General features: G+C 34.7%; 8 protein-coding genes and 1 pseudogene across 13 annotated transcripts in view; 1 reads left to right on the top strand and 8 right to left on the bottom strand.

The window, feature by feature from the left end:
- LOC122303443 overlaps positions 1 to 3,235 on the bottom strand; it is a 4,084-nt gene extending 849 nt beyond the window's left edge. Inside the window, exons 1-4 of the mRNA XM_043115224.1 lie at positions 1,889 to 3,235; positions 1,281 to 1,673; positions 1,150 to 1,197; positions 1 to 963 (exon numbers count right to left, since the gene is read on the bottom strand). The exon at positions 1 to 963 is cut by the window's left edge and continues 849 nt beyond it. Of these exons, the coding sequence (XP_042971158.1) occupies positions 1 to 963; positions 1,150 to 1,197; positions 1,281 to 1,673; positions 1,889 to 2,951 (2,467 nt within the window). The 5' untranslated portion in view covers positions 2,952 to 3,235. The remainder of the gene's footprint in view (positions 964 to 1,149; positions 1,198 to 1,280; positions 1,674 to 1,888) is intronic.
- A 52,097-nt stretch (positions 3,236 to 55,332) lies between these two features.
- Positions 55,333 to 59,608, bottom strand: LOC122304455 (annotated as a pseudogene).
- A 13,765-nt stretch (positions 59,609 to 73,373) lies between these two features.
- On the bottom strand, positions 73,374 to 74,793 carry LOC122305605 (transcription factor bHLH36-like). The gene is made up of 3 exons (XM_043118194.1): positions 74,438 to 74,793; positions 73,907 to 74,251; positions 73,374 to 73,793 (listed from the first exon to the last, which is right to left on the bottom strand). Exons 1-3 carry the CDS (start codon positions 74,606 to 74,608, stop codon positions 73,713 to 73,715), a joined length of 597 nt encoding a protein of 198 aa, XP_042974128.1. The 5' UTR covers positions 74,609 to 74,793; the 3' UTR covers positions 73,374 to 73,712.
- Positions 74,794 to 78,161: 3,368 nt separating this feature from the next.
- Positions 78,162 to 82,423, bottom strand: LOC122303536. 5 transcript variants are annotated; one of them, XR_006240753.1, is made up of 8 exons: positions 81,985 to 82,412; positions 81,061 to 81,327; positions 80,673 to 80,908; positions 80,357 to 80,566; positions 80,117 to 80,209; positions 79,894 to 79,989; positions 78,994 to 79,702; positions 78,162 to 78,546 (listed from the first exon to the last, which is right to left on the bottom strand). XR_006240753.1 is itself a non-coding variant. In XM_043115360.1 (7 exons), the coding sequence occupies exons 2-7, from the start codon at positions 81,275 to 81,277 to the stop codon at positions 78,508 to 78,510; spliced, it is 891 nt and encodes a 296-aa protein (XP_042971294.1). In that variant the 5' UTR covers positions 81,278 to 81,327; positions 81,985 to 82,406; the 3' UTR covers positions 78,162 to 78,507. The 5 variants fall into 5 exon arrangements, 3 of the variants coding, with proteins under 3 accessions (XP_042971294.1, XP_042971293.1, XP_042971295.1); XR_006240754.1 differs by lacking the exon at positions 79,894 to 79,989 and having other exon boundaries at positions 81,985 to 82,423; XM_043115360.1 differs by lacking the exon at positions 78,994 to 79,702 and having other exon boundaries at positions 81,985 to 82,406.
- Positions 82,424 to 82,849: 426 nt separating this feature from the next.
- LOC122303535 lies at positions 82,850 to 89,520 on the bottom strand. Of its 2 annotated transcripts, none has more exons than XM_043115357.1 (6): positions 89,198 to 89,520; positions 88,995 to 89,089; positions 84,861 to 87,418; positions 84,662 to 84,749; positions 83,714 to 84,554; positions 82,850 to 83,330 (listed from the first exon to the last, which is right to left on the bottom strand). In XM_043115357.1, exons 3-5 carry the CDS (start codon positions 87,416 to 87,418, stop codon positions 83,715 to 83,717), a joined length of 3,486 nt encoding a protein of 1,161 aa, XP_042971291.1. In that variant the 5' UTR covers positions 88,995 to 89,089; positions 89,198 to 89,520; the 3' UTR covers positions 82,850 to 83,330; position 83,714. The 2 variants fall into 2 exon arrangements, with proteins under 2 accessions (XP_042971291.1, XP_042971292.1); XM_043115358.1 differs by having other exon boundaries at positions 88,995 to 89,084.
- Positions 89,521 to 93,971: 4,451 nt separating this feature from the next.
- Positions 93,972 to 95,492, bottom strand: LOC122305726 (transcription factor bHLH118-like). The gene is made up of 3 exons (XM_043118291.1): positions 95,035 to 95,492; positions 94,513 to 94,857; positions 93,972 to 94,384 (listed from the first exon to the last, which is right to left on the bottom strand). Exons 1-3 carry the CDS (start codon positions 95,335 to 95,337, stop codon positions 94,319 to 94,321), a joined length of 714 nt encoding a protein of 237 aa, XP_042974225.1. The 5' UTR covers positions 95,338 to 95,492; the 3' UTR covers positions 93,972 to 94,318.
- A 20,476-nt stretch (positions 95,493 to 115,968) lies between these two features.
- On the top strand, positions 115,969 to 117,450 carry LOC122305655 (transcription factor bHLH120-like). Its single transcript, XM_043118231.1, has 3 exons — positions 115,969 to 116,420; positions 116,737 to 117,075; positions 117,196 to 117,450. Exons 1-3 carry the CDS (start codon positions 116,115 to 116,117, stop codon positions 117,280 to 117,282), a joined length of 732 nt encoding a protein of 243 aa, XP_042974165.1. The 5' UTR covers positions 115,969 to 116,114; the 3' UTR covers positions 117,283 to 117,450.
- A 3,942-nt stretch (positions 117,451 to 121,392) lies between these two features.
- LOC122303176 (receptor-like serine/threonine-protein kinase At4g25390) lies at positions 121,393 to 124,989 on the bottom strand. The gene has a single exon (XM_043114809.1). It carries the CDS (start codon positions 124,816 to 124,818, stop codon positions 122,812 to 122,814), a length of 2,007 nt encoding a protein of 668 aa, XP_042970743.1. The 5' UTR covers positions 124,819 to 124,989; the 3' UTR covers positions 121,393 to 122,811.
- Positions 124,990 to 131,543: 6,554 nt separating this feature from the next.
- On the bottom strand, positions 131,544 to 134,319 carry LOC122303174 (subtilisin-like protease SBT1.3). The gene has a single exon (XM_043114808.1). It carries the CDS (start codon positions 134,008 to 134,010, stop codon positions 131,683 to 131,685), a length of 2,328 nt encoding a protein of 775 aa, XP_042970742.1. The 5' UTR covers positions 134,011 to 134,319; the 3' UTR covers positions 131,544 to 131,682.
- Positions 134,320 to 144,179: the final 9,860 nt, after the last annotated feature.

Genomic DNA, 144,179 nt, shown 5'->3' with positions numbered 1-144,179 from the left:
ACGCCAGCGCCATATCCCTTTCCGATGATCGGAAGATGAATTCCGCATGCGGGATTCGGTGATCGAGAAAATCATAGATTTCTTTCACTGCAGCCCATTTTCTTTTGCTTGAGAAAAATCTAGTTACAGTGTTTGGTGTCATTTCGAGGATAATTCCGTTACCCATATCAACCCTCTCAAAATCACTGTAAGCAAATAGCTTGTAGTTGCCTCCATTCTTCATGTTGTTGAAGCACCTGTCAGCCAGCAATGGCAATAACCCAGCAACTCTGTAACATGGGACTAGGGCTTTGAGTCTCTCAACCGGCGAAGATAGGTCTAATGAGAACAAATCTGTTCGGATGATCCGGTCCTGTCCGCGGCTCAATGCGCAAAAAGTTACCAAATAGCCAACAGCGTAGTAGCCCAATATGTAAGGAAGATCCATATACGTCCACAGAAGCTTTTCCACGACTGAAGATGAGGGGTCTAAAGCTCCATCCCTTAATTGATCAGCCTCCTCTCCTCTCCATAAGCAGAAGTTCCTCACGAAACCAGTCACATTTGGCCATTGATCCTGCAACATCTCCTCCGATGCTGAAGAGGGTTTTCTTATGACAACCATTTCAACCGAACAGAATTTGGACACAATCCTGTTAATGCAATCATCCCAGAGGCCAATAAAAGTGTCTCTAGATGTAACATTGGCAACACTGATAGTAGGGTTTGTTCGCATTATTGGGCTTAGAATATCGTATGTGATGGCTCTACAGTCCAACAATTCGGGAGAGGTTGTAAAGAAAAGCTCTTTCTCTTGAGGTAAGTCCCGGTAAACATCTCTTCGCAGTGGAAAACGCAGTTCTTCAGGTGGTGGCTCTTGTAAGTGCCATGACAGCTCAAACAAGTTTGGTAATGTCGATGGTGGAACTCGAAGGCATCCTACGTAGTAGTCAGATGGATCTTGAAATTCCCATGGTGGAATAGCTGCACCCAGACAGATCATAGCACATGCATACTGTATCGTAAATTGAACCTACCCGGGAATGAATGTAGATTTACTAAAAGACAGCCCCAGAAATATTTGAACAGAGATATTAAAACATGTTATCACTACAAGATTTGGAAGTTGACGACTTTATAATTGTTAGCAAATAATTAAATTCTGCTTACATCTTATAGAGGGCTCGGTGAAGGGAAGCGGTAGTCTCTCGGTCAGGCCTGGCATGAGTTGGAGACTAGTTAGACGGTTTCCTAGATTGTTTAGAAGAGCAAAAATATGGACCAACAGATTTTAGTTGTACCAGAAGAAGCTGTGGAAGGCGAAGATTTTCTTCTGCCGAAGACTTTGATTTGTTGTCCAGAAACGAATCTGTCCACAGAAAAGCCTTTGAGAGGGCCATCTTCAAAGGCTTCCATGGTGCTGGGCACCATGACATCGTCAAAGAAACTGAGCTCATCTGCCTTCAAAAAACTGGAGCCTTGTACCCTCACTCTCCCCCTGAGGTGCTCACCTTCTTCAGCCCATAGGCTCACTGATTCTTCCCACGTCATTCGTATCTTTCCAATTCGACGAAGCTCTTTCGAAGACGAAGCGCTTACAATTTCTAGAGAAGGCTCAAACCCTAGCATGGTACCCCTGGTACTATGGAATAAAGGTTCGCTTCCACCGCTCATAACCAATTGTTTTGCCCGGGCTGCACAAGACAACAAATCAGTTTTGTTCCGTAACTGATAAGAAGAGAAGAGGATAGAATAAGATTTTGTTGCTTAAGTTTTCGCTGCTAAATGCTTACTCTAGAAAAGAGAAGGAATAAAACTTCGAACTTTCAATGATAAACGTATACCCAAGATTAAAGCGAAAGCTAGAAAATGGAAAATTATTCTTGATCTTTCTATCTAAAAAGGAAACCTGAGGAAGGAAGCTCGTCTTCTTTGAACGGAGGTGGTGGAGGCAGAGGTCTTGCCCCGGAGAGAGCTGACCGACCATCATCCATGCCGACAATTCCGGAACTTCCTCTACTACCTTGAGAAGTTCTCATTCTAGACCCCATGAACTGCGAAAGCTCTTCAAAAACTTCTTCATCAAATGAAGCCGGCAATCTATGGAGCTTCCTCTCATAAGGAGAAAGCCTAAAGTAACTCTTTCCAACTTGCTCTCTCTCACCCCCTCTCTCCCATTCATAAACCTTCCGGAATTCCCCCAACATATTATCCCACTTCGTTCCAGCTGTTTTGGCGTCCCTATTGATCCCATGTCTTTGAAGAAAATCAGCAACTTCTCTATCCTTATCGGCTCTAGTTTTACCTCTAGTCTGACCACTCTCTAATTGCTCCGGTCTTGACGATGACCCAGACACGTCAGACCCACCTTGGTACTGAATCCTCCAACCTCTAGCTAACCAAAGCATCTCGTTTGGTTTCCAGACGGGGCTTACGTATTTCCCCTTTCTGATTTGATGGTGAACTTGCTCTCCCTCTGACAGCTTGTTTGTGTCCTGGCCAGAGGCAGCCGACAAAGAAGGCAAAGGAGAGTGCGGTGGAGACGAAGCAGTATCTGAGGAGGAAGCGGCCGTGGTGTGGGGTTGTTGGGTTTGTGGGTTGGTTGTGTGACACGTTGGTGATGGGCTCGATTCGGTGCCTGGTATAGCCAACTGCGTCTGTTTTGGCTGTGAAGTTGGGGACGGTAGAAGCTTCCATTGGCCTGTGTATCTCGGTCTCTTTGGATTCACAACCTCAAATTGTTGCTCAAACGGGGAAGAAGTTGCGCCGCTCGGAGGATAAAGAGGGGCAGAGATAAACGGAGAAGCTCCGGCGGCGACAACCGGAGGAGACTGTTGGTGATGGTGCGGTCTTGTTTCTGTCGATTCCTCAAGTGGGTCTTTCGGAGAAGACGAAATTTGCTGCTGTTTTTGTTGCGGTGGCGGTGGTTGTTGTTGCGGCTGCTTCTTGCTAGTGTCTCCCTTGTCACCCATATTTCAAATATGGGCCCAGCAGGAAAGACTTGGGTAGATTGAAAGGAACCTTAGACAAGAACCAGACGGAATTTAGTTTCGTTGTTGGTTTGGTTTATGGTGCATCTTTCATTGTTTCTTTGCTAAAACTCACAAGGGTTTTGTTTGTTTTGAATTCGTTTGTGGTACTTCGATTGCTGCCCCCCGTCTCTCATCTTAAAGGGAAAGTCACCAATGAAAGTATAGGGGATCGTAGCCAAGTTAAAGCTAACAGCAAAACAAAGAAAAGAAGTAGCTGGAAAAGTCGTGTTTGTGGAACTGCCTCGAATAGGACCCTTCAGTTTATTAACCAGTTAATTAATTGAATCACACGGAAATGTTGACGTGTAATTTTGACAAGAGCGAGAGATAGTGTGAGAGAGAGAGAGAGAGGGAGGGAGTAAGGCATGGCATGATTAGGGAGAGGGTCATGATTGTACTTGGACTGAGAAACGCGGCTCTGGGAATTAACATTGTTTTCGTTCGAGATTATTTAATGTTAGGTGTATTTATGTTGTTTGGACGGAGGGAAAAAAAAATTGTGAAGCGAGTGAGGATTCCACGACTTCCGCGCACGGCAAGGTAAGGAGTGAGTGGGAACTGAGAGTGAGGAGGATGGTATTTTGGTTTCAGAGGCTGATAGGGACCGCTCGAATCGATGGCTCTGCTCCAAATACTAGCTCATGAGTCATCACTCTTCACCCGGATCATATCTATTTGTTGAAAAAATATAGTTATAACTATAATGATGTATTAATTTATATATAATATAATATAATTAGTTAAAAAATAGATTTTATTAAAAATAATATTAATTTAAATTTTAAGTATAAATAAATTAGTATTAATATATAGATTAATACACTACTGTACTTATATGTAACAAAATTTCTATTTATTTACTGCTTGGATTCCAGGAGATTGGCAATGCTATAATCATTCCAAATTTAAAACTCGGTCAAAAGTTAAAATTTTAGTTAAATTAAAAATTATTCAAAATATTAATTTATATTAGATTGTTCATCTTAAAATTAAAATAATAATATAATATTATATATTTTAATAATAATTTTTTAATATTTTATAATTATTTTAGAGTTAATGTAGTTCAAATTCTAAGCTAAAAATTTTTAGCGAGTCCAATACTAATTATTTATACAAAATTTAGTTATATTTAGATTTATTTGGCATTTGGCCGATCTATTGTCGGTGCTCTAACATCACACATTTTTATTAAGGTATAATTTAGACAATGAGTTAAAGTGAGTTAAAAGTTAAATAAAATATTTTAAAATATTATTTTTTAATATTATTATTATTTTAAATTTTGAAAAATTTTAATTCTTTATCATATTTTATATATAAATTTAAAAAAATTGTAATCATGAGATAAAACACTTTTTGTATTCAAACGGAACCTAAATTAATTTTTTATTTTTTTCTTTTTTCTTTTAACCTGAATTTAAAATATGTGTGGTTAAATAAAATAACAAAAAATGAATATCACATATTAATTAAGTAGAATTATATGGTGTAAGCCTTTTTTATAATGTTTATTAAAAAATAATACTATTTAAATATTTTTACACAACACACCATACATATTACATAATTTATTTTATCAGAAAATATACATAACAGCCTTACACTTTTTTACACTAATGAAAAATATGATTTTACTATTTTACTCTATTTTATTTTATATTTTAAAAATAATAATATGTTAAGTGTGAGGCTACTGTGTTAGGTTATCTTTTATTTTATAAATTTTAAAATTTAAAATTTATTTTTCAACTTAAAGTACGACACGTCCATAGAATGTGGTACAGAGGCTTTTCACTAGAATTATTCATTTATTATCTCTCCTCATTTATTTTTTCTTTTTAAATCATTTTGTTATATTTTAAACTGATTATTCGTGTACATCCCTCGGAAAAACAATACCGTGTTACCGAGGACTCAAATTGCTCTTCTGATCAAGTTCTCGTAATTTATATGATAAATAATATTAATATATAATACTAACATAAAATGTAACTCGATAAAAAAAATATTTAAAAAAGAAACAGCTCAACCTATCAAATACAAAAAATTCAAAATTACTACAATTTAAATAGGAAATGTCTCACTTTTTAAAATATTTCATCTCATCATTATAATTTTTATAAATTTTATATAAAATATAATAAATAATTTAATTTTTTTAATTTTTAAAATAAAATTAATATTAAAAAATTATATTATAATAATATTTTATTTTAATTTTAATAAAATATTTCATCTCATTTCATCTCATTTATATAATTGAATAGAGCTTCAAAAATCTTTGTTCTAAATTTTTAAATTTTAGATCCTTATTTCCTTTTTAACTTTTAATTTTGCCTTTTTCATATTTTAAGTTTTTAAAGACGTACGTTGAAAATTGCAAAATATGTACGTGTTTTGATTACGTGGTAATGAAACACCTTTTGACATGACAAGCGAGTTTTATTTGCTTAATTCCTATGATTGATTTGGCATGTTGATCGGATAGGTTTTCATTTTTAAAATGTCGACCGTTCATTTTGACGTGTGGCCATGATATTGGTTCTATCATAACTAATGTGCGTCACATCAACATCTTTTTTTTTTATTATTCTAAAGGACATTAAATTTTTTTATAAAAAAATTTATAATTTAATTATACATTTTCTAATTCTTAAATTTTACTTATCTTTTAAAATTTTGATATATTTTATTTTCTATTATTTCTCTATTTTATTAAAATAATATTTTTTTATTATTTTTTTCTCTCACCTTTTTTGTAAATGTAACTACAAATTTAATAATAAACTTAAAATAATAGTTTAGAAACAAACAATAGATCTCTAAATATAAAGATCCTCTATTACAATCTTATTCATTCACCACAAAGTAAAAAATGAGATGAAGAGAGATTTGGAATGAAATCCCAAACTTATTTCTCAAAATTTGAAAAATTCGTACTTTTATGATATGAATGTGAATGCTCTAATCTTTTAATGCTCTAATCTTTTATATATATGTTCTAATATAAATTTGTTTTAAGACAATTTTTATTTGAGACAAAATGTCTCAAAAAATTAGATGCGGGGATAAAATCTAAATTTTATTATTAAAAAATGACAAAAAGTGTTACCGTTATATGTAGGGAGAAAAATTTTCATCCCTAATAAAATAATCATTCGTATATCAATAACAAACGTTTGAACAAAATAAAATAAACATTCGAATAGAAATTATATATGATTTAACGATAATTTGGCACGATAAGTAATAAAATTTAGCAGAATATTGACTTACCATTCGAACAACAAACAACAATGTTTGAATGTCAAGATTAATCAATATTCGAACAGATATTATATATGATCAAATAGAAAATTGGCAGGTTAAGTCAATAAATTTAGCGGGACATTAATTACTTACCATTTGAATAACATACAACAATGTTAAAAAATCAAAGATATTCAAGATTCGAACACACATTATATATGGTCAAACACGAAATTGGTGAATTAAGTCAATAAATTTTGCAGGACATTAACTTACCGTTCGAATATATTACTATTAAAAATTATATTCATCATCCCCACATACAACATTTATTTATTTATTTATTATTTTACCAAATGTTTGGTATATGGATAATAAGTCAAAGAACACACATTTTTTTACCAATTATTATTTTTTATTTACCAAATGTTTAGTATATGTGGTGTGTGAAGATAATAAATAGCAAAACTCTATTACCATACTATTCAAACAAAAAAATTAATCAATATTCGAATGTTTAAAAAAGGTGTTCAAGCATGGATTAGAAACGTTCAAACGTGTTATATTCCTTTCACTTGGTTAATAAACTTTTACAATTATTGATGACAATAAAATATCCTACTTAATTATGGATAAATATTTAATTTATATCAAAGTTAACAATTAAAAAATAGGTATAATAGAAATCAATAATTAATTTAAAAAAGATAAAAAAAATATTTAATTCATAATTAAATTAAATTTACAAAAACAAATTAATTAAAAAAATATTGTCCATACCAAAAAAAAGAGTGGATAAAAGATAGAAACTACTAAAATCCCAACTCTCTGCACACATTCTTGACTGCAACTAGGCCTAACTCTAACTGTGTCAATGGAGTACTGATCATGACTTGAGTCATAAATATGACATCAATCTCTGTACGTAAGTCAGAGATGCTAGCATTAATCTCTATACGTAAATTAAAGATACTAGAATTAATCTCTGTATGCAAGTGAGATATGGTAGTACGGATCTCCATACGCACTGCATCGATCACCGCTAATGTTTGTCTGCTTATCTCTGCGCCCACTATGTCAGCCATCTCCTTAAGAATAGCTATACGTGATGCACCGGCCTGCGTTGATATCTCATTGGCCGATATTCTACGATCTCTCGGATGTGCATGTCTCTGAGTATCGATCAGGTATAGAATAAAACCACGAAGATGAAGTCTCGAGTGTCCTATGCTTTGTGAAAAGGTGAAGTTGTTGTTCAGTCCCATTGGCTCCCGATGACGCTTGACAATAACTAGCACAACCCCGGCATGTAGCAGAAATCAGGTGATTAGGATCTCGAGTGGCAATATATCCGTTGCAATGTATTGAACTCTTGATCAAGTCCTATCAAATATATAACCTACTAAGTGGATAGGAACGCCCAAAAGACGCCCAAGCGACACGTATCATAAATTTTGTCTGATCTATGCCAACTTCTGTCATGTGCTACCGAGAGTCAATATAGTTGGCGATGATAAAGTTCATGATCTTGAAGAAAGCAGATAAATTTGCCTACTTGATGCTCTTCGTCCCATCATACAGAAGAACATTTAGACCAATAACTAACTCCCTCACCTGATGATTAGTGAGGGCATCGAGTTTATCTGTATTAGCTAATCCCTCATCCTCATTCGTCTACCCATTACTTGAAGCTGAAGACTCTCTAGGCACTATGTTTAGATATGCAGTCTGTAGTCTAAGAATACCAATAAAATCAACAAGTCTGTTTGTTAAAAATATAATTGAAAATCATTGGATAGAGATCTTGTATGCCCCTCAGTCATCTGCACTGGCACCACCGAACTCTTTAAAGAACTTAGAGATGATGTCAATAACGGATATTTCCAGAGAAGAATGTGTTTTTATCAAGGAGACTCTATTTCCCCTTATATTTTTGTCCGAATCATGGAGACTTTCTCGGGTTTGCTATGCCAAATTTTGGCTAATAGGTTGAGGAATGTGCTTTCCCACCTAGTAGGTCTCCACTAGACTGCTTTCATCAATGGGAGGAGAATTGCAAATAACATCCTGATGGCACAAGAGTTGTTGAGGAACTACCACAAGAATAAAGGTAGGTAGCACCTCGAAAAGCACAGACGAGCCACATGCAGGGAAACTTGCAAGTGTGGTTCTGGCCGAGGAACCCGGTATACTATACTAATATGTGTAGGTCCCCGTAATTCAAGTGAGATTGTCATGGTGCAAAAGCAGATATGGTCCAATATTCCTTTGTTCCCTATATTGGTTATGTTCTTCATTTATTGTCTAGCAGAAACTAATTGAGCTCTGTTTAATCTCCCAGAAGCGGAAGCTAAATTAGTTGCAGGCTATAATGTAGAATATGTGCGAGATGCGATCCTTAATAGTCCACTGTTGGCGGAAGCCAATGTCCCGGGGACTCATTCTGACTGAAACAAAAGGTGAGTCTTTACCAACTTAAAAATCTTCGATTTTAGGGATCAGACACGAGGTCCCATGCTTCATCCTTCTGATTGAAGATTGGTGCCAATCATGATCAATAAAGACTTATGTCAGTGAATGACACTCTCACATAAGAGTCAGAAAGTCGAGAATCTTCACCCGACGCTCTAGTAAAACAGTCATCTCTCTAACTGTTTCGATTGAAGGTTGCTCTGGTTTGCGATGCTTACGTCTCCTATAGAACATTATCAACCTGAAATTTAAAAAATAAAATATATGTGCAACATTAGTTATAAAATATAATACATAAATGTTTCCAAAATTATATACTAATTAAAACAACGAGAAATTATTTTTATGTCATACCGTTCAATCAAATCCCAAACCGTCTAAATGTTATAATTTTTACATCACCGTTAGAATGTGAATCATATACATTCGAACACAAAAATTAAATTCAGTTCGAATGGATGGTGAACCGATCAAACATTCGACTGAGTTCCTATCGTTTGATCAAATACCACATCATCTGAACGTACCTGGATCGAACTCAACCATGGCTGAGTCAACTCAACGACCATGAAACAGAAAGCAATCCACCGATTCATTTCGTTCTTCCACAAATAACAACTACACAATTATGTGTAAACAGCCTACGGTGGATTTCCGACCACCTATGATGGCTATCGAGAGAAAAATAAATTTTTCCTACTTTTGACAAATAATTGAACAAAACTTACTTAAAACAACCAAACGAAGCATGTAAGGAGGATACCATGTGAAAAGAATGAGTCTTCAACGTTGACGATGACGACGTTTGACTGTCTACGGGTTACGTTCGATTTTTTTTAATGGTTTTGGTGACGACATAGGCATTGAAAAGCCTACCCTAATACTTTATATGTACAAAACGGTTCGAACGATAAGTTATACGTTCAAATGGTTTTAACTTACAGTTCAAACAATATTATTTACTCTTCGAACTGTGTTTATTTCAAATTTAGTAAATTAATTGATTTTTCATATTTAATATATTATATAACTACATGATATCATATATATGATATATCATATAGTGATTTCATATATAAACACTCTAATATATCGTATTAGAATATGTTAATTATAATATAGTATATTGATATATAGTACTATATATATTAGTATATACTAATTTGTATATGCTAATTATAATATCATATAATATATACCATAGTATAATATATCATATATCAATATAATATAGTACTCTATATATAGTATTATATAGTACATGTTATATAGTATAAGATAATGTTATATCACTATAAAATAATACTATATAGTATAGTATTATATTATATGCATGATATATCATATAGTGATTTCATATATAAATACTATAATATATAATATTAGTATATGCTAATTATAATATATATATTATCATATAGTATATTAGTATAGTATATTAGTATTTAGTACTATATATATTAGTATATGCTAATTAGTATATATTGAAATTAAAGATTCATCATCATATTAGCTCAATATCTTTCCATCACCTCTTTAAGAAATTGGTAATGCTATTTTTTTTATTATTATAAATAGTTTGTTATTTGGAGGTATTCTAATGACTTTATATATGAACAAATGTCTCTTATAACAAGAGTCAGATGCCAATTATGATCTGATAAAATTATATGCCGTATCACATACTGATTGTAATGGAGAGTGAATTCATCCCGATGCTTATAAAAACTATGTAAGCATTATAATTTGTTTAAATTAAACATATTTGAATATTTATGACAATATATAATTCTCTATTGTGTGTTGGATAAAATGATTACCTTACTTGTTGAATTTACGTCAGGTCAAAATTCTTTTATAAGTGATGTTGAAATTTTTGCATAAGTTCTTAGTCAATCCTCAGAATATTTGAGGAGTTTGGGTCACTGTATAAAGCCTTCTAGCTCTTCCTTAATGTCCTGATTTGCCTATAACAACTCTATAGCGTGAGAAAGCGAATTCTAAGATTGAGGAATTGACTGCAAGATAGCATAAATTAGATGCTCAATTGTAGAAACAAGAAGACATGAAAATGCATATGAAACAACAAGAACAACAATACAAAGAGTTCGGGAGAGTTACAAATGCACATGCTTATGCAACAGTTCAGACCGTTAAGCAACTGATTTATATTATACATATAAATTTTGGGATCTATTTCTATACAAATAACGCTAGTACTAATACTATTTTATTTATTTAGTTCGCACTTATTAGACTACTTTTGTGGGTATGGAACAAATTGTAATGTATTTTTAAAAAATATTATATATGTTTATTTAGTTTTTTATTATTGGGTAAACTAAAATAGTTATCATTCGAATGACTAAAAACCGCTTGAACAATATTATTTAAACTATTCGAACATTAATACACTACGTTTGAATGTAATCGGTATTAAGCATTTGATTAGTACTTGAATCCATTTGAACGAAATCATCAAATATGAAATTAAACGTTCGAACGTCATTTTATAACAAATCATTCGATCCTATTATGATCCTATCGAATGTCTAACTTAATACGTTCAAATATATTTTACTATTTGACCGTTACATTGTTTGTTCGAACATTTCCTCACAAATATTTGGTTGAACGTATCTTAGTATCGATCGACAACTCATGATGGATGCATTCGAATATATTAGGCATTTGAATGTCAATTTTGTACTGTTTGAACGTGATTTTGGAATGAAATTCACGTATAACAAAATAATAAAAAAAATAAAAATATGTTCGAACACGATCGATCGGTTTTACTCAAATTCGCCCTAAAAGATATTTTTTGAGATGAAATAGATATTTTCGTCTTAAAATATCTTTTGAGACACTGTGATTGGAATGACCTCGAGACAATTTCTTTTCATACCAATGAATATTTTGGGACGAAATCACTATTTTTTGAGACAAATGTTTTTGTCCCAAAAAACCACTTCTATTGTTGTGATAGTTAATAAAAACTAGACAACTTTGAATTTGAAATTCAATCAAGGCGCTACTACTCAGTTTCATTTTAAATATCATTATTAGTGTAATTGCAATTTTTAAAAAATATTTTTAAATATTTGTTTAAATACACAAATTTACTAATGATTATTTTTTAATTATTAAGATAAAAAATAAAATACACGAACAGACAAAACAAAATTTGCCACTAAAGAGTATTATCCATTCAATACTATTACAAGGAATCAAGGATCGGTTTCCTAATCAGTAGGGCATTATGGACCATTTGAAATTTTGAATTTATAAAAATCTCATTCATGAATTTGTTGATAAATCAATATTAAATATTTTTCTCTCAATGTATAAGAAATTATAACGAGAAATAATTTATACTAGTTTTAAATAGACAAATTTTTATAAAATAACATACCATATTTTGAAAAAATGTAAAATAATCATTCTTTTTTGCTAAGACATTTTTTTTTCAAGTAGTCTACACAAAACCTATCTATTTGAAGCTTATACTTAACCTTACTCATTTATAATATTGTATTCAACTTGTTGAATCCAAGATTTCAAATTTTGTGTAATTATATATTTACACATAGATTTTGATGATAACAAATGAATTCAAAGAATAAAGAAGTCTCAAGCTCAAGTTGTCTACACAATGGAGTCAAGCACATTAAAGAAACAAGCATGAGCAAGAAGGGAACAAGTTCACATTAAAATTATAGAGTAATGTTGTAAATCTCTTCAAAATTTGAAATTAGGATTAATGCTCAAAATTAATATTTTATCATAAAGCATTAAAATACATTTTTCACATGTGCATGAATATTTTTGAAAATTAAATTTGAAAATTTTGAAAGATGATTGATTGTTATCTTTTACATGTGCATGCCTTGATTAAAGGGTTGAACTTTGAAAATATTAAAGATGATTAATTGTCATCTTTCACATGTGCATGTTTTATTTGAATATTTTTAAAAGTGATTGATACTTTTTTGGACTTATACAAAAGGTAGATGATTTTGTTTGAAAAATTTGAAAAGTAAAGTGTGCTCCTTTTGTCATATACAAAAAGTAAAAGATTAGCTTTGAACTTTTTTGAAAAGGAAAGTGTGCTCCTTTTGTCATATGCAAAAACTAAAAGATTAGATTTGAATTTTTTTGAAAAGGAAAGTGTGCTCTTTTTGTCATATGCCAAAAGTAAAAGATTAGGTTTGAGTTTTTTGAAAAAGTGAATGATGTTGTCTTTGACATGTGAATCTTTTTAAATTGGAATATGAAGTCTCATATGCCTATAAATAGATTATTTGAGAGCTTCAAATTCACAACACCAAGAGCATACAACATTCATTTAAAACTTTCATTCTCTCTTCTCTAAGCATTGAGCCTTAATCCTTGTTCATTTTGAGAGATATAGTTTGCGTTGTATTGTTTTTATTTAACTCATTGAGGAGTGTTTTCTGATAACCTACCCACTATCAACTTTTGTATCAGAAAAATTGTGTGTATAACCCTTGTGCGTGTAGAAAGTATTCTACACGAGGAATAGTTGAATCACCACGTGTAAGGTGATTGCAAGTGTAGAGGGTGTTCTATATGGATCCTTTATAGCGGTGTTGTTCAAAGGTGTAATAGGTTTCTATCTCCACCTGAAGGAGGTTGAATAGTGAATTTGGGAATCCTCAAGGGGTAGCTTGAGGCGAGGACGTAGGCAGTGGGGCCGAACCTCGTTAACATACTGAGTTTACTTCTTTCTTACCCTTACTCTTTATATTTATTATTATTTCATATTTTGTTTATATTTTATATTATATATTTGATTTATAATTATTATTTTTTTAATACAACTCAATTCACCCCCCTCTTGTGTTAGTCATCTGGGTAACAATTGGTATCAGAGCTAAAAGCTATATTATAAGATTAACTATCTTTTGAGTTAAGATCTTATGGCTAATATTGCAGCTTCATTTGGTGAAGGTCAATCTAGCAGTCGGCCTCCACTCTTTTGTGGAGATAATTATTCATTCTGGAATGTTAGAATGAGAATATTTCTTCAAGTTCAAGGTAAAGAAATCTGGAAATGTATTGTAAATGGATCTTATATTCCAACAAAAGTGGTTGATGGAGTAAAAGTCAAAAAGGAAGAAGAAGAGTTTGATCGTGAAGACGATAGACTTTATACTTTAAATTTAACTACTATGAATTTATTATATAATGCTCTTAATGGAAATGAGTTTAATAGAATAATGAATTGCGCTACGGCAAAGGAAATTTGGGATAACTTGGAAGTAACTTCGCAAGTCAAGGAATCAAAAATTTATATTCTTACTAATGAATATGAAATGTTTAAGATGAATGATGATAAATCTATTTCTAGTATGCACACTCGTTTTACTAACATCATAAACAGCTTGACAGTTCTTAGCAAAATTTATTCCAAGATGGAGATAGTAAGAAAAATTCTCAACTCTTTACCAAAATGTTGGGAATTAAAAGTTACAGCGATTCTTGAAGTTAGAGACCTCAAGAAACTCGAAGTCAATGAACTCATCGGGTCACTTATCACCCATGAGTACACATTGAAAAGAGGAGAAGAAGAAGGAAAGCCAAAGAAGAGCTTAGCACTTAAAGTTGTTCCTCATGAAAGTGAAAGTGATGAAGATGAGGAAAATGACGATAAAGATGAAGAAGTTGCGATGATAACAAGAAGAATTCAGAGGTTCTTGAAGAAAAATAGAACTCCTCCGAGGAAATCTTTCAAAAAGTTTTTCAAGAAAGTTTCAGGTAAAAATGACACTTTAATTTGTTAAAAATGCAATAAACCTGGTCATATCAAGCCAGATTGTCATCTGTTAAAGAAAGATTGAAAGAAGGGCAAGAAAGCAATGAAAGCTACATAGGATGATGATTCAAGTAGCTCAGATAGTGAAGCAAGCAATGAAGAATCAGAAAATCTTTATCTTATGACTAAAAATGACATTGAGGTAACAAATCTTGATAATATTGAAAATCTTTCATATGAAAAATTGCAAAATGTTTTAGAAGAGATTTATGAGGAATTTGAAAAATTGGGTATCAAATATACTGCTTTGAAAAAGAAAAATTTTTCTTTAACAAATGAAATTGAAATTTTAAGAAAAGAAAGTATCATTTTGAAAGATGAAAATCTTGAATTGAATAAGAAGAAAACCGATTTAGAAAATATTGTTGAAAACTTTACGAATGGAAAAAGAAATTTTGAAAAACTTCTTGGTAGTCAAAGATGTGTTTTTGACAAGGCAGGTTTGGGATATATGCCAAAACAAAAATACAAATCTTATAAAAATTTCTTTGATAATCATTCTACATCAAAGACTAATATTCAAAATTCTTTTCATAAAAATAAATTTGTCAAAAAAAGATATTATTATAATCATTCAAGTTCTTCATATATCTCACATGCTATTTATAATTTCTGTAATAGAAATAGTCATAATTATCATACTTGTCCTATTAGAAGAAATCATACAATGACTGTTAGCGCCATATGGGTACCTAAAAATCTTATTTATTCTAATACTAATAAATAAAGGACCCAAAGAACTTGGGTACCAAGAAAAATCATTTTAATTATTTTTATAGGTATACATGAAGTCATCCACAAGTAAAAACAAGTGGTTTTTAGATAGTGGATGTTCAAGACACATGACGGAAGACAAGACTAAGTTCTTTGATCTTAGATCTAAAGAAGAAGGACATGTGACATTTGGAGACAACTCGAAAGGAAAGATCGTGGGAATAGGTAAAATTGGTAATAAATCTTCTCTCATAATTGAAGATGTTCTACTTGTTGAAGGTTTAAAACATAATCTTTTGAGTATAAGTCAATTATGTGATAAAGAATTTACAGTTACTTTCAAAATGGATAAATGCATTATTTTGAATGATCATGATTGTAATATTTGTTTTATTGCTTTTAGAAACAATAATGTTTATACAATCGATTTTGAATAAATTACCTCACAATATGCTATTTGCTTTTCAGCTCAAAATAAAACTAGTTGGCTATGACATAGAAGATTAGGTCATGCCAATATGGAACTTATTTCTAAACTTTCAAAAAATGATCTTGTGAGAGATTTACCAAAAACAAATTTTCTTAAAGACAAAATTTGTGATGCATGTCAATTTGGTAAACAAACAAAAACTTCTTTTAAAACTAAGAAACATATTTCTACTACTAGACCATTGCAACTTATACACATGGATCTTTTTGGACCAAATAGAGTTGCAAGTCTACGAGGAAAATATTATGCATTTGTTATTGTTGATGATTTCTCTAGATATACTTGGGTTATCTTTCTTGCTTATAAAGATGAGACACATAATGCCTTTACCAAGTTATGCAAGAGAATTCAAAATGAAAAGGGCTATACTATTTCAAGTATCCAAAATGATAGGGGAAAAGAGTTTGTTAATAAAAATATTGAAACATTTTGTGATGAAAAATGGTTTTGTGCATGATTTTTCTACTTCTCGAATTCCTCAACAAAATTGGGTAGTAGAGAGGAAAAATAGATCTTTTCAAGAAATGACAAGAACAATGCTCAATGAGAACAACTTGCCTAGTTATTTTTTGGGCCGAAGCGGTAAGTACTACATGTTATGTTATAAATAGAGTTATGCTAAGGTCTAAGTTAGATAAAACCCGCTATGAGCTTTGGAATGAGACAAAGCCCAACATTGGTTACTTTCATGTATTTGGATGCAAATGTTTTATTTTGAATGACAGGGATAATTTAGGCAAATTTGATGCAAAATCTGATGAATGTATCTTTCTCGGGTATTCTACTAATAGTAAAGCTTATAAAGTATTCAATTAAAAGACTTTGACTGTACAAGAATCTATGCATGTAGTATTTGATAAATCTAATTCTTCACTCTCCAAGAAATCTATTGATGAAGAAACATGAGGTATAAATAATATGAAAAGTCTCAATCTCAACAAAGAGAAAACAATAGAGGAAGTTCAACATGGAGCCATCAGGAAAGATCATCAAAATTTAATACAAGATGCAACCAAACAGTGAAAATTTGTGAAAGATCATCCAGTGGAACAAATTTTGGGAGAACCTTCACAAGGTGTAAGTACTCGATCATCTCTTAGAAATATTTGCAATCATACTGCTTTTCTATCTCAAATTGAACCTAAAAATATTGATGACGCACTTCTTGATGAATCTTGGATTCTAGCTATGCAAGAAGAGTTGAATCAATTTGAAAGAAATGATGTTTGGACACTTGTTCCTAGACCCAAAAATCATACTATTATTGGAACAAAATGTGTTTTTAGAAACAAGAAAGATGAGTCCGGAGTCATTACTAGAAATAAGGCTCGACTTGTAGCCCAAGGTTTTAATCAAGAAGAAGGAATCGATTATGATGAGACATATGCACCTGTCGCAAGATTAGAAGCTATTCGAATACTACTTGCATATGCTTGTTATAAAGATTTCAAACTTTTTCAAATGAATGTTAAAAGTGCTTTCTTAAATGGTTTTATAAATGAAGAGGTATATGTTGAGCAACCTCTAGATTTTGAAAATCATATTTCCCCAAATCATGTTTTCAAACTCACAAAAGCACTATATAGACTTAAACAAGCTCCTAGAGCTTGGTACGAAAGACTTAGTGGTTTCTTGATTGAAAAAGGTTTTTCAAGAGGAAAAATCGACACAACTCTTTTCATTAAATATGAAAATGATGATATTCTTTTGATTCAGATTTATGTTGATGATATAATATTTGGTGCTACTAATGAAAATATGTGTCAAGTTTTTGTTAAGACTATGCAGGAAGAATTTAAGATGAGCATGATAGGAGAACTTACATTTTTTCTCGGATTGCAAATTAAGAAAGCAAAAAGTGGGACATTCATCAATCAATCAAAATATATTAAGGAATTACTGAAGAAGTTTGGGATGGAAAATGCTAAGGAAATTGGAACACCAATGAGCCCATCAACTAAACTTGATAAAGATGAATTCGGTAAGCCAGTTAACTCGAAGATATATCGAGGTATGATTGGTAGCTTATTATATTTAACAGCCAGTAGACCAGATATTATGTTTAGTGTGTGCTTATGTGCACGCTTTCAATCATCTCCAAAAGAATCACATTTAATTGCAGTTAAGCGCATTCTTAGATATCTTAGTGTTACAATTAACCTAGGGTTATGGTACCCTAAGCACACATCTTTCGATCTAATCAGTTACACAGATGCAGATTATGCTGGCTGTAAAATAGATCGAAAAAGCACTAGTGGAGCATGTCATTTCTTAGGTCATGCACTAATTTCCTGGTTTAGTAAAAAATAAAATTCTGTTGCACTATCTACTGCTGAGGCAGAATATGTTGCTGCGGGTAGTTGTTGTACTCAAGTTCTCTACATGAAGCAACAACTTGAAGATTTTAAACTCATGTATAATCACATTCCAATCAAATGTGATAGTACAAGTGCTATAAATCTTTCAAAGAACCCAATACAACATTCTAGAACTAAGCATATTGAAATAAGGTATCATTTTCTTCGAGATCATGTGCAGAAAGGCGATATAATATTAGAGTTCACAAACACACGATCAGTTAGCAGATATTTTCACAAAATCTTTACCAGAAGATAGATTATGTATGATCAGAAGAGAAATAGGTATGATGCATGCTATGAATATCTCTTAAAAGATAGACCAGAGTCAATAAAAATAGAGATAGATTTTTTAAATACTTTTACATAAACTTGAGATTCTTAGCCTCATGTTTGAGACGCTCATTCTCTTCATACAATATCATGTCATTCTTATCCATGGGAACTGGCAAGCGAAATGAAGAATCTAATAAAGATTTCAACTGTTTATTCTTCTGTCGAATGATTCATTCCCTTGTGTGAAACTCTTGAACAATTCGTTGAAATACAACAATTTGTTCTTTGAGCTTTCCAACTTCGTGATTTTTGGCTTGTAGCCGCTGAGAAAAAGTAACAATAGAGGAAGAGTAGCGAGTCCCAAGACTCACCAAGTCATAAATAGCATCAGAATCTAACTTATTAGTCAGATTATTATTTTCTTGCTGCAACATGGCACCAATGGCAGCTGCAGAAAGGACAGGAGGTTGAGATGCAGAATGCCTCATGGATGGATCTAGAGAAATGTTAGAAGAATGAGCCATTGAGAAAAGAATAGAAGGTTTAAAACGGGAATGTTGAAGGAATGCAGATGAGTTATAGAGATGAGAAGAAAACTTGATGTGGATTGGATGAACTTCAGGACTGATTTTATAGATATAGCATAAAGAACAAGACAAGCTATCATCCAAGTCAAAGTGCAATGTATTTTTTCCCGATCGGTGAAAATGACATTTTTTTAGAAACTCGGAACCTTCAATCTCGTTTGTCAACAATATCAGGCGATTTTTTTTCAAATCTCCAGCCGCACTTGTCGGGTCACGGACGGATGAAATTTATTTATTTTTTTAACTATCTACAGTGTTTACTAACGCACCGTTTTCTTCAGATCCATTTACTTATTGCGGATCCTTTTTAATGATGCTAAAAGGGGGAGAAGTGTTAGACTAGAACATTAACATTGTTTGAATTGCTAAACTTATTATATATGCTTGGAATTATATTTATACTTTTACTTGAAAAACTAACGCACATTTTTAGGGAGAGCTTAAGTATTAATACAGCTTTCAGGTTCTATTAAGTATTTGTCATCATCGAAAAGGAAAAATTTGTTGAACCCAAGATTTCAAGTTTTGTGTAATTATATATTTACACATGGATTTTGATGATAACAAATGAATTCAAAGAATAAAGAAGTCTCAAACTCAAGTTGTATACACAATGGAGTCAAGTACATCAAGGAAACAAGCATGAGCAAGAAGGGAACAAGTTCACATTAAAATTATAGAGTAATGTTGTAAATCTTTTCAAAATTCGAAATTAGGATTAATGCTCAAAATTAATATTTTATCATAAAGCATTAAAATACATTTTTCACATGTGCATGAATATTTTTTAAAATTAAATTTGAAAATTTTGAAAGATGATTGATTGTAATCTTTTACCTGTGCATGCCTTAATTAAAGGGTTGAACTTTGAAAATATTAAAGATGACTGATTGTCATCTTTCACATGTGCATGTTTTATTTGAATATTTTTAAAAGTGATTGATACTTTTTTGGACTTATACAAAAGGGAGATGATTTTGTTTGAAAAATTTGAAAAGTAAAGTGTGCTCCTTTTGTCATATACAAAAAGTAAAAGATTAGATTTGAATTTTTTGAAAAGGAAAGTGTGCTCCTTTTGTAATATGCAAAAATTAAAAGATTAGATTTGAATTTTTTTGAAAATGAAAGTGTACTCCTTTTGTCATATGCCAAAAGTAAAAGATTAGGTTTGATTTTTTTGAAAAAGTGAATGATGTTGTCTTTGACATGTGAATCTTTTTAAATTTGAATATGAAATCTCATATGCCTATAAATAGATTATTTGAGAGTTTCACATTCACAACATCAAGAGCATACAACATTCATTCAAAACTTTCATTCTCTCTTCTCTAAGCATTGAGCCTTAATCCTTGTTCATTTTTAGAGATATAGTTTGCGCTGTATTGTTCTTATTTAACTCATTGAGGAGTGTTTTCTGATAACCTACCCACTATCAGCTTTTGTATCAGAAAAAAGGTGTGTATAACCCTTGTGCGTGTAGAAAGTATTCTACACGGGGAATAGTTGAATCACCACGTGTAAGGTGATTGCAAGTGTAGAGGGTGTTCTACACGGATCCTTTGTAGCGGTGTTGTTCAAAGGTGTAATAGGTTTCTATCTCCACCTGAAGGAGGTTGAATAGTGAATTTGGGAATCCTCAAGGGGTAGCTTGAGGCGGGGACGTAGGCAGTGGGGCCGAACTTCGTTAACATATTGAGTTTGATTCTCTCTTACCCTTACTCTTTATATTTATTGTTATTTCATATTTTGTTTATATTTTATATTATATATTTGATTTATAATTGTTATTTTTTTAATATAACTCAATTCACCCCCCTCTTGTGTTAGTCATCTGGGCAACACAACTCGTGCCACATCATCAAATCTTGTTGTTGGGGAACATAAGTTAACCTTTGTTGGTATCAATGATTTAAATTTTATTAGGTGTTCAATGCATAAGATTCCTAACACATTCATAAATTTTCTCAAAAAAAAAAAAAAAAACACATTCATTAACTAGTAAAATACAAAACACATTTGTTAAGGAGTTTTTATACTTATAAGTTGATGGAAAAAACATATCTTACACATTGCTGATATAATAATGTTTTAATTAACAAGATAATTTTAAAATTTGATTATCCTGTGAATTAAGTCATGTCATGTTAAGAATATGGAAGATGTATCATATTCCTTTACATTGACTTGCAAATACAAGTTTTCTTCGTGAGATGATTTCATTATCAGAGTTTGGTAATTGATATATACCTTTTAGAATAATTGTGTGTGTTTAGCTAAAACAAATGAAAACTAATTTGGTATCTCTTCCTCCATCCCACATGTACGAAGCCACATGATCAACATTAATAACATAGCGATCCAGAAGAACTTAATTGTGTTGCAGTACTTTCTTGGAGGCCGGGATGATCACCATTGAACTCCCAAATGGTCATCGGTCGAGCGCTATTAGACCAAATGTTGAAACAGCCCATGTTGGAACCCAACCAAAGTTCTCCTTCAAAAGTGCAAGACTTGGCAAGATGGCCTGCCGCATTTTTTCATGATCGAACAATCTCTCTTATCTACTAATTCAAGACTGCAAAAAACTCTCAATCTCTGCCATTATTTGCACTCATGGTACCATGTATATTCAATGATCTTGCTGTCAAAAAATATAGTATCTATATTAGATTATGAGGTCGTTTGGATTGAGAAGTTATCTTATCTAATCTTATTATTATAATTTATATATATATTTTAAAATTTTTATCTAAAATATAATAAACAATTCAATTTTTTAAAACTCTAAATTCAATATTTTTAAATTTTAAAAAAATAATAATATTAAAAAATAATATTATAATAATATTTTTTTCAATTTTTATCTAAAATATTTTCATGTGAAATGTAAACTACCCTTATATTACCTCCTATCGGTTATCATATCAATTAATGTGTCATATTTTTTTAAGTAATTTTTTTTTTGGAGTGATTATCCTATAAAAATCTCGAAAAATAATAAACTTATTTTTTATTTCCCTTTTGATTCTTATGTGTGAGTTGTTTTGCAGGTTGGTTTATTTTAATTGTTTTTTAGTCTTGTCAATTATTGGTTTCTTTAGTTAGTTTTGGTTTTTTTGATTTTTAGATTTTGAGCTTTTTTGTAACCTCCAGGCATCGGATTGTAATCACGGTTTTCCTCCATCATAAATAAAGATTTTTTAATAAAATTGAAAAGGAGTCACTCATGAATAAGTGACCTCGTTTCTTTTTAAAAAAAAAAGATAAAAAGAAAAATTGTCTACAATTATGTAGAAAAATAATATTATTTTAAATTTTAATTTGATTTTATTAATGATTTGACGTGTTTAAATATAATATAAAAATAATATTATATTTAAAATTATTTATAAATTAGAAATAGATTGATGTATATCGTTACCCAAAAATCCCTCGAATGTCGGAGTGTGATACGTTAGTTGACATTCCTGAAAGGACAACATTTAAGAAGAAAAATAGTATGTATTGAGTTTAGGTAAACAACTGACGTGGTCACACAGAGCTAGCTATCAGAGCTGGGATTACGTGTTTATAAAACTGTTTATCAATAAATGTGATGTGCTTGTCACGAGATTGCATGTACTACAAAATCATCAATACAGCATGCATCCACAATTGTCTCGATTTCTTTAAAAATATAAGACACCAGTGTATCACTTTCAGATTCAATGCTACAACTTTAATATATTGATCGAGACGATGCAGAAAGATAGATTTAAAAGAAAATAACCATAACATCGAGATGAACGAATAAAAGGAGAAATTGACAAGGGCTGAATGGTGTGAAAGTTAGATCTCAGTGAAGAAAGAGTTAAAAAGGGGAGAAGTAGGGTGAGAAGTACATGCAGGGTGGAGAGAATAGGAAGCAGCTATAAAGGAGCGAAAAGGTTGGCGGGCACTCCGAGTACTGCCTTCTGCCGTCTACTGACTGACTGCCAACTCTGAGCCGGCCTTCTTCTCTTGCCTCTGCCCCTCCTTTATTTCCTTTACTTCCTTTCCTTTGACTGAGAAAGAGAGACACAGAGTTAGCAGTAGTTTTTTTTTTTTTTTAAATAAAAAAATTCTTTTAATTAGTTTAATTTATTTTCGGATATGGCAGAAAGAGAGCAACCTATTGTTACAGAGTTTAATTTGCAAGCTTCAATCAATGCCACTCTCCTCCAATGTTCAGTAGGTCCCTAATGCTTTGTGAATATCTTACCTATATTAATAAGTTACAAATTTCCAATAGATAAATTTTTTTGTAAAAAAGTAAATTCGATTAAAATAAAGAATAATTTTTTTAATGTTTTTTCAGGTTGATCCACTTTTTTTTTTTAAAAAAAATGAAAAATGTACCTTAATAAAAATTTACAAAAAAATTAATTATCTACATTTTAATTATTGATATACTGAAAAATCATAAAATTTGAATTTCAAAAGAAAATTAAAAAAAATAAGTCTTATAAATAAAAATATAAATATATGTAGCACAATTATTTTTACAAAGACTTATAAAATAAGACTTTTTTATTTAAAACTTATACAAATCATATCTTTAAATATATATTTTATTTTTAACTTCTTATCTATATTCATTTCATTTAAATTTGAGGTATTCAAAGAGGACTTTTATTTTATTTTTTGAATAATTAAGCAAAGACGTCTTTTAAAACAATGTAATTAGAACGTCTAGTACTCGTATTAAACAATATATTTTTAGATTAACATATCAAGAAAAATATTAAGGCAGTGCTGCTAAAATCTCTCAATTTGTTATTTGGTGTGTTCTTAGTGTAAATTCTATTTTTTTATTTTAAATTTTTTTTAAAATTTAAAAATATTAATATATTAATAATTACTTTCTTAATCAATACTTAAAAAAAAAATACATAAACTGTAAAAAAAAAAGTATAAAAGAAAAGGTTTACAAACACAATCCATTCAATAAATAGTCTTATCCAATTGTGCATAGGGAAAACACTAAGGCCGCCGCTGGTGGCTCTTGCTGGGGGCCACTATTGGTCTTTTTTTATTTATTATTTATTTATTTTTTTAATGATTAAGAATTTTTTTTAATATTATTATAAATTTTTTTATATCTTTTTAAAATATTTAAAAATATTAAATAATAATTTTAAAAAATATATATATATTTTTACATAACGATAACTCCCAACAAGAGCCACCAGCGATGCCTCTAACACCGTCCTTGTGCACAGGCTGCAGACCAATAGAGAGAGCTGGCCGGGCAATGTTGAATAGACCAAAGGTTGACAGCTAGCTAGCTAGGGAGATTCACATTGACATTTGTTTGAGGTCAGATTTCTGCAGAGGGCCTTGATCACTCCATGTCCAGCAGCGAAGGAAATGCCAGAAGGTTGATGTTGTGATGCTTAATTCTTCAATGCATTGGAATGCTACAAGTCTATCTTTGATATATACACACGATACTGCACTGCTATTATCATAAGGGATGGATTTAGAGTAGGAATAGAGAGATAGACTGCATGCAGAGGAGACAACAACAAGCGAGGACTGTTTTATTTTTTAAAAATATTTTAAAAAAATATGAATAGAAAAATAAAAAATAAAAAAATGTAAATGTAATTAATTATCATATAAACGAGCTATTCTATTCGGGCGGTAGAGTAAAACTACTCAACATAAAAATATGAACAAAAATTAAGGTAATGAAAATAAAAAGAAAAAATAACTGAGAATGGAAAAGCTGATCGAGGGGAAGAAGAAGAGGAGGAGGAGTAGGGATGGGAGTAGGAAGATATAGCCTCTAAAAGCAAGAGAATAAAAGGAAAAAAAAAAAAAGAAATAGAAAATAATAAATATTTATTCCAGATTTACTTTGCTCGACCTAATGTTGTATATCTCTATTGTTATTGCAATCTCGCAGCCGTAATTCTTACCGATCTAGAAAACAATTAGTACCATGCATAGAACGTCTCTTTTAAATCTTCGAGGAGCTTCAATAAATTCATAAATTACTATTTGGAATTAATGATAGTTATATGATATCTAGAATATGTATATAATTAATAATATGATTGCATTTTACTAGCTAAAAGCATCAGATTTTTATATCCCATTAATTAATTAATTAATTAATCAGAGCCGTGCATGGTAGGTAGAAAATCATCTACTAGAGTCTAGCTAATTAACTCGGATCCTTTGATGATAAAGTACCTGTATTATTTGATTAATTAATGGCAAGTTGATATATTGGTACATCTACTTCCATATGGGTTATTAATAATTTGAATTAATGACATGAATTTGTTGGCCGAATGTCGAAGATTAATCATGATCTTACGCTAAGATCATGATCTATTGCTTTGCTCCTAAAGTTCAAATGCATGCAGCATGGTGGGTAAATGGTACGCCTATAATTTCCTTATGATAATCTGATATTATTGATGGTGGTGATCAATAATATTATTGAAGATGCATGGATTCCTGGTCATAATTCCATGCGTGGAGCTGATGACTGGAAACCAGAAGCTGAGCTATTTTGGATGGGGACGGGGCCTAATGCATGCATGAGAAGCTCGATCAACTTGTACGTTCGATGTAGGAAAATGATTCCACCACCTCCCCCAATGCTATCATAATTTAGGTTGCCATCCATGCCAAATATTACTTGAACACGCAAGACGAGTTTTGTTTATTCTTATGCTATTTGACCACTACCAGGGATCAGATTCGTTGTCAATTCTCTTGTGCGCGCATGATGCTGATCATGACTGTAATCATTTTTTCTTTTATCACGTATTTTTTTCAGAAACCATCAGTTGATCAATATATATTGGTAAGAAATCATTTTTGCCACCTTTTTTTTCTGTAAATATATATTTTAGAAGTAAATATATGAAATTATTTTAAAAAGCTAGCTAGAATTAATGTACCGCAATATCATATGCTTGACAAATTTATTACAACAAGTAGCATTGCTGGTCTCTAGCTAATTTATTTTGAATTATAAAAGTGGTTGCATATGATACCGTGGGAATGTGGACACAAATATGAGACGCATTGGATCCATTTCACTTCGTACGTTCTGTCACAAACCAATATTCTTAGGGCATCTGTCTGGCATATGCCACTTGGAAAATGGTAGTCTCTTTGCCCAAAAACCTCGTCACGTGCTCCTCCTCCTCCTCCTCTTCTTTTTCCCCCAAGCCAGAAAAGGCTTGATGCCACACGGGCTGACGCCTCATGGATCATGCACTTGAGCGAGTCCATATATGATGTAAACGCATTGCTGCTGTGACCTTTCGCGCCCCGATCTTTTTCTCCCGAGGTCGGTCGATAAGCCATATCTTCTCAAATTCTCAAGTTTCAATGCGTTCATGTTCGATGTAAGTTATATCTTTCACTTCTAGCTATAGCCTCGTACACTATCTCCCAAGAAGTGACACTCAAAAAGCCAACAGGCCACAAGTGAAATCATAGTAATGGACAGAAAAAATTGGTATGCTTTATCTGAAAAATATGCTGTTCACGCATGCTTTCTAGTTTCCACAAAGGGTCTGTAATTGTGGATTATTCTTAACAAAGTAAGTACATATACCGTAGATATAGTTGGTATGTATCCACCGTTCATATTGAAAACACATATTTGACTGCCCATGTATCCCAGAATTCGGCTGCTCCATATAGATAGATGACAAGAAATAACCTTACTCTCCTGGACAAAACAAGACTCTTAAAAAGTGAGAAAAAAGAAGAAAAAAAAGAAGGGATGGTGCATATTATATCCATGACCTGTAACATCAATTTCAGCAGCGTGGAGTATTATGCTGTTGTGGTTGTCACTGAATCTGTCTCTCTCTCTCTCTCTGATCTCTCTGCTACAAGGCTGCAACTGTGAAGCTGGACCATCATTCGTACCTATGATTCTATGAATGATCCTCACTTGTTAATTGTTTTCTCTCATTCACTGCTTCGCAACTGGTCCCTTAAATTTCTCAAACCGTTAAGACATGGAGACACAGAATGACAAGTAAATGGCATCTACGGTAACGTCTCTCTCTCTCTCTCTCTCTCTCTCTCTCTCTCTCTCTCTCTCTCTCTCTCTCTCTTTCTGAGGCCTTTACTGTAAAGACCCTAAGCGCCCTTTAGGCCGGCTATTTCCCTTTTCACATAGCCTCTCCAGCTCACTCCTCAGCTAACTCCTTTTATCCGCCATGTAAAATGTTCCTCCCTATGGGAACAGGTGAGAAAATGCTGTGACCGGCATTATAAATAAAGCCATTTAAACAGGTGCAGTACTACTGCTTTTATGCTTGAATGAATGAATGAATGAAAGGTGTGTATATAGTGGATGCTGCATGCACAAGTAATGTCCTGGAAGTTCTAACAACCAGAGCCTGTTTCCCCAATCTCGTAGGGCTCCTAATTATGGCTAATGAGGGTCGTAGCTAGGATGACTAGGTTTCGCCCCTTTTAACCGAAGAACCTCCAGCATGCATGTTGGGATTTGCAAAGCTGAAAAGGCTGTCGCCGGAACCCATTTTTTGGATGCTTTCCAAAACATTTCTATTTTGCCCTAAATAATTGTTCGACTCTCGGCTCTAGCGCAGCTGCATGCTGCACTATATAGCCAGACCTTAAATGGCTTTTCTTAACTTTTTTTAAAAAGCTGCCCTGAATAATACATGCAGTACTAGTCATGTTTAAAGATCATGATTCGTGAGTAACAATGGAAAATTTTGCAGTTTTATGCAAATACGTATATATATTCTACTCACGTAACAACTTTATATGTTGTATTGGTGTTGATTGAGGAGCCGTTGTTAAGATTATAAATAATCAAATTTATCTTTTTTTTTTTTTAAATTTTTTTTATCAAAAATTTTATAAGCAACCACTTTTACATATTTCTTGTACACCTCGTTAATGTATTAGTTACATCAATTTTTTTAATATAAAATAATTTTTTTGGTAAGTCATATCAGTAGAGTGCGTAAATAGTATGTAAAAATAATTATATATAACATAACTATTTTTTTATATACCTTACTAATTAACTTTTTTAAATAAATAGTAATTTAATATAATATTAGAGTAGCAGTCTTGAATTCGAAATCTATCTATACACCTCACCTCCTATACATATTCTACATATGAGCCTTCATGAACCTCCATGGCATCAAAGAATAGGATAGGAGCCTTCCCATTTGAACGATGGGAAGAGATCATGTCCACTAAAATAAATCAAGTAAAATACTATTCAATATCATTTTAATTATTTTTTAACAATTTTATTTATGTAAACTCAAATAATTGGTTAACCAGAAAAATATAACAAATAGTTTTTCAAAATAATTATAAATAAAAAGATGAAGAGCAACTTACTTCTAATCGCGCGTCCAGAATATGTAACATCACACTTAAAAACTCTCCAAATAGAAAATTGATGGAATTATGGAGTCCCTCCCGTTCACATGGAGGATCTGTACATATCCAGTAGTCTAATATTTAGGCCCAAGCCCAGATCTTAACTGTTAATAGAGCCCAAGCCTACCGCAATTAAGTCGGGCCCCATGGTCCATTCCATTACGCATTCCCAAAGACAGTGAAAGGGTCGTACATTAGGGTATTAGCGACAAAATTTCCTCGATGCCGAAAGAACAAAACAATTTCTTGTCGCCTTGTCGGTAAAATGGTAAACTTCATGGCCAGCAATAAATCTTTTTGTTCGCCGATAAGAGATATATAATTTATTATTTTTATTATTTTATTTAAATATATATATATATATTTATAAATTAATATATGTATTTAAATAGAAGTATAAAAATAATAAATTATATATTAATTTGTGGTTTAGAAAATAATAAGTAGAATTTTTTTTTTTGGAATAGTTGACTATTAAAACTACATACTAATTATTAAATATTTATTTTTATTTTGTAACAATCCATGATTTATTAGCTTGATGATTATTGATGAGGAGTTGTTTGTCGCTTTGAGATGTTCGATCTTCCAATTAAGTAAACTTTTCTCTATTCCATTATTAAGTGATAATCAGGATCAAGCCGAGGGGATGGCCTGGCCCCCCAAAACTCCAAAAACACAAAAGAAATTTCTAGGCTTTGCCGTAAGTTTTTAATATTAGTGGTCTGGTCTCCCAAAAAGCCCTTTCAATCTCACATATATAAATGAGTAATTGACGTTTGATCTTTCGCTATGAAGTTCCTTCCTAGTTCGTGTCTGTCCCTTTGTGGAACAAGAAACCATGCATTGGTGATTTAAGATTTTGAGCTAGTCATGTTATTTCCCGGTTCGTTCACTCTCGCAATTCGGTGCATGCACTCGATCTTCCTTAATTTCCTTCGCTGATCTTCACGTATGGAAGCCTTGTGAAAATACACAGTTCTGGATAATCTAAAAAATTTCCATTCGTTTTGGTTGTTTGTTGTAGTGGAATCTAATCCCACCTTGTATAACCAGCTTTTATGTTTGAATAAATGTTATGCAATTGCCAAGAAAAAATGTCACGATCCAATATTCTTCGTGCATGAAGAAAACAAAATAACGATATATTATATCTCCCGCATATTATATATATATATATATTTATATATTTATATAATGGCAAATGCATGAGTAACTTACAGAGTACTTGCTTCTTCATAAATGTAGGGACAATGCATGCCTTGACAATACAGTACTCAAGCGTCACTACAACAAAAGTAGCTTTTTGCCATGAGTTCTTGTTCCACGGCTTACTCTAGTGACAATAAGTTTGGTATTGTCACCAGAGTAAGCTGTGGGAGTGAAACAGGTTATCTACCATGAGATCACAGTGGTGACAAATAGTTTACTGGCAATAACATATTTGCCACGAATTACGCAATTTAATGCCACCAAATTCTTTTAACGGGAAAAAGAATCCAATAATTAATATTCTTCGTGGCTTAAAACTTTTAACGTCAGAAAGCATTCGTTTTTCCACCAGATAAACATCATCGCTATTTTGCACGTGATGATAGGCAAATGATCCCGTGAGTAAATGACATTTTCCATGAGTAATTATTGGTTTTTCCCACGAGTAGATGTTGCCGCAAAAAGAAAGGGTATAAAACCGGGTTTACGCGCAATTCTGGAACTCTCTGTTTTTTTTTTCTTTTTGCCCTTCTTGTTTCGTTTCTTACCCAGCCGTTTATGTAACAGCCCGCTAAAAATTCAATTGTGAAATTTCTATTAACTTTACGAACCTCGTGAAGACCCCATAAGTTTTCACGAATCCATTAATCGTATAAGTTTTTGTCTAACTACATAGTTAGTGTTATTATTTACTATGGTATCAGAAGTGTGTTTTTGATTATTGGAGATAGTTAGAAGTGTCAAAATGTATTATGATTTGTGCCATTAGACTCGGAGGGTTATTTAAGGTCTTATGGCGCAATAACATTTTTTCATATTTTCGGACAAAACGTCTGTTCAAAACTGTAGATATTATTGGATAAAAATATCTTAAGCTAATTTTGTGGATATTATTAGATAAAAATATTTTAAGCTAATTTCGTGGATATTATTGGGTAAAAATATCTTGAATTGATTTTTGTAGATATTATTAGGTAAGAAAGTCCTACACTCCACTCTCACTCCGGGTAAGAGAGTCCTACACTTAACTCTCACTTCAGGTAAGAGAGTCCTACACTTAACTCTCACTCAAGCCTCATCTCTTCCATATCTCATCCATAAGTATCTCCAGCCACCTCTCCCCATGAAATTATTTTCATTTATACTTTCCATTAAAAGAATATCAAACACTCTCTCTCGGACAGCTTTTAGCAGTTCTTTTGCATGCCCATTTCGAAGCTTTTGTAAGTGTTTTATCATAAAGTCTCATTCATATAAGTTGTTCCTTTTTGAGTCTAGTTTACGTGGATATCTTATTTGTCCCATTTGAAAATCATTTGGTCAGTCAAATATTATGTAAACTATAGAAAGGTCATTCTGGAAGATAAGCTGGAGAATATGTTATAGTTTGGAGTTTTTGACCAAGCTAATGGATAGATATTGGTCCAAAATTTTTATGGAGTATTGTTAACATGTATATATGACTATTGGTTGAGGATTTTTGCATGATTAAAGGTTTTGATGAAATATTTTCTTAGATTTAGAAACTTAGAAACTGAAAGAGGAAAAACAGTTTCTGTTTTGAGAAAGTTTAACTCTTTGGTGGTCAAAACCTATTCCAACGACTTTGATAATTTTATTGGAGGATCCTCAGCATCTTATATACATGTTATATTATTATTTTGAAGATATTTGACGTTAGTTTCAAAGATATGAAATTTTATGTAAAGAGATATTCAAATAAGCCAAAGCGTGGATGTTCTTGGCTAAATTTATGTTTTGGTTAATTTTTAACCATGTGATCTTGAATTAGAAGCTTATATATGTTTTAGGACATCTTTTTAAACCATGTGATGATTTGGTTTGAAGATCACATATTTATAAGTCATAGATCAAAAGGTTGATCAAAACAAGTTGTAAACAAAAATCAATGGAAATAGCATATGGGAATTTCGGCCCTATGGAGTTTTAATAGTTGTGATTAGTTTTAAATTTTTCTAAATTGATATTTGAGTTGAGGATAAAATTTGCATGAGGCATGTAAATTTTGGTGACTTTTGGAGTTAGTATGCAAAATCCTTAAGTTATGGGTAAAACGGTCATTTTCTTACATGTAGAGAGTAAAATGGAAATTTTATTCTTAAATTTAGTATTTTATATATTTCAATTTATTAGTGATTTAGTGCTAACTTTTAGAATCACTAATTACAGTTCCTCGTGATCGCGCTTAAAGTTTTATAAGAAACGCGGAGATCGAGGTAAGTTAGCTTTTAACATACTAGCAGTCTACTGTGTATGTGTGCTAAGTAAAGGAACTACAGTGTATGTATGTGTGTTATCATATATGTCATGCCATGCCAAGTTATCACGTAATTGTCTATTATATAGAATTTATTATGTCATCAATTTTTATCTGTTACATAATATATTCTGTCATGTATTACTGTACCTTACAAGTACGTCATGCTAAGTATACCATCTATTACATGTATGTCAAGTCATGTAATATTTACTGTTGCAAGTATGTCATGTTAAATATGTTGTCTATTATATGTTATGCCATGTTACGAAATGTTTCTATCTCAAGTTGGTTATGTATTTCAAGTTATGTTCAAGTCACGTTATATTACGTTAGGGTTTCAGTCATTTTGTATTCCAGTCACGTTTCATCTTGATTACTTATGTATGGGGTCACAGCAATTGTGACGTATACATTACGTGAGACACAACAATTGTGACACGTAGAATACATGGGGCCACAACAACTGTGGGGTATGTATTTAAGCAGTTAAAGAATAAGTTTCCGTAGAATACATGGGGCCACAACAACTGTGGAGTATGTATTTACACGTAGAATACATGGGGCCACAACAACTGTGGAGTATGTATTTTTCATGTTAAGTCAAGTTTCCGTAGAATACATGGGGCCACAACAACTGTGGAGTATGTATTTTTCATGTTAAGTCAAGTTTCAGATTAAGTTCATGTCAAGTCAAGTTCAGTTCATGTTTCAATTTAAGTTATGTCAATTATGTTATGTTGTACGCCAAGTTATGCTTTAATTACTTATGAATTTGATTATGCATTTATGTTTTTACTGTCATCCATGCATCATTAGTTTGTGTGGAAGTTTTTTGTTAACTTACTGAGATTTGTAATCAAATCTCACTTTGGTAGTCCCAACTACCATTCCCCCCGAATGGTAGATCTTGTTACAAGACCTGAAAGAGAATCAGGAGCTGATCAACTAGACACAATTGACTAAGTGACGGTGCGACGTCAATGTTAATATAGTAGTTAACGTAAATTACTACTTGTACAATGGAGTTGCATCTCTAATACTTTTTGGATCATAACCATTTTGGACTAGTGTTGTGATCTATTCAATGAGTCTTTATGTATGAAGTATGTTTTAAGCATTTGAGATATTTTCAATTTGGTGCATAGTATTGCTAAAGAAAAAAATTATCTGCTGCGAATATTGCATAATGTTAGATGCATATTAGGAACATTGCATCTTATATGTCATGAACGGGGGCAGGTAACCTTGTGTTGTATGTCTTGACGCTTCAAATGTCCGTCCGATCCCAAACGAAATTGGGGGGCGTCACAGTTTACCCCCTTCCCCAGCCCCCTCCCCCAAACTTCGGATAAGCAAATTGAAATTGGTGCAGCATCTTGAGTGGAAATTCGTAGCTCACCATCTTCGCCGCTCAGATTAATCCCTGGAAGCCCCAACCAAATAGAAGCTCACCGACTCATCATCTTCGCCGGGCATTCTCCCACGATTTGCCCTAGCCTCCATAACCCAGTTTATCAGGCCGCAGTGGTTTGGTGTCTCGCGGAGGCTTGTTTGCCACGGTAAGCCTCTCTCTATTCTCCCTTCATTTTCTTTCTCTATGAATGTTATGAGTGGTTGCTATAAATTTGTTATATATATATGCATGTTTGGTACTTCTGGCATTTTGCAATTTCTATATTTTGCTGTAAATCTGTGTAATGTAATAGGCATTGTGAAAATGTTTGATAGTGTTTATAAATATTTGTTGATCAATTACTAGGATGGATATGTGCCGATAATCAGCTGCTGGTGTGTGAACTGTAAAAAACAAGGATAGGAGCCTTTGAGCTCAAGTGTAGGGGATGATCAAAGGAAAATGCGGCCCAAATTGCATTTGAACACTCCATCAATCAAAATATACAATTACACTTATTCAGCGATATATTCCCCTCATGTTGGATTGAACTTTTTTAACCATATTTAATTATTTTTTGGTCTTTTTGTACTGTCTGCTCATGTACATAACAATTTTTGAGTAATTTCCCAACCTCTATTCATGTATTAATTAAAATTGTGTGTATTTTCGGTGCAATCTTTATTGTATTCATGAATTCCAAAAATCAATAGATAGCACTAGCCTTGATTTGGGATATGATTTGGGATATGATTTTGTGTTGTGCAAGCTGGTGATTTGGGATATGATGCATGCCACCATATATATACATGCTAGCGTGACACACACGGTAAACCAAGTGGCTTAAAAGCCAGTAGATGCATGGTTGACATGAGAATTAATTAAAGCAATTTTTTTAATTTGTTTTTGAACAACTAGCTAGCTAGCCTAGAAATGTAGATTTAACATATGACACGCTTTTCTCGTGACCCATCCATGCTTATTAATAAAATAAATGATCATTTGTACAAATCTCAATTAATAGAGAAGTTTCATACAAGTCTATAAAAAAAAAAAAAAAAAAAGCAAAAGTGGACTCTAACTTTAAAGTGTAAAAAAAAAAAAAAATATTAATGTGACCTATTTTTTTTTTTTTTACAAAAGACTTGTAGGGAACTTATTTATTTGAGCTTTGTACATGATATTATTATATTAATAGTGCTTGCTGCATGCATGTCAAGTCTGAGAGGATTTGCAAAACCACCACACAACCGAATGTGGTGAGTGATCTCTTTATATATTTACTATATCTGAATCATTTACAAATCATGTACATAATGATGAATGGTAAAATAAAAGGAAACTAAATCAATCTATACAATAGAATTGCTGGAATTAAGGACAACTAAATAAGCCTAGAATTATGGTAAGGTTTCCTTAACAGTTTCCTTGACACCCCCTCGCAAGCTGAGCGTCGGATTGGAACAGACATGAAGCTTGGTACGGAAAAACTCAAAAAGAGGTCTAGGAACACTCTTAGTGAAGAGATCAGCAACCTGTAGGTGAGAAGGAACGTACTGCGTCTGAAGTTTGCCAGCAACCACAAGCTCTCGAAGAAAATGATAATCAAGCTCAACGTGCTTGGCCCGTTTGTGAGAAACAGGATTAGAGCTCAAGAAAATAGCACTTTTATTGTCACATAACAGGAGTGGTTTCTGTGAGAGAGGAACCTTGAGATCTTGAAGAAGGTGCATAAGCCAGAGGAGTTCAGCCGCAGCAGTGGCAAGAGCACGATATTCAGACTCACAGCTGGAATGGGAGACAGTAGGTTACTTCTTGGCACTCCAAGAGACTAAATTGTTGCCAAGATAAATAGAGTAACCAGAAGTGGAGCGACGAGTTTCGGGGCAACCAGCCCAATCAGCATCAGAGTAAGCAACCAGAGCACTAGAACCAACAGAGGGGCGGAAGGTGAGACCAAAATGAAGAGTGCCCTTGACATAGCGAAGAATGCGTTTGACAGCCAAAAAATGATCAGTAGTCGGAGCATGCAAAAATTGGCTGACAGAGTTGACGGCATAAGCAATGTCTGGACGAGTGATGGTCAGGTATTGGAGGGCACCAACAAGTGATCTGTAAAGAGTGGGATCCGAGAAAGGGGAACCGTCGCCAGTCAGATGCTGAGAGATAACCATGGGAGTGTGAACCGGCTTACTATCAAGCAAGTGGGCTCGAGTAAGAATGTCCCGTGCATATTTCAGTTGATTGATAAAAAGACCATCAGTAGTGGATGTAGCTTCCAGACCAAGAAAATAACTGAGGGAACCCAAGTCTTTGGTGGCAAACTCAGAATTGAGCTTGTGAGTGAAGCTGTCAAGAAGAGAGGGATTGTTGCCAGTAATGATAATATCATCAACATAAAGGAGCAAATAAATAGTGTCAGACTGCTGGTGAAACACAAAGAGAGAGGTGTCAGCACGACTGCAAGCAAAACCAAGGGTAATGAGAAAAGAACTAAACCGCTGAAACCAAGCACGAGGAGCTTGCTTGAGGCCATAAAGTGCTTTCTTTAGCTGACAAACATGGTCGGGATAGCGAGGATCAACATATCTAGGAGGTTGCTCCATAAAGACATTTTCAGTAAGGTGACCATTGAGAAAAGCATTCTTGACGTCCAGTTGACGAAGAGGCCATCGGTTGGTAACCACAAGAGAAAGGACAACACGAACAGTAGTAGCCTTGATAATAGGACTAAAAGTGTCAGTGTAGTCAAGTCCAGGTACCTGAGTGTAACCTTTGGCAACAAGTCGAGCTTTGAGGCGCTCAATGGATCCATCAGGTAAATATTTGGTCCGAAATACCCATTTGGAACCCACAATGTTGGTGTTGACAGGACGAGGGACAAGGATCCAGGTGCGATTGGTCTGTAGAGCATGAACTTCTTCATCCATAGCAGCAAGCCAGGCAGGATTCTTAGCAGCGGATTTGAATCCTTTGGGCTCAGTAGAAGCAAGTAGAGCAGAAAGAAGTCCAGAGGGTTGCAAGACAGTGAGATCGACCGGATGACGAGTCCGAAAGATACCAGACTTGGCTCGTGTGATCATGGGATGAGAACCCAATGATAAGGCAGGAGCGGATGGAGGATCAGGAACAGAACAATCACTGGCAGTCTCATCAGGAGGCGGTCTAGGATCCAACAAAGATGAGGAAGAACCTGCAATAGAATGAGGAACTTGCAAAGACTCATCCACTGAGTTAGTACAAATAACACACGGGGTGGATCCAGAAGGCGTAATGTGTGGAGAATGGTGCATAGGAAAAATAGGAGGGGGGTCGTTGGGACTGGGTTCAAGAAAATTGGAAAAAATGAGAGATGATATAGGCTGAGCTTGAGAGCTGATATGAGAGGGGAAATGGGTTTCATCAAATTGAGCATGACGAGTGATATATAGCCTAGAAGTAGTGGGGTCAAGACAGCGAAACCCTTTATAGGAAGGACTGTAACCTAGAAAAATACAGGGAATGCTGCGAGGAGAAAATTTGTTAGGCATATAATCACGTAAGCAAGGATAAACACGACAACCAAATGGATGGAAATTTTCATAATTGGGTGAGGAGCCATAAAGAAGCTCAAATGGGGACTTACCTCCAAGAAGCGGTGTGGGCAGACGGTTGATAATGTAAGCTGCAGTGCTGAAAGCGTCAACCCAGAAGCGAGGGGAAATATGAGAGTGAAAAAGAAGGGCTAGACCGGTCTCAGTCACATGGCGATGTTTCCTTTCAGCGTGACCATTTTGAGCGGGTGTGTATGGGCAGGAAAGTTGGTGGTGAATGACTGAGGTGCTAAGATGGGCTTTGAAGCGATTGCTTGTAAATTCTGCACCACCATCACTTTGAAAAATTTTGATACGAGTGGTATGTTGATTTTCCACAAAATTTTGAAAGTGAATAAAGGTATCATAAAAATCAGATTTGAATTTTAAAGGATAAAGCCAAGTAAATCGAGAGTGATCATCAATAAATATGACATAATATAGAAAGCCCGATGTGGATTTGACGGGGGAGGGGCCCCAAATGTCGCAATGAATAAGATCCAACACATGTGACGATCTTTTTTCATTACGTGGATAAGGTAAGCGATGATTTTTGGCAAGTTGACATGTAGTGCACAATGCAGGAGAAGGCAATAAAGATGTAAGAGAAAGATAACCATTTTTATTCAAATAAGAAATAATAGAGTGATTAACATGTCCAAGACGAGCATGCCATAAATCATAAGAAGCATGAAGAGCTTTATTTTTAAGAACGGAAATAAAAGCGGAGTTGCCACGTTCCAGCACATACAAGCCACCATCTCTTTTACCGGTTGCCACCACCCTTCCCGTTTGACGATTCTGGACAGTAAAACAATTATTAGTAAATGTAACCAAGAGAGGAAAATCAGAGGTTAATTTACTAATTGATAGGAGATTTTTGGTAAGACGGGGAACGACTAAAACATCCAATAAATGAAGATTGGGAGTTGGAGAAGTGATACCGGTGTGGGTAATGGGTAGGGATGCACCATTCCCTACAATTACACAATCCTTACCCATATAGTTATTGGACTGATCCAAAATGGAAGGGTCTTTGGTCATATGGGCTGAGGCTCCAGTATCTAAGTACCAATCACTGGGCTCGGGCCCAGTCAGCCCACATGAAGAAGTGAAGGCCTCGACAAGGTGTGCTGCTGAGTCTGCCCGTGCATATCGTTGGTTGCAGCGGTCAGCATAGTGACCATCTTGCCGGCAGATCTGGCAGTGTGGCAGACGGCGGCCCTAGCCTGAACGGCTTTGCTGGTGCGACGGCCCACGAGTGCGAGCCGAATCATTGTGGCCACTGTGATGGCCTTGCTGATTTCGGGAGGAAGAATTCCTCTGCTGTGTCCGTGAGGGACCATGGTGGGTTGCTGTGAAAGCAGCTGTTGGAGGAGCCGATGGTTCAAGAGAGCGTTGAAAGAGTTCAAAGCTTTCGGCTTTGGACACCAGATCAGCAAAACCGGGCAAGGGAGTGAGGGCCATTTGAGCTGTGGAAAAATGAGAAAAATCAGACCCAAGCCCGCGCAGGAACCAGTGAGACTTGTCGGTGTCGTCGACAGGTCGTCCGATGGCATGAAGCTGGTCACAGAGGGACTTGAAGGTTCGGGCATACTCAGAGACCATGCGAGTACCATGCTTCATCAACTGAAGATCATCTTTGAGCCGAAGCTCCCGAGCTTTAGATCGATGGCTGAAGGTGTTTTCAAGGGCAAGCCACACCTCACGGGAGGTGGACAAACCCACTACCTCTGCCATGGCTTCCTCGGTGAGGGAGGAGAGGAGGAGGCTGAGGAGGCGTTGATCCGTTTGCTTCCACGCCAAGTGTTTGATATTGGGTGTCTGAGAGGTGGGTGGGTCAAACTGTGAAGGGATTTCGAGAGTTCCATCCACATGTCCTAACAAGGCTTGGCTTTCAAGGAGAGGAAGTAATTGACTCTTCCATAGAAGGTAGTTAGAAGAAGAAAACTTGATGGTAACCATGTGAATCATGGTGTTGAAGGGGAGAAAGGTGGAGTTGGGTTCGGTAGCCATGAGGGGAAGAGGGGATCGGGGATGTCAATCCAAGAAGGCTCGTGATACCATGAGAGGATTTGCAAAACCACCACACAACCGAATGTGGTGAGTGATCTCTTTATATATTTACTATATCTGAATCATTTACAAATCATGTACATAATGATGAATGGTAAAATAAAAGGAAACTAAATCAATCTATACAATAGAATTGCTGGAATTAAGGACAACTAAATAAGCCTAGAATTATGGTAAGGTTTCCTTAACAGTTTCCTTGACAAAGTCAACTATATTATATGTATGTATCATGTATAGGTATGGCATAATATATATGATATAATATAAAATTCGCTTAGCTAGCTTTGACATAATACAAAAGTCTACCCTCTGTATATATATAAATTAGATGTATGTAAATATATATAATACCTAGCGAGGACTTTCCCATGCATGCAAGCTTAATTACTAGTATCACAGTCGAATAAATAAAATAAATAGGCTTAAAACCTTAATTAAATTGTTTTAGCCAGCTTGCATTATATATATAATTAATCAAACTTAGTACCAAACATATATATATATATATATATATATATATATATAAATAGGCCATTTTTTGCAAGGCAGTTACATACATGCTATCTGAGAATTGAACATATTGAGCTGGTTGTTCTAGCATTTTTACCTGTCCATGGCCTCCTTATATATATGCTGTATGTTTATCTTATCTTGAAAATCCCAAAAGAAATAATTCTCCTGTATTTTGGTTTCAGATTGTATTCATCTTTCTGCTGTAGAGAGGTATTCAACTTACTATTGGGCAAAAGGTAATCATCCGTATCTTCTGTTATCTGTTTTATGTTATCATTTTGAGCGACAATTTTTCCACGCATTCCTACTGCAACAACCTGTATATTTCACACCATTGCTAAAAAAATGGAGTAAACAGAATTTAATAAACCTCCCTGCAGTCTAGGCATATGATATGGTATGGTTTTACTATCATTTGTACATTTTGAAAGTATATAATATAACCGCCACACAAAACTGGAAGTTCTTTGCTCATATTTGTTTATGCTTACATACTTGTATCTTATTTTGAGTGATTTTTTCACCCATCAGTTTTGTTAATTCAACCTATCTGTTTAACTGTTTTGTTCCTTGTTTCATGTGTAGCTGTTTTAAATCATAATATATATAGGTGTTAAGCAATTGTATATGGCTGTTTAAACATCCTGTTGTAACACGTACAAGATTTTTTTGTGTTTTCTTTTGAGGTTTTGGTTGAGGGGCTTCTTTGGCATTGCAATTTTTCATGAAACTTATTTGTGTGACATATGTTACTTTATGTATTCTGTTCAAATTGTTGTGCTCTTCTTGGCTTGACTTGATCTTGAAAAGCCATCGTTTAATTTTTTCAAGGGTGGATTTGAAGACACCTTGTTGGAGGACATATGTTTACTATCATTTCCTGCCCTCCTGTATAACTGAATATTGGTTAAACTAGATGGTTTAATTTGTTTAGCCATTTAGGATTTCAAATTAAATCTTACTCATTAATAGAATTGGGTACGTGTATGGTTGGTGATAATCATACACATAGGCAACTGCTGCTATAGGAAGTGCACAGTTATGTGGTGTAATGCCTATACTCTACTTACACATATTAGCCCAGAAGAAACAATAAACAAAATTGTTTACAACATGTTCAGTACTATAAATTGTCTAACATTCTAATAGGCAGGGTCATAGAGAGTCATAATGCATCTTATCAACTTTGTCTTTTTAGTAGTTAGGCTGTATTGAATCTACGTGTGTCCTATCACTTTGACCTACCAACCCAAAGTTTTATCCCTATTGGAAGTCTTTTATCCTCAAAATTCCAGCACGTGGCATTATACTTATTTATTTCCCAGTTCAGAAAGTGTTAGACCTGACTTTTGTTCTACATTATCTTCTTCTTCCCATGTTCCATTCCCTCCATGCCGGATGTCGGCCTAATCTATGGCATGATTAGCCTCTTTGTTATGTGACCTTATACTTAAAATTGAAAATAACTAGTAGCGTGGTTAATGTTAGATATTTAGCTCCAACTTGTTGCGTGCCAAAAAGGTTACTAGTCTCAGAGGTTGCAAACTAGTAACTATATATATGTTTCGTAACCTAGTTATTCCACTACAATTTTCAATGCACCTAACTCCACTTTTTTCTACTACATGGTCAGCTGCATAAGATGGATAAGGTTTGGATGCATATTGATGATAGATTGCATTCCCATGAGTATGAAGAAGGTGTTAGACAATTCCTCGCTATGGCCGTAGCACACACTCCAACCACTGATCAGATTAGGTGTCCATGTAGAAGATGTCGGAATAGAGCTTTCCACTCCATTCGTACTGTCGAAGATCATTTGTTCCTTAGAGGGTTTGATCCAACTTATCAAACCTGGATATTCCATGGAGAAGATGATCATTTCCTTTCCACTCATTTGTCTGATGAAGAACAAGATGACACCTTCGATTTCAGTTAATACCCAGATGATCTGGACGAGATGTTAGATGACATTCGTCATGGCTCGTATATGGGAAGTGACTGGCAATGGGACGGAGATTTAAACATGGATGATCAACCATCCACCTCTAATTCTCAAACAAACTTTACTTTCGAGGAGTTGGTCGCTGATGCACGACGTCCACTTTATCCTTCATGTAAGCAGTTCTCGAAGTTGTCATTCATCGTCAAGCTGCTTCACATCAAGAGCATTGGTAGTTGGACCGTGAAGAGCTTCGATATGGTCATAAAGCTTTTGCAAGAGGCATTTCCGGAAGCTCTATTCCCTGATTCATATGACGATGCCCGTCGCTTGGAGAGTGGCTTGGGGTTTAGTTACGAAAAGATACATGTGTGCCCAAATGATTGTGCTTTGTTTTGGAAGGAAAATGTCACCTACAATGAATGCCCTAAGTGTCAAGCTTCTAAGTGGGAGCAAAGCACAAGTCCCGCTCGAAGGATACCGAAAAAAGTCCTCCGATATTTTTCACTGAAGCTACGGTTGTAGAGGCTATATATGTCAAATAAGACATCCCAGGCCATGAGATGGCATGTAGAAGGACATGTTGACGATCCGACATGCATGCAACATCCATCGGATTCTAGGGTTTGGAAGGACTTTGATATCAAACATCATATGTTTTCCCAAGATCCTCGGAATGTTAGACTTGGTTTGGCCAGTGATGGGTTTAATCTTTTCAATAACATGAGTAGACCATACAGCATTTGGCCCGTACTGCTTGTACCTTACAACTTGCCCCCATGGTCATGCATGAAAGATCCATACACCATGTTGTCGTTGATAATCCCTGGGCCTAAGTCACCAGGTAATGATATTGATGTGTTCTTGTGTCCTCTCATCGATGAGTTGAAGGAGTTATAGGAAGAGGGTGTTCGTACCTATGATGCGTACAGTGGGCAAAACTTTACACTGCATGCAGCTCTACTTTGGACTATCAATGACTTTCCTGCATACACCAATCTTTTTGGGTGGAGCACAAAAGGGAAGATGGCATGCCCAGATTGTACAGCTGACACAAATTCACAATGGTTGGTATATGGCCGCAAACATTGCTACATGGGTCATCGACGATGGTTGCCCGTAGGGCACACATGGAGACGCAAAAAAAAAAAAAAATGCATTTAATGGGTTTGAAGAGCACAGACTCCAACCATCAAGAGTCGATGGAAACGAATTGCTTGAACAACTAAGTCTGATATCACATGTTAAGTTTGGTAAATCTACTTCAAAGAGGAAACGAATGCCCAATCAGCTAAATTGGACCAAAAAATCCATATTTTTTGAACTTCCTTATTGGTTATCCTTGGGTTTGAGACATAACCTGGATGTTATGCATATTGAGAAAAACATATGCGATAACGTCTTGGGAACATTATTGAATATTGAAGGGAAAACTAAGGACTCTGCCAATGCGCGTACGGATTTGGCAAACCTTGGAATAAGGAAAGAGTTGCACTTACAACATGAGGGCGATCGTGTAACTATGGGCCCTGGTTGCTACATGTTAAATGGAAATGAGCGAAAGGCTTTTTGTGCATGGTTGTCAAAAGTTAAATTCTCTGATGGGTTTGCCTCGAATATAGGCCGGTGTGTAAATGCCAATGACGGAAAGATCAGTGGAATGAAGAGCCATGACTATCATGTCTTTTTGCAAGCACTGCTGTCGGTTGTGATTGGTGGGTTCTTACGAGCCGATATGCATCAAGCATTGATAGAGTTGAGTGGCTTCTTCAAAGAGTTATGTTCCCGGACTTTGAACATATCAGTATTAGATCGTCTTAAAGCTAATATCCCCATCATTCTATGCAAACTAGAAATGATATTCCCTCCAGCTTTTTTTGATATAATGCTGCACCTTTCTATTCACTTGCCAGAGGAGGCTCTACTAGCAGGACCCATACAATACAGATGGATGTATCTCTTTGAGAGGTATCTAGGGAAATTCAAGCGTTACGTCTGCAACAGAGCCCGTCCTGAAGGCTTAATTGCTGAGGCATATGTGCATCTCGAGTGCCTAACATTTTGCTCAATGTACATTCATGATATAGAAACGAAATTTAATCGGGACGAACGCAATAGTGATGTACTTATTGGTTCGGTTGAGACGGGAAATGCAGAAAGTTTATCTATTTTCTCACAAAAGGTTAGACCATTGGGGACACCGCACTCACACATATTACCCGACTCACTTTTGAGCAAGGCCCGATGGTATGTACTTAATAATTGCCCCAAGGTTGATCAATACATTGAGTAAGTACATAATGCTCAAATTGTTAAGTTCAGCGTTTATTTATATATAATCTGCCCATGCCTTGTAACCATTACCTTGTATTAGTAGGACGCACTATAATAAGATGAAAGAAGAGGACCCTGATAACATCGACCGTAGGCACTAGAGTCAGTTTCCATTGTGGTTTAGATCACTCGTAAGATAATGCATATATTCCTAATACATTTTCTTACACTAAATGAACTTAAAAATATTTGTCTATTACAGAAGTAATCTGATCATATTCGACTCTTTTCTGTGGTAGATTCGAGAGCTGCGTGCAGTTAGCCCAACTGAGGTAACCGATGAGATATATGCATTAGCATGTGGTCCAGATCCGTGTGTAGCGTCTTATGCCGGATGCATAATGAATGGTGTTCGATTTCATACTCAAGAGCGTGAAAGGCATCGGCGCACTCATAACTGTGGGGTTGTTGTTCATGGCGAGCATCAGGGGTCCCTAGTTGAATTCTACGGTTTGTTGCATGATATTATAGAAATACGCTACATGGGTTGGCTTAAGGTTTATCTATTTCAATGCACTTGGTATGATGTTGGGGACCCGAAAAGGGGGATACGTGTAAGGGACCATCTAACTTTAGTGAATACTGGTAGGTAATGGTATAAAGATGAGCCGTTCGCCCTTGCGAGCCAAGCGACGCAAGTCTTTTATTTGCTTGATCCGATTTTGGGTGGAAGTTGGCAGGTAGTCCAAAAGGTTACAAGTAGGAATGTTTACAACATCCCTCCTGTAGTTGTGGCCCCAGATGATTATGACTCAGACATGGGTGATTTTGAGGATGAGGAGCACAATATTCACTCCAACTATCCCCCTATCCTCAATGTCGATGAAGCCATCTTTGATCCCTTGAACCGATTCAATGAAGAGAATTTGCCCGTAGATGTAGAACACCTCTTGCGTCTTCAACCGTCCCAACCAGTTGACGATGATGTCTTGCATGACCATAGCCCAATTCGTGAAGACATGGGAATGGAGGACCTAAGTGCCAACGATAACTCTGATACCGAGACCGTGGATCATCTAAATGGGGGGACAGATGATGATGACGGTAATCCATATTTGTTAGTTTGTTAGGATTGCATAAAAATATCTAACTATATGCTATGCATTTCACAACCCGATATTTTAACTTTATATTACAAAATGATCGTAGTTGAAGATTTGTATGTAAAATAGGAATAAGAATAAAATGTAGACTTGATAATTAGTATACTTATCAAGTCTATAGCGTTATAATTATAATGCACTGTATAGTGGGGGAAAAGTTTGTTAGCCTAGACTTGAGGTTACAAGCTGATGCAGCTAGTAAATATTCCTGCATAAAAGGCTAGCGATACAGCTGAAATGCACATTTAGGACATTATACATGTGGGTATAACCTACTTAGTCCTTAATATGGTATGTAGTTCGTAGGGATTTTGGGTGGCGGTTTATACTTAATAAGTTTTAAGTATATTTGTTAGCTTTCCTATGGAAGTAAAGAGATACTCATAGTGGAATTTAACATTGTGTGCAGATTAGCTGGTTGCACCTTCAAGCATTAAATTTCAGAATTGTACACCATAGCTCGACTGTTGATGGAAGGAGGTTGATGCTGTGAGATGAGGTTGGATCTTCTTTGAAGTACCAGCAAGGGGGGTGAATGAGGAGATGTAGTTGTAGAAAATTATGTTATTCAGGTTAATCTAAATATTGGCCTTAATGTGTAATTTGTATAACTGACTTAGTGACACTTATTTTGTACATGGCTTGTACTTCCATGGCATGAACATGTTGGCAAAATAGCATGCTAAGACTGCGTATGAATGGCTTGATAGAGTTGATGCAAGGCACTGTAGATGGATCACATATGGGATATATGCACTAGCATGGGGTAGTATAAGGGAAAGCTAATTTATATCACCTGTGGGATTATAATGAGTGGTATAAATATGGTGCAAAGCTAGAAATTCAACTTGGTTGGTAAGCTCATGTAGGGTATAACCATGTTTTAAGATTAATGGGGATGACTACGTTATAAATTAGGAACACAACCAGCTGAACTTAAAAAGATTTCAGTTCACTGCAACACTCTACAAGCCAGATTTTAGAATAAATTTGTGTAATTTATGAGTGTCAGTTTTGTCTAAAGTAGGCTTCAAGGGTAAAGACAGAAATCTCCTGCTGTATAATGAGTAGTGGGCAGGAATGATACATGAACTGGAAGTCCTACGTGGGCATTCATATAGTAGGGCTTGTAATTTTCTAACATTATCCAATATGCATATTGTTATATATAGGTATATATACCTATATATACCTATATATATATAACAATATGCAGAGCTTTGGGATGTAAACTGATTTGTTGAGAAAATGCTTAGGATAATGTTGAGTGATTGATAGAGTTTCAGTAGGCACTAACACAAAGCTACGACTTTAATCCTTTAGTTATGCAGCATGTCGATTGAGGGTGCAAATTATCCATTTTTAATGCTCCATAAAATAATCAGAAACGCTTTAGACTGGAGGGTCCTATAAACAGAGAATAACGGAGGCCAATCACAGTTTGCCATGTAAGAGCTACATTTTAAAGTATGTACTGCGCGATGTAGGGAATAAACCGACTCATCTTTGTTGTTTTTGTGTTGAGCTGAAATCGGATACCTCTCTCTCTTCTCTCTCTCTCTCTGTCTCTCTCTCTTTCTCTCTCTCTCTCTCTCTCTCTCTCTCTCTCTCAAAAATCCTAACATTAAATCTGAAGTTAAATCCCCCTCCCTCTCCCTCAAAACGAAACCCCTCTTTGGCTAATTTTCAATTGTTTTAAGATCACTTTCGCTTCCGCTATATTCATTATTAATATTTACTGTAAACTCTTTATCAAGAAACGAAAACCCTTTTTTAGCTTGTAATGCTTTCGTTTCAAAAGCAGTATGTAGGAAAGTAGTTTGAAGTTAAAACCTTCCACTCATGGGTCATGGTGCAAATTATTGGTGCAAAAAGGGGTAAGCTTTGGGGAAAATATTTTCCTCAAGAAAGGCAAGAAAACTATTTCGCTTTTCTTTTATTTTCTTTATCTTTTCCTCTCTTTTTCCTGTCAATCAAACACAGACCCCCCTTCTTTTGGTAATCAACCTTTAAAGGTAAGCCAAGATGAAGAACTATTAGAAAATTTAACGAGGACCAAATTCAATAGGCAAGATAGTAACGGTAATGCTAATAATAATAACTCATTCTTTAAGAAAGGAAGAAAAGGATCTTTTCTGTTTTCATGATCATCCAAGAAGTGCCCATTAGAGATTAGAGAAACAAACTCATACTTTTCCCCAAATTAGAGATGAGAAAAAAAATTAGGGATTAGAGAAACTGAAACACAGAAAATAACTCACCCATCGACCTCGACGTGAACCGGTATTGAGGTCCTCGGCAGTGAAGTTGCAGGTCTTGAAAGATTTTGGGTTCGTTTTCGCGTGAAAGTTTTTTGTGTTTGACTCGACTGCGATCATGAGGGAGAGAGAGAGAGAGAGAGAGAGAGAGAGAGAGAGAGAGAGAGAGAGAGAGAGAGAGAGAGAGAGAGAGAGAGAGAGAGAGACGGAAGGGGTAAATAAGCTTTCCTAGATTATGGATGATTTTCGTACAGGCAAGGAGAGTCACGGAAGGAGAGATGTTGGGGGGGGGGGGGGAGACAGAGAGTGTGTTCTGAAAGGAGAGAAATTAATTCTATCCCCAGCAACTCACTGGGTTAGGAAGGAAAGCCTGGGTTTGGAAGAGAGAATGGGGACTTGTTTCGGAAGGGAGAAGGGTTCAAAAGGGAAGCCTGGGGAAACAAAGAAGATTGATGCAGCTGAATCACGTGAAGAGAGAGGTTGAGAAAGGGGATTTGTTTCCCTGCATCGCGGCAGTCATATCCTGTTTCTGTCTCATTGACGTGTCTATCACCTATTAGCCTCTGTTAAATACGAGTTGTAGGATTGTCCGGTTTTAAGTTATTCCCTAAAATAATTCCCACAAAGTCCAAACCCTCAAATAGAAGGAATCCAAGTCGGCCACTCACAGCTATTGAGTAAATATGGATACATGCAATATATTGGAATAATGATTGTATATATATATGGAAAGTTAGGTGATGCATTCTCTGGAAGCATCCGTTTCAATACATTTGTGTAAAATATTTGTTGAGTGGGATGGTAGCCTACCATATTGCTACATGGAGTTTAATTTGCTATGATATAATCTATTTTATGGAAAATAAGGTTTATGAAATATATATTATATTGCCATATATATATATGATATGACAACATTCATATCATATATCCAGCTTTTAGTAACTGCACAAGAAGACGCGTACTTTTTAAATAATAGGTGGCTTTAATTTGATTATGGTAAATTGTCATGTATATACCCTATGTTATATATATATATATATATATATATTATATATCTAGCGTACTTGATAGTTGATCAAGTAGGTGGTACCCACATGATATATGGTAAAGTTGGAAAGTTGGATGCAGTGACTTTCTAACATTATCCACTGAAATTTTTGGGCGGGATAAAATTGGGTGGGGGGAGTAGTTTAAGTGGGAAATGGCGCCAGAGAACAAAGCTGGGGTCCACAGCAAGGCTGTTTGTGCAGAATACAAAATAACCTGGGGTTGACACGTGGTAAAGTTGGTAGATGTGTATCAGCTTTGAGGACTCAACAGAGATACTTAAAACTTCACAGTGTACGCCTTCCCTCCCATATCTTAACACATCCAGTAGAGAACAAACTGATTTCCAGAAGTAAAATGGTCAAACTGAGGTTGGGAGATAGCATTTTTCAGTGGAGCTGCTAACCAGGTCTGTACAAAATATTGAGAACTTTGATAACTGCTGAATATTGAAGCACACAGTGTAAAAGTGAGTGCTTTAAGCACAATATTCTCTACCCCGCAACAAGTTGGAGCTGCAACCAGGTACTTTAAGTTTCAGATTACTTATTCTACTACTTCTAAAGGCTTTTAACAAAGGCCAACACTTACTTCTTGTAATGGTTGTTTTACACACTCAATGGTAACCTGTTGAGTGGTTACCAATCCACTTTTCTCAAAAGTATGCTGGTGTTAGAGTGGGTTTTGGTTTAAGGCTAGCATGTCAAGACATGGGAAAATGTTCTGTCCATATTAGGTTGAGGGAGTTTGAAAGGGAAATATGTTAGAGTGTGTTTTGTTTTAAGGCTAGCATGTCAGAAGCAAAGTAAATATAGTGTCTGTGTACGACAGTCATAAATAGTGTCTGATATTTAATATTAGAGGAATGTACATGGCATCTTGAGTGTTGGATATGGATGTGGGTGTAGATGCCAGACAACCAGTTTGTTAATATTAGAATTTTGTCCTCGGACAGCAGTTTATCAAAGGAGGAAAACGTGATATACTTCAAGGTGTTTTACACTTTCCAACATTAATATTACATTGTAAAGTAGGGATGGCTTTTTTTTAGCCATGTTATGTATAGCAAAGACAAAAACTGATCTGTGCTTAAAGGCACTTACCATCAATCTGTAGAAATTTTAAGAAGGTAAATTATTTGTGAACTTACTTCACAAATAATAACAATTAGCAATTACTGGTTTGGGTCCAAAATTCCCAGAAATACGTTTGTGCAGAAAGTGTGTTGGGGTTGGATGTGATAGTTAGGGGGTTTTGTTTTTAGGATTATAATATAAATAACATAGTTGGTGGCTTTAAGATGTTTGTTGTTGTATATGTCTGACACAAAGTCCAAAGCTTTAGTTATACCTCCCGGTTCAGCTGTTTTAAAAAAAAGGCCAGAAAGCTGAAAATGTAAATGGTCCACTAGTCGCTACTGGTGGGTATAGTGGATACCAAAAAGTTGCCACTTTTAAATAGCTTCTCCTCCTCCTATATTGTTTGATAAGCCCATTTAAACACTGCAGAGATGTAATTTTTTCACACTGCACAACCTATCGGATAAAAATATATTGTAAAGCAGGGGGTACCTTTTGACAAAAGCCTGGGATATATAACCAAACTTATGAATATTGAAAGTTGGCCAACATGTTTAATTTAAAAGGCCAACACTGCACTTTGATGTGAATTAGACATGTTCGATGCAGCAAAATTTTAGAGGAAAGATTAAAATACACGCTCTTCTTTTGCTGGTGGGTTGTTGTTACTTTATAATCTTGTCGTTCTGAACGTGGGAGAACATGGTCAATGGCATTTACTCAAATGTTATACAAATAAATAATTTCAGATGTGTGTTACACATTGCAAAGGGTGGTTTAATACATACTCTAGTTACTAGGAATTAATTTATTTAGACACCTGGGATTAGGCACATATACTATTAATCATTATGGCTAGATGGTACTCAAAAATAATTCCCTCCAGCATACAAAATCATAGTCTGAAATATTGATTTGTTACAACTTGTTTGAGTTGTGTCACAGTATTAAATCATGGTAACTTAAGTGTATATGTATGGTTGCATGGTTCAATTAACAGTTGGTATTTCCACCCAGCAGAGAAGGCAAGGATGGTGAGATCTATGAAGTTTCATGGGGGCCGAGTCAGACAAGGTAGAGCAGAGATATGTCGCAGTCCAATACCAGAAGCGCCCTTGCCTTCTCAAACCATGTTACGGGACGTGCTGGAGTCAAATGATTCAACTCAGGATATAGGAGCTGCTGCCGCACAAGAGGCTATGAGTGGAGATGTCGTTGGAGAGGGGCAAACTAATACAGGTATGTCATCAATAAATAAACGATTAGCTGCAATAATGTGTTATCAATTCATATACAACTACAACTAACCTTCAAGTTATTGGTTGCTGCATGGTATCCAACGAAACTTTGTCCGAATATTTATCCTATTCAATTGATGTCTTGATGTAGATCCACCTAGGAAGAAAAGAGGTCGAGGGCCTGCGAAGGGCGCACTATTTGATAGAATGCGGAAAGCGGGCAAGATACCTTTGGTAATTCAAGATGGTCATCGAGGGCCATCTTGCGAGAATGAATCCATATTCACTGGCCGGCTAACAGACATCATTAAAATACATGTTGACATGAGGCATGCATCGTGGAGTTATGTACCCGAAGCTGAAAAGCAAGAGCTGATTGACCGTGTCAGGGTACGAGTCCTTATTTTTAATAAACTGGAAGTTTCGTTGGTGCTGACTCCATTAGATAGCTGTTCAAATAATTGATATCAAACTCATGTAACAAAAATTAAATTTTTTCATGCAGACAGATTTTCTACTGGATTGGACAAGAGACAACCACCGGGAGATGGTTGTAAACCATTTGGCTGACAAGTATAATGCATTTCATTATACATTACACAAAGTGTATAATAAATATGCCTCACATAAAGAGGCACTACGTGGTGGGACAGACAAGGTGGACAAACAAGTATGGGAAAAACTATGTGAAAGGTGGGCAAGTGCATCATTCAAGGTATTGGACTTTTGTTTAACTTTCAGATTATAAATATAATTGCATCTTCAAATACATTATAAGAACAAAGCTTAGCCACACGTGTTGCTACATTCAGGGAATCATCTTTAGTTATTTGTTGCTTATGTCTGATTTTGAGGAAAGTGATGTACTTTTGAGGGGGCAAACTAATTTCTTACAACATCATGCAGGAGAAGTCGAAAAGAAACATTTCAAATAGGCAAAAGCTGAAGGTTACGCATACCGGTGGTCGCAAATCCTTTATTCGAATATTAGAGGAGAATGTTTGTGATACTCAACCATAAAGTTATATGTACTTAATAGTGTAGAAATCCTAAAGGAAATACTGACTGCTCATATCTGGTTTTTAGCGACCGACGCAGCAAAATATGGTGGTCTTCTATAAGGATACCCACTGGTCAACACGGAAAGGAAAATTCATAAATGAAGCTACTGAACTCAATTATGTAAGCTGATGGTTCTTCTATAATTTCATGTATATTGACAATTAGCAAAATTAGGTGTCAATTGCTGCTAAGTTTCCTTCTTACCATGCCATTAATAGAATTTAATGATGGAGAGGTTAGCTGAGAAAGAGTCAGACGAGGATCTTGAAGAAGCAGCTTCCACCATCTTCAAAGAAGTCTTGGGCAACAAATCTGGATACACGTCTGGTATGGGGCACATGGTGATTCCAGAACCATTTCCTTCAATGCAGAAGAGTAGAGCTTTCATTCGTCTCTCGGAGGAGAATCAAAGGAACAAGAGTGATGCTGAAATGTACAAAAGCAAACTTGATGGAATGCTGGCTGATATTGTAGAATTGAGGAGGAATTTTTCAGAGCATGAGAAGCTATTGATGAGCTATCGGAACACTGATTTACCCTCTGGTACTGAGTCTCATAGAGCTGGATGAATAGCTGGTTTTAATGAATAAGTTTTTTGTGGAGTGATTATTTTGTGGCGGGACATTTTTTGTGGAGAGTTTAGAACACATTAATGTAACACCTTAAATTCCCAGCTATCCGTAGGTAATGTTATTTTGGTCTGTAACATACTAGTTAGGCTGGCTATCTTATAACATAGTTACAGGAAAGGTAAGATGATGGGTAAACTTTTTGACTTGCTTGGTATTTTGTCTATATGTATAAGGGTTCAGTTCTGAAACAAATATGGTACAAAAGGTAATCCATTTTCTTTGCTTTGCATAAATGGAGGGAAAACAGAATATATATATATATATATATATGCTGATTGGTTGTCCCTTCCATTCCAAATTACAGGGTCAATAGCAGTGATGATAGGCAGGGATTTCAGCCTCATGGATTGTAGATGGTAGAGCAGGAGGATGGTTCATGCTCTAACACATTTTCAGATGAATGGTAATTTCTTGGGATTCAGCCTAATTTTACTATATGGTTATCTTAATAGTTGGAGATTATTTAACAAAAAGCAAGAGTCCTGGAAGGGACACCATAAATCAATAGATAACATCTTAATGTCTCGGAAAATAGAAATGATCAATGTTAACTCAGGTTTTACAATTCATGAAACAGTGTGGGTTATAAGGAAACTCAGTAAACATTTTCCTAAATTTACATTAAATGGAGTCATCAGTTTCTAGGTGGAAAATGGTGCTTGGACAGTTTACAGATCATACCCTAATGAAGTACTCATAGGACATGTGAGGCTATAATGTCTTAGAAACCAGTTTACTGTTTCTGTAATACCCAGTAGTTATGCCAACTAATTCAGTATGTCATAATTATTGGGAACAAAACCTATGGGTGGGGAGAAATCACTACATTTCAGAGTTGGGTTGTGGGGAAAAAGTGTAATCAGTAATTATGGGAAGAGGAAGTTGAAATTGGTGCAACCTAGGGATGACCTTTCAATTTGTTTGATCAGCTAAACAAATAAGGATATACTTGCATATCCTAATATCTGAGGGATGGTAGTTGGGAATACCTATAAATGTGTTGGTATTATAGACCAGTTTTCCTGCACGTAGTACATAACTCTAATTCCCAAACTGTGTTAAGTAATATTGGTTTAAACTTATGATTGATATACAGCTAAACAGATTGGTAAATATTTGGATATAGCAGCTGCATATACTGCAGAATATTCAACTGCAGTATATACACTATTAGCATAATTGTAATGCTAATAATGGTCATATAGTGGGCAGTTGTATGGGAATATCAACTTAATAATATTGGACAACCATTCATGAAAAAATATAGGTAGATGATACACAAAAACAATCTGTGTATGAATGGGGAGAATATATAAATGATGCAGGCTTTCATAATGTATATGGGAAACGAGAATATTTGTTTATGTAGATTCTGAAAAAAAATGTCATGAAATATGCATGCAGTATATATAATACTGTTTGACAGTAGAAAGCTTATCTATTTCATTTTCAGGAAACAACAGAAATCCAGCATTTTTGGAGCAACAGGCCTTTGAGCTCATGTAGACTTGATGACAAATTGAAACGCAGATCAGATTAATGCTTTCTAATCCATGTACATGTCCTTCATCCCATCCTTCAAAGACTCATTAAATTGCCAGTAGATATAATTCCCTCATGTACTTGGAATATCAGTTGTAATGAAAACCGTAGGTTTCATGGCCTTGAATTCTTAATGTGATGAATACACATTAAGGTTTCAGGTTGACGTCACATTTGGTACTGTAATTGAGTTAGGAGATTGCATGCCTCCTTTTGTGTCTCTATGGATGTTTGCATTTCTTGTATATCTTGGGAATGTGCTCATATATAGTATATTGACAGGTTATTATGGAAGTCAATGATAAGTGTATCATTTGTATGTATTTCTTTCTAAGAAATTGCCAAATACTTGGATTCTGAATGGGGTAACAGGAACATTGTGAATGGGGTTTTCATAATAAGTGATGGTTATTATGAACTGTAAAATTTATATATTCAATATGGCAAACAGGTTATTCCCATATTCCCATTTCGTCTAGAAAAGTAGGTTATCAAATACTCGATTTTGCCACCACTTTGAAGGGATGGCAAAAAAGGATACGACTATGTTTTTCCCACTAGGAAAATTGATGTGATAAGATTTACTTGTACAACAGACCAGATGGATAATAATCAATAGCCACGAGTTTTGATTGGGGTGGAAATGCCTAGTTTCCACCACATGAAACCTTTTCCCACCACCATAGTGTATGGATGTAGCATTTTCCCGACTAATTGGTTAAATGGAATGGACTTATTTCCAATAAATCCAAGTGGCGGGCAATAATATTTTGCTAAAACACTAGAGAATGGGTATTAATATATTGCCACCAGAACTAGTTGTCCGAAACAAATATTTGTCATTACAGCATCCAATGGGGATAAATTGTTTGCCATATTATGTCCCACGATTGTAAACATAGCACATACCCTTTTCCGACTACTCGTTCCGACACTAAACATCTATTACCAATCAAACCATGTGGTGGAAAAAGGTGGAGTTTCACAATCACAACCCAAGTTGTGCCATAATAGGCACCACAAAGTTGGTCGGAATTATGTAACTGTAACCAGAAGATATAATTACATATATCTTTTTGCCACCATATTTTCCATGAACGGTCGCGTGGGAAACATATATATCCCGACCTAGCGTAAGTGTGGCAAAATAATTTAAGTTACCACAGTTAAAGAAATCCAAATAGCGTTTGCCACCACACCATACTAATTTTCCTACGAACTCACTTCGTGGTAAATATCAGTCTATTTCTACGAAATTTTTTAACCGTGACAAAATAATATTCCCCACTTATTATATGCCACCAACCTCCCACGAATGTAATTTGGTGGCATAAATGTTGTTGCGACTTAATGGTAGCCTTTTCTGACAACTCTCAACTATGGTAAAAAGCTGCTTTTGTTGTAGCACATAGATCAAATAGGAAAAGAAAAAGAAGAAAATGTACCGTAGTACCTCTTGTTCTTCAATGTGTACCTTATAAATCGGAAGACCAAGTCATACATACTGTCTGTCGCATTAATTGCTTGGCTACATATATGTATATATATATAATACTCATGCTGAAATTAATATGCATTTTAAATTTCACAAAAGTTAAATTAGAATATGATCATCTCATTTAATTTTCGGCTTAACCCATGTGGTTCCCACATCATCAGATGGTCCACTCCAAAATCCAAAGTCTTCATAAATATTGGTATCAATCTTGTTCTTTTCTTCATTGTCTTTGTAAGCTATGTCATCCTCATAATATACCTCTTGTTTAGTCCTCCCAACAACACCCTTGAGCAACTCCACCACCTGTATCATGCTAGGCTTTTTTTCTGGGCTGCGATCTGTGCATCTCAATGCAATCATGACAGCCGAGTTTAGTTGTTCTCTATCAAACTTGCCCTTCATCCTTGGGTCAGCAATATGATTTAGAGCACCCTTTTGGACATATGGCGTCGCCCATTGCAAAATATCACGCTTGACACCACCTGGGAGTTTTTCTAATGGCTTTTTCGCACTGATAATCTCTAACAATAAAATGCCAAAGCTATAGACATCACAGCTCTCGGAAACCTTTCCCCACATGGCGTATTCAGGAGCTAGATATCCTAGACTTCCCTTCAGTACTCTAGTAGTCAGATGACTAACACTGTCCGGTATTAGCTTTGCAAAACCAAATCAGCAACTTTTGCTTCAAACTCAGCGTCTAAGAGGACATTACTTGCCTTTATGTCTCGGTGAATTATATGAGGACTGGACTCGTGGTGCAAGTACCTTAACAATATTGAAACGAAGCATAAATATTACAAATTTAAGTACTTTGAACAGTTAATTTTTGGCTAATTTAATACATCAATAGAGTTTGGTTTTTAGTATAATTACACATACAATATACGTACGCGCGTACGTACATATAATTTATATATAGGTTGTCTTTATAATTTTTCTTTCAAAATAAAAAACATTCATTTTCAAGATCAGATAAAGTACAAAAAAAAAGAAGTATTAGTACTCAGGTTAATTAATACTCACGCTAAACCTTCTGCTGATCCCATGGCTATGCTCATCCTCCGAGGCCAATCTAGCAGACAATCTTCAGCGAGGTGACCAAGCTATGATTAGGCATGTAATCATAGACAATCAGCCTCTCATCCCCACCAGCATAAAACCCCCTCAAACCCAAGAGATTCTTATGCCTCACCCTTCCAAGAATTTCAACTTCCCCAGCAAACTCCATCTCTGTCTTTGCACTTATTGTTTTTAATCGTTTTACAGCAACCTGTAAGATAAATTAATCTGGGCAGTACTTCATTAATTTTCGTGAAAATTCCAAAAGGATACCCTGTAATTGTTTTACTTTTGCATGATCAACCACACCAAATCTTGCTTACATACAATTTAGCGCTTCAGAAACGTAAATATTTATAAATACAATGAAAGTAGACATCATTAGTACCTCAACGCCGTTACTTTTATTTTATTTTATTTTATTTTATTTTTTTTAAAAAGAGATGACCTACCTGTCCATGAGTGACCCATTCCCAATTTTATTAAAAAACCCTCACTTATAGCAGAGAAAAACCGTGGTTACAACCCAATGCGGGGGGTTACATAAAAACCCAAAACCCAGGAATCAAAAAATCAAAACCAACTAAAGAAACCAACAACTGATTACAAAAGCATACCTCATTTTGAAAGCCTCAAATATGGTAAGCCAATTCTATCCATACGAATGAGACTGCGCAACTGGCTAGGCAAGTCTTCCTTCTCATCAAACCAATCCCGAGTAAGGCCCCCAGCTCCCTGCTTAGCCAGAAAATCAGCCATAGCATTACCTTCACGAAAAACATGAGTTAGTCTATAATCCAAGCATGCAAGGCACGCACGAAGTTCATCCCAAAAATCCTCAAGATACCAAATATTATAGGCACCCTTAGTAACCCAGTTGACTAGAATTTGAGAATCAACCTCGATATAAACCTGTAAAAAACCATACCGACAGCACCTCCTCACACCTTCCAATAAGCCTTTCAATTCAGCATAATTATTGGAACCCTGACCTAAATCCATGGAGTAAGCTATACACAAATGACCACTGGTATCTCGAATAACACCCCCAGCACCAGACTGACCCGGGTTACCCAAGCTACTACCATCAGTATTAAGCTTCACCCAACCCTGCTGAGGCTTAATCCATTTCACCATAGTCACCTTCTTAGGTGGAGAAGGAGGGACCGGAATATCTAACCTCCGCAAAATATCACCATCTTGTTTAGCCAATCTCAACTGTTTTATAAACCCTTTAATAAGATGACAAATCCAATATTTAATACTGCTCCAAACCGATTCAGAGGTGTCGTCCTTCCCCTCAAGTCTAGCTTTGCAACGTCTAGCCCAGAGTTTCCAAGAAACTATAGATGGAATAAGACCAAAAATAATACGAGTATAAGAAGAGTTACCAACACGGCGAAACCAAAAATTGACCTGCTCCTGCCAAGTATTAAAAAAACCCATGTGCACACCCAAATGAATCGCAGCCAAGCGCCAAATTTGGATTGCAAACTCACCTGTACACAAAATATGATTAAGATCCTCAAGATGACCCACGGAACAACAATTGCATTTAGAGACGATGGGGATACCCACCAACCTGATCTTCCCATCCATTGCCAAACAATTATTAGTAGCTTTCCACATCATAATAGAAATTTTTTTAGAGAGAATAGCATGCCAGATCCAATGAGCCCAAAGTAAAACAGGCGCCCTTATCCTTATACAATCCCAAGCAGACTTAGTGTTAAAATTGCCAGCAATATCATTTTTCCAAACGAGGACATCTTGCCCTTCCTTACGAGTGGAGAAAAAATTCACCAACTCTGTAGCTTTCTGATTACCCACAAGCCTTTCCAAAAGAGGAATATCCCACCCATTATCAATACGACACTCTTTAATTTTCAGAAGAGGTTTATCAATAACCGGATAATGGTCACGCAGAGGACCATCATCATCCCAAGTATCATACCAAAAGGAAACATTACCATCTTTCACCAGCCACTGAGAATTATTTAAAATATTTGGGATACTTGTAGCAATCACCTTCCAAAATCGCGTACCTTTATTAGAATCCACAAGAGATAAATGCTTACCTCGCACATATTTTCCTCTGAAAAAGTCCGCCCATAAAGAGTTTCCCAGAAGCAATTTCCAGGCAAATTTCATATGTAGAGCTTTCTGAATATCACCAAAATCACGGAGACCAATCCCACCTTCCTGAATGGGTTTACAAATATGTCTCCAAGTAACCCATTTACGCTTACCTTTACCCGCAGTATTACCCCAGAAGAAAGAACTTAGAAGTCTATTCAACGCTACCAAGACCACATTAGGAACATGTAGAACCGCAAGCCAATGAGTAGCCATACTCGACAAAACATGCCTCAAGAGAATAGTTCTACCCCCAGCCGAAAGCAGTTTCATTTTCCACCCAGCAATTTTCCTTTTAACTTTCCCAAGTAAATCATCTAAATCAGAAGCCTTCAACCTACCAGTCACAATAGAGACCCCCAAGTACTTAAAAGGAAAAAAACCCTCTGAAAAACCAGTCATTTGAAGAATCCATCTTTTACGGAGAGCCGGAATGCGCTTAGAGAAATAGATCACACTTTTTTCCTTACTAAGGGCTTGGCCCGACCAATTCTCATAAAGCTTTAACATTTGAGTCAATCCTCTCATAGACCTTTTACCACCATTTGTAAATATAACAATATCATCAGCATACATGAGATGCGAAACAAGCGGAGTACTCCTAGCTTGAGAAAACTGCTCAATTTTACCATGATCAAAATAGCGTCTAAGAAGACGCGAAAGCACCTCCTGCATAATGATAAACAAATAAGGAGATAAAGGATCTCCTTGCCGAAGGCCACGAGAACCTTTAAAAAACCCCAGAGGAGTGCCATTCATCATGATCGAGTACCAAGGCAGAGAAATACAAGCCTTAATCAAATCACAAACTTGCGGAGAAAACCCAAAAGCATCCATAACATGAAGTAAGAGATTCCAATCCACTCTATCATATGCCTTGGACATATCCAATTTGATAACCACATTACCCCCGTTAATTTTCGACCCCAATAAACACTTCCGAACTCGCCTTCGCCAATCTTATTATCCTGATGGAAGTTGTTCGTTGCATGAAGTAGCTCTTTGAGAGAGTACATTTCCCATGGATAATCCCTATTAGTGCTTACACTAAAAATAACAAGATAATAAACTTAACTAGTTATTGAAGAAACCAACAGTTTAAGAATATATATATATATATATCGTTTATGTTTTTACGGTACCCGATCTGCGGTTGCTCTTCTTTGGAGATGCAACAAAAGCATCTGCAGATCATCTTTGTACACAATATATGACAAATAGAATCGATGTAGTACTGCAACGGTATATAGGGAGTGAGGATTGAAGAAAAGAACTGGCTGATTATGCAAGAAGAAAGCAATTATATCGGACACTTCAAAGCAAAAGGAAGGAGACTTACGGTGGAGACAAAAGGCAACCTTTTAAGTCAAGGAATTTTTTTTATTTAATGTCATTAACAAACTTAGGCTGTCCCTAAGAGTCCCTGAAGTTTATGTATTCTAGTTCTTGTTTTCTGTTTTTCTTGTAATCTATATTTTTCCATTGGAAATCATGTTTTTATTAGACATTCTTAAGGATTATTATAATCGCTTATATTATAAGTCGTAATTAGGTAGTAATATTATATTTACAATTAATATACATCATGTTCAATAGACAGTGACACCTTCATGTTTTGGGATTTTTAAATTTATATATAGCTAATCCGTCATGCATGCATGGTAATTATTAGCTGTACCCAATTCATTAATGATTTTTTTTTTTTTTTTTTCTCTCTAGAAAAAGAAGAAGAAGAAGAAGAGAGAAGACCATTCAAAGGCAAAGGGAATTACCACGTGAGCGAGAAACAAGAGGGATGTAATAGCTAAGACTATTTATATTGGAAGATTAAAAAAATGAAGTGATTTGTTGAATACTCTACCATTATAAATTGTTTGATATGAATTTTAGAACGTTACATGATGGATTACAGCAGTAGTATTAATTTGTATTGAAAAGCAAAAAATAAAAATAAAAAATAAAAAGTCCCTTATTTATTTATTTATTTGTCCCTTATTGATCTTCGTTTGGACCAATAGAACGTATACGCAGGCCCAGCTAAGTCAACGATGCATGTAATAGGCCGAAAACAGTACCATTGATAGGAAGGCCCATATTCCCCTCAAGAATAACTATTAATTTAGAACCTTAATTATGATCAACCACACCAATTGAAGAACAGTAGTTCTACCCTACTGATCACCCATACGTACATACTTCCACTTAATGCAATAATCTATGTATGATCATGGTATCCCAAGGACCCAAACCCCCTAGATCACGTGTGATCCTGATCATGCCAAACTAACTATAGAATCAGGTTAATTTATTTTCACACATATCATGACAACTTACCAAAAAAAATCATGTTATGAAACTGGATTGATTAATACCTTTCATTAATAAACTAATTTCTACGTACACAGCTCCCTCGGCGAAAGGAATCAAAGTTCTTAAGGTAACTATACCTGTTTGAATCCCCCCCCCCCCCCCCCCCCCTCCAAAAAAAAATACTAATGCTCGAGACAATTAAAAGAGCTAGCTAAAACTTAATTAGAATTCCTAAACGTACGCACGTTTCATCCACCTCCGGATCCCCTAGCTAAACAAGAATATTTAAGATACGTCATAATTAAAATTAACGAACCTCTTATACTAGTCCAAATGGAGAGGTAAACCAAACATATTATTACAGTAATTTTGTCCCTTATTTTCTACCACTCACTTTGTTCTCTTCACGTGGCATAACAGACGTGACTTATTAATACATATCTATACTAATATATAAAATGCGAATCGCTTAAGAACAATATTTTCGTTTAACATTTTTATTTCCAATTTTGTCCTTAGCTTTATTTGACAATTACGGTGATTTGCATTTTACTTTTATTCTACCGACAGTTATTTTGGTCTTTCTCCATTCCCACCAAGTGATTTAGCTTTTCCTGTTTTATTTCCAGTTTTGTCCTTTAATTTTATTGTCCAGTTTGTTGTCCTTGGTGTCATTTTGATTCGCCAACTTGATTTTAATGTCTTTTTACAATTAAAGCTTATCACTTTGTCTGATAAAATGCAATCGGATTAAAATTTAAATGTCAATATTTTTTTCATTGGACTTGCGAGATGTATGGAATGTCTCTGTATTGTTAGAAATCTAATAGATATTATTATTATTATCATCCCACTACGTTACTATTTTAGATGAAATATTATATAATATATATTATCATCATCTCACCCACTCCGACTCTCACCCACTAACCCAATGAAATCATTAGCAAATATATTAACATCATTCTATTAATTGTAAGCAAATCTCTCTAATTATGCACATGTTTTGCCGACAGATGTTTTATTCCTTTTACATTTATGATTTTTTACTTCTTCTTCAGCTCCCACCCATTTCTTACAAACCTCTCTCTCTCTCTCTCTCTCTCTCTCTCTCTCTCTCTCTCTCTCTCTCTCTCTCTCTCTCTCTCTCTCTCTCTTCATTTATTCCTCTTCACAAGATCTGCATCAACTTTTACCTCCTCCACGGCCGCTTTCTTCTTAGTCTTCTTCTATTTTCTTTCATTTTTGTGTTTTTTGTTACTTGAAGAATGATAAAAATTGTATAATTTTGATGCGATGGGCAAGTTTGATTTTTAGGAGCAGAAATTTGGGTCTCAGGCTTTGCCTCTGGCGACCGCTCTCTGGAGACGAGCTCAGTGTCGTCAGATTCAAGCACAAGTTTTATTTTTGTCAAACACAGTTCAAGATTCTGTTTTTTTTTTTTTTTCATTGTGCATGGCGAGTATTTTTTGTGTATTAATTTTATTGGTGTTTCAGACATGGGGTTTGGCTGATTCGCCACAATCAACGCTCTGGTCATCACTGGGCTCTAACCTTGGAAGCCCAGTTGGTCCATCTCAAGAACCATCGCCACCACCTACTCCTCTCATCTTTGGAGAAGACCGGCCCTTTTCGGATGGTAGCTACGATGTTGTTGGAAGGTTGGAGAAGATGAACCTAAGCAATTGCAAGATGCCCAAATACCTAGATGAAGGACTTCGAAGCATGCCATTCAAACCAAATGTTAGGTTAAACTCAAACCAAGCTCTCACTGATGATCAACTTCGTGCTATTTTTAAAAATTTCTAGTTTTTAGCTGTATACATGATCTTTTTAGACTTTTTGTTGCGAGTTAATTTGTATTTTTTTTGGTACTTTTTATAGTTCTCTAGACCGAAACAGCATGTTCCGACGCAACAATGCTCTCCGAATTGGGGAGGACAAGCTAAAATTTCTCAGCAACCCAAGCGAAGACAACATCCAGAGCAGTTTCAGAAGAAAGGTGGGTCTGTCGATGGAGGAAGGGCAACTCGTACAAACCCATGGATTTAGGCCCAGCAACAGGTAAGGTGTCACCAGCTCGATTGTTATTTTATAAAATTTGTGTTTCTCTTGAAAAGTCGAAACGAAAAATTAAATAATAATTTCATATATATAAGAAATAATAATACATTTTCACTCTAAAAACATAGTCCAAAGTACTCTATTAGGTCTCTCGGATAAGCTAATTCAATTCCTATTTTCAAATATCGCAAATTTTTTTATAACTATTAATTTGTCGGTTATTTGACACTCTCTGGTCTATGATAATTAATCATAGATAGATAGATTGTGGCTCTAAGTCAGGAGGGAAAGAGGAGAATCCAAAGTATCTTTACCTTAGATGAACATGATCCTCCACAACATTTTTATCTAAATATATTTTCTAAATTCATTAGTTTGTCTTCATATTTTCTCCCCCTTACTTGACTCGCTCTTTGTTTTTAATAGTTGGTAGATCCAATAGAAAATCGTTATAAAGATGAAGCAGCAAGAGCACAAGCAAGAAGAGATCTGCTCAACTCCATTGTGGATTATAGGAAGTCTGTTGATTCAATCCCACCCAAGGATCAAGAGGCAGTATGATATGAAATTGCCAATGATGACTATTACTAATCTCATGCTGTTTTGATGATGTTTTCAATGTTTTTAACTTTCCGTTATTTTCAGATCAATAATGAGTGCAATAAAGCAGAGAAATATTTCGCCATAGAATGGCAGTACCATTAACTTCATTTATTATTTTTTAATCATACCTTTATTTATTATTTATTTTATCAAACTTTTAATTATTTTCTTACAAAAGGTCCTTTCATTCATCATTCTTAATCGTGGGACACCCGGATAGTGTGCAGACTTTTAGTGAGAGAGTAGTTAGATTTGGTGAGGAAATGGGTGAGGCTGTCGGAAAGAATCCAAAACTGATTGGCGTGTTGAATTGAATATTGAAAATCGAGATTCAATACCTACTCCATTATTATTAAATACCAATAGTGTAATTGAATGATTGATTAATGGTGATTTTGGATAGGTTAGTAGGTGAGTCGCTTGGAGCTGGTGAATTTATTTTTTTACTCTCTTTTGCTTAGAGGTGGGGCCTAATATTAAAGGGCCACTTGGGGGATACCAACACAAAGTACACAAGGTTCAGTCATTAAATTTGTTATTTTGTCTTACTAAATATCTTGTTGAACTTAAACAGTAGGGTTTTAAACTTTTCTTCCACAACAAAAATGCACATGCATGCCGGATCCTACCGAAATACTATTGGGAGCGATATGAGAGAGAGAGAGAGAGAGAGAGAGAGAGAGAGAGAGAGAGAGAGAGTGAGAGAGAGAGAGAGTCTGAAGCTGTAAGGTTGAGAGAGAGAGAGACTGAGATAAAAAAATGTGGAAGAAGGTCGAAAGGAACACTATAAGGAAGAAAAGGAGAGGGAAGTCAGACAAAAAAAAATTATTTTTTAATCATACCTTTATTTATTATTTATTTTATCAAACTTTTAATTATTTCCTTACAAAAAGTCATTTCATTCATCTTTCTCAATAGCTAATCGTGGGACACCTGGAGAGTGTGGAGACTTTTAGTAGGAGAGTAGTTAGATTTGGTGAGATAAAATAAATTATGCACATGATTTCGGGTGAGAGTTGAGACAAAAGAGATGGTGACATTCGAGAGTGTGGAGAACTTTTAGTGGCAGAGTAGCTAGATTTGGTGAGAAAATGGGTGAGGCTGTCGGGAAAGAATCTGCCGTGAGAATCGAGACTCAATACCTACTCCATTATTATTAATAATAATACCTAATCCATCTCTCCTTAATGGAAATTGCTGTCAGTTATGTTTTTGTCGACTTTCCTCTCTTTTTCTTTCTTTAACCTTGAAGTTCAAGCACAACTTTCATTTTTCATTTTTTTATTTTTGCAATTCTTTACTCAGGATTTTATCATCTTTAATCAATCATAATTAATGTTTTTATATTTTTTTTGTCAAGACTAAATACCAATAGTGTAATTGAATGATTGATTAATGGTGATTTTGGATGGGTTAGTGGGTGAGAGTCGCTTGGAGTTGGTGAATTTATTTTTTAATTCTCTTTTCTTTAGAGGCGGGGCCTAATATTAAAGGGTCACTCGGGAATACCAACACAAAGTACACAAGGTTCAGTCATTAAATTTGTTATTTTGTTTTACTAAATATCTTGTTGAACTTAAACAGTAGGATTTTAAACTTTTTTTCCACAACAAAAATGCACATGCATGCCGGACCCTACCGAAATACTATTGGGAGCGATATGAGAGACGTCATTAGAAAAGAAAGGCTCTCTCATAGTATTATCTATTGTTACTTACACAGTGCGAAGTGGGGCTAATCGACATCACCTCTATCCACGAGCAAACATTTTCTTAGATGCCTCACCATGCCAAAAAGTCAACAGAAAGACTCAAAAGTCTCCACAATATTTCACGAGGACGTGGATATGTGTGTGCAATTGTGCATGGAATATGTTGCGTGGGTTGGAATAATGATACGCTATTCTTGCACGTTTTTGGAGCCTGTGAAAAAAAAAGGGGGCTGGGGCCCAGGACCAAGCAATAATTTAGAGAATAATTATTTATTAATATCGGTGGGTCTCGCCTGTTTGCACTGAATTCCAATTTTACATTTTGTGATTCCGAAATTAATTAATTAACTAATAAAAAAATGCAATTAAAATATAAAATACTGAAGTAGTATTTTTGGCTTTGTCTGTGTCAAACGTATTGAATTTATCAAATCTAAGGCTTAATTATTATTATTTAAAAAAAATAAATAACTAAAAAAATAAATAATGAACCAATGCCACAAAAAGCCATAAGACTTTTCATATGCCCCAGGCCATCTTATTTAAGTGATCACATGTTTTGCTCCGGCCACGAGCTTTGTTTTTTTTTTTTTTCTGAAGGAAATATACTACTATTAAAAAACTAAAAATAATACAGCTAAGTACTATTCTATTTGTTAGTTTTAAAAAATAAAGATAGACAATTTCAGAAAATATAATGAACGGGTAGCATAATGTATTAAATATGATGTTATATCATGTTGATGGTGTTACGAGTAGAGTAGTTAATCTAACAATGTAACAGGTCGAAGACAGACTTAGTCGAGCATCCAAACAAGTCGTAATTCACAAAAAAACAAAACCGAAAACCGTTTTAAGGACGACTGGTTTTCATTTGGTGGGACAGAATCTATTTCTCAGCACAAATATATTGCATGTGGGTTTCTCTTGTGTGTATTGTCACGTACACAAACCTCTCACATTCCTCTAACGAAATAAAAGTAAGAAAAATATAGTTACAAGCATAATTGTGCACTAATCTGTACACCAATGTGATGTGATTGATCAAAAAGTGGATTTTATTGAAAACAGTGTTAATTTAAATTTGAAGTATGAATGAATCAGTATTGGTACACAGATTAGTACGCGACTGTGCTTGTATATAGCAAACTCATAAAAGTATTCCCCATTGACCCACCCCGACTCCTATCATTTCGCTCCTCACCTTCTCTTTCCTCTCACTTCTTTTCTCTACTTTTTTTTACCCTATCTCATAGGGTTTTCATGTCCTGGTAGTTTTGTTACTCTCATGAACTCCTGGCCTAAAGCTCTGTACAAAGAGATTTTGGCCGTTGTCTTCTTTGGGTTTCTCTTTTTTGTTCTCTTTGGAGGGTTTTCTAGTAAAAAACGGTGCGGATTCGACCTCCTGTGATTTTTTCAGCCGTACCCATGTCTAAGATCTTCGATTTTAGTGATAAACTCTCAATTGCCTTAGAAAAACATAAGCGATATACTTTAAATGTTCTTGTAAATACCATAGTTAGTAGAGAATTTATCAAAATTAAGCCGTTAACCTCTCTCTCTCTCTCTCTCTCTCTCTCTCTCTCTCTCTAATAACAAAAGCAGTGGTCCTCTGTTTTAGACTAGACAACTTTGATCCGTAGGATTTTTACAGGTCTTCTGTAACTGTCAGGCGCCGCATAGCTATGACACTATATTGCTCTTCTGTAGTTGTCAGGCGCCGCAGCCATGATACTACATCGCTCTTGTCTCTTGTAGAGAAATACTTCACGAGAGATGATTCGTCATAATTTTCTCTATAAAAGAATTATTCAGTTCATCTTTTTTCGCATCTCATCTTCTTCACTTTTTTGAAATCAGTCTACATTCTTACTCTGCAATCTCTTTCTGCTTTCTCATTTTGCAATGGCTCATCAATCTTCTCATTACCAATATATGAGGTATTCTGCACCTCGTTCACCAGTTGTTTCTGCTTCTTCCGTAGGTACTATAATGCAATCCAATAATGATCTGACTAATAAGTCAGATGATGAAATTATCTACGAGCTTGTGAGTCTCGACACCCGATACTCATTAACCATTGTCGCATATTCTTGGCGACTACAATCCAGGACTGGTGGGGTTGACAAACTCCACGAGAATATTTCTATCCTTCAGCGGCTTCTTCTGGAGTCCAACATGAAGATAGAAGCACTAAAGCGAGATAATAGAGATTTAAAATCTTTGCTTAAATCTTCTTTTCGAGTGGCTACTCCTTTAGATAGGAAAGGCATGCAGATTTTTGAAGAGCAAGAGCGTTTAAAGATTGAGGCGAAGAGCCTCAAATTTCTGTAATTTTGCTTTGAGATAATAAAATAATACTTCACAAATATTCATATTTGTATTTCTATCTTCTGGTAGATCTTCTATGTGTTCCATTTTATTTCTCCTTTAATAATGCACACTTCTTACAAAATCGTAATATGAATCTGAAATACTAATTGTATTTAACAGATGATATTTCAGATCTAATAATTTCATTCATCTCCTCCTTGAATGTTCTCTAAATCCCAATTGAAGCTTCTCATTTTACAAATTTTTTAGTTACAGTTCACTTGTAAAATCTTTGCTTGTTATTTGAAAAAATTCCAGGGGATCAAGATATCAACAATCATGACAGTGCTGCTACTCTCCTTCTAAACAGGTTGATTCACATGAATTATAACCTCAGTTGTTTCAGTATACTTAATGAAATGTACTTATTTCTTCAGTTTTTTATTTTATGGCATTTCATAAGTTTGAATTTGATGATATACGAAAACTTGCTGCTGAGCTTTGTGGTCGCATTCACCCCCAAGTATCAACAATTGTGCCCAACCTTGTTATTAGTGCATCTTATTTGGCTTATGTTTGAGACTGTTTGATTATTTGATTATGTTTTTTTTTCTTTTTTCTTTTTTCTTTTTTAAAAGTTTCTGAATTGATGTAATTGGTGTTGGTTTTACTTTCTGGAAGCAATTATTGGTTTCTCATTTCTGCTTGTAGTTTTAATTGCGTGTCTTCTCATTTTCATGTTCAAATACTTTTTGACTCTGCCTTTTGATTTGTTAGGTTCTATTTCCAATTCTTTGCACCGAGTTAGAGCATGTAGCAGCTCTCAGGATATACTGAAGATAAAAGTTTGTTTGTTTTCAGTTTGCACTTCCCTTATGGTAATAATCTTATGATATCAATATATTTTAATGTGATCATGAAGTACTGCTTTTCTTGATTACTTTGATCCAAAGCGTCATCAATAATAATTATGCCACAGCTAATGTAAAGGTTTTTTCTGCATTGTAGATCAGAGGCAGAGATTCAGTTACCCATCCTTTCGTGTTCAAAATTAGGAAGACGCTAGAAACCATGCTCCTATGGCCTTCACTGAATGGGGATGAAACTACATGCCTGATTACTTTTTTTTTTTCCATATTTTTCTACTGGTTACTCTTATCTCTATGCAAGTAATGGCTGTAAGTATTTTCTCCCCTTAGTTTCCAAAGCACAACATGGATGCATTGATTGTCTAGCAATGATGATATGTGCTGAATTCAAAACTCCAGAATCATTTGCCTCCACCTCAGAGAAGATTACGATTCCTGGAAAGAAAGATTGTACCAGTTAGTTTCATATCCTTATTATGAACATAAATATTGATCCATATAAATATGCAATTAATCATGCATATCCAATCAATCTTAACTAAGCTTAACAATATAGTGGTCTTCAAAATATATCAGGAATGACATTTGCTCTATATGTTCTTGGGACATCAGTGTCTGTCTCTCCAGAAGTGACTACATACACTTGAGTTGGCACTGGAGGTCGTGGCTTTGGTTTGAGATCTCTGTTGGTCAATATAGACAAATACGGTTATAATAAAGCATAAGGTTTTGTATTAGTGTTGTTGGGCGCTGTAGTTTGAATAATGGGAAATAATTTTCAGATAGATCTGAGTTTTTTTTATGCATGGTAATTTAGAGTTGTATATTCATGGTGTGAACATGCGTCAAACAAACTAAACATTTTTTTTTTAATCTCATCAATAAAAAAGTTTGTTTTTACTATCTTAGCATGCTTTTGTTGAATTTTTTTAGTGCAACTGGGTTTGAAGAAACTGGTTTATCATTAAAAGTCATATGTAAAAGGTAGCTTCCATTTAATTGTTCTCAAATTTTAAAATTGTTTTTGTTACAATTCAAAAGTAGCTCTCTTATTCGTTTCTGAGACCAGTATAGGTGTTAGGAATGATATTGACTGGTTATGCGAGCCTCTAAATGATTATCAAACTAAACATTGATCTGTTTGAATTGAGTAAATATATCCACAAATTAATTGACTAAATATTGATCTGTTTGAACTGTGACCCATTGCATCACATATATATTTCCAGTGTTGAGTTTTTTTAAATTTCTTTTACGTGTTAAAAAAAATGCAAATAGATATCTATAAAAATTTATATACCAATATTGTAGTAGTACTTGTTATACTCTACAAAACGATATAACAAGTTGACTAACCAAAATTCTTTAAACTTCTATTGCATACCTCCACAACATTTAACGCTTAATGATTTTTTGATCTAACAAAAATTTTTAGATTTCTTTTATTAATATTTATTTTATCAACATAATGTCAAGTTATACAATTTTTATTTTCATCATTCTCTTTGATTAAGAACCAAATTTATGCCCCACCAGGCAAACGTCTGAAGGACGTTACGTTCCCTAGTATATATATATATATATATATATATATATGTCAAAACAAAACAACACTCGAAAATATAAAAAAATGGAAACTAAAACTTTAGGTTGCCTCTACTTTTTGTGTTTGTGTTTTTAATAAGCCCTGTGTGGTGCCACATCAAGTGGGCAGGCCGGCTCTTCCATTAGACAATTTAGGCAATTGCCTAAGGTCCCTAGTAGAAGAAGGTCCAAAAAAAATAATTTAAATATTATAATTTTTTAAAAAGAAAAAAAATACCTAATTAAAAAAATTAATTAATTCAATGAAAGAACATCAAAAGTTTTAAATAGATATTATATCATTATTAGTTTTAAAAGTATCCCACATAATAATTATTTCAGTTACTCTCATTCTAAGAATACACTTCTTTTTTGTTATTAGTAATTTAGTATATAATGTAAAAATCATAAATAACAAAATCTAATTTGTGAGTGTTCATAAAATTTTTGTATAATCCTTTGAAGAGGCAAGGGCCCACTTTTTCCCAAATGTATAGGTTGTTTATAGAGCTTTATTGATAATAATGATTATAATTACTTTTAGGGCTTGTTTGAATACCAAGAATATATCAAAATATCTGTGAATAGGAGTGAAATAGTTTAAATTAAGATATTTTATTAGATTTTGAGAAATGAGAGAGAAAAAATTGAATTTGAGAATACCTAAAAAGAGTTGTGTTCCTTAACAGGCCCTAAAAGTCTAAAGCACATATTGTAAAACTAGATTTAATAAAATCCTTTTTAAATAAAAAATTTTCTAAGAAAGTTAGTTATCAGTTGAAAAGATGGTATAAAATCTTAATCAGCAATTTTACTTTACAAAACTATAGGTGTTATTTTTAAATAAAAATGTAATGTAAAAATAAAAATAAATTTATTGAATTTTGTTTAAAAAAAAAAAAAAGCCTCATTCAAAATTTTAGCCTTAGGTCCGAAACGAGCTGGTTTTGCAAGTGTGCAAAGTGAGTGATATAAATTAGGAAACATAGTAGGCGCCACTAGCATCTCTCACGTACACTCAGTACTACTCGTGTTGGAGCATGGCCGAAGCAAGGCAAGATACTTCTTCGAACTTACAACCTTTGTTTCGCTGATCCCATCTAAATTATCACGAGAACTAAAATATCAAATTGACCACCCTTGACCGGGAATTTGCATGCGTGGTTTGTCATGTACAAAACGTGGATACTTTATCCAGCTAATTGAGAAAGACAGGAAAAGAAACAGGAAACGAAAGTGCAGAGTAAAAACCTGATTGACGCACTTTAATAAGTGGCTAATCAACTTAATTTCTTTATTGCTACAGCCACTGCCCAGCATGCATGCACGCCATAAAAGATCAGTACTGTAAAAGAATATATATGCAGCGTGGTAATTTAAATTCTCGGGTTGCTTTCGAAACGGAGAAAGAGATAGAACATGCATGCGTGATCTGTGCAAACATCCATGCATCGGTTAATAAGATCGAAAGCTGCTGCTTGCTAAGCACAAAGATGAAAGATATATAGTAATCAAGTACTGTTAATTGCCAACTGCCAAGAATGAATATTGTTACTTCACTTGACAAGGAAAAGCCATTAAAGCAAAAAAACCAACAGATCCTAAAAGCAATATTTGAACTAATTATGTAGATCAGATAGCAGTACTAGTACTATGAGGTTCTATATCATTACAAGGGGTAATTGTTGGGAGCTGTCTGACACAGAGACGATTCTAAATAAAGGAGGGATGAAATTTAACGTGGTTCGGCAATTGCCTACGTCCACAGCTGCTGTAATTTCACTATGAAATTATTTTTACAAAAAACCTCTCTTTTGTAAACTCTCTCTCTGCTCACTCACTTTCTTTCTCTCTTCTTTCTTCCGCACACACTTCACTTGGCTCTATCTTCTGCACAATTAAGCTCTCCTATTTATAGGAGAGCAACCCACTTTCGGTGCAGCAATTTGCTGCATCAATTACGGAGAGTGGGTTGAGTGTGTGCCTAATAAACTAAGAAAACAAATGGTGGATGGGTGCCTTATAAAACAAAAGAGCAAACGGTGCATGGCTCACCGTTCACTATTTTGTCTCCACTCATAACAGTAATTTGACCAATGCCAGATCGAAGGTAGCAGACAGTTCATATTTTGGGAAGTAGACAATAAAGTACGTAGATTAATGACTCTATAGTCCATAATAGTTAAAGAGATTTGATGTCGAACTGCATGGGATCATCAATCATATAGACATCTAATATTCTTTACTTAAAACTGGTGCTTTCTTAATGAATTGTATAACTAACAAATTTAAAAGATTTAGCCCCTTTAAAAATTCTATAGAAAATTCCAAAGCCAAGCGAGGAAACAAATTAACGACATCCATCAATATAGATTCATAATTAAATCGTAAGATCAGAACCCACCCCCCCTCAACAAAAGGGATAAAATTAGCCAGATCCCAGCCTGATCTGCATGCTTCTAGTTCATGAATGGCATGATAAATTAATCATAATATAATACTACAGATGATCATAATATATAGTCAGCGACTCATGTAGTTTTATATCACGACATTCATAATCCATTAATATCTTTCCAGTTTCAAGGCCAAAATCATGATCAGTACAAGAATACGAGTTCAGTAATTAAGATCCGCAAGTTCACATGCATATTCCCTCGAATGAAAAACTAGGAAAAGAGAATATATACACTACATCAAGCTGGCCGGCCGTAAGAGCCGGAAAACATGTATCATATATAGATTAACAAAAAGCAAGAACTATATATATATATATATATATATATTAGAGTTTGGCCACATACTTTAATCATATAAAAACTAATAAGATAATTATCAACCATTGGATTTGATGAGGATCCGTATATGCCTAATGGGACTTGGTCTAATATTTATGGAAATAACTTGTCTTGCAAATGCAAAATAAATGAAATCCTATTAGAGTTTTCAACATCCAGACGTTGAAATTATTATCTGAAAAGAATCTAAATGCAGCAATATTAATTAACCTTTTTGTATTAGAAAGGTAATTATATATATAGAACTCATGTATTCATGACTTGTACAATATTGAACCAATAAACCTTCTACAAGAAAAATAGTTTTTTGCATCGTCTAAATTAATTCATAGTAAAAAACATAAAACATGTCACTAAAAAATAATCATGATGCGTTTTGTGTTTTTTGCGATGAATTTAGACGACACAAAAAGTCAATTATTTTTTAGTTTGTTTGTACTACTCCATACTTGGAGCTGGTCTATGTTCCAAAATAAGACCACCCCAAGCAATATCAACTTACCATCAGTTGAATACCCACATGATCAATGTATGATTTGAGTTTCCAATATAGTTTATCTTCTATATATGACCAAGACAAAACAGCGCTCACACTCTATGCCGAGCTGTCGAAATTTTAGTTAATGATGCTAAGAATTGCTAACTATCTAATGGATTGCATACATGAAGCTGAAGTGTTTCTTTTAGAAACAATTTTTGAAAGAGTAGTAGTAAAAGAGATTAAACTTTTCTCATTCCGATCCATAGAAATTTCTCGTAAACAAAAAACAGAGAATATATACATATATATAAATTTATATATATTGAGAAGAAAAAACTATACAAAGACACAAATATATATACCAGTACAGATAATGCAACAAATGCATCAAAACCCAGGATGCGTGGGGGAGAGACGAAATCATTGATAACCAACAAACAACGGGGACTTATAAGCAAGTCCCAAAATCTCCTCCGAAAAACCAGATCTTCCAGTGACATATATATATATATATATATATATATAAAAATTAACCACGTTTAGGATTCAGATCGAGTGAATGCTTCTCAGCGCGTAGATGACATGACGAGTGCATTCAATTTCCGTTGCAACCCTTGTAGATCAAGGCCGCATCCAAAATCATTGACCTGTGATTCAAATTAGACAATTGCAGATAAAGAGTTCTGTTGGATATATATTTCATAATCTTCATCATGTAAACCCTAAACCTAGAAATAAGTGAATTATCAACCCAACATACCTTTGCCTTAATGGTGTAAATTAACCTTTCATTTGCTTTAGTGGAACCACAGGTGACTACACTAAGCGCTTCTTCGAGCAAGATTTCGAGCACCTCTGACAGAAGCAAACCGTCCTCATTGACATTGCTAGTTATGACAATCTCCACTCCATCCCAAAAAGGGTGGACCATAACACGGTTCGGAAGATTATTATCCGATCTTTGACATCCAAGACCGAGAACATGACTAAAATCAGATAACTCCTTAAGCTTATTACTCCTGACACTCAGTTCTTCGATCTTATTCTTTAGGTATTTTATATAATTCACGGCCTCGCTCATGTGATCCGATAACGAACGCTTTCCCTAAATTAAAATCCCCACCAACAAAACCATAAAGTTGTACGTAATTGCGTGAGTCAAGAATAAAGGCCAGGTCGATCACCATTTCTTTATATGATGATCAATAGGATCCTAGTGAAATTAAATATGTGACGTTCAAAGGAAGAAAATGGAGAGAGAGAGAGAGAGAGAGAGAGAGAGGTTCCTGACCTTAATCATTTCAACAGGCAGCAGCGATCTAAGTGATGCATTAAGAATGACCATTTTCTGCCTTCTTTGTCGTTCAGTGTCCCTACGAATAATCTTCTTATTATTACCAGTATTTGCTTCATCATTGTCCGATGTAGATGATATTTTATGAGGCAGGCTTTTTTGCCACATTGAAGCTCGATCTACCTTCTCGCTCTGCAGTACTCTCCCTACGCATGATCTTCTTGTTGGCGAGATTACTTCCCCTAGTAGCACTAGTACTGAAGAAGCTTAATCCAGCATCAGATCTAGTGGAATAATATCTTCTAGGTGGGGGTTGGGTGATGTTTGCCGTCCCAGCTCATAAATTTCGTGACAGGATTCCACCTTTTTCCTCTTAATTTTTTGTTATATATTGACCTAAAAGAATTGGATACCTCATGAATTTAGAGGCCGTGATTTTCTAAAATCAATCGAATCAGTTTTTTAACATTATTCAACAAATTTTAGATTAATTTAAATATAAAAATTATAAAGATATATAAAGTGATCATGAACTTACTTTATAATATCATAACTATTTATTTATTGCATCATCACAATAAATATTTATGACTACTTATCTATATATATATGTATATAAAAATTTTATGTGAAATTACTTTTACGTATTATTTTGTACATTCTATTAACGTGATTTATTGTGTATTAAATAATTAATACAATTAATTACATCAATAAACTGTATAAAAAATATATAAAAATAACTATATATAATATTTCTCGTATTTATATAGCTCACAAAAGTTTTTTTAAAATGAATTCTAATCAAACGGTTAGATTTTTTTGGTATTATCTCTTCATAGGCACGAGCAACGACGTCTAGACTAAGGTAAATTAATGTGGCCACAACATGCGGACCGATGTGAATTAAAAGTTCGTCGTGTAGCCTAGCTTTACTTTTACTTTTTAACAGAACAAATTCCTTCCCATTTACGTACGTTCACATGATTCGGCTTACCAACATTTGTCGGCAATCGGTGCCATGAGGCCCAATATTATCGTTCGGTACTGCTCCCGTGTACCACATGGTTAAATCAAAATATAATATAATTAATTAGATGATCATGCAAATGACTTTTGACGCATCAAGAAAGATAAGATTAGCACATCTATCAACTTTTTCTTCACCTTTCCCATCCTTTATAAGAGACGCTTTAAGAGTGTTTTAATTGCAAGTCCGACCTTGACTTGCATATTAAAATTGTTCACACGCGCGCAGTGTTCCACATAATTGGTGCCAATGCAAATTAACATGCATTAATGAAATGAAATGAACTGGCAAAGCATGTGAAAGGAATAATGTTTCTAAACTCAAGCTTGGCCGGTTGAGTATCTTAATTAATTGGTTGGGTAGCACGTGAATTGGTAGAAAAATTAAGAAACCCTCAAGAATTCCATAAGGGGCCGCGCGGGCCGGTTCCAATATATATGGAATTATATATAATTCTATGACGAAGAAAAACGTTTCGAAATTAACCATTTGCGACAAGAATAACTAGTCCCAAGTGATCATTTCTTATTATATTTGGAAGGTTAAAGGTGTATTTACTTATTTGTTCAAGACTTAATTAAAATGTGCATGCGATATGGTCAGCGATTCTGCGTAAATGTGAAGGCTAGCTTTTTTCTTTTTGGTCTTTTAAACCCAAACTCATGATTCAACACATGATATTATAGTTATATTTTCTTCATTATTCAACACATGATATTAATTCCATCTTTGCATGCTGGTCGCCTCGATCAGTTTCTTTATATTAAAGAAAATTCATTTATACTGATAATTTGACCACATAAATTTAGAACCGGAACTAAATCAAACGTTTGGATTTGAGACTGTTCTTTTCTCTGATCTCTTCATATTCTAGATCAATCAAATATATGTTATTTTAATTAAATATGTAATTTAATTAATATTATCGAGTATCATGAGGATTTACTACCATGCATGCAGTAAAACACTATTTGAAACACAACTTGATTTTGATTCTTTTTCATTCCACATATATGCAACTTATTTAATTCGCATATATAATCATAAACAGTCGTACTGCAATATTACGGCACTGCGCAGCATTAATGCTTGACGTATATAATCTATACCACTTGCGGACAGAGTACTTCTTCATCCAAAAAGAAAAAGAAAATCAGTCGATCGAAATGGAATATGGCTTCTTCAAATATCATTTGTCTATGAAACAATTAAATGATCTATATATAATATCCAAAAAGTTTATATAATTGATAATCAAGAAATTCAAATTTTAATAGATTTTAGTTTTTTTTTTCTGTAGTTATTTAAGTTATATTTTGTTGACGTGGCATCTTGATAGGGTATTTTTAATTTTTAATTTTTTTTAAATGTCGACTAGGCTCATGAGCTGACTTGTGTCCTTACATAATTGGGATCTTGACGCGCGCGATACTAAGAGCATTTTCTATCTAAAATTTTCTAAAGAATATTAAATCATCACTCAAGCTGATGAAAAGATGTAAAATTTAGTTAACCAATTTATAATATAACATATAATAGATGAATGGACCACTTTGATAACATGCAAGATTACCCCTAATTGCCAATATATATTTTAGTTAATCATGCACTATGACTCGTTTGAGATAAGTTCAAACCTTATAGGTAATAGTAATTAATTATTTTCCCTAATGTACTTGAGACACTACAACATTTTTTACTTTTTGCGTCGTTTTTTATCGCAGCAATAGACACATATTTCCCCGCTAATAATTTTTAGTGTCCACTGTGTTTCGCCGCAACGTGGTCGGTAGTACTTCGTCTCAAAAGAGTTGACGCGGCGCACGAATGATTAATCGCAAAACGTTACTTTATTCGCGTCCATTTTGATCGCCCCAAACTAGCTTCCATCATAGACGCAAAAAGTCATTTTTCATCTGAATATTGCTTTATTAGCGTCCACTTTTCTAACCGTAAATGTTTAATTTGCGCCGTAAGTGACATTTATAGCGTCGATCCATCTTTGTCGCCAATGGACGGACGATTTTAGAATGATATTTGCGTCCCATTTTACAGACGCAAATGAGTATTTACGTCACTTGATTTTACTGCGATATCTCCTTTTTGCGACCCGAATTGTCCCGCCGTGAATGTTTATGCTCTTATCTAATTTTAGTCGCAAGTATTTTGTCATTCGTAGCAAATAAACAACTAACAATGTCGTAAATACCAAATCATATTCGCAGCTAAAAAAACTGCGAGGTCGCAAATAGCAAATTACTCATGACATTCTCAATTGTACTTGACCGTCAGGACTAATTTTTAATTCATCTAATATTTGTCACAAATGTCAAAAAATTGGCTGCAAAAGATTATTATGGTCGCAAACGTAAATGTAGCTTTTGCGACCCATGTTAGTTGTCTTGCTACTATATTTATCCGACGTGAAATATTACATTCATATCATTAGTGTCAAAAATGTCTGGATTTTTCGCAGCAAATAAATATTTTCCTTAGGTTGCAAATTGATGGTAAATTTGCAGCAAATTATAGCCTCGGGCTCGCAATCTATATTAACTTTTTACGTCCATAATATATTTGTGGGAACATAAACCTGCAAATGATAGAAATAGAGAAATGCTACTTAAAGAAGAAACTTCAAACATCAATTAACATGAATTCCAACCTATTTATGGCTCAAACAGAAATATGCATCTTCCAACTACGTAAATATTGTATCATTTATATTCTAGCAACTTCATATACCCTGAAAGCTGTCATAGTTTTGGTGTAACATACATTTGATCCACCTAATTCCACTACCAGTGATTTACCAATCACTCTATTACATATTTACCTAAATTAGCAACTTCTTACATAGCAGTCGCATATGAGGCAATAATTTTTGGACATTTAATACACGGCAACTATAATTATCATATATATTCAGACAGTGTACCCTAGGTTGACAACATTTGAATCCTTTCAATCATGGAACCATCAGTATATTTTGTGTCTAGAACCATAACTGCTCCCATCTTTGTACTAGTTTCACCAATCACCCATCAGCTAGCCCCATCTTGCCCAACAGTTTTTCCTGCATCCAAAATTATACAAAAACCCACTGGTTAAATATAGAAAAGTAATATAAAATTCCCACAAACTATATCCATCAGATTACATTGCTTTTTAACTAAACATCTACCTGAGGTGAATAGATTTTAATGTGGGAACCTAAATATATTAATTGTTGAGTTTACCCTGCTCATACCACTTAGAAATAATTGGTTAACCGTGCTATTAACTCCCCCCAAACTGCTTCCTCAATCCATTCAGAACTAACCATTTATTTTCATAACTGTATGTAGTAACTAAAATTACTTCATAACTAACATTATTATAAAGATCAACTTACCCCATAGTTCATCTTATATTATAATGCAGGAAATTACCCTTTCAAATGAAACAACCATTTAAATCCTACTAAATTAATGCAACTCGAACTCAGTACCAAATTAACTAGATGCCAGTTTTTGATAAATACCTGTTTGAAAGGGTTGTCGCCCCCACATGTATCGGCAAGGTCGCACGTATCAAACTCTTTTGCACTACCATCATATTATCAACCCAAATCGCGTCCTGTCTATATACCGTGAGGGAGTTCATTACTACCCATAAAGTTGAAATTGTAAGCAGTACTTATAAAACCCCATCTTTGTTTCCAAATATATAATGCATCCACCTCTCTTGGCAAACACCCATACATGATGGTCCAAAAATCCACTCACAAAATATGTCAATGTTGTCAACCAACTAACTATATGTACATTACCATAATCTGTTGCCTCTCAAAATAGTCCAAAAGTTCCAAAATATCTCCCAAAAAGTCCCAAAAAACCTACCACAAGACTATCTTACATAGCCCCCGGAGTCTCCCTCGGAAACTCCCCCTGTGACTGTTGTTGTGATTGAGTGTATGTCATAAATTTATCAAATTCTGCTTGCTTTAGTAAAATCTCCTGAACATTTGCCTTTAACCCCTCAAACTGCGCCTTCCAATACTGTGCATCCTCGCTCAATAGACCTCCATTGTTACTAGTTTGGGCTATTCCATGAGTTACAGGCATTACCTTCTCCCCCAAACCCCTCTCATATCCTGATCTCCTCCCTAGGACCTCCCTAAACACTGCAGCTGCTGCCTCTTTAGTGCGCTCTTCCGGCTGCATTTCATTCAGCTTTTCCACCATTTTTTCCTTTCAACATGAAAATGCTTCAGTTTTAAATATTTTACTTTCTACGTGTAACAAGTAATGCCATGAATGTCATATTGTAAGTATAAATAATTTTCCAACAGTTTTAGATATGAAGTATTACAACACAAATGTACATGTTATGTTAATTACAACAAAAATACGAAGTTTTATACATAGCAAAATATACTCACATACAGCTCTTCACTCATGTCGGTTACAAACCCGTTCTTCTTCTTGGACCATCGTGTCTCTTTAAAAAATTCGACCAAATTATTAACACCCTCACGCTGAAACATACAATTAAAATTTTGTGAGGAATGTCCAACCCAAAGTTCCCATTACCATATTGTAGGTATAACTTCTGATTTCAATTCAAAGGACTGATAATCACACATGTACTAAGATAATAATTACCTGCTCTTCGAGTATTCGAACAAAGGATTTCCTGCCAGCAGTATGGTTGGTGAGCTGTTTGCCTCTATTAGCCTTGTTTTGCAGCGACAAGGCCTACTCCAGGAAGTAAATTATCAGCAATGAGCCTTTTATTTTGCCAAATAGAAAGAGGAGATAAGTTGCAACGAAAGTTACTAGAATATTAAAAAATCGGAGAAAGATTAATTTCAAAGCAACTTTCATAGTTAGTAATGTTTATACCTTGAACTCCTTGCTACCCCAGCGCATGCACAATTTCCTCCACACTGCATGATCCACCAACTCGGTTCCTCTTGCTAGAGCAACTTTCGTACTCCCATACCCAAGGAATATCTTGTGTAAGTCATAGTGGAAAGAATTAAACCGTCTACGTAGTTGGTCAATAACAGTCTTTCGATGGTTTTCTTTTTCCCATTCAACAATAAAGTCAGCCTAATCAATGTCACAAAAGTGTAAAATTAAGGAATGTGTGGTATGCAATACAAATATAAGATGACTGGTTATCCCCTACTATATTGTGATAAGTAGTATTGCTTACTCGGACACGGCCACACAACTCCTCCTGTTCAGCTTCTGGCACTTCATTCCAACGGTTGTAACCCATGTTTGCATAATGCTTTATTATCCATGTCACCCGTCCACTGAAAATGTTAGCATTTTGGCATGACACCTTAGTGTCTCCATTCTTGATAAGCAACGGAATCGGGCCCATTTTCCGAAGCATGTCAAATTTTGTCATCTTGGCTCGTCCACGGCCTCGTTTCTTACTCACAGCTTGAATTTAACAAAGTTAATGGGAGGATTAAAATTACTATAGTGGTGTAGTGCCCAACTTAGAACTGATTTGGATCAGCATGGTTGTAAGTATTTACTCTAATAGTAAGTAAATGTGGACTGGAATTTATTAGAAAAAATAGTAGAGATACCTGTTCCATCCAATTGTTCTGGGAACTCAGTCTCAAATACGACATCGGGTGGTTGGGTTGAGTCGTCTGATGACGAGGAGTTAGCCTCGTCTCGCAGGTTCGGTTCAGAGCTTCTGGGTGGTGACTGAGCGTCTTGTATAATTGGCCTGCGCACCGATATGCCCCGAAATCCTCCTCCGCGTCCACGGACTCCTCTACCAATCAAACTTCGCACCATTCTTGTAATGAGCTGCAGATTTACCCCCTATTCTGATACACCTGATTTTACTGCAATGGTAAAATCAGTAGCTTTTACAACATGCATAGACATCGACCATTTCCAAAAAATCTATGTACCAATGTCTAATATATTACTTACACACGGCATCTACCAGTAAGTTGTCTGATCATGTGAACATAATTTCTTGAAGGTACATCATGTAGACTAAATTAATGTGGCCACCCTAATTTGACTGTTATTTAAACTGTTAAATAGCAAAAAGAATGAATGCTGGTTACCATATGAACCAAACAGCACACGGAGCAATTGTCGACATTGGGGGCATATACATGCAAGAACCAGTCGGTGAGGTTATTTTAGAAGAACATGCATTTCTTCTTCTAATGCCCTCTGAAATTATATGGTTGGCCTAATAAAATTGCATGTCTGTGTAAACCTTGTCTAGTAAATCCCCTCATGGTTCTTGCATGTATCTCTATGCAACCCGGAGTTAACCAACAATGTTTATGGTTCACTAAAATGGACATCACTAAAATCCCAAAGGCTGAATAGAACTGTCATTGACATAGGCATGGAGGAAACCCATGTATATTTCGCCCATGGCTTACGAAAATGGGGGTGGGGAAGAGAAAATGGACACCATACCCAAGAGAAAACATTTCGGCCCTTCAACCATACAAATATAAAAATTCAAGAGAACGTACCTAGCACCCACAGTGACCCCTTGAGCCCAGGCTGCACCACAGTTGAGGTAAGCTTCTCTTCTTCAGCTCAAGACGATGGCCCTAATTCCCCTGAAAATCTCTACAGCTTTCTAGAGACTTCCTCCAAGAACTTGTACGCAAAGTGCTTATGAAATAAAACACTAAATGGTTGTGTAATACTTCTTCAGCTTTTGCAAAGAATGTGATTACGAATTTACCCTTACCGCTTTCCAGATATTTCCCCCCAAATTAAGGATCCCGCCTCATGAAATGTCGTTCCCGCCTCCTGTACTTGTATAATATGAACGTATCCTTCTCACTTAGCATTTTTCCTCGTTTTAAGAGCATTGTTTAAAAAGTTATATATATATATATATTAAAGGCCTAATAAAAATATTAACTGAATTTAGATGTTAATTAATATATTTTAATTAATCTGTTTTGGAATGGACAAACTTGCCCAAGTACTCTAACTAACAGCAACGTATTCAACATGTCAAATTAATCTTAAAATGATTTCCAATTCATTAATTGTATAGCTAACCATACTAGCATGATTTATGGTTAGCTCGGAGAAACCGATCAAGTAATGGATCCCTACATACCAACATATCAGAGCTGGGCATGAAAATGCTTTCGCCCATTAATGTCTTATGCGAGCATAAGTTTTCACCTGTTAATTATGTATAATAAATGAAATAGGATAAAAGTGTTATATCCCAGTAAATACATATTAATTAAGTTATAATAATAGTATATGTATGCTGCATAACATTCTTCTCAAATGAATTTACTCCAGTCACAAATCTTGTAATGCAATGCATATGTAATAACCTTGATACCATCTACCATCTTCTAAGAAGGGTTCATATCCAAAAAAGAAGGGTTCCATTATCTAATACCGAATAACTGATCAGCACCATTTCCACACAATAAACAAGCATACATGTTTAACCCCTTCGTTCAGATTTCATGGCCCCACTTCGATGCAAACATGCCTCCAGGGTTTACACCACATATCTGGCTGAATAATTTCAAAATACTAAACAACAGGATCGTTGAAATATTTATCACAAACCACTAGCCAATTCTTGATAAATACTGATATATATATGTATATATATCAGTATTTAACTTTGAGGGCAATAAGGTAAGGGGCTATGCAGCATGTACTGAAGAAGTTTGGGGGATTGTAGTAATTAAAACAACTTGCTCTCTAGCTGCTTCATGGTACTCCCCAAGATATTGTCGGCATGACTTTGTCCTCCAACTCCTCTTCGTTTATCCATCTACTGCCATCATCCTTGAACTCGATCACCAATCACACCACCAACAAACTTGTGAATCTGTTCAATGCATTACAAAATACCAAATACCAAATCAGGCACTCCATGCATAAATCTTGAAGCAATAGAGGCTAGAGAATATGTGCACTGATACACACTTACTTTATCATATTTTAATCAACACCCCATGCCTCCCTGAACCATAATTCATGTACGCCAACTACCCATGTATATTTTCCTTAAAGATTATTCAACTCAACACCCCAATATTGAACTGGTACATACAGTTTCAAATTATAATAAATACTGGAGTATATATTAATATGAATGGAATTAATTACAAAAGACACCATATGACATCTAACACATTACTAAAGGTATAATATGATGGATTATGTACTTGGAAGCTATATGATTAAGAAAAGGGTTTCTGGAAGTGAGACCTTAGCTTGAATCCCATCCTCGATCAGTGTCATTACTCGGAGAGCCTTCAACATTAGACTCCGCATCGGTGTCATCAAGGTCTTCCTCCTCACATGATCCATTAGACATGGTATCGCTAGAATTGAATTCTTCCTCATCTGAAATGTCGTCGATATTACCCAGGTTGTTGACATTGTGAGTACTTCCCCCAGCCAATGCGGTAGTGGCTATCGTGGCTGACTGAACATCTGGCCTTACCCATTGGGGGTTGTCGACATTATGCTCGGTGTCCACATCTACTGCTTCTTCTGGAGTTTGTTCTTCTTGGAAGACATTGGACTCGCTAGGTTCATCTACATCATCATGGCGATCCAATTGTGGAACGTCATAGACATTCCTATATGTGATCTTTTGCACAATGTGCCAAGAACCAGAAAATCTCGTGTCTTTGAGGTAAAATACTTGTGAAGCTTGGCATGCCAATATGAATGGCTCATCCTTATACCAAGTTCTACTATGATTGACACTTGTGAAATGCTCACCAACCCTGATCCCTCGAATTGGATCGCCAACATCAAACCAATCGCAACTAAATAACCACACACGCCGCCAACCCATGTACCTCACCTCCAATATGTCATTCAGAACACCATAGAAATCAACCATACTTGATTGGTGCTCACTTGTAACTAGAACACCACTATTTTGTGTCCTACGTCTCAATTCCCGGAGTTGTGTATGAAATCGTATACCATTCATTATACACCCAGAATATGAACCCACCCAAGGGTCAGGCCCACAAGCTATTGCATAAAGATCGTCAGATACTATGTGGGGATCCCTACCACGTAGCGCTTGAATCTAAAATAATGACATGAAGACAAGCAAGGCAATGGAAATGAATAAGTACGTATCTATTAATGGGAATAAAGTGGGGCAGATATTATGTAAGTCTTCCTGGAACTTACACGTTTCCTGAACCACGATGGAAATTCAGCTTCATGCCGCCTTTCAATGTTATATAAGCTCTGCTCCTTCAAGATGTTGTAGTGCTCCCTACACGAAAGACATAAAGTATATTAACAAGCATAAAGTACCTAATCACTATCCTTATACCAAGGTAGATTAAATTTATTTTTTGCCCATCAATTAGTTCAAGGCTCTTACTCCAAGAACTGTTCAATCTCGGTGCAGTTGTTGAGGGCATACCATCGGGCAGTTTTAAATAGTTTCTTATCCAACTGGATAGGTGTTGCGATACCAAGTGGGCGGACTTTTTGATCAAAAATCCCAAAGGCTGATATCTCGGATGTTTGGACACCAACATCAATGTTTCGATCCTCTCGAGTGAAGCGAGTTGGTACATCATGTAGATACATTGATGCGAACGTCAAGCATTCAACATGAATATAAGCCTCAGCAATGGATCCTTCTGGTCGGGCTTTGTTTTTCACGTACCGCTTAAACTTGCCCAAATACCTCTCGAATGGATACATCCAACGGTATTGAACTGGTCCTGCTAGCAACAACTCTCTGGGTAAATGGACAGCCAGGTGGACCATTACGTCAAAAAAGTTTGGGGGAAATATTGTTTCCAACTTGCAAAGAATGAGGGCAATGTTAGACTCAAGTTGTAAAACTGCTTCTTTTTTGCATGTCCGTGCACACAAGATCTTGAAAAATGTGCTAAGTTCATTCAATGCCATACATATATCACGAGGTAAGTACCCTGCAATTGCTGCTGGCAATAGCCTTTGTAAAAATATGTGGGCATCATGACTTTTCATACCAGATATTTTACACTCGCGGACATTAACACAGCTTGAAATGTTAGATGCAAAACCATCAGGGAATTTTACACCTTTCAACCATGCACAAAAATCTTTCCTCTCATCTCCATGCAACATGAACTGTGCATGAGGAATAATAACTCGATCACCAACTTCTTTCAAATGTAATTCTTTCCTTATACCGAGTTCGGCCAAGTCTCTGCGAGCCTTGATACCATCCTTTGTTTTACCTGGAATATTCATCAATGTACCCAAAATATTGTCAAATATGTTCTTCTCGATATGCATAACATCGAGATTGTGTCTAAGTTTCAGAGCTGGCCAATAGGGTAGATCAAATAAGAGACTCCTTTTTGTCCAGTTTAACTCCTCAGGGGTGCGCTTTCTCCGCTTAGTACCCTTGCCAAAATCTACATGCCCAATGCTATTTAATTGGTGCATTATATCTTCCCCTGAAAGCTGCATAGGTGGCATGCGTAGATCTTCTTTTCCATTGAAAATATTCTTCTTGGTTCTGAAGATGTGCCCTGTTGGAAGGAAGCGGCGATGACCCATGTAACAATGCTTTCGCCCATTTGTCAACCAGAAAGAATCTGTATGCAGATTACAACAAGGGCATGCCAACTTCCCTTTAGTGCTCCAACCAGAAATGTTACCATATGCAGGAAAATCATTGATAGTCCACAATAAAGCCGCATGTAATCGAAATCGTTGGCCAACCATGGCATCATACGTATCAACCCCATTTTCCCACAACTCTAGTAGTTCATCAACTAAAGGGCGTAAGTAAACATCAATCTCATTCCCCGGTGATTTCGGCCCAGGAATTAGTGTAGACAACATGAAGAATGGATCTTTCATACATAGCCATGGAGGCAAATTATATGGAACTAGAATCACTGGCCATATGCTATATGGTTTGCTCATATTATTGAATGGGTTGAACCCATCAGTAGCAAGCCCGAGCCTCACATTTCGAGGATCTTGAGCAAACCAACGATGCTCGGCATCAAATGTGGTCCACACCTCCGAGTCAGCCGGATGGCGCAAAGTGCTTTCATCTTGTACCCTTTCTTCATGATGCCACCTCATGGATACAGCTGTTTTCTTGGACATAAATAGTCTCTGCAGCCTTGGCTTCAGTGGAAAATACCTCACTACCTTTTGGGGCACTGGTCGTTTAGAAGATGTGGCCGACAACCACCTAGAGGCTTTGCACTTAGGGCACTGTTGCAAGTTGCTATTTTCCTTCCAATAGAGTAGGCAATCGTTTGGGCAAGCGTGAATTTTAATGTATCTAAATCCCAACCCTCGCTCCAATGCACGTGCCTCATGAAAAGATTCTGGCAAGAGTGAATCAGGAAAAGCTGTTTTCAATAGTTTTATCAACATGTCAAAGGACTTTACACTCCAACCGCCAATAGTTTTGATATGGAGCAACTTAACAATGAATGATAATTTGGAAAATGAGTTGCAACCATCATAAAGTGGACGGCGAGCATCTTCCAACAACTTCTCAAAGGTGCTCGGGTCGGGTTCAACCGTATTGGGCTCCCCGGGGTGTGGAGCCATGTCATCTTCTTCGCCTACATTGTTTGCCGCATGAATGTCACCCAACATATCGTCGATGTCATCAATATAACTATTGTCACCACCATCAGGTATATCATCTCCCTCCTCGGCCAAGAAACTAAACGGTTCTTGCTCGCCATGAAAAATCCAATTAGTATAATTTGGATCAATACCCGTAATAAACAAATGCCTCTCTACCTCACTGATTGGCAAGAAGGAATTATTACGACATCTACGGCATGGACACTTCACTGTTGTACTTCCTTGAGCATGAGCTCGAGCCATTGTGAGGAATTGCCTAACCCCAATGCCATATTCCCTTGACCTAAACCTATCGGTGAGGTGCATCCAACTTTTGTCCATCTGAAAAAGGAATATTTCAACACTTGGTTTTAGATGTTTATAGACATCGGAGTATGCAGTGAAAAAAAGAGAGATATATTTCATAAGAGGAATAGTTGGTGTTTGTGCACCACTAGAAAGCACTCTAGTGGTGGTATAGAAAAATAGGAAGTGTACGGGTGTTTTATGAACTTCTATATCTATAGGAGATCAAGTATAGAACTTCAGTATGGGGATGAAGTCATAAATACAGATATTTATGAAGGGTTCATGATCCCTCACAAAAGGCAATAGCATCCCATCAAAAAATGGACATGTCTGAATAATCCTAACTCCTATGTCAACTCCAATCACCCATGATAGGAATGTGTAAGTATCAAAGGACTTGTGTGGTAGTGGGTGATGTCCATGTTTAGTTCTATTACAAAAACAAAAGAAGAAATGCACTGATATTATAATAAATCATCAATCCTTTAAAATGTTCCAAAATATAGATGTTTGGAAAAGTCATGCAACGAATTAGCTCACAAAGATGTAAGCATATAGCATGATCCAACCCACACTCAATGCATTTCTTCATGGTATGTAAAAGTAATTAATGGATGAAGCATGCTAACAACCATTTTGACTTTGAAACTGTCAGAAATTTAACCAACAGTTCACAGTTATCTAGCATGGAGATAAATTGGTAATGTCTCCCAGGGGCATTACCAACTAACTACACACTACTGAATTGTGCACCACATACATTGGACCATTTCAAACTCATAGTTTTAAACCCCTCTCATATTAGTTACCATGTTAATATTAACTAACAATCACCTTGACTACTACAAACATGCATCATCCAAAAAGTACCTCATGAACCATGTCGCTTGATGGTTTTAGATTTGGAAAGATATGACTTTTAGTGTCAACATTAATTTATTCTTTATAAAACAATATTATTTATTTTATTTGTTAAAGCAGCCATATTAAAGAATCATGGCCACTAATTGGTATCTATGCAGCAGATTAATTGGCTGCAGCACAAGCAGCTCTTCACTCATTAGCACACATGTGTGGGTGCTAATGATTCCAGCCATATTAAAGAATCATGGCCACTAATTCCATGGCCTATCAACCCCTTCCCCCAAGAAAAAAAAAATGAAAAAGAAATAAAGAAACAAACGACATCTATCAGGATCATTATCATGAGCATTGTAGGTGGAGATGTGCAGTAATGGAGGTAAATAAGCTCTTATTTAGATAGATGTAAATGGTCACAGAAATTACAACTGTTGTAGTTTAATAAAATGCACAATAATTTCAGCTAAACCTAATTAAACAGAGCAAAATGAGGAGAGAAATAAATCTACATCAACCATAGGAAGTGTAAAAATAAATTGCGTAAGGGAATCTGAAGATATTGATCTAAGTGATGGAAATAACCAAACCCACAATAAACTGGAAGAAATACAACAGAAATCAGGAGCAAGGGCAAGAGGTACAAAGAGGGGTGATTTATCACCGATTATATGCAGCCCAGAAAACATCTGAAATGTTTGCCAAATTGCATTTTCTATATAGATTAGAGGCTGAAAAGGATCATATATACCTTAATATTGTTGCGGCAGCAGGATTAGGGAAACCGAAATTCCTAGCTGGAGTTAAGGGAATTATATCCCAAATTCCCAATTTGTTTGATCTGTGCTGCAAATGGAGAGAGGCCGAGAGGGTCAAACCAGAACAGAGAGAGAGAGAGAGAGAGAGAGAGAGAGAGAGAGAGAGAGAGAGAGAGAGAGAGAGAGAGAGAGATACCTGCTGGGTGAGGTGATGATGCGCGACAAGGTTATCGGCGGCTTGAGGGAAGTCAGGGTGTTTTAAAAAACTGCAGATCATGTATACGCATCGGGCTTCAGCATCAGGAAAACAGGGGTTTAAATAAATCCCCTGTTTTACGGCGACACATCCGCCGCAATAGGTGATGCTGAAGCAAATACTATTGCGTCGCACAAATGTCGCGGTAATAACATCAAGACCGCCTTATATTGCATTTCGCGGTCAATTTTATTGCGGCGAAATAATTGTCGCCGCAATATGTCACCTGTTGCGTCATTATATGGGTCGCCGTAATAAAATGGGCTGTATATCACCCTTCCGTCCAATGCATAGAACGCCGGGAAAAAAACAGCCGCAAAAACTCAAAAATGTTGTAGTGAGAGTTTGTCTCTTGGGAAAAAAGTTCGATAGTAGCTCTATCGAAGCTTGACCCAATATATATAAGATATCGCAGATGAGTGCCAGCTAGGGATATATGGTACGTTTAACGTTTATAAATATATCTCGCAAGCAGGGATATATGGTACGTTTAACGTTTTGTATTATAAGAGATATATATCGTGATAACTGTGCGTCTGTGCCTAATACTGTCCCATCTTCTAAATATAAAAATGGGAGGGTTTCCTCTTCACGAAGAATCCTTTTTCCGATCTTCTCTTTTTTGGCCTTTTTTTTTTTTTTTTAATCCATGCTAAATACTCCGGAATTTGTTTAAAAACAGCGACAACAGTATCAAGGCAAAGATGTATATCATATCGAAAACACTAATGCCTCTTCTATTTTATACAGGTTGGCTTAGTTGAATTAGCAGCTGTAAAGATCAATAATTTAAAGTACGTTGTATAAAAGCTCAAGATTAGCCTAGCTGTTTCGTATCTTTTCTAGCTCCATGAAACTTATCATCTTGTACGTGGAAGTTATCATTGTCTTACGTACTACGTATTAAATATTCAGATAATGAACACAATTAAGCTTATCTTGTTTAATTATGATGTAGGTACAAATATATATTTGTTTAATTTATTGTTTAGGGGGGTTTCCAAATGACATGTGGGGCATAGATAATTGATTAGCTATTTATATAATTTTAGTGATGCGATCAATCTTAGTCGATCTTTGTACCTCAAACTAAGGTTAGTTTCAGCTCTAATACATTGAAACCTTCCACAAAACTGGAAAATTGATATGGCCAGCGCTTAAAAGCCAATCCCACAGATACCGCAAAAAAGAATCATGAGCAATGAAGATCAAACCTTATATTAGAGAATAATTCATCATTCGCTTTATATATGGATCACTGCTTTAATGGGTACAAATTATAAATGATCTCAAGCCAAATGGTCAGCTGCTTCAAGCCAGACGGCCTATATGCAAAGTACAAACTATTATATATATATATATATATATATATATGTGAGTGTGTGTGTGCTGTCAGTTTCGTAGTATAAACGATTGCTCTATTAGATGCGAAGCTCAAAGTGATGATCTAACATTTTAATCCTGCACTACATGCAGTAGTATATAAGTAGCTTCACACTCCTTATTAGCTAGGTGAGGTCTTTTAGTGCATGCCAATCATATAAAATAGACAAAGTGATCGACCTAGCATTTCACTATTGAAAATCAATTGATCATCCTCTATCGGGGATACATATATAGCGTACACCGTCGCAGAATTATTGTAAAAATATTGTACTATCTTTGATCATATTCTTTGATCGGTATTAATGAATCAAAAGAACATAGTGCAAGCATTCATGAGATGATAAGACTTTTTGCTGATTTATGTTTGCCCATCTTATCTTATTTGACTCCCTTCTTTTGTTCATTTAAAACTTTGAAAGACCAAGACAATTGTGTTATACTCACAAATTTAAACAAATTAACAACACAAGGGCCTCGAATAATATTTAAGTCAAGGACAGGCATTTGCTGACTTTTGGATGAACCTTGAAAAATAGTGTACATGATACAATAAAGTACTATATGCATTACAAATATTGTAAACTAACTATATATGCATGGTCACACCTAGATCGGGAGGCCACCTCCACTTGCTCCCTCTTATCATTTTTATTCATTAGAAAACAATATTGGAAATCCATTCACTTGAAGTGCTTCAATTGCAACTCTCCATAAAAAGCGATATTTCGATCTTCAGTAGAAAATCAAGAGAGAATTGTAAAATGCAAGAGAGAGAGAGAGTGAGGGCTTTTGGTTTCACTCACAATATATATAAGAGCTAGAAGCCTTTTGTTTGGCGTGGTAAGGGATCAGGAGGCTTCTAGTTTGTGTATTTGGTATCTCACGAGTTTAAATGGCCTAGATAATTAATATTGAAAATGCTTTCTCTTTGGTCAAAATTTCTTTTCTTGTGAACAGCATCATTAATATCGAAGGGTGCAGCCAGCTAGCTATATCGTCAATAGGTGTTGCAGTTGGGAATTCAATTAGCTATACTATCATGTTCTACTAACTGTATGTCGTGAGGATATGCTTGCTGTTGCTATTGATCTGGTGGCAACCTGGATATATGCTTACTGCTGCAGGTGGGGCCACTGCTATCGTTCTATTTCTTCAAGCTGTATGCTGCTCTGATGCTTGCTGTTGCTCTTCTGTTTGCTTCCTGGATTTTGTTGCTGCTGTTGTAGCTAGCACTTTTGTCATGCTGTTTCTTCAAGTTGGATGCAGCTAATTGCTTCTTTTACCTATTTGCTGCTGCATGCTGTTGTAGCTTGGATGGTTTGTGTTCTTGCCTTATAAATGGTTTGTGTCCCGATGCTTTAGTTGTAGTTTACTCTACTGATGCTTGTGTTTTTCAAGTTCTCTACAATTAATTTATGCTGGTTTGTTCGATCTAGATTTCAATGAAAAGCATAAAACAAAAAACACAAAGCAATTCTTACAAAAACTAGTACCATAAAAATTTATGTTCAAATCAAACAATTTTTCCAACTCTACTTATAATCCAATATTTTTGGTGAAGTACTAGTTATTATTGTAGAGATTTATTCTTTCATTTGATATTTCTTGATCTTAACAATCATGAAATTCTATTGGAAACAACATATAATTAATTGTCTATAAACTCAACCTCAGTTATATATAATCATCACTTCAACCTTACAACATCGGCCTGATCAGGGGAATGATCATCTTTTAAACGGTACAATCTCAGGGTTGTAAACAAATTTATTTCCTGAAACAACTAGGAGGCACATCATTAGATATTAGCCTCCTACATCAAGATAAAGATCAGCAACGACAGAACTACCAAAATGCAGCAGCTAGAACACTTGATTAGATCAACAAGTACTGTTCAATCCTTTCAAATTCACTTAACTCGGCCTGGTTCTGATACAGTACTTTTCTTGACATGTATAATCATACCCCCGGCCTACATATCATCTATATATATATATATATATATATATTATATAATGGAATGCGCGCCTCTAGCTAGAATATGAATAGAGAGAATTATGGATCATGCGCAATTAGTGCTAGCTAGGGATATTGATCAGGTGCATGCATCTCATTGATTAGTTTTGATATCAATATATATACATATATACACGGATCAGTTAATAAGAAAAATTGGAGACTTGGAATGTTAATAGATCTAACTGCACTAAATCACTTGTGCTATTAGATGTATTTGTCCCTTTTAAAATTCAAAGAACCATTCTATATATTATCGCAATTGTACCTCACTCTCATACCGTACTGATCATGTTAATGACATTAATTGTCCATTAATCGTTGAGTTTTTTCCTACAAGTTGATCCAAGGGTCATGGTATAAGCTAGTGTCATACAATTTCTATATAATAGAACTAATAACATGAGAATGTAGTATATAACAGTTTTCAAATATAAATTATGATCAAATCTAACTAGAAGAAATGCACAGTTCAAGATCTGTCTACCTTATTCGAATACAGATTTTCTAACCAATAAAAAAAAAAAAAAACAAAAAACAATTAAAGGGAAAACAACCAAAATGTATGTATATGCTAGGTGATACACACACACACACATATATATATATATATATGAAAAATTATACTCATCATCCCCACGCCACGTACACACCACACATGATTTTTTAATTTTTAATTTTTTTCTCTTACCAAATACATGATGTATGGATGATGAGTAAATGAACTTAATTAGTTTAGGAGGAACAAAACCAAAAATAATTTTAAAAAAATTAAATTAAATATGACATGTAGTGTATGAGATGATAAGCAGTGAAACTATATATATATATATATATATATTATACATACATACATATATATATTGCTCGAATATCATCAACTCATCAAGATGGTTGACAAATCCTTGCATCTACAAGACATATATTGTTCATGGGTACAATAAGAGTATAAGAGAATGTGCATCAATCTGGAGCCTAGGCTCTAGCAGTTAGATATCCAAGTATCACCAAAAGAAAACGCTAGTCTCCAAACAGTATACAAAAGAATTATATGGGGCGTTGATACAAGTTTGTGACCAAATCCTAGAGGCTGCATGCCTAGATCGACATCAACAATTGTCGACGATCTCTTATGCATGCTGCGCTACCTCATTGTTTCTTTGTCACCATATCATGTTGATGCAGTAGCAATTAATATAAGGTTCTTCACTTTATCATGTGTATTTGTTTCTAAAAACTAGATGTAAAAACTTCCAGCACAAGATTGTAGAGGGCGAATAAGTAACTGAACAAAACACAGATACTCTTGCTGTGAGCTGGCCAAGACATCAAGCTTATATATATCATGCAGCCAACTGCATGCAAGTGTGCAACTCGGTAACTTTGATCGCTAGTACTACAAACGGAGGATTACATGAGCATGTATGTAAACCAGAGGAATGTTCTCTTGCACATCATGTGATGAGAGCTAGCTATTTTTTCTGTAGATAACTACTCAATCGAAGATATCATCAAGAGGCACTAATGTTTTCGAAGATGTTATATATAAAGGAAATCAACCATTTTCACATTCCAAGAAGTTTCTCACGCCCAATGGGGAACATCACATGATAAAAATATTAACATGAACAACAATAACTAGGGAATTTTCTTTGGTAATTAAGGAATTGCCTCGGTTAGTTTATGTTGCAGCCGTCGTAGATCTACACGTGTCATATCATTACCCTGCCAGGTAAGATTTAGAGGTAAACAATTAAACATTATTGTAGTTCTCACTAAAATAAAACGTCGAAACTATATACAATGAAACCCTAAAGGACCAACCTAGTCATGTAGGGATTAGGTGATAGTACCTCAGTTTGGATGGTGAAGATTAACCTTTCATTTACTTTGGTACAAATACAGCTATCAGCAGCAATCCCTTCCTCAAGCAGTACTTGTAGCACTCTTGATAAAGGAAATCCTTGATCTGTCAAGCTACTACTGACCATAATCTCAACCCCACCCAAACAAGGTTGGATCATAACACAAGTTCTCTGACAGGAAGTTAAGGTCTCATTCTCAGGTTCAAGGGCAATATTAGAATTGGACGGCTTCTTTAGCTCATCCCTCTTGTCAACCAGTTCTTTAATATTATTCTGAAGGTGTTTGATATAATTCACAGCCTCGTTCATGTGATCGGACATCGAACGCTTTCCCTGAATCGCCACAAATTATATATAACCCTAAATTAAAGTCAATATAGTTCAAATCCGGCCGGGAAGATTGACCCTTTCCCTAAATTAATCCATCTACCCACGTCTGCAGTCTGTACACAGGCATATAGACCCAAAAAAATGCAATGAGTAATGGGAATTATTAGTTAGGTTCTTCACCTTGATGTATTCGAGAGGGAGAAGAGATCTCAGAGACCCGTGAAGTTCGGACATGTCTTTCCTTCTTTTCCGTTCCATTTCCCGATGCATCGTCTTCTTGTCGCTGTCTTCAGTTTTCTCCCAGTTACCCGAAATACCTGCAGCTGACGGTTTCCCGCGCCGGCCTCTTCCTTTATCGTAGTCAATATTACTGTCGTCCATTGGAGCGTCAGGTAGGATCAGATCTTGTCGAACTGCAAGTTGTTGGCGGGCATTAGAGGAAATCTGAAACAACAGCTCATCACTTTCGTGTAAAGAAAACATTTTACAAAAAGAAATACAAAGCTCTCAACTCTCAGAGCTGGCGATGGAGGCAAAAGAAGCAGATATGTTAGTTGAGGTGTAAGATCTTCAAGATCTTTTCCATGGCCCTAATATTCCAAGATTCTTTGAAAGCTATTCATATAGAAGTAAGAAGTGGCCTGCTAATTGGTCATATATAAAGAACATTAATGTTATTTCAAAAGGCGTTTGTGGGCACTGTACCTTTATACAAATGTAAACTCCCCTACCATGTCTTTTTTAATTAATGGGAACTAGCATAAATATAGTATTAAATTAATTAAGGCTTTTATACCACAGTGATAAGACTAATTAAAAACCTCAATTGCTGCATTTATTCACACGTGCGGACACTGTACCTATTGTGGCTACCTTTTTTTGTGGGTCGTCCCTAAGGCCATCAAACGATATGTACATGGTGATCATTATTGTCTCCTAGCTAGTGTGGATCAACGACTCTGTCGAAGTACGTACAATATATAGACGTATCTTGCACGGAACCCTTGCTCATTCGATCGATTTTTATCAATTTCTTTCTAGATACGCAATTTTTGATCGAAATTAGAACTTTAGTAGGGACCAAAGATTCCAACAAAAACTGGCCTGATCATTTCAGTCAATATGTAGGTAAAGAAAAAGAAATAAAAAATTGGGAATGAAACCTAATTTCTAGACCAAATTGCTTGGCTAGCTATAGCCTATGTCAAGAACAGATTTTGAGTAACTATATTGTTGGAAGGCACATCGGTGTCTGCAGTCAACTACCATGGCGTGCTCCATTAAGAAATTCAATTCATGATCGTACAAGTCCTTAAGAAAAGCGAAAACGTGATAGAAGTGTTCAAATTGATCGGAATTAGTTTGGTGGCACATGGACAAGATGCACGACTGAATTGGCTTATGATCAGCACTGCCACTATAAGAAAAATGACATTTTGCGATTAATTTATAGTAATAAAAAGACTATTAGCAATCAAAATGCTACTCACCTACCCATTCCTAATAAGTGGGTAGCCACGCCCGGGGGGGGGGGGGGGGGGTGTTGGGTTTGGTTGCCGGCCTCGATTCCATCTAGATATTGAGAGGTAAATTAGCCTATGGGCCGTTTGTCCACCGGTGATTGTGAGCGACCAACTGTGCTAACGGAGATGGGAGCTAACAACAACAACAAAGAATGAGAGAGAAGTTAGCAGATCAAAGAGACTAGAGAGATTAGAACTAGGGAGGTTCTTTCACGAGGATTGAGAGTGAAAACTAAGGGACGACAATGACACAACGGTGGCTAAAGGTAGAAGAGACTTAGAACAGAGATTGAGATTGAAAGCGACATCATTTAGAGAGTTTTTTTTTAACTCTCTAACCAACAACGTTTTGATATACATACATACATATATATATATATATGTTCTTTTTTAAAATTACATAGAATATATTATATAATATGCCGGGTAGATGGGAATCCGCACCCAAGCCCAACCCATAGGGGTGCTACCCGCACCCCCTGGCATGTTGCCCCCGGAATCTGGCTCCATACTTGTTGGGTGGGGCCTTTATCCACCACCTAGGACTGCAAATAAACAAAGCAGCTCGTGAACAGCTTGAGTTCAACTCATGTATACTATGTCGAACTTAGTTTACTTGATAAATAAGATGTTCATAAATACTAATATAGGTTTAAATATTAAATAAGCAAAACTCGTATAAACTTATTCGATACAATTTAGACTCGTGAACAAAACTCATATAAGATCGGCTTAACTCGTTTAAACTTGTTTTAAAGCACGTAATATATTTTATATATGTATGTGTTATATATATTACATGTTAGTTATATTTTATATACTTGATTATATATTATTAATTTATTTATAGTTTACTTTATTTAATATAGACATGTTATGTTCCCAAAATGTGTAAATGATAATTTGTATAATAATATATCATATAACTACAACTATTGATTTATTATATTATCTATACATATATTAAATAGTTTAGTTTATTACATTTACCTTATATATTATTCTTTTAATTTATAACTATAAGTTGTTTTTATAAAAAAAAAGTTATACCATAAGAACTTTGAATCAAAATTATTTGGTTGAATAGTTACATGGTTTGTATTTTTTTGTAAAATTTAAAATTTTTTTATTAATCAAAATATAAGATTAGAAATTTTAAAATAAAAAAATCAAGTTCGAGTCGTTTGGTTCAAGTCGAATTCAAACAACATTAATGGTTAACGAAAAGAGTTCGAATAAAAATATTCAAGTTTTATTCGAGTTCGAGAGAGTAAACATATTAATCGAGCTTGAGTACCCTTGTTCAAATTTGGCTCGACACGATTCGTTTGCAACCCTACCACCACCCAACCATGACGAATAGACAATCCAAAAATATCAAAAAAATCCAAAACAACTAAAAATCCACAACAAAATACAAAGCCAAAACCAATCTACAATAACATACAAATCCTCAACAAATTGGAAAAAAAAAATCCTAAACTAGTAAACTTAAGATATTTGAGTTCAAACTCTACAAAGAACCAAGATCATTCGTGGCCGTGGTTTTCCACAACCATTCATGGTTTAAAAGGGAGGAGAAGAAAAAGTGGAGGAGGATGTGAAAAAGAGAACGCAAATGCGAGAGAGAGACAGTGATGGGGAAAGGAGAGAACCTAACATCAGACAGAATAGATATTAAGAAGCACACTAGTTTCAACAGATAATCAAAATAAAAAAGACAAGAGATTCTCCCAAGACACAAAAAAGCTCTAAATAATATTGATTAATAATAAAATTAAAAAATTCCCTTATGAAACCCACAGGCTGGACTTAAATAGCTGTAAAATTTAAAATTATGAAGATTTTTCAAAAATAAAAAATCTAAATTATTGTATGAGAAGTAAATATATAAATAAACAAGAATCCCATCAAAAAGTTGGCCAAGATCAAAATCAAAATCACTTCCAAACTTAAAACTAAATGTTTACTAATAAGGTAAGAATAAGCATAAATGTATGATTTGGAAAAAAATAACAGATATCATTAAATATTTAATTTGAAAAAATAATTAATATTATTCTGAATGATTTGGGATAAAATAACTTATATTATTTTGAATGATTTTGGAGAAAATAACATATACCACATCAATTTGGATCTGCACCATTCTCAACAGGTTGGAGAAAATTTGTCCTCGAATTTTAAACTTTCTTGTCTTAATCTTTTGGATGTCCAATTAGACTAATCTCTCTTTCCTTTTGTTGTATTGCATCGATGATCATTGAAAAACTAAAATTGACTTGATTGGCCCAAAATAAAATAATATTGAATATCTTATACTCCAAAATTAAATTTCTTTCCCATATCTCAAATCCAAAAAAAATAAAAAAATAAAAACATTTTGCATAGGAGAATTTGAAAAAAAAAAAAAGCATCAACTCCAAGAAAATCAACATAGTTAATTGTTTCAAAAGTTTTTTCATGATCTTTAAACTTCCAAACTTCACCATCATTTTCTTTTTCTAGTTTTTCTATATTTTCAATAAAAATTGTTACCTCATCTACTAGATTATTTTCATCAAGATATGTATCTTAGATTGGTATGGAGTTCCACACTATATAAGAATGTTTATCCTCAAACTTTTCTTCCTCAGAGTAGAAAATCCACTCAACCTCATGTAATAAATCAACGAAACCTTTAGCCTGAACAGTACTAGAAAATTCTGGTACATCAACTCTAAAACTGAGGTCCTAGAATGCTCTTCCCTATTATGGTACTCCCAAAATAGAGCACGATTGTGATACAGGTTATTAAAACTGGAATCAGAATCATGATCTTCCATCTCACGATTATCGTTATCCAGCACCGCCAAGTGTCAGGTTAACTATGCAACCTATCTTGTCTCTGCAAATCCTTAATCGTCACATCCTGAATGCTATGATCATAGTGTAAGACTTTCTCATTCGGAACTTACCCACAACGACCACCAGTCATGAAAACTAATGAGATATAACCTTACGAAAGATGCTTAAACTCTTATGCCAACTGACACTAGACATAATATATTAATTCTGACGGCTAGTTTCAACAAATAATCAAAATAGAGAAGATAAAAGATTGGCCCAAAATACAGAGAAAAATCTAAATAATATTAATTAAGAATAAAATTCAAAAATTCCCTTATGAAGCCTACAAGCCGAAATTAAATAGTTGTAAAATTCGAAAGTATGAAGACTTTTTCAAAAATAAAATCTAAATTATTGTATGAGAAGTAAATACATAAATAAACAAGAATTTTACCAAAAAGTTGACCAAAATCGAAATCGGAATCACTTCCAAACTTAAATCTAAATATTTATTAATAAGGTGAGAATGAGCATAAATGTATGATTTGAGGGAAAAAAAAAACTAATATCGTATATATATGCTTTAGAATAAAAAAAATTGATATTATTTTGAATGATTTTGGAGAAAATAACTAATATTATTTTAAATAATTTTGATAAAAATAACTTATACTTCATATCAATTTAGATCTATACCATAACCAGGAAGGAAAAAGAGAGGAGAAAGAAAGAAAGACTATGAAAGAAGGGGGGGTTAGGTGAACCTAATTGCAAAATGATGTCATTTACATCATTTGATTTAAAAATTAATAATCAAACTTAAGTTAAAAGGATGCCGTTTTATTAAGGATTTATATATATTTATATATAATTAAAAATATTTTGGAATGGGCTTGGATGCAGGGTATGGAGGGGCGAGCTTGGCCCCTGCTTGTATCTGACGATCGAGGTAGTCTGGTGGAGGGCGGGTGAATGGGGTGTAGTGCCCCCTCCCAAACCACCACCCCCCCCCCCCCCCCCCCCCCCCAAAAAAAAAAAAAAAAAAAACAAACAAACAAACAGCTGCCCGGTTGATAGGGGCCGAACGGATTGGCTGTGGGTGCCACCAGCACCACTAGAGGACAGCCGTACACAGATGATAAAGGGGCTGGACGGGGCTGATTTGGGAGAATGGGGGCCAAAGATTTTATTGGACAGGTAATCTTTTGAAGAATAAGATCAATAGTATAGTGCACGTATGAGATTAATGCACAACTTGAGCGGCGCATAGGACTCGCGTTCCTATTGAATGGAGGCACTGCTCCACTAAAGTTGAAGATAAAAAGTTTGCATGCGGAGTGTTTGGTAATAACTTGATATGTATGACCTGTGTCCTGCAGGTAGGTGGTCGGAAAGTTACCGAGGAAGTAATATTTTCCATCCTAGAAAAGAAAAAATGAGACAAAAACCATAGGAAAAAAATGATTTGTACACAAAGGGAGAAGCTGCTAGAGGGTGTCTTAAGGGGAAAAAAAAGAATCGGAGAGCGGCTTTTTTTATTGTTTTGAAGCAAAGGTTGGGAGAGAGAAGGCCTGGTCGACGTGTAAACTTTTGTCGATCGGTTTGTGATCATTATGGTTGAACAAGGAGCTGATACAGAGCCTCGAGAATGGATTAGGGGCTGGGCTCCACATGTTTTCCTGCCAAAATCAAGTCTAGCTAGCACAGGACTGCGTTTTATAATATACAAAGTTGTTGAGGCAATGTTGGGGATAAACCACTCAGATCATGAACCCTATATATATGTATGTATGTATGTATATATATATATATATATATGTCTAGAAATCTGCTGGAAGCGTTATCGTGAGCTCCCAAACCGGAGCACAGGTTGCCCTAATCCTGTTAGCTAGAGTGCAGTATGGCCCTATCCATAACTGTTACCGAATAATTTATTGTATCCAACATTATGCAAGGGATTGTGGCCACATGTGTTTCCACCATGATCTGCTATCTTTTTTTTTTTTTTCTTTTGTTCTGATTATTTTATTCTTTGTTGTCGGAAGGGTTAATGGTTCTAAATTATTTATACGTGTTATTTATTGCCAAATAATCCTGATCATTAATAGATAGTATTTTTTTTTTTTTAGTAATGATGACAAACAGAAGAACGTATACGAAATCGGAAGAGGGGCGACGGAGTATCTTTTTTTTTTTTTAATTAATACTTCAATATTTTCTTCCATTTGAAATGCGCGCTAAGCAACCATATATGGAACTTATATGACGACGTACGTAGTTGATCTTATTCATGAATTAATAAATCTTTTACTAATATAGAAAGAGATCATACAATGATATGTTCTCAACAAATAAATTAATATTCTATAATTTTTGGCCGGACCTTAAAAGTTTTCTGAAATTAAATTACTCGACATTAATGCATGGGTATCCCTAAAGTCACATGATTTTTTATTTTAAGATATCGTGGGATTGGTTGCTTTATTGGCTAATCAAGAAGGTTTATTGCCCAGTATTTGATAAATCCTACTATTCATGGGATTCAAGATATGTATCATGAGCTTGATCAATGAAAGATGTGGTTGGAGATTTAATGCATGTTGTAGTCTCAACTGATAAATTAATCATTTGTCATTGGATAAGGTATATGAGATTAATTGACTTCTATTCCCGGGTTAGTAATTATTAAGATATAAAATAAATAAATAAAATTTATTTCTTTTTATAAATTTAAACTTTTTAGACAATGAGTGATTTTACATGATATTAAAATTTTAAAGATCCTAAATTCAAACTTTAACTCTATTCTTTACCTTATTTAATTAAATATTATACGTATTCGGTTATCCATTGAGGGGGGTCTGTCGACGCACACGTAAGAAAAAGTATTAAGATATAAAATAAATAATAAAATTTATCTCTTCCTATAAGTTTAAACTTTTAATACCAATGATTTAGAATTGATCATCTACAAGAAAGAAGAAAACCAACCCGTTGTGCAGTCCATAAATCCAATAAGAATAATGATAGGGTTACAATCCTAAAGTAAATATTAGTAAAGTTATATTTTTTTTTTTAATATTTTTTAGTGATTAAGGATGTTAAAAAAATATTTAAAAAAAAATAATAAAAAAAATTTAAAATAAACTTGAATAGTAGATGGGTAGTGATACCAATAAACCTCACGTTTTATATTGAAAAAAAAAAAAAAAGAGAAGAAGATTCACTGCATTCCATACTTGCCCCAAAAGTAATATATATTCTCTCATAGGAAAAGCAAGCGAATTGGACTATGTTCTGGCCGAGAAATGTGAATGTGTGTTACCTAGAATTCCTAGTCTTAAAGTGAAAATGCCGGCCTCTATTTTAAAAAATAAATAATAAAATGCAATAATTAAAAAGGACAATGACAGCTCTTTTGTGAAGACTTTCATTTCAGGGACAAGAAGACATTGATCTTGCATGAACCACTACTCCAATAGGCTATCCGGAAGTTTCTAATAATTAGTAAAGGAAATTGTGTAAAAAGGATACCAGAATGTGATTCGCATCTGTTTTTTTGTCGATCGACGTACCTTAAAGAGTACTTTTGTATTCCTTATTGACATAATTTCTTTTTCCAATTATGAGCCTAGTTGGGTACAAAGCACTTAGGTTCGGCTCGGCATCAAAAAATTCTCATATCAATTTTAAACATTTTGTTATTATAATTTTTTAAATTATTATATAAGATATAATAAATAATTTAATTTTTTTAATTTTTTTAAATTTTAAAATAATAATAATATTTTATTTTAAAATTTAAAATTGTCGTCTCATTATCAAATCAAATTACATTCACGTAATCGAGAGAAAAATATTAGATTTTCTATTTTATTTTTCATCATCTTTAAATATATTTATTGAGCGATCAGAGTAAATTCATTCTACAAAATTATGGCACTCGATCGTACGTTTGTCGTCTAGGAACCAAGGAAGTATGTTATCATTCACACAAAACGAATTAAATCGGAATAATCCTTTTTGACTATATATCCAAAGGGTACTTATGACCCTTTTAACGTAGCGCGCACCACCATATCATGATACCATGTAATTTATTTAAAAAATTAACAAACACACAAAGGGTATAAGAAATTATTAGGGCAACATGTTTAGTTACACAGTTCAAATGAGATAAAGATAAAATATTTTGTTAAAAATAAAATAAAATATTATTATAATATAATTTTTTAATATTAATTTTATTTTGATATTTAAAAATATTATAATGATGAGATGAGATGATCGAAATAATTTAGATTTGGATAAACAAAAAAGTCCTTAAAGTTTCAGTCTTCCTCTCTCTACATTTTTAAACCCCATTTTGATTTGATTATGTTTTTGTGTTATTTTTAATAAACCATGTCACGTCAAAAGAGTCATAACAGAAAACTTCATATAGTCGTTAAATTAATGAACTAAATGCTCTTACAAATCCAGGACTTCAAGCCCAGCTAAGTATAGCATTGTTATTAGATTTTTCCATGGTTGTGGAAAAAACAAAACAAAATAAAAGTTGTTTGTTGAATTCATTTTCAGAAATGATGGAAAGTGAAAGGAAGAAAAGTAAAGTTAAACAAATTACACTATCAAGTATTCCCCAGTTTGGGGTTTTTAGTGAGGTCAAAAGTGGAAGCGGGCCGGTAAAATATAAGTATTTGAGATGTGATGTGAGCAAGACTTCCCACCACGATCACTTTCTACGTCAAATGCCAAAAGTGGTGTGTTAGTGGTAGGAAACGAGTCGAGTCTTTCTACTTTGATCTGTAGTATCGAAACCGTCGGTGCCGTGCAAAACTGTTTTTTATATTGTTGTTCTCTGTTCTTTATTCTGTTCTGGATGTGCAAAATCTGAATTAAGGAGCTACTGAGGTTGGCATAGGAAATGCGATTGCATCCTGTTATTGGGCTACTGTGCTTCTGGTCATGGTATATTAATGCTGTATTTACTCTGACATGCATGGCTACGGCTCTAGGATTTGCAAATTTCTTTTTGCAAAGGTGGACATTGGCAAGAATTAAATGAAATCTGAAAGCCATGCTCATTGCGTAGTGTATTCAAACCCTTTAAGTTTTTGCTATGGAGTTGCTCGACGGAGGCAAAAGAGGGAGATTCGTTTGTTAAGAGAAATCTTTAATGGGCCCAAGATGACGAAGATTCCTAATCACTTCGACTACAAGGTTAGACAGAAAGGCTAGACGACAGGGACTGAAATAATCACCGACCACATCACTATTTGCTTGAGCCTTCTGGGCACTGAGCTACAGAAGAAGCGCCACCCACACCTTTCCCATTTAGGTGGACCACGTCTTTCCCAGCTAAGAGATTCCTAATACCACTAATTTTATTCGATTTTCTCCCATCTAATGCGATCAAGACATATGTCGGTGGATTTAGACTTCGTTTTTTATCTAATAGTTGGGCTCTGTACGGTACTCATCAGCCTGTAACCATCACAGTGAACTAGGATTTTTTTTTGGACCGTAAAGAGGCTCGACTTCGAATGAAACAACAAGATCAGTGCAATAATATTGCATGGAAGCAAAAGCAATGAATTAAACTGGAAACAGAACTTGCAGAATTGCAGATCTGTACAGGATTATTGTATTTTTATTCATGTTCATAAGTCAGCGAATCGACCGGACAAATTTACAATTGTAAAAGTATTGACATTGACTTAGCCAAATGCATTTCCAGGTTTTATTGCTTAAAGAATCAGTTTTTCGCAAAGATTTTCATCTATAAACTAATCGAAACGACGGTATCATAAAACTTCCTGCAATGATAAATTAAGTAATCTCCATTTTTTCCTTTTTTTTTTTTTTTTTTGAGTTGATATATATATGTAGGAGAAAGTAATATTCAAAACTATGAAACAAACAAACATATTCCATTAAATTTTGTGAACAGATCGCTCCAGCTTCATTAGTCAGAAGAAGATTCGGAATCATTTTTTCCCTTTCTCTATCTCGTTTAAAAAAAGAAAAGAGATCAAAGCAAACTGTCACAGCTAGCATGCATTCGGAGTTAGCATCGCAAGCTGGAAGATAGAAATAACAATTCTTTTAATTATAGCTCCTCATTGGAGCATATTTTGCTTAATTAATTGCCCTCCCATGCAGTTTATTGTTTTAAATTTTCTTTCTTCTCAATTAAATTAAACATCGACGATCTCAAGAAGTAAAAAGCCTTCCGATTCCCGCAAGTTGGATTTTTTTTTTTAAATAATATTATTTATGTCCAAGTAGTATATATATATATATATATATATATCTTGCACGTAACAAATCATGGCCAAGAGAATCCTAAACGCATGATCTAAACTAATGATAATTCCTACTTTCATTTGGTCAGATCTTGAACACATCATCATCAACTAGAAAATATCAAATAATCCAATTAAATCAACCATATATGGGGACCTGTTGTTCTGTATTGTGTATATATATATATATATATATATAATTTATAAGCTAAAACCAAAACAACATCGAACATTTCTTGTGCTTTGATCCACCGCATCCTTTTTTTTTTTTTTTTGGTAATGTGCTCTTCCTTTTGTTGCCAGCACCAAAGATGTGAGATTTCAAATACAGATATTTGAGTTAATTTTATTCAATTAAAAAAAATTATATATTAAATATATATGTGTCTGTTAGAATATAAAGGGACTGTTTGGATTCAGAAACTATTTCATCTCATCTTATTATTATAATTTTTTTAAAATTTTTACATAAAATATAATAAACAATTCAACTTTTAAAATTTTAAAGTAATAAATCATATTTTAATAATATTTTTTTTTAATTTTTAACTTTTATCTAAAATCGACTATTACTATCTATAATCTAAATAAGCTTTAAATGAGTTGAATTTATTTGTTCACTTTATTTCATTTTATATTTTTTTCACGTGACATTATACAAAGTGACTTTTCCTAATGAACATAAATCAATCTTAGATTTTTCACTAAAAAACAAATTTCTAAGCGCACGCAGTCAATGGAGACATAAGAACATAATCATAACGAAGAAAATAAGCACAATGCTATTATATATATTGCCAGAATGCATAGCTCACGTGGCCTCAATTATGTCATATTTTCAATGATTTTCAAACAGCTAGGGTAAATGCTAAATGCCCACGAGGCCTCAACTTCAATGATATGAGCAAGAAGAGTTTTTTATTCTTTATTTTTCTTTTCAATAAAAGTAACGCCAGCTGTCAGTCAGTCGTAGACTCTGTAACTATTGAAGGATATTTGTACTGATCTTGGCTTCTGCATATAATATGGGTTTAACAAAATAATGGCATTGTGCCAATAAATAATTAAACTATCGCCGTCAATGTCAATGTCAATGTCAATGCCAATATTCCAGGCATGCCACCATTATCTCCCTCGATGCAGTCGGTGTAATTATTTTAGTACCGTTGATGTGTTCCATTATTTAAGCATGAGCTCTACAATATTAATTAAGTAAGATTAAATATAAGTTTGTCCCAATTGATCATTCCATATTAATTCTAGCTTGGTCAAATTAATTAGTTGGAGCCAATTGATAAGCTATTTTGGTACTATTTATTAGACAGACTCATGTCATGTTGTCACTATTGGAGATTGCAGCCATGCAGATGAAATGCACTTAATACAATTCATTAATTTTGAATGGTAGATGGAGATCAGATTGATTGATTGACTGATCTTCTAATTTCATCTTCAATAAAGGTTAAGATCATCACAGAGACTCACATCTTAATTAGGTAGAGAAGAAAATTGATCAAAGCACGTAGCGGTAAGATCAGTAACGTACTACGGCTCGTGTGCACCACATGAGTCACCGACGATGATGAATTAATGCATGGCCCGCATTTGCTGTACTTATTGTGCCGATCAGTTTTCCATGGAATGGTGGATTTCATGTATAAAGGGTAGTGGGGCGGCACAAGCTGATTGTATGCTTTTGATGGGTGGACAACGCGGAATCGATCGATCGTCTTGATCATCTGCAGTGCAAAATTAGGTGAAGATAAAAAGAATCAAGAAGGAAAGGTTAAAAGCGGAAAATAAATGGCTATATAATAATAATAATAATAATAATAATAATAATAATAATAATAATAATAATAATAATAAGATTAAAGAGTGCTCGTGGTCTTTATAGTCTTCAAAAGCAAGGTTGTTAGAACTCATGTTTTGGGGTCTCGATCGACTGGCCTACTCTGAAAGCAAAGCTGTATATTAACTGTTAAGGTTAGACTTTATATAAACTATATTCGAGGTTTTTAGTCTTCTAAAGCAAAGTTGGTAGAGTATGGGCTTTCTTGATCTCTGTTATTATCATTATATTGATTGTTATTAGTACTACCATTTTCTTGATCTCTAGCTAGCAAGGTTGGTAGAGTACTATGGTATATTATTAGTTCTCAATTATTATTATTATTGATTTTTTATATGTGAGGCCCCATGATGGGGCATTGGAGAAAACGAGAAAGCTCCCAAGTAAGTCGGTAAAAATGAAGAAAGCCGGCCATATACATGTCTAATTGAGTACTAATTCAAACCCGGCCGCGATCATTGGGATTCAATTAAAAGAAAATTAGCCTACTCGAAATATGGAAGTGTCGGAGAGAAACGATAGGGTAATAGCATAAAATATTGTAAAAGTTTTATCCGTAATAAAGTCTATCGACCCATCTAGCAGAAAAGTTGGCAAAAGGGGCAAAAGGGGTAAATTAGTAAGAAAGAGGAGTCAAAACGGTTTACTCAAATTATCAAAAAATAAAAAATAAAAATACTCTTGAAAATAATATAATAGAAAAACTTGAATATAACAAGCTGATTAGTAATTTTGCATTTCAAAATGAAGAGTGATTTTAAAATAAAACTTCGTTGTTTAAATGTATTTTATTACTTTTAAAACCAAACATATCTCATCCTAATTACTAGCTGCATGCATGCATCAGGGCGTCCCAAATATATATATATATATATATATATATATGTTAGCGGTGGCCAGCATCACCCCGGCCAGCCTCGCGTGTTCATTATTAGAGCTGCCACTACGAGTTTTATGGTATTGTGGTCTGTACTAATGAAATTAGTGGGGTTAAGCCTCGCGGGAAAGAAAATAGGAAGTAGCTAAGACACGAGTACCGCCCTGATCTCCACATTATAATAGTACACATTACCAACTCATGGACTAGTCACAAGATACGACCTCATCTAATGCTATCTTATTGGAGATCTTCCTTTGATACTGTTGGTGCTGTCCCTGCCTTTTTTTTTTTTCCCCTACCTTTGCCGACCCTACCGGTCTCCTTCTTGCAATGTGAGCGGGAGAACATGTTTTGGGAATTAATAACTAGATGGAGATAATTAATTTTTGGGATCAGATTAATTTTTGGTTTTGTCATGCGAGTAAGTCTTCGCAAATTAGGACTATTTTTGGCCTTCTTCCTTTTATTGTTTCTTGGAAGCTTTGGAATTGGCGTTGCAAAGCCCGGTATAAAGATAAGATTTTTACTGCTGAGTCTGTTTGGCAAGTTTTTAAACTTTGGCTTCGTAGAATTATGCATTTGATCATGAAAGTTTCTAAGCTTTCTAATTAGGATATTGCTATTTTGAATAGACTTGATATTCCAGTCTTAGCTCCTAAGCCTAAGCAGGTACGTGTGGTGAGATGGTCCAGGCCTCAATTTGGTTGGGTGAAGCTTAATACTGATGGTAGTAGTTTAAGTAATCCGGGGGCGGCTAGTGCTAGCGGTGTTATTCGCGATAATGGTGGCAAGCTTTGTATGATGTATTATGTACCATTGGGCCATGGTTTTAATAATTATGTGGAGTTAAGTAATGTGTTGGAAGGGGTTCGCAGGTGCTTTCACCTTGGGTTTTTTCATGTTGAGATTGAGACAAATTCTCAGCTTCTGATTAATTGGATCACTAAAGGGTCTTGTAATATCTGGTATTTAGAGGATTTCTGGGATGAATTAAATGTATACCTTACGCACATGGAGTATCATGTCATATTTTTCGTGAAAAAAATGATGTGGCTGATTTTCTTGCTAAGCGGGGTGCTAGGGAACCATGGACTGGGCTGATGATTTAGATGGATAGGCTTGGTCTTCCTTATCTGCGCATCTCATAGGTTTGATCCTGGTAAGTTGGTTTTTTCTCTATAGTCTTAAATTTCTTTTATTATTTGTATGTGTGGTCGGTTTTTTCTTTTTGCAGGTGCAGGTTTTTTCTTGTTTTGGTGTTTTGTCCTGGTCCTTGTATTTTTAACATTAGTTAAGGTACTTTTTTTGGATGGTGTTTTTGGTTTTGGATACCTGAGATGTATTTATTTCTTATTTGTAACACTCAGGTGTCGGGTTATAACCACAATTTTCCTCCGCCATAAATGAGGGTTATCAATAAAATTGGGACACCGTCCTTTTCTTAAAAAAAAAAAAAGAAAAAGAAAAAAGATGGAGAGTAAGATCGTTATAATAAGATAAAGTAAATAAATAATTTGTTATAAATTTATTGTATGACCATACATAGCCATTAATTAAGACTATTGAGCCATCAATTAAAATCAACATTTAGCCATTAATTAAGACCATTGATCCATCAATTAAGACCTATCTTTAGCCATCAATTAAGACTTAAGTTATACCTACTCTTTTGTACTCCTATATATATGGGTATCATTCACTTGTATATGATCAAATTTTACATTTGAATAACAACTTTTTCTCTTGCAGTATCCTCTCTCTTGCAATATCATTTCTCTTTTAGTTTCACAACACGTTATCAACACGAAAGTTTTGAAGATTTTGAACCTAGTAGTCCTCTATTTCAAGTAAGTTTTTTAATATATTTTTTCAGTTTTCAAAATGAATATGAAATATTACATTACTTATTATTACTTGATGAAAACTCTATGTTTATTCTCTTGATTTTGTGAGTGTTTTTCTTATTTATAATATAAATATACTTATGTTCCTGATTTATATATGTAGAAAATGTCAAATCTTACAAAATTGAAATTCGTTACTCTTGACATTTCTGAAAAAAAAAATTATTTATTTTGGATCCTTGATGCTAAGATCCATTTGGATGCGATGAATTTAGGAGATATAATTAAAGAAAGAAATCAAGGGTCCCGGCAGGACTGCGCTAAGGCAATGATTTTCTTTCGACACCATCTTCATGAAAAATTAAAAACTGAGTATCTCACGATGAAAAATCTACTTATTTTGTGGAATGATTTAAAGGAGAGATATGAACACCAGAAAACTGTAATCCTCCCAAAAACTTGTCATAATTGGATGCACCTGAGGTTGCAAGACTTCAAGAGTGTTAGTGAGTATAACTCTGTACTCTTTAAAATTAGCTCACTATTGAAATTATGTGATGAAAAAAGTCACTAATAATGACTTGTTAGAGAAGACAAATACTACTTTTCATGCATCGAATGTGCTCCTGCAGCAGCAGTATCGAGAGCAAAAATTTTAAAAATATTTTGAACTTATATCTTGTCTTCTATTGGCTGAGCAAAATAATGAGCTTTTGTTAAGAAATCATCAGTCACGTCCTACTGGTTCTATATCATTCCCTGAAATGAATGGTATTAAATTTACACCATTTCCAAAAGCGAATAGTGCATCTTTTCAAAGAAACTGAGGGCGTGGACATGGTAGGAAAAACTATAGAAGTGAAGGTTCTAGAAACGACCACACTAAAATGGATAATAATAATAGATATACACCGTACTACTAGAAATGGTTCAACTCCGAGAAGGGTAAAAGTCCTCAAAATAAATTTTTAAAAAAAGATGAAGATGGATGCCATAGATGTGGTATGACTGGACATTGGTCTCGTACCTGTCATACAACTAAGCACTTGATTGACTTATACCAAGCTTCTATAAAAGAAAAAAAAAAAAGTGTTTGAAAAAAATTTTACTGAACCATCAGATGCTTTAGATTCTATAGATGGAGAAGATATTATAAGTCTTGATATTTCTGATTTTTTTTAGGATTCTAATGGTAGAGTTGATCATTTGATTGGTGATGGAAATATTCATTTTTAATTAATGTATTTTCTTTTATATTTTGCAATGTTTTGTAGTAATGAAAATTTTATATATTGTATAGAATCATGAGTCTTACTAATGAATTTTCTATCTTTGAGATGAATAATAAATATGTATGTCTGGTTAACAGTGCTACAACTCATATAATTCTAAAAAATATTTTCAAAATCTAACATTAAGTAAAGTTTACGTTCATACCATATCTGGTTTATCGAATCTAATTGAAAGCTCCGGAAGAGCTTATATTGTGTTGCCTAATGGCACCAAATTTTGTATTGATGATGCTCTATTTTCTTCACGATCCAGAATAAATTTATTGAGTTTTAAGAATATACGTCATAATGGTTGTCATATTGAAACCACTAGCGAAGACAATAAAGAGCATCTTCTCATTACTAAAATAATTTAGAGCCAAAAGCTCATATTAGAAAAACTGTCTACTCTCTCATCTGGATTGTATTATACAGAAATGAGAACAATCGAATCACATGTGATAATGCACCAGAAGTGCATTGACTCTAAAATATTTATGACTTGGTATGATCGCCTTGGACATCCGGGATCAATAATGATGAGACGAATAATTAATAATTCGTATAGGCATCCCCTAAAGAATCAGAAGATTATCTTACCTAATGAATATCCATGCTCTTCATGTTTTCAAGGTAAATTGATTATTAAACTATCTATCTCAAATGTGGTTTTTTAATCTCCATCATTTTTACAAATGATTCATGGGGATATATGTGGGGGCCTATTCAACCATCGAGTGGACCATTCAGATACTTTATGGTTTTAATTGATGCATCAACTCGATGGTCACGTGTTTGTTTACTTTCCATTAGAAATATTGCATTTGCTAAACTTCTTGCCTGAATAATTAAACTACGAGCACAATTCTCTGACTTTCTAATTAAAACTATTCGATTGGATAATGCAGGTGAATTTACATCTCAAATTTTTTATAACTATTGCATGTCGATAAGAATAGATGTAGTTGTCAACACACACACTCAAAATAGTTTAGCTGAATCATTAATTAAAAAATTTCAGCTAATTGCTAGACATTTACTCATGAAATCAAAACTTCATATTTCTGCCTGGGGACATGCTATATTTCATGCAGCATCGTTGATTCAAGTTAGGCCATCAGTATATTACAAATATTCTCCACTACAGCTTGCATTTGGTCAACAACCAAATATTTCTCATCTTCATATTTTTTTTTATCACGGTATATATTTCAATTGCACCTCCACAACGTATAAAGATTGGCCCTCAACATAGACTTGGGATATATGTTGGGTTTGATTTTACATCTATTATTAGATACCTTGAGCCTCTTACAGGGGATATGTTTAAGGCACGTTTCGAGGATTGTCATTTTAACGAATCTATTTTTCTAACATTAGGTAATGAGAAGTCGGTACCTGAAGCACAACAGGAAATTACTTGAAAAAATAAAACCATTTACCAATTTGATCCTCGTACAAATGAATGTAAACTAGAGATTCAAAAGATTATTCATTTGTAAAGTATTGCAAATCAATTATCGGTTGTATTTACTGACACTAAATGGGTGGTAAAATCATATATTCCTGTTGTTAATGTTCCAGCAACGATTGCAGTCCTTGAAGGACAAGTTGCCAAAACAGCAATAGGTGAGTCTAAGATACGCCTGAAGCGTGGACGGCCTATTGGTGCTAAGGATAAAATTTCTCGGAAGAGAAAAATACAAATTGAATTTGGTACTCCTGAAGAGTCCATACCCACAACACAAGCTATAAGAGTAATTAATACTCCTAAAGAGACTAAATTTCCTGAAAAGGAACCTCCTGAAGAGGTATTTAATGAAATGTCTTCCCTTGAAGAGGGACAGGTACCTGAAAATAACGAGATCTTGATACATTTCATGAGTACTGAAGAAATTTTGAATAGAAATAAAACTGTTATCGACAACATATTTTCATATAAAATAGCACTCAACATTACCGGAAGTAATAAAAAAATTGAGTCAAGAACTGTCAAAAAATGTCGACGCAGAAATGACTGGCCAAAATGGAAATCAGCTATTGAAGTTGAATTGAACTCGCTAGAAAAGCGAGCGGTATTTAGACCAATTGTACAAACACCAAAGGGTGTAATACATGTTGGATATAAATGGGTATTTATAAGTAAACGTATAGAAAGTAATGAAATTGTGAGATATAAAGCATGACTTGTTGCACAAGGTTTCCTGCAGAAACTGGAGATTAATTATGAGGAAACATACTCTCTTGTTATTGATGCAATCACATTTGAATTTTTGATTAGTTTAGTAGTTACAAAAGGATTGGACATGCAGTTGATGGATATGGTCACTGCATATTTATATGGATCATTAGATCATGACATATATATGAAAATCCCTGAAAGATATAAAATGCCTGAAGCTTCTAATATGAGTACATCCAGAAATATGTATTATATTAAATTTCAAATATCTTTATATGGGTTAAAACAATCCGGACGCATGTGGTATAAACGCTTTAGCGAATATCTATTGAAAGAATGATTTAAAAATAATCCAATATGCCCATGTGTTTTTATTAAGAAATCAGAATCCAGATTTGTTATTATTGCAGTTTATGTTGGTAATCTAAATCTTGTTGGAACTCCTGAAGAGATCAGAAGAACTGCTACATATTTAAAGAATAAATTTGAAATGAAAGACCTTGGCAAAACGAAATTTTGTCTCGGCCTACAGCTCGAGTATTTGCAAAATTGAATTCTCATTCATCAGTCAAATTATACAGAGAAAGTTTTGAAACGCTTTTACATGGAACAAGCTCATCCGCTGAGTACTCCAATGGTTATTCAATCACTTGATGTGCAGAAAGATCCATATCGTCCTTGTGAAAATAATGAAGAAATTCTTGGTTCTGAAATACCTTATCTCAGTGTAATTGAAGCACTGATATATCTTGCAAATTACACTCGGCCTAATATTGCATTTTCAATTAATTTACTTGCAAGATATAGTTCTGCACCAACTCGAAGACATTGGAATAGCATTAAACATGTCCTTTGATACCTCTGAGGTACGGTTGATATGAGATTATTTTATCAACTTGGTTCAAATCCACAATTAGTTAGATATGCAGATGCAGATTATCTTTCAGATCTCCACAGAGGTAGATCTCAAACTGGATATGTATTTACTTATGAAAATTCTGTTATATCATGGAGATCTGTCAAGTAAACACTATCTGCTACCTCTTCAAATCACTTAGAAATCATTGCAATTCATGAAATAAGTCGAGAATGCATTTGGCTAAGATCATTGATTCAACATATTCAAGAAAAGTGTGGTCTTCCAGTGATTAATGAAAGTTCAACAATTTTATACGAAAATAATGCTGCTTGTATTACTCAAATTAGAGGAGGATATATCAAAAGTGATAGAACCAAACATATTTCACCTAAATTCTTTTATACCCATGAATTTCAGAAGAAATGTGAAATTAATGTCAAGCAGATACGTTTAAGTGATAATCTAGCAGATTTATTCACAAAATCATTACCAATTGCAACATTTAAGAAGATTGTGCAGAACATTTGAATGCGAAAACTTGAAGACCTATTATCATGCACTTTTCAGGAGAAGTAATGTCTTGAAGACTTGTGCTGATTGTATTCTTTTTCCTTCGCTAAGGTTTTATCCCACTGGGTTTTCCTTTGCAAGGTTTTAATGAGGTAATCTTAAGACATTTGGCGATATATATGAATATTGTACTCTTTTTCCTTCGTCATTGATTTTTTCCCACTGGATTTTTCCTTAACAAGGTTTTAACAAGACATATTTTTTTATGTATGGTCATCCAAAGGGAGAGTGTTATAAACTTATTGTATGACCATACATAGCCATTAATTAAGACCATTGAGCCATCAATTAAGACTAATCTTTAGCCATTAATTAAGACCATTGATCCATCAATTAAGACATATCTTTAGTCATCAATTAAGACTTAAGCTATACGTACTCTTTTGTACTCCTATATATATGAGTATCATTCACTTGTATATGATCAACTTTTACATTTGAATAACAACTATTTTTCTTGCAATATCCTCTCTATTTCTTGTAATATCATTTCTCTTTTAATTTCATATCACAATTCTATTATTTGACAAGAAAATTAGAAAAATGGAGCTAGTCCAGGCCGACGTTTGATGTATTAAAAGCTGTCAGCTAGCTAGCTGGTTATCGCGCGCCCAAGCAAATGGATATTGTATTGATCTTAATGATCTTAAAAGTAATTTGGAGATCATCATGTCGAGTTAGCCTTTATCATTATATATAAAAGATAGCTAAATTGTTATCATGAGATGTTTGATATAGGATATGTACATTGATTTATATATATATATATATATATATATATGGATGCAAATGATTAATATAGAAGGTTTGTGAGTCGTACGTTCTGCTTATTAGTCATGTGGAGTACTACACATTTTTCTCCGCTATTAATGTGAGTGGAATTGATTTACGGGAAGCTTTTAAAATAATTTTTCTGCACACTAGGGCCACTAAAAGCTTTTAAGGTGTGGACGGTGAGGTCACTCCTTATCTCACCATTTATGCCTAGCTAGAGACTTGAAGGAATCTTTGGCATCCTAGTCCTGTCAAAAGCATCCATCGGCTGGCTGCTTCTTTACCCTTAATTCCAAGATAAACTGAGAGGAAAACATTAAGAGCGTGAATAGCTCTATCTCTCCCTCTCTCTCTCTGATCTGGGTAAAATGTTTCCTTTACACCAAAGCAATGAGCTGGTCTTCCAGATTTGCTCTCACCCCCCACAACAGCACAAAATCCCTGATCAAGATCTGATCGTGGGTCATGCTTCACTGGATTGCAGTAGTTTTAACACCACCTTGAAAAAGGGCCAGCGGCGGAAATTATGCGATAGCTTGGATCACAACTATGGCAATTTTAATGAGAAGAAGAAACTGAAGATGAGGCATAGGGAAGTCGAGAGGCAAAGAAGGCAAGAAATGACTACGCTTTTCGCGTCTCTTAGATCTTCACTCCCACTAGAATTTATCAAGGTGAAGAATTAATCAGTATTTTCTTGTTATTTGTCTTTGTACTTTCTTGTGATTCCTACTCCCTAGCTCTTGAATTTATCAAGGTTAAGAACCTGTATTTCGTTTTCCTCTTCTATGCACTCGTTTGTACTTTTGTAAAAGTTCATGGATGGGTAGAATTTTGTCCAGAAATTAAAGCATGACCGTTACATCTTCTTCCTCCTAAATTCCTGGAAGAAGCTCCCTCTCTTTCTCTATCAAATCATCCTCTAAACTTCACTGCTATAAATATATTCTTCATGATTGACCTAAACGTATGCACTCCATGGCGTTCCAGGGAAAGCGTTCCAAATCGGATCACATAAATGAGGCTGGGAATTATATCAAACACTTGCAGAAGAAGATCAAAGAACTGAGTTCTGTAAGAGATAAGCTAAAAAAGCATTCCAATACTACCGACCATGGGAGTGGAAGCTCAAATAGTACTTCTCCACCCAGTTTTATGAAGGTCAACCCACGTCGCGATGGAGTGGAAATCTTAATCACCAGCAGCTTCGAAGAGGAACGGATGCCCCTTTCAAGAGTTTTAGAAGTTCTTATTGAAGGAGGACTTACTGTTGTAAGCTGTGTCTCCGCCAAAGTGAATGAAAGGTTTCTCCACACCATCCAGTCTGAGGTGCTTCGAATCAACATCTCATTGATTTGTCAGATTTAGGGTTAGGGTTTTTTGTATGCTTTGAAAGATTTCACAGTGCAAGAAATTTTCTGTCACATATTAACTAATTTTACTTAACAGATCAGCGATTCAACAGAACCTGATCTATCGGAGCTGCAAAAGAAACTAACTGAAGCGATTCCGTCATTGAGATGTACATCCCCATAGAATCGAATTCATTAGAGACTCCAGTGTGGTACTGATACCTACCGCCTCTGGTTCTTTTATTTTTTTAATAAATCTGGGCACTACTGAACTTGGTTTGTATGACGTCATCATGTGAATATCTGACCTCTTGCATACCCTCACAGTTTGATTAATTATCTTCTTGCATTACTCTGGTTTGCAAAATGACTCTGCATGCCCAGCCATATTTTCAAATCTTCGATCGTTTTCAACTAATTCACTGCAGCATAATGTTCTTGCTATCACTTAGTTGTAACATGGTTTGAGTTTGCTGTGATAGTTCATGATCTTGTGACCTCATCGTTGTACAGTTTAATTAACAGTAATGCTATTTATCATTTTAATTCTCATCATCCTCCCATCATTCTATAATTTGATATTAGATGATTGGAGATTATTTATTATATTTCACTTGTAAACCTATCATCTAATACCACATCATAGGATGATAAGAGGGTGATGAGAATTATGATGATGAATAGATTTTTCTTTTTAAAATACATACACGATTTAATCAGGCTTGAAACATGGTAGAGTTGATCGGGAGATTATCTTCATGTTTAAATTTAGATAAGAATGTTTCCAAGGAGAAGGTTTCCCCTAGCTGATTTTGTATTCCCTCATAATTCTTCACCTGATCTTAATCTTCAGTCGCAAATTGAATGGAACATGATCGTGTAAATTAGATAAAATTTGACTAATTAAACACAATATATATATATATATATATGTGTGTGTGTGCGCGCGCGCGCAGTAGTATGTATCCCTTGTTGAAATGGACTTTGTCCTTACTATGCGTAAGTATGAGCATAATCGATCATGATCTTGCATGTATAGATGTTTGTCCTTATAATATGATCAGTTAGTAATTCAAAAAAAATTCTAACATTGATTGAGTACCAACTCCATATTTGTGTCTCTAACAACTATTCCAAATAAATTATATACTAGATATTGAACTCTGGGTTTTTTTTTTTTTTTTGTGTGTGTATTAGGATCTGCTTTAGTTGAAACTATATAAATATATATTTATATGTATATGTTCCCTCGATTCTTCTACCAAACTTATGTACTTAGCTTCATTCATAATTAGTTTGTTTTAAATAATGGTAGCATATCTCATAACAATCTACTAGCATGATTAGTTTAATATGTCGGAATATTAGGTCTTGATTCATTTGATTTTATTCAATATATTAAAGAATATAATATAACTTAATTTTATATATCATCCTATATATAAGTAAGTTTTTAATTAATATATTAAAGGCTTACTTGTAACTAGAAATTAAAGTCCCTCCAAAGTCTTTCTTTTCCATTATTTTCTTTCCCAGTATCAAAAGTTATGCTTATAAATTTATTGTTTTTTTATTATATTGAGAAAATAAGAATTTCCTAACATGTATCTATTTTGAAATGTACATCCTAAGTTATCAAAATTAATACACTGCAATGATCTTTTAATTAAGTACTATCACCAAATGCTAAATTATAACACCATTGTCCATTTCCAGACATGCATTAAGATTAATGAGCATATAAAAATAAGTAATGATACATATAATCGTAAAGTGTGTAAGCACCGTGCAGTGGCTTTAAAAGAAAGTGGAGTTCACTATTAAAAAGTTAATTTTTTCATGTGGGTCCCATATTTATTGATCACTTTTTTCAAAATGATTAAAAGGTATTTACGTACTCACGATTGCAACTGTTATTTCTTTATAAAAGTAGATTATATATGTAACACAATATTAACAGATAACAAAATAGATCAGTAACTAATCCGGTAATTAAAATTTGCACTCTGTTCATTTTAACAGTTTTTGTGATATAATGGTGGAAATTACTGTCTAATTTTGCCCAAAAAATGTTTTTGAAAAAGTTGATTATGTAGAGGGTAATTATTGTTCTTGTAAATTAGTTAAATCCTGTTGACTTCCAATGCATTTTACTTTTATCAGCTTTTCTTAATTAAACTTTTGTTATCTCACATAACCTATGCCTACGATGGCGCGATATATATATTCATCCAAATTCTCTAAATGCAAGAACCACATGCATGCATGCTGCATGCTGCATGCTGGTCGATATTAATATATTTCTTAGATTTTTAGAATGGAAATTAATTAATAATATTAAAAATTACAGACATGTATGCATTAATAAAAATAATGATATATATAATGTGGCCCGAGGTCTGTTTTGAACTCCCATGGAATTAAATATATTTATGTCAATATATATATGTTATTCTTTGAGTGTTGTGACATATGAAATACAACCTATAGCTAGCAAGCTAGGAGTGCCAAAGTATTGCCATTTCAAACTGGTTACAAGGATTGATCTTCGATTCTCAGAGCTAAAGCCTCCAGCATGCATATATATATATATAGAATCGATCTGATCTTTGATCTACAACATGGATGCAGTTTTTCCAGTACCTTGATCACTTAAAACAAATTAAACACAATCCCTTCCATGAGGACTCGAGTACTCAACTAGCTATTTCCCAGCCAGCTTCGAACGACATATAGGTTCAAACCTTCGGTTGTTGGCGGCCATTTTATCTATAGTACTTTTCTTTTTAAGCATTGCAATTATTGTAATGAGACTTTTAATTATTTGGTACATCCCATGGATCTCCTTCTCTTATATATACTTCTGACTAAATTTTAATGTAATTTTGATAATTAAAACAATACAAGGACAAGGATAGTTTAAAGAAAAAAACAAAAAAAAAAACAAAAGACAAGAGGAGCTGTTTTATCGGAATTATATATCATGACATGTACGTGTTAGTGTGCGCTGTGCCTGTGCATGCATGCATTTATTGGTTCAATTATGCATTGTCAATGTATATCATGTACGTGTGCGCTCTTTCTGGAACAAACGAATTAAAGATCATCGATATCTCAATATTGCATTAATATATGTATTGAAGCGCTCCCGGCCGCCTCCATCTAACCATGTCTTCCGGAAATGAAAACAATTTACAGCTTCCAAAATTAAATACGTTCGTATTTTATCGTTAACTTTTCTGGACCCAGCCCAATTGACAAAACCAAATAAAACATGATGGTAGCTAGCAGTCCGGCCCATTCAAATCCCCACTAAATTCAAAAGCCCTACTAAAGTGGGGGCGATTTACTAATTTATTTTTTATCCTTAATTTCAAAAGGAATATTGTTTATGCTTTGAATCGGGCGTGGTCCCTCTTTATTTGGAATAATGCATAAACTGATTTTAACAGGCAAGTCTCATTTGCAAAAGTCAACATTTGTTGAAATCAATGGAATCTTCATTTATATAACTTTTGTAGTCTGAAGAAATTGCAAGGAAAAAGAGCAGTCGAGAATCAGTCGTTAAAACCTTCCCATCCTCCACATTTCAAATCCCTTTTAAACCTTTTTCCCCATGGGGGTCCGTCCGAGTCCGACCACGCACCGTAAACTGTTTATGACTCTGAAAAGTATAGGTCTATACAGAGCTTATAAATACGAATGTACAGCGGGCTTCAGTGACTAGGAAAACATACGACGGGAGAGGAGTGGAAAGATGCTACATAATCCCTCTTCAGTTGATTGGATATTTAATAGAAATTCAGTGAAATGACTCGCAGCATCTCTCATTTTTCATAAGAAACAGCAGGAGTTTCACTCCCTCTACCTACGCTCTTTCCCTTCAATTCCCGATATTGAATGTTCCCACAAGATAAAAGTGAGCCACGTAGCAGTGAAATGAATAGTATCTATTTATTAGGAAACAAGAGCCGAGTACCTCTGCATCATGTGGCTGGCCATTGTCAAAAGAAAAGGCAATAGAAATCGGATAGAATTGTTAGGTGCAGAAAACATGTGAGCTCCATTAATTTAGCCTCAATGGAGCTGGAGGGGGGACATTTATGGAACCAAATTAAGGTTATCATCGCCTCATACGTATTCTTTTGGAGAGACTACAGATTTTCAAGGCCCACCAGACAATCTGAAAGACCAATTTCCTCTGCCCCTGACTTTACAAGTAATGTATACAAAGATTCGAGACCATACAGAGCCTCAATAGCAATTATCTCAAGGACCATAATTTACACGGCAATTAATCAGCATAGCCGATGGCTAATACATCTTTCAAATTGCAATAATATTACAGCTTCTGTGCGTACTCCAGATAAACAATATTCCCATCTCAAAAGGTTACATAATTGGGCGTGAAACTATTTTACACGAGGGGCTTAGATGCTAAATGAAAGAGGATTACACACCTATGATTCCACAACACAGATTTTTAAGTATGCATTACTCTTCCATTCAAAGCATACCCAGCCTGTTCTGTTCACACAATTCTATCCAGTACAGAAAGCATAGGAGTAACTCTCTTCACTTCCATTGATGTTATCTTTTTCATCTGAATGGTTAGTGATTTAAATGGAGAATCCTTTTTTGTTCTCTCTAAAAGCTACAAGGACCCAAAAGTATTTCACCAAGCCTCAACCATGATCGGTGTTAATGATAGACATTCTAAATTCCCATACTAATAACTCGAAGCATGTCTCAAAGTTTGGGAATTATAATTTCTATAATAAAACCTACTAACTCCAAAAAAAGAGATGATCGCATGCCTTCTCCTTGATGACAGGAAGCAGCAGAACATTGAAATAGGACACTGGCAAGCACCAAACCTAGATTATAAGTCGCAATATAGTAATGCCAGTACTTAAAACAGTTTCTCTCAACTCTTTCATGGATTTATGGTTTACAGAATTTGACTAACCATTACTTCAATGTCAACTGATCCTTAACCAATACCTTTTTTATAAGTTGCAGAAACAAACACCGAAACCAAAACACATTCTCAATTAATTTTTACCCGGTTAGCAAGCACCACGATCATCCACGTGGGATGGTTAAATCCTAATATCTACATAGCCCAAAAACAAAACTAAAAAAATCTATTGAAAGATCTTAGCATCATTCCCTTTCGAACTAGGAATAAAGTTGCATTGGCGAAAAGCTCCCCCAACTCCCAAAAGTAGGGAACAGTACAGGACAACTACCCAGGCCATAATTTCTCAAATGATGTTTTTTGTTTTGTTTTTTTTTTTTTTTTTTTCCTTTTGGATGAGTAAAGACATCAGAATCAAATGAGGATGAAAGGCAAGATGGATTCCAAGGGCTCTAATGAATATTTACAAAGATGGACTCATGGCCAAAGCACGGGGCATGGTATTCATAAAAAGCTAATCCAGTTACTCGTGGCATTCCTGAAATCCGGTGTAAAGAGGAAAGCGAGTGGGGTCGGTGTTTTGATTTGCTTGTGAACCATGGCATACAGAAAGTTCAGATAAGTTTTGGATTGGTAGGGCCATAGCCGTATAAAAACCGAGGGCTAATAAAAAAAACCCGAATCCATTTCAATCTTTTCACTCCTCTCATCCACAGGCACAAAGAATGATGAACCAACTATCTATAGCAGTATACAACTGTTAATGAAAATCCGTACCGAACATTAAAAAACTCACCGTATGGTCTTATGTGACTTGTAAGGAAAGCGGGATGGTGTTGAGGGGGATAATTCAACCGGTAGTTGGGGCCGTTCTGACTGTCCAGTCAGCATCCCGACAACCTCTTTCATGGAAGGCCGGCGAGCAGGCCTCTTCTGCAAACAAAGCAACGCAACCGTGATGCAAAGGAGAGCTTCTTCTCTATCCAAAAACTGAACTGACTTATCAACCAAATCAAGAAGTTTTCCGGCGCGGGCAAGTTGACGCGCCCAAGACAAAAGATTGGCGCGTTGGAACTCCGAAATGGGCGTATTCATCAGCTGAAGTGGGCGGCGCCCAGATATCAGAACGAGCAATACGACACCATAGCTATATACATCACACTTCTCCGAGATATCCTCACCCACGCCATACTCAGGGGCAACGTAACAAACAGTTCCCCTCATACTAGGAGTGCTACTAATATCACCACTCTTGGCAATTTCCCCACTAAACGAATAATCGTGACTATTGCGGCGAGCTCTCCGTAACTCTCCGCTCAGTCCATCCAACCACCTATCGATACTACCCCGACTGCTCTGACTCCGGCTTCTCCATCTCTTCTTTCTCTCAGCATGCAAACTCTCGTCCCTCGGCCACCAATCATCACCATTGTCATCGCTACTCACTCCCATTTGCTTCTTTTTCTTCTTGCTGCTGCTGCTGATGTTCTTCTTCTTCTTCTTCCTAGCTAAATCTTCGCAATACTCTTCCTTCCACCATTCCCTCGCCGGCCTCCGCTTTGAATTTTTCTCGTTATTCTCCTCATCCATCGACACCCACCACTCCAATCGCCTCCGGTTCTTCTTCTTCTTCTCCGACTTCGCTATTGCTCCACTGCCGGAAGAAGCACCAATCCAATCGCTCGTCGGCCTCTCATTATTTATCTCCGTCCCAATCCACTCCATCACATAGTCGTTCTTAATCTCCACCTCCCCGTTCTCTTGCTTCCACGGCCACCAGTCTCTGCCCGAAACACTTTTTATCCCTTTACCGCTCCTCTTTCTACCAATATCAACCAATTCTTTACCACTTTCAACACTACGTTTATCAAAATTCCCCTCAGAAACACTCGGTGATACCCGCGCCACAACCGTCTCCGGAAGTAAAGTCTCCGGTGATGGCGACGGTGACTGAACCAAACCTCCGTTGAAATCCTCAAAATTAGTAATCACGCTCTCGGTCTCCTCTATCACTGATCCACAATCCTCCACTCCACCTCCGCCATGACCCTTCTTCCGCTCTAATCCACGACCATCGTCTACATCCATCGCAATCTGATTCTCTGATTTCAATCGGGTAAGTCCGAAATCCCCAATCTTGGCGGAAAAATGCTGGTCCAGCAGAATATTACTAGGCTTAATATCGCCATGAATCACGGGCGGATCCAAACCGTGTAGATACTCTAGCCCTCTGGCTATATCAAGAGCAACAGAGAGCCGCCTCTTCCAATCCATAAGCTCGGGGGGCCGTTTGGCGCGAAGAAGGGCGTCCTGGAGATTGCCGTTCTGCATGAGCTCGTAGACGAGGAGCATACGGCGTCGTTTGCGGTCGGAAGAGAAGCCGAGGACGGGGACGAGGTGAGGGGAGTGGAGCTTGGATGCAAAGAAGAGCTCGTTGTGGAACTCGCGCTCGCCCTGGAGGGAGCCAGAATCCATGACCTTGACGGCGATGGGGACGGGAGGGCTGCCATTAAGGGAGCCGGAGAAGACGGGGCCGAAACCGCCCTGGCCGAGGCGGTGGGAGAAGGAGTTGGTAGCACGGCGGAGGACGGAGTAGGAGAAGCGATGGGGGAGGGGACGGGAGTCGGAGGGGGCGGTGGCGGTGGTGCGCTTGCGGGAGATGATCTTGCGGAAGAGAAAGACAAGGATTGAGAGGATGGAGAAGGCGGCGATAAGGGATTGGGTCGCTGAGGGAATGGGCTGAGATGGCGATTGGGATGGAGGAAGAGGAGGAGGAGGAGGGATTTGGCGACTTGGCATGGCGGCGAAGACTTTTTCTCAAATGGGATTACTGTATAGAGTGACGACGTAACGTCTCATGATCGAGAGTGTGTTCTGCAGTCTCAAACGGCACCTATGCTATTTCTTCCTTCTCCCGAATAATTGTTTCGGCCTCTGTCATCTCAGTATCCTACCGTATTAATTTGACCTTCTTCTATTAAGAATATAATAAAATAAATATTAAATAAATCAAATGAATTGTCGTAGAAGAAGAGGAATAAATGTCTTTGAACATCATAAATTATATACTATTCAATTTTTATTCACTTGAATTCTCATATTATTAAATTGAAGTTCCAAACTTATGCATGCCTGGAAAAATCACATTTATCAATATATATATATATATATATACAATTTTGAATATGAAAGATAAGTGTTAGATCTACATATAAATTTTATAAAAGTAAAGTAATCACGAAATTATTATAGATCTATCATTTCAAGAAACATAATTTTATAAACTGAATTTCTTATAAATATAATAAATTAAAAGTAACATGCTGCACATGAAACTTTTAAATAGTATAACTTTAAATAAATTTTATTACAACTCTGTTTTAATGTTGTGTTTTATGTAATTGTGACGTGTTTAAGTAAACAGTTACTTTATTCCATAGAAAAACATAAACGAACAAGTTTTATAAATTGGTACTAAATAATTAAAAAAATAAAAATACTTAAAATCTAATATACAATTCTATATTTTATGGTCTGTATATAGTTTTTTATTTTCTATAGGTTTTATTTAATTTTTTAAATATTTTTTTATGTGAGGAGGAAAATTTATAAAAAATAAAAGATCAAAAGTCAAATAATTGCGAAGCGCAGCCAATCAGTGGGGAATTAGTGCTGCGAAATTGCAGGCATGGGTGGTAGTTGGTAGATCAATGTGATTGAGAAAGCGGTTTAGGTAAAATTTATTTTTCTCGGTTTCGTGCTTTTTCCCACCCTCACCCACCCATATATATTAATTAATAATTCATTTGTTTTCTTATATTTGGATTAGATAATTAATTTTATAACGTGATGAAGTCATTTTCTTTTTTGTTTAAAAACATATGATTTTCTTGTTATATTAGTAAACTATCTCTTTCTTGATTTGCAATCTCCGTTGTCATCGTGGAACCCAATTTTGCTTTGACAATGTGAGATGCAAAATTTTGACTATCGGAACCGTCCATAAAAGCTCACTCTCACTTTATATATTAATTTTACGATAGAAGCTGACAATTGTATATTATTAATAAAAAAATTTATTTAATTTATAAAATTCACAATTTAAAATTTATATTTCAAGTTAAACTATATCTTATAATAATTCTACGTATCAATTTGAAAATAAATTAATTTATTTTATCTTATTAAATGGGACCACCGATTTCACAGTTGGGAAACGTCCCCCCTGTCTACGGCCTACCGTAGTCTACAGCCGGTGGCCCCACACTCTTACCCTTTTGCTTGTTAATATAAAAAGACCACAGCGCATAGATGAATAAAGTCAAATATCGGGGTTTGAATGAGTAAAAAGTTTGTTCAGATGCCACGTGTGATGGCTGATGCCGTAGTTTAGTTCTCACGTGTTTGCTAGCTTTACTTCTGGAAGGATGAGGACATATGTCATATGAGATGCCAGTAGCGTCACAAAACTTAAGCCACGTGGATGCCGACCCACTGACTTTTTTGCATGCTTCACGTACGTCCAACACGTGGCTGGGTTTATATCCGCCGCACAGCGTTGATTGATTATTTTCTTGCCAGTATTTTGTTTTTGTTTTAATTTTTTATCAGCATAAATTCCGCATCAGTCACCGGTATAATTTTTCCAAGTATTTTAATAGAGAAATCTATAAGATTCCATTTAAATTATTATTTAATTTGTAATCATATTTAAACTATTTGTAATCAATGGATAAAACTCAATGTTTAAGACAAATAAATGGGTAATAACCACAGCCCAACCCATTAGCTCCAACGGATTCTAGTCATTTCATTTGGATGTTTTGTTTTGAGACATTAATTTGCAAATTATTTTTAAAAACATAATAATTTACAAATAAAGATAATTTTATTCCCTCTAATGACGATCGCGGCAGAGAGACCAAGGCTCGGTCTTCACAAGCTTGAAATGATCAGCAAGATTCAAGATGATCGGCCCATCAACACGAGAAACACCAAACCTCTCGTCCTACTGAAATCACCACATGTTTGAGATTTTAAATTAAAATAAAAATAAAAATTTAATTATTTACACATATCCTTAGTAAGGGTTAGACTGTCTCAGAATGTAAACTATTTAATTAAAGGGTAAACACTTACATCTCTTTTATTATTATTTTACTATTTAATTTTTTTTCCTTTTTACTGTTTGAATTAAAAAATTTTAAATATGAATTTTTTTACAAAATATATAAAAACAATAAATTCAATCAGTCAATATAATCAAGAAAATTAATTAAAAATAAATTTAATTTTATAAAAATTTACTCAAAAAATAAAAGAATGTTAGTTTTTATAAAATTGAATTTATTTTTAATTAAATTACATGAGTTCATTATTTTATTAAATTTTTTTTCTTATAAATTATACAAGAAAGTTATATTCTGAAATATGTAATCTTGATTCAAATAGTAAATAGAAAAAAAAAAAAGCTAGATAGTAAAATAATAGAGTTTTGTTACATACAAGCACAGTGCACACTAATCTATGCACCAATATTGATTTATTCATACTTAAAATTTAAATTAATATTGTTTTCAATAAAATCTACTTTTTGACCAATCACATCATATTGGTGTACAGATTAGTGCATAATTATGCTTACAACTATATTTTTTCAAAATGATAATAAAAGAGGTATAAGGATATCATTATCCTATACAATAGGGTATACAGTGATGGGTCAGAGTTTGAATTTAAGATCTGATATAATATAAAATCATCAATTATTTTAAAATTTTAAACCATAAAAAGATATGGATTTAATTATATTTATTAGATGAATAATAGTAATAAAAAAGAAAAGAAACGGCTGAAAAAAAGTAGCATTGTTGTATCAGGAGGAAAAAGTGGGAAAATTTGAAAGCGATTACATTAATCCGTCCTCGCATGCAATTAATGCTGTTTGAATTGTAAGTTAGAAATGAATTGAAATAAAAATTAAAAATTAAATAATATATTATTATAATATTATTTTTTTATTATTATTTAAAAATTTTAAAAAATTAAATTATTTATTATATTTTATGTAAAAATTTGATAAAATTATAATAATAAGATGATATAAAATAAAATATTTCTTATATTCAAACGAGGCTAAATCGAAGCCAACTACGCCCACCATGTGCTTCCCCAGAACAAGGATTACGTGCGATAGTTTTGGTAGTTATACCTTGCTATTTACTATGTAAACTTACAAATGAATGACCGAGCTTCTTATAAAATATCGTTTAAATGCTGAAAAATACTTCTTATCTGTCTCACCTTTCAAGATAAACAAGAAATCGGTAATGGTGATTAAATCATAATACATTATGCACACAAGGGGTTTACAACTTTGACTTCTCTCAAGTTTTAGGCTAACGGAGTTGTTCTGTTTCCATGTTCCTTGGAGAAATTGACCTAGTTTCCATACGATAGGGGGAACAATGGACAAAGTAAATGAAAAGAACCGAAAGTTACCAAAAAATAAAAATACAATGTACCATAAAATTTCTCAAATAATGCTTAAAAGGAGTTTCATCCTTGGCAGTGCCTCATGAAGTAAATGAGTTTGAAATCCTGACACTGACGCACACTTTTTTGCAGGAACAATGGCCAGCTTTGCCTGTTTGGCACCTCCTCCTCCTCAATGACATGCATGTCCTACATTCCCAAAGTTTCTTGTTACAGGACAGGCGTGCATTTAATGCTTATTGGGGGAGGGAAAACAAGATCAAAAGTTGTAGTTGAGTTAGACGGGGGATCTGCACCAAGGTAAACTTCACAGTTTTCCTATGAGAGACGCTACAACTCTCTTACCAGTTCTTTAAAGACAGCGTGAAAGGAGTCTCTCTCTCTATACACACGAGATGTATGTGTATGGAGAGAGAGAGAGAGAGAGAGAGAGAGAGAGAGAGAGAGAGAGAGAGAGAGAGAGAGAGAGAGAGAGAGAGAGAGTGATTTAGGTGTGGAGGAAGGGTATGTGTCTCTGTCCTTATTAATGGGAAAACCAGGCACATCTTAAAGGCGGTGTAACCCACAAGAACAGAAATATTCAGCTCTTCATTTACAGTTCAAAGGAGGACTGGGATTTATAGGCTTTCATAGCATCAATGTCTCCCGGATATAACAAGCTTGAACAAAAAGCAAGAAGGGCAAACAGAAACATCACTGCAAAATAAAAATTAAAGTTTTTTTCATGCATTTTGTGTTTGTGTGGATAAAAGTGATGAGATTCATTGAAAAAATGTCCAAAAACATCACTGACATGGATTAGATAGATTTTTTCATCCAACACGCCGCAACAGTTTTGTAGAGTTTGATTGTGGCTTCTAATCATAGCTATTCTCAAATGTCCTTCGTTTTGCTTAAGTTTTTGAATAGTTAGGGTCCACTATCAATTGTTCATATTCTCTAAGCTCTTCTGCATCGACTAGAAAGCAGTTGTTGTTTGGATCTCCACCCTCTCGTATTTCTAATTTGAGTAGTGCTATATTTACTTACACTTTTACTTACCATACTTATTTTGTTTGTTTTTTTTTTTTTTTAATTTCAAATTTTATGATTTTTACATATTAATAACTGATACGTAAAGAAATAAATTTTTCTCAAGTATTTAGCATTTTTCTTCTAATTTTAAATTGCATATTCTTTAGAGAGAGAAATTAACTAGGCCCGGGTAACATTACCTGGATTGGATTGGTACATCCGCACGATTTTTCGGTGCATCGCAACAAAATGGGCCAACTTGGGCCCTGGAGCCTGGATATTAAGTTTTGTTGGTTTATAAGTTTCTTTATTTTTAAGAGAGGATTCGTTTATAAGAAGAATAAAATTTATTATTAAAAAATTAATTTTTTATATGAATCTTATATTTATTTATTTTTTAAAAAACCATATGCACCTATACAGTATTTATACACTTTAAAACTGAAAATATTATTTATTATTTTAGAAATATCTAAATCTAAGCATGATTAAAAAAAAAAAAAAAAAAAAAAGGCAAAGCAGTTCAAATTCTGGAGCGCTATTTATTTATTTGGTGGGAGTGGGGGAGGGCAGAACGAACCGCACTGCACGCACCGCACCGCTCCCACAAAAGATGGTCAGCCCCCATTATTATTCATCCTCGTCAAGGCTGAGGAGAAACCGTGTTAACAAGTAAAGAACATGAAACCTTCCAACCAATACCCACAGAAATAGAAAAGGACATAAAGCAAGTAAAAAACAGAGAAGCTTCTGTACAAGATTCAATGCAGAAACATCCTCCTCTTTATCCAATTGAAAAAGACCTTTGAGATTTGAAGGGAAGTCAGTGCTTTGAGGCCAAACCTTGCAGACCTCTGAAGCACCGAGTCACGAACAACCATCTGCCAAGGAATTACACTGTAAATATGTGGAACCCATAAGCAGAGACCATCCATTAGATTAAGTAATTCCTCCCAATAATCAATCAACAGAAGCATGCAACAAATTAGTGCAGTGACCATCTTATTGTTACTAAAATCCTATGTTCATATTTATCCAAGAAATATGATAAGTATATGGTCCAAGAATTGACCCCCATGTGTCGCATTGCATTTGATAGGGACATATGTGGCCCAATATGTTCCAAAAACTTGGACCATTTGTCAATTTGTAGGTTTTGTACATTCACATTTAGGTATGGATTAACCCTAAAAGCTATCTATATTAATCTTTTAGAAGCACTGTTGATATAATTAAAAATGGGGAAAAAAACACTACTTGAAGCAGACTTGCACAGAGACATCTCAAATAAAAGCGCATATTTTCTTAAATTATGAAATAGCATAGTCATCATGATCATAGAGTTTTGGACCATATAGTACTTGATCATACCAGCTGTTTAATTGGGTACCTTCTGCGCAAAACAAAGTGTTTGATGTTCTGCTCTCTCTGGCTTTTGGGTTTTCGGAGACTTCTGTTTGGTCAAGAATTCTTATATGAGAATTTTGAATTTTAAAATTAAATATTAAAATATTATATTTTAATATTATTATTATTTTAAAATTTAAAAAAGTTAAATTATTTATTATATTTTATATAAAAATTTAAAAAAATTATAATGATGAATTTGTATAACCAGACAATAATTAGATTAATAAAGAGTGTGCAGGGAGACATAAATAGACAAGTTTGAAAATAAATAAATAAATGGAGCTCCCAACAAATATTTTTTCTGGGACAGATGGATATCTGTCGATCAGTCTATTATTAATAAGATGTTATAACTAATTTGTTGGATTTTTTTTCAATTTTATAAACTATACACTGTAATTTGTATTTGAGACCTGTTATGGACGAACGAAATAATCCCACCGGCGCGGGTGCTGGAAGTCAGAAACTGGAAAGAACAACAAAAACATGGCCATGGCCGGGGGCAATGCAACCACCTAATGGGAAACGAACAACTTCAGTTTTGTTCCTATCAAAATGCAATCAGTTTGCCAACAGTAGTATCAAAATGCCGCATGACAAGATCATTGTAAGAAGAAATAAAGGCGGTTAAACATTTCTTGATTGAGAAGGACTGAACTAGTTGGATCTTAACAGAACATTTGTTTATTGTAGCTGCAGAACTAGAACCATAAAGATCTATATAAAAAATCTCCAGTGCATGATTCAAAGGGGTGGCAGCCACGTAATAACAATTGGGCTCCTCACCCTGTGTACTCCATCCTTCCATACCAAGCCTCCAAACTCAGGTACTGTTTGCCGAGATACTGTAGTGAAGGTGATCTTATAAGATATTTTTTGATACTTCCTGGTAAAATGCAGGGTCTTTGGCTTGACTTGAACTGAAGCACCTTTAAACGGTGAGACTACGACGTGGTAATTCGAAACTGCAGGGCCAACATTTGTGACAGTTCTGTGAAGGGTCAGAGTAGTGATGGATGCTTTCTCTGGGAACACAGCTGAGATAGAGGGGTAGTTCAAGTCCCCTGGATTGGCAAGAGAGTGTTGGCAAGATCTGTTTGAGAAGAATTTCAGCTGGGCTGGAGTTAGGCTCTGCGTGCAGAGGAATTCGAAGTAATCCTGAGCCTTAATGTCATACACCAAACCAGGGTCAAGCGCCTTTATTGGGTTAATGTGTCCGGCTCCATGATCATATGGGCTTGAAGGTGCAGCTGTTGATGAATCTCTTAGAGGATTACCAGTGTTATCGTGGACATAAGCTGTGGTCATCAGGGCAGATTTTATTACTGCCGGACTCCAATCTGGGTGCCTTGCCTTGAGCAATGCAGCAACCCCACTCACATGAGGGCATGACATGGAAGTTCCAGACAGCAAGTTAAACTTCACTCTCCGGCGATCTGTCGGTAAACTTGACGGACCCGTGTCTCCAGTCCAAGCAGCAAGAATGTTCACCCCTGGGGCCACCACATCAGGCTTCAGAATTTCGAGGCTAAGAAAATTCGGTCCTCTAGATGAAAATGCCGCCACCACCGGAGATGGCCGAATCCCTAGCCGAGTATCAAGAAAGGCTAGATTTGCAGTGGCTTTTGGACTTGTTAACACATAATTCTTAAGTGCTTTCCCTTCTGTTTCTCCTACTGCAACTGCAGGAAGAAGGTGGCAATCTGCCACTAGTTCTTCTCCATTTGAAGCTGTGTTTGAAAGAACCATTCCCACCCCTCCGGCGTCTTTCACCACCTGACCCTTCTGCACACGTGGACTAATGCCTCGGTCACATATCACAATCTTTCCTGCAACCATACGCCGATCCAGAGTACCCTCCAAACACAACGAGCTCGGGTCAGGGCTGCTTGAGTTACTACCCATGTATACCATTGGGTATTGCTTATTTATTGACCCGCGAATCCTTCGCTCTCGATAGAGTGAAACACCACTGACGGTTCTGCCATTTCCCAGCTTAACGGTGGCCGGGAAATCTCTATCCATGGTGCTGGCACCAACAGTGGTAATCCAGGGTGACACGTTTGTGAGACTGACAGGGTCTGGCCCTCCATTCCCAGCTGAGCTCGAAATAAAAACACCCATCTCCATTGCCCCAAAAGCTGCGATGGACAAACTGTCACGATAGTAAGGAGACACTCCACCGCCTAAAGATATTGACAAAACGTTCACTCCATCATCCACAGCTCTATCAACCGCGGATAGAATATCCGAGCTGAAGCACCCACCACTCCAGCAAACTTTGTAGACTGCAAGTCTTGCACCTGGTGCCATTCCTCTTGCTGTCCCATACGCATATCCTTGAAGGTTTGCACCGCGTACTGGAGAGCCTGCAACTGTGGCTGCAGTGTGAGTTCCATGCCCATCTTGATCTCTAGGGGATTTATACTCGGTTTGCTCGTTGATTTTCCCAGTAGCAGCTTCATACCCGTGGTAGAACACTCTGGCACCCACAATCTTTCTATTACAGTGATGTTTCTCGAATCCTCTGCCTGTCTCACATTTTCCTTTCCAATGAGCAGGCACCGGTGTCATGCCCGTATCGTTGAAGCTCTCACTCTCTGGCCAGATTCCAGTGTCGAGCACTCCCACTACGACATCATGGTCCAAGACCTTTTGAGACCAGACGCTAGTGCTATCCTCTGGTTCAAGCCCAAGGAACGCCGGACTCCTTGTGGTGTGTAGCTGGTACTTTGTATCTGGGAATATAGCCACTACACCATGTTCATCCTCTAGCCTCTCAGCCTCTTCTTGGCTCAGCAGAGCGGCAACTCCATGAATAGCTGTCTGGTAACTGTAAATTATCCTATCATCATCTCCCGCATCACCTTCTTTCTCCGGGTTGAACAGAACTGATTTTACTTTCGAGGAGTACCATTCGAGATGATTGGTAAAAGATTTTGGCATTGCCGACTTGTCCATTTGGACAATATATGTCTTCTTCGCTATGTGGGTGTCTGCAGCGAGGACTAGATCGAAGAATAGATAGCTTGCTAGGATCAAATACACCCATTTTACTGGGTTTCCTGCCATTTTGAGGCGAACAAAATGAAGAAGAACAAATTGGAAGAATGATTGGAGAACAGGGTGAAGAACTAAAGATGAAAATACAGAGGGTATGGAATGTCTATCTGAGGGTTGAAATAGGAGAGACCTCCAGTAACGTGTTATCTCGTGCGGGCAATAAAGATGGTTGGTCGTTCCATGAATACCCCACTTGAAGAAGAGTTAAGGAGAGCCGGGTAGGGGCTGGTGGTAGCTGTCAATTTGGCTCTGCTACTTAGACGAATAGTACTTTAGAACATTGGTCCGGAAGGCCTGTCGTCCATGACATGGCAGATGACAAACGCTGGGTCTTAAGAGTGCCGATCCAGCGGTGGTTGCTGGGGTTCTATATTTTGAAATGTCGGTGAGTGATAGGACTGTGAAATAAGAAAAAATGTAATTATAAGTATAATTATGTATTAATATGATGTGATTAATTAAAAAATAAATTTTATTAAAATTAATATTTATTTAAATTTTAAATATAAATAAATTAATATTAATATATAAATTAGTACATAATTCTATTTATATATAACAAAAATCGCAAAATAAATTATAGTGAGCACCTTGGGTACGAGATCATGTGAACCAATGCATAAAGAAATTCTTTTAATAATTGTGGGGTTGTTTGGTAAACTGAGATCAGTGCCATCAGGTCATTGAAGGCATCTAGATTCTAGAGTCACATATGAGCACCGTGGAAAATGTTCAGAATGTGTTTGATCATTTATTTGTTTGTTTATAATAAAATAAATGAATATGGAGAGACTTAATTTATAATGATAAAAATGTTCCTTTAGATATACAGTATCTCTATATATGTAATATCAACACATTCTCATCCCTTTGGTACTAAAACCCGTAACGTGGTGTTTAGTTCTAATTAATCTCAATTGCTTAAGACTAATTAGGAAAACTCAAGTAGTATTAAACTCATAATTTCTGTTAAAAAACAAAATGGGAGTGCAATTGCAAGGTACTTACTTTATGTGGTTTTTTGAGTAGCTGGTATTTTAAGAGCATGTTTAACAAGAAAGATGAGATGTAAAATCTTTATTTTATCTTATAATTATAATTATTTTAAAATTTTTATATAAAATATATTAAATAATTTAATTTTTTAAAAATTTTAATTTACTTTTTTTATATTTTAAAATAATAATATTAATAAATAATATTTTAAATTTTTATTTACAATAAAAAAATCTCACCTCGCTGTTTTAACTTATATTCAGATTAGTTATATAAAATCAAAAATTTTATTTCATTTCATTTTAACTTATTATTATAATTTTTTAAAATATTCATATAAAATATAATAAAAAAATTTAATTTTTTTAATTTTAATTTAAAATTAATATTTAAATTTTATATTATAATAATATTTTATTTATTAATATTTAAAACATCACATCCCATCGTAACCAAACCAATTAAGAGCATCCACATTGGCTTGGCCAAATGAGGTGCTTGGCCAAATTTTATATGATTTGGCTCAAAAATCCTTCACATTGGATTGGGTAAATCTAAAATAATTTAGACTTTTGCTATAGTGGTTGGCTAAAGATGGAAGACCACTATTCATTCATCAAACATTAAAATATTAATTTTTCATTCCAAACAAATAAATTAAATTAATTAGAATATAATTAACATTTAACATTTAGAATATAATTATTATTAACAATATTTTTTAATATTAATTGAATATAATATAATTATTATTAACATTTAACAATACTTTTTTTAATATTAATTTAATTAGAATATAATTACTATTAGCATTTAAAAATACTTTTTTGTAATATTAATATTAATTTAATTAGAATATAATTATTATTAACATTTAATAATACTTTTTTAAATATTAATTTAATTAAAATATAATTACTATTAACATTTAATAATACTTTTTTATATTAATTTAATTAGAATATAATTACTATTAATATTTAATAATACTTTTTGTAATATTAATTTAATATAATATAATTATTATTAACATTTAATTGGTAGAATTACAAAATATGAGAAAATAAATTAAATAAAAAATTTATTAATTTAATAATATTTTATTATTACGTAGAGAATAAATGGTTAATCTAATGTAGGAATTGAATTTTAATGGAGTAGGCAAATGTAAAAAAGTGTTGTTATTGATTAAATTTAAAGATGAATTTGACCAAACCAATACAAGCTGTCATGTATCTGGCTCGACATTAGTCTCGTGGAAACAGGCTACAGCAGTGTACTAGGAATTCTTGGATGCTGCTTTAAAACTCTGACATGCTATCAGCTTTACACATCACTACTTTCAAAAAAATGATAGATCAATTACTTAACAATTTGTTGATATCTTTAGATTAAAGTAATATATTTTTTAAATTTTAATTTGACTTTTGTTTTGATTTGATGGATTTAAATATTAAAAAAATATTATATTAATAAAAGTGATAAATAAATGATGAAGTGTTTGTAAGGTATCATTTCTCTTTCCTTTTCTCCGGTGCATGCCAATGACTTTAAAGCTTAATGCATCAACTCTTTTCGAAATATTTCGCGATTAATTAAACCGAATTGGTGTGATCACATTTACGAGGTAAATTACTCATTTAGAAAAGAAAATTTCTATTAATTATCTCTACGCAACAACATATTATAGGTATTTTTTTTATTTTTTATTTTGTTAAATATATGATATATAAATAATGAATAAAATTTCTTTTAATATAACAAGAATAAAAAAATATATATCTTACTAATTAGGAAGAAGCTGGGATAAAGAAAACGAGATCGATCTTATCCTCCCTTCCTACCTAAAAGCTGTAAATCAAGTAATGTAATTATTATTTTGATGAGAAGATGAAGTGAGGTGGCATTATTCATGATGGTAATTGACAGCTCAATGCATAAGACACGTCCAAATCTAAAGAAACGACAATTAGTTCATACCGACAGTCGTAGCGACACGCATTTAACCAACGTTATTCGGCTTTTCGACTTCACTAGTTGTAGAGGACATCTTGAAAACCATATATATGTGCCTGTACACCTCAATTATTAAATTTTTAAGGTTTTGTCTTCAGTATGGACATGATAATTTGGTGTTCAAAGTCGACACGATTTATCGATATTGATCATAATGATAATAATATCTTTTGATTTTGACATGATTAGATAGAGATCATAAGCTGCTTTGGTACTGCTTCTGAAAAATTGACTCGATCATTGAAATACAAGTCAAGACAGCATATTAGTAGATTCTATGATACCTCCCACGCATGGAACTATCAGTCGAGCAAAAATTGAGATGTCTCATCACCCATCAGCGTATCAATGTCAGGATCACTATATTTTTTTCAAGTTCGTAATTTTAAGATTTAAAATTAGGGTTTTCATGAATACAAGACGTACAATAAAGTATATTATTTACTACATCAATTAACCCTCGTTCTCATAAGCCAAGAGAAAAAAAAAAAAATACATAAAAATGGATTTCTCATGCTTCTACATGATTAAACCATTCTATTGAAGTTTGCACAAACTAGGCATACAAAATTTTAAGGAAAAGGTTAGGATGTCCCATGCATTTGACCACTCATATATTAACAAAAATGTTATCCGTAATCACTTTTATATATTTTTTTATACTTAATTAATGTAATTGATTATATTTTAAAAATAATTAATACAGATAATCATATCAACAAAATATATATAAAGTATGTAAAAGTAACTGTATATAGTATTATTTATATTTATTTTTTTTAAAGTTTTTTCTTTTACTTAATGATTAAAAAATTAACTTTTAATATCTGAGTGTATTTAAAAATATTAAAAATTATAAAAAATAAAAAATAAAAATAAAATTTTGTATTGATAAACGAGCAGTCAAAATTGAGCGTCACACCAGCACCATCTAAATTTTAAAGATAATGATACGCACGATTGAGATAAATTCAATTACTAACAAGTAGCAAGAGCTTGATTTAATTGAAGAAGTCAATATTTAAATGAAGAAGTCAATATTTAAAGATTCGCGTTAGAGTTCTATCTACTACTGCAATACGGAAATTAATAAACATATTATTTATTTATTTGAGCGCTTATAAATAAAACTTCAAATAGTGAATTGGTGAACACCTCGTGTACCAACAAAAGAGATTTCTAGAGAGAGAATCTCTCCCTCTTCTCTAAACAGCATATCAGAAACACCTCTAGAGGGAGGTGGGAGCCTCGGCTCCTTCCTTCCTCCCCCCGTTAGTTTTTCTGTTTTCTTTGGTTTTGTTTTCTTTCTTCCAGACTTTGTCTGGGTTTTGGGTGGGTCTTGGCTATTGTCTTCAGTCGCTGCCGTGTGTTTAAGGAGGCTTAGTTCTTGCTCTCTATACGGAGCTGCCCCGAGGCGAGGATCACCTGCAACCAAAGAGGATTTGCTCCCGAGTGCAACCCTGAAGTTAGGTGGCATATCGCGAAGGAGACGCGAACAGAGCCACGGTGTTTTCACCGAGGGCGGAGATTCTGGACAGGGGTGAGAGGCTGGCCATCCTATTTTGAGGGCACAAAGCTGACGACGATGGTCTATGGCGAGGCGAGGCTACGGCAGGGCTACTCGTTGGCGAGAGGCGTGATGCTCTGTTTTTAACAGAGACCTGAAGGTGCGAGCAGAGGTGCGGGTGCGCGGCGGAAAGGCTGTTGGCCTTCCTTCTCTTTGTTTGTGGCAGTGGATCGGTGTGCATGAAACCGTGTGGTCAGCATGGTAAATCAGTGCTGCACAACAGTTGAAAGAAGAAGGGGGGCGGCGGGAGAGTTAGAGACGAAACCCTAGCCGGTCGTGCTCCCTTCAACCCGTTTGGTCCGTGTGCTTCCCGCTGGTCTTAGGGCTTTTTAGTTGTGTTGGGCTGGGCCCAAGGTTTTTGGTCCAGTTGTTTGTAATTTCATTTTTGTGTTTTTTGAAGTGGTTTTTAGGTAATATTAGTTTGTCTTATGTAGTTTTAGGGCTCTTATATTCTGCCTAGAGTCCCACTCCTTCTTAAAAGGAATGTGGGTTTTGTCCTACTCCTCTTTTGGAGGAATGTAGGTTTGGATACTCTTCCTCCGTGCGAGGAGAGAGTGTGGTGTACCTCTCTTCTTCGGAAGAGAGGTCGTTTATCTCTGTTTATCAGAGAGCTTTCTCTGTTGGCCGTTGTCAAGAGAGGAGGTATAGAAGTTATAGACACTGTCCGTCACAAAGAAATTTGTTGACGGGGGAGCTCCTGAGCAGATGCGTTAGTTGGCTTATGGTCTGGCTTTCCAGTTTGTTAAGTCACAGTTGTAACTTCGCCTATGAATATATGCAGTGAAGCATTTCCTATCAAAAAAAAAAATAGTGAATTGGTGTATTCCATGAATTATCTTATATAACATAGTTTGCGCTGTTAATTTACCCAAAGTAATTCAACTCAGCTATCTAATGAATGGGATATATCATAAATGGAAGTACTGTACATGCACTATGTTACCCAGATGACTAACACAAGAGGGAGGTAAATTGAGTTATATTAAAAAAATAACAATTATAAATCAAATATATAATATAAAATATAAACAAAATATGAAATAACAATAAATATAAAGAGTAAGGGTAAGAGAGAAGCAAACTCAATATGTTAACAAGGTTCGGCCCCACTGCCTACGTCCTCGCCTCAAGCTACCCCTTGAGGATTTCCAAATTCACTATTCAACCTCCTTCATGTAGAGATAGAAACCTATTACACCTTTGAACAACACTGCTACAAAGGATCCGTGTAGAACACCCTCTACACTTGCAATCACCTTACACGTGGTGATTCAATTATTTCCCGTGTAGAATACTTTCTACACGCACAAGGGTTATACACACCATTTTTCTGATACAAAAGCTGATAGTGAGTAGGTTATCAGAAAACACTCCTCAATGAGTGAAATAAGAACAATACAGCGCAAACTATTTCTCTCAAAATGAATAAGGATTAAGACTCAATGCTTAGAGAAGAGAGAATGAAAGTTTTGAATGAATGTTGTATGCTCTTGGTGTTGTAAATGTGAAGCTCTTAAATGATCTATCTATAGACATATGAGACTTCATATTCAAATTTAAAAAGATTCACATGTCAAAGACAACATCATTCATTTTTTCAAAAAATTCAAATAAAATGTTATTCTTTTTTAATTATCAAAGACAATATCATTCACTTTTTCATAAAAATCAAACCTAATCTTTTGCTTTTGGCATATAACAAAATGAGCACACTTTCCTTTTCAAAAAATTCAAACCTAATCTTTTACTTTTTGCATATGACAAAAGGAGCACACTTTCCTTTTCAAAAAATTCAAACCTAATCTTTTACTTTTTGTATAAGTCTAAAAAAACATCAATCACTTTTGAAAATATTTAAATAAAACATGCACTTGTAAAAGATGACAATCAATCATCTTTAATATTTTCAAAGTTCAACCCTTTAATCAAGGCATGCACATGCAAAAGATGACAATCAATCATCTTTCAAAATTTTCAAATTTAATTTTCAAAAATATTCATGCACATGTGAAAAATGAATTTTAATGCTTTATGATAAAATATTAATTTTGAGCATTAATCCTAATTTCGAATTTTAAGAGATTTACAACATTACTCTATAACTTTAATGTGAACTTGTTTCCTTCTTGTTCGTGCTTGGTTCTTTGATGTGTTTGATTCTATTGTGTGAACAACTTGAGCTTGAAACTCCTTTATTCTTTGAATTCATTTGTTATCATCAAAATTTATGTGTAGATTTATAATCACATAAAATTTAAAACCTTGAGTTCAACACATTATATATAATAATAATATATAGTTGGGAAGGTGACAGGTAGTAATTAACGAATAGCGCTCGCGATCATGAAGATATATAGTAATTAATGAATAGAATTAGAACCCATCCATGCCATATGTATGAGTTGTCCATCCCTCATAACACGTACTACTTCATTTATTAATTAAGAAATTTTGAGCCTAGCTTAATTAATTAGGCCTACACATGTATGAAGGTAATGTTAAATATATCTATTTACTAATATATATATATATATATATAGTTGAGATTATAATTTTAATAATTAAATAAAAAACTTTTGATCGAATTAAACAAATTATCAGATTATCTAAATATTTTCTTATATATTTTCAAGTATTTTAAAATTTTCTACTTAACAATCCTATTCTATACATATATTTTATTTTTATTTTTTATTTTTTTAATCTATGACTAACAACTCTTTACAAAATTAATTGCAGCAGCAACAGTAGTTGTGCGAAAAGTAGCTGTAACAAATTGTGCCGTACGCATCAGTTTAGGCCCCACGAATTGTTACTACAAATTAAATAATCTCATATTATTTAATTATTATAATTTTTTAAATTTTTATATAAAATATAATTAATAATTTAATTTTTTTTAAATTTTAATATTAAAAAATTATATTATATAAATATTTTATTTATTATCATTCAAAATATCTGACCTATAACTAAACGTAATTTAAACGTTTATGCATTCTAGCTGCTGTATTTTAACTGGATGGATGGACTGCAGTTGAGGGATGGAAGATGGATCATGATCACTAGCTATTAGCTAGCTAGCCTGCTTAATTTTAACGCGGTATAATATATTGAATGAATAATGAAAAGTTTACTATTTTTTTAATTTAATGATTAAAGAAATTATTATTAATTAAATTATATATTTTTTTAATAATTAAAGATGTTAAAAAAATATTTTAAAAGAATAAAAACTTTAAATACACTAAAATAATAAAATCGCGGTAAGATGATAGCGCCTTTCGCATTTACTGCTATTGGCCTCCATACGCCATCTGATCTGAGAGCTCTTTCGCATTTACTGCTCTTGGCAAGTCTGTTGAACTCCCCCCATGTTCACCATTTATGTCTGCATTCAATGCTATCATTAACTAGATTTCGCGTAGAGGGCGATTGATTGCGGAAGAGGCCTCTCTGCAGGGACATTCACGTTCACTGGCCACCTCGTCTCGGCCAGTTGTTGGAAATCAATCCCATATCGGGAAACATTTGAATCAGATCTCTCTCTTTTTTCCTCGGGTGGGTAACTATATATATATATAAATCAACTTTAGAATATTATTATTATTATTATTATTATAAAGAGGCTAAAATCGTTCAAGGTTACAAGATAAAAACCTATAAATAATTCTGAGAAAAAAAATAGTGATATATAAAAGTTTCTAGGCGATCCAAAAACTTCAAAGAAAATGAGAAATTTTGAAATAAGAAAAACAAACAGAATTTAAAATCAGAAAACTGGAAAAATATTAAAAAAGTAAAATAAAAACCAAGGAATGACAGCCTAACATGAATAACAAGTACTTTTCAATCTCATTTGCTTAATATTTCTCCCAAAAGGCATTCTTTTCTACAGGTGGGTTCATTTTATATGGGCGTAGTTGATAACTTGATCTAACGCTCCGAGGATGTGTATCTGGACTCAAGTACTATTGGCCCAAGGCCCATCAGTTTATTTTAGTCAGAATTGGTTAAAGCCCACTAGGTGCAGAAGCAATGGATTACGTTTTGTAACGAGGTAATCGACAAGCTTACAGCAAAATTCATTATATCCCTTTATTTTGGGGTTCGAAAGTATCCTCAAATTTGTTCCAATTTTCCATCTACTTTCCGCTATTTTCTTTGCGTTTCCATTCAACCAAAAAACAACAGTGCAGATACATTATATATAGTATTAATAATTCAAAGTGTATAGAATAAATACGTAGATAGTTTTTATTGGTTTATAACAAAGTTAGTTGATGTTAGTTACATTTGACTCTGTATAAATACAGAGCATTTACTTGTAACTCGATCAAGTAAATGATGAATACAACAATTTCTCTTCTCTTAGTCTGCTCTCTACTTCATCTCTCAATATTCTGTTACATGGTATCAAAGCAGGTTAATTTATGACCGATGATGGGCTCCTATGACCTACCCACGATGATGGTATCGAAAATATCGGCCCACGCATGAGGGGGCGTATTAAGAAGTCCCATATGGTTTAGGAATAAACTCATCCTAGGCTTTATAAGTAGTTACCCTACTCCTCCTATTAGGCATTTTAAGGGGAGAAATTGGTGTTTTTATATGGTATTAGAAATAAACTAGTTACGCTTCCATTTCTAATCCAAGAATGGATGATAATGCTTCTATTTCTGATTTAAGAATAGATGCTATTCCAAGCTACTATCATCTACAAAATGGTGATTCACCGGGAACAGTTCTGATGTCCAACATCCTCACTGGGGACAATTATCATACATGGAGTAGGTCTATGGTCATGGCGTTCAAAGCAAAGAACAATATTGGATTCGTGGATGGATCGATTCGTCAACCAAGCTTCACAAATAATTCATACGAATTATGGAAAATATGTAACAATATGGTATCTTCTTAGTTGATCAACTCTGTCTCAAAGGAAATTGGGGGCAGCATAATATGTGCAAAATCAGCAAGAGATATGTGGCTAGATTTAAAGAATTGTTTTACTCAAGGTAATGGTCCAATAATCTATCAATTGCAAAAAAATTTGTCAATCTTGGTGCAAGAAGATTTATCTGTACGAGATTATTATACAAGATTCAAGTCTTTATGGGATAAATTGTTGGATTATAATCAAGTTCCTACATGTTCGTGTGGAGCCTTACAAAAGTGCAATTGTGGTGCAATAAAGATCTTTCTGGGCTATCAAGATTGACAACATGTGATGCAGTTTTTGATGGGTTTAAATGGCAGTTTTTTCCTTATTTGAGGGCAAATTCTAATGCTAGATCATTTACCAAAAATAAACAAAGTTTTTTCTTTGGTGGTACAAGAAGAAAAGCCAAGAGAAATTAGCAAGAATGGTATCGTGGATATTGTTGCTTTCATGAGCAAAATGCAAGATTCAAACACAAAAATGAGAAAGTTCAATTCTGGAAAATAGCAGACAAGAAGAGAAAAATTGTATTACACTCATTGTGCTATGAATAATCATACACTGGACAAATGCTACAAGATTCATGGCTATCCTCTCGGGTTCAAGCAAAATTCCACAAATAATCGACAGAAAGGAAAATTTCAGGCATCTGCT

Source organism: Carya illinoinensis, chromosome 3 (assembly GCF_018687715.1).
Source record: "Carya illinoinensis cultivar Pawnee chromosome 3, C.illinoinensisPawnee_v1, whole genome shotgun sequence".
NCBI classification, from domain to species: domain Eukaryota; kingdom Viridiplantae; phylum Streptophyta; class Magnoliopsida; order Fagales; family Juglandaceae; genus Carya; species Carya illinoinensis.
This window is presented reverse-complemented; position numbering and strand designations above follow the sequence as displayed.

What these genes read in the sequence shown, in the direction of transcription:
- LOC122305605 (XM_043118194.1), bottom strand. Translation starts at nt 74,608, where the DNA reads ATGTGGCAAAAAAGCCTGCCTCATAAAATATCATCTACATCGGACAAT. An exon ending in TGCCTGTTGAAATGATTAAG is followed by an intron (nt 74,252 to 74,437) that starts GTCAGGAACCTC and finishes ATTTTAATTTAG; the next exon opens with GGAAAGCGTTCGTTATCGGA. An exon ending in TTTACACCATTAAGGCAAAG is followed by an intron (nt 73,794 to 73,906) that starts GTATGTTGGGTT and finishes TTTGAATCACAG; the next exon opens with GTCAATGATTTTGGATGCGG.
- LOC122303174 (XM_043114808.1), bottom strand. Translation starts at nt 134,010, where the DNA reads ATGGCAGGAAACCCAGTAAAATGGGTGTATTTGATCCTAGCAAGCTAT.
- LOC122303176 (XM_043114809.1), bottom strand. Translation starts at nt 124,818, where the DNA reads ATGCCAAGTCGCCAAATCCCTCCTCCTCCTCCTCTTCCTCCATCCCAA.
- LOC122303536 (XM_043115359.1), bottom strand. Translation starts at nt 81,277, where the DNA reads ATGGTGCGAAGTTTGATTGGTAGAGGAGTCCGTGGACGCGGAGGAGGA. An exon ending in TTCGAATACTCGAAGAGCAG is followed by an intron (nt 79,990 to 80,116) that starts GTAATTATTATC and finishes TGTATGTTTCAG; the next exon opens with CGTGAGGGTGTTAATAATTT. An exon ending in ACATGAGTGAAGAGCTGTAT is followed by an intron (nt 79,703 to 79,893) that starts GTGAGTATATTT and finishes TCATGTTGAAAG; the next exon opens with GAAAAAATGGTGGAAAAGCT.
- LOC122305726 (XM_043118291.1), bottom strand. Translation starts at nt 95,337, where the DNA reads ATGTTTTCTTTACACGAAAGTGATGAGCTGTTGTTTCAGATTTCCTCT. An exon ending in TCCCTCTCGAATACATCAAG is followed by an intron (nt 94,858 to 95,034) that starts GTGAAGAACCTA and finishes GTGGCGATTCAG; the next exon opens with GGAAAGCGTTCGATGTCCGA. An exon ending in TCTTCACCATCCAAACTGAG is followed by an intron (nt 94,385 to 94,512) that starts GTACTATCACCT and finishes CTTACCTGGCAG; the next exon opens with GGTAATGATATGACACGTGT.
- LOC122305655 (XM_043118231.1), top strand. Translation starts at nt 116,115, where the DNA reads ATGTTTCCTTTACACCAAAGCAATGAGCTGGTCTTCCAGATTTGCTCT. An exon ending in TCCCACTAGAATTTATCAAG is followed by an intron (nt 116,421 to 116,736) that starts GTGAAGAATTAA and finishes ATGGCGTTCCAG; the next exon opens with GGAAAGCGTTCCAAATCGGA. An exon ending in TCCACACCATCCAGTCTGAG is followed by an intron (nt 117,076 to 117,195) that starts GTGCTTCGAATC and finishes TTTACTTAACAG; the next exon opens with ATCAGCGATTCAACAGAACC.
- LOC122303535 (XM_043115357.1), bottom strand. Translation starts at nt 87,418, where the DNA reads ATGGACAAAAGTTGGATGCACCTCACCGATAGGTTTAGGTCAAGGGAA. An exon ending in GAGATTGAACAGTTCTTGGA is followed by an intron (nt 84,750 to 84,860) that starts GTAAGAGCCTTG and finishes TCTTTCGTGTAG; the next exon opens with GGAGCACTACAACATCTTGA. An exon ending in CATCGTGGTTCAGGAAACGT is followed by an intron (nt 84,555 to 84,661) that starts GTAAGTTCCAGG and finishes TCATTATTTTAG; the next exon opens with ATTCAAGCGCTACGTGGTAG.